General features: G+C 44.6%; 2 protein-coding genes across 4 annotated transcripts in view; one reads left to right on the top strand and one right to left on the bottom strand.

Annotated features, from left to right (window-relative positions):
• Positions 1 to 30,642: 30,642 nt before the first annotated feature.
• On the bottom strand, positions 30,643 to 107,094 carry ARL14EP (ARF like GTPase 14 effector protein). The gene is made up of 4 exons (XM_069221979.1): positions 106,960 to 107,094; positions 99,945 to 100,447; positions 81,136 to 81,263; positions 30,643 to 31,401 (listed from the first exon to the last, which is right to left on the bottom strand). Exons 2-4 carry the CDS (start codon positions 100,368 to 100,370, stop codon positions 31,173 to 31,175), a joined length of 783 nt encoding a protein of 260 aa, XP_069078080.1. The 5' UTR covers positions 100,371 to 100,447; positions 106,960 to 107,094; the 3' UTR covers positions 30,643 to 31,172.
• Positions 107,095 to 130,780: 23,686 nt separating this feature from the next.
• The window catches only part of KIF3A (kinesin family member 3A), a 224,141-nt gene continuing 210,742 nt past the window's right edge, over positions 130,781 to 144,179 (top strand). For all 3 annotated transcript variants that reach the window (XM_069221976.1, XM_069221977.1, XM_069221978.1), the window contains exons 1-2: positions 130,781 to 131,205; positions 141,407 to 141,680. In XM_069221976.1, coding sequence (XP_069078077.1) covers positions 131,200 to 131,205; positions 141,407 to 141,680 — 280 coding nt within the window. In that variant the 5' untranslated portion in view covers positions 130,781 to 131,199. The remainder of the gene's footprint in view (positions 131,206 to 141,406; positions 141,681 to 144,179) is intronic.

The following is a 144,179-nucleotide window of genomic DNA, read 5'->3' as shown; positions in this document are numbered from 1 at the left end:
CTTTAGAGTGTCTTTTAGAAGAAACAGAACTCCTGTGAGGAGAACTGGAAGGACTTCCAGCTTTAGAGGACACCCGTTTGGTCTTTTTGTGAGCCTTTTTTGGAAGATTTGCTGAGTGGTGTTGAGGAGATCTGCCTCTTTTCTGTAGTTTTCTGGAGGAAGTTGTAGATTCCTCACTGTCAGAACCAAACACTGGATTAGATCTGGACTTCAACTTCTGGAGCCAAATCAGTAGCCTACCCTCCCGGTCTTTGAGGGTTTTGTTAGAAAAGGTCCTGCAAACCTTGCAGTCTTTGGCCAGATGGTCAGGGTAGAGGCAATAAATACAGTCCTTATGTGGGTCCTCAAAGTGGAGCCTTTTCTTCCCACAGGTCTTACAGGCTCTGAAAAGGCTTTTCTTCTCTTTATCAGAAATGGTGAATTATCCTCAAAATAGAGTTCCCTTAAGTAATGTAAGAAGACACCTTACTTGCTGTAGGAATCCTTTTTCTGAGGAAAAATAGCAAAAATTAACTTCTCTGAAGAGTTGACTGAGCAGAACTCAATGGAGACTCCCTAGCACGACGTGCGGTAGAAAATCTGAGGGAAGGGAGCTCCTCTGAGGAGGGTTCTAGAGGGAGGGTAAGCCTGATTGGCTGGGCCTTGCTTTAGTCCTTTTTGCTCATAGTGATATGGATAGGCTACTAAAGTGAAGGCCTTTAGGCCTTTTTTCATTGCAGTAGCCTGTATGTATAGCTGTTTTGATGTACCGGCAGCTCCCATCTCAATGACGGGGAAGGATTCAAGCATGTGAATCTATGAAAGTTCCAATACTGGAGTAAATGCATTTCTAAATGTTGTTCTTGTTGTTTCTAGACTCTTCTAGAAAAAATATGGTGTGGGCCCGACCTTCTGGGGCACAACTTGGCACAAGTATACGAAGAAAGGGGGAGACAGACAGTGGCCATTAAATGGATCCTTTGACGATGACAAATTATATTTTTTACAACAGAAATTATTTAAGAAAAATGTTAGACAATGTGGGACAGTTATTAGACTTGGGAAAAAGAGGCTAGAAAAAGGGCATGAAAGAGCCTTGAAACTATAGAATATAGTGACGCTAAATAAAAACAAAATATTGAAGAGGGAGGCAGGGAATTTGGAATGACTACAAATAAAATGTATCCCTCTCGGTCAAAATATGACATACGACAAAGGAATACACAGGATGAGTTGTTGGAAAATATTTTGGACAATACTCCACCTTATGTTCGCGTCCAACCCAATGCTCCAGTGCAAAATGTTAACGTTAATATCCCTAATCCCTTTCCTCATGTTACTCCTCCTCCTCCCCCTGGATCTGCCCCTAATGTCCCCAATGTTGGCCATCAGGTTCTTGGCCCTCAAATATTTAATCCGGCCCAGACTATAAATATTCCTCCCCCCAAACCAGTCCCCATACAAACTACACAAAATGCTGCTATACAAAACACTACAATGGGAGGAATACCTCAATTGAATAATACTTAAACTATAATGGTGACTCCACAGATTCATTCTAACATGCAACAAGAAACTATTTATTATTCTCCACAACAGTCACTATACATTAGTATAATGTTAAATCTAAGAAATACAAGAAGAGACAAAGGCCCTCCTCTGTGGGACACACTTCAGACACCACTCCATGTAGTGTTCGGAAGGACCCCCACGGTGAGGTTCTCTCGCATTAGTTTGGAAGATGGTCTCCTCTCTGAAGGAGAAAGAATAAGTAGACCCAGAACAAATGGAGCGGCCTTGCCGGTCACTGTAAACAGGTGGATGATGGATGCTCCATATACAAATTCAGACATCACTTTACATGAATTTAAAAAATATAATGATTTTCAGCAACATTGTCTTTTGGACTTGATGTCTAAATGGATCAAGGGGGAATGTTCTGAAAGTGGTATTGATGTATTAACTACCATAGGCCTTACCCAATATCATGCTGGCACATTTAACATGGCCCCTATTGACAGAATAAAGGCAGTCAAGGAGTTGTCAGACACTGCACGATTACTAGATGAACTTCTTAAAGCGCTGGGGGGGGGGGGGGGCGGCTGGGTGGGAGTGGGGTGGTAGTCTAGATGACATAACACGTCAGAGACCCATGAGGGAAATGCACTCTAGATCTGATCCCGTCAACCCCAATGTGTTTTGTTTCACAACATGTACATACTGCCTGACAAAGATCTGAACTTCTTAACATACGATAGGGCCTTTCTGACTATAGAAAAATACATCAAATTTTTATGAGGAACTTGAAGTTGTTAGTAAATGTGTCATGACTTAAGGATATTGAAATGTTTTTTTGGCACTCTTTCACCTATCTCGATATGGAGACAAATACCGGATGTAGATGATGTGGCAAGGTACACGGCTACTTGGAATGTCTTGGAAGGGGATGAAGCCACCCAAGCGGCTGGCGACCTCCCTTCTCAGCGCCTTCATGACTTGCCTGACCGCATCATACAACACCTCCAAACAATCATGCCTAGAAACAATGTAGATTGGGACAAAACAGCTTGCAAAGAGAAAAATAAAGAAGAAATATCTGATTATTTTAGCAGGTTTAAGGAAGTGTTTTGTGATCATAGTGGACAAGATATTAATACACAGACTGCCAACAAATGTTTGCAGATAAATTCATTAATAGCACACAAAGGGATCTCTGTGACTATTAAAAATACTGAAAGTACATGGCCAACTAAGAGCCCGTCAGAACTCCTAGATATGGCCACATATTATGAAAATGTGTTCAAAAACAAGAAATAGGTCTGTGATTAAAAAATGAAGGATTTGAAAACAAAAGCATTAATGCAACAGGCTTTCCCTAATCAGGCCCAAGGTACAGGGCAGATACAGAGGGCAAGAGGAGATGGACGGTGGGTTGGCAGAGGACAAATATTCCTGTGCAACAGGGAATGAGAGTCATAGGATATAATACCTGTGCATATTGTAAACAAGAATAGTAAACCCTCTCTTTCTCTCTTTCCCCCTCCTCTCTCATGCTGCAGTCCCGCCACTGCTGCCCCACCCCCTTTTTCACACCATTTTTCGCCCCGCTCCTGCCTCCCAGGTGTCCTCTCCCCCCCACCTCCCTACTTAATGGCAGCCATGCGCAGCGGGCGCGCCAAAGGCAAGCCCGTCTGTGCCTGTCCGCACTTGGACCGCGCCCAGCACCAGAACCCCTGGCTTTCGTCCAACCCACTGCCGCCACGCACATCTTCACAACGACGCCGCCACCCTCCGCTCCTTCAACATAGCTTGCTCTCCCACCTGCCTTCAATCATCCCCGCTGACCACCCGCGGACCCTTGTCCTGACGGAACTGCACCTTCACCAGCCTACAAGCCAACGGCCCACCCACCAAGGCAGGACGCAAGCATGCAGTATAGCTATGGAATCTACTCGACTCAGCCTCCCCAGATGTCACCTTCCTGACCAAGACCTGGATGAACCCCTCCTCAGCGCCTGACATCGCCATAGACCTCCCAGACGGCTACAAGATCACCCGCAGGGACCACCCAAACAAACCAGGTGGAGGCATTCACATCATCCACAAGAACACCCTCACGACCAGCGCCAAAGACACCCTCAGCAACACCAAACACCTGCACTTCCAGATCCACACCAACCCAAACACCACCCTCTGAGGGACCCTCGTCTACAGGCCACCCGGCCCCCGATAGCAGTTCTGCAACTCCATCACCAACGTCATCAGCACGCATGCTCTCGCATCCACTAACTACATACTCCTCGGGGACAAACTTCCACCTCGAGAACACCAACACCACCACCACCACCAGCACCACCCTGCTCGACAACCTCGGCCTCAAACAGCTTGTCACGACACTTTTTCCACCAGCAATCACGTCTCCTTCAGCCACACCACCGAACTCGACTGGACAGATCACCGCTGCATCCACTTCTCCTTCAAGAAACCCACAACACACCATCACCCATAACAGGTCCCCCACCGCAATTGGAACAAGGTCACCAAATACCAACTCAACGCAACCCTCTCCTGGAACCCACCCATCAACACCACTGACGCAGCTGCCCGCAACTTCAGGCAATGGATCGACACCTGTGCCAATACTCTCGCCCTCGATCAAGAATCCCTCCAACAGACACACCGACAGAAGGGCATCCTGGTTTACCGCCTACCTCCTCAAATATAAGCAAACCTGCAGCAGACTTGGAAGAAAGTGGCGCCAAAATCGGACTCTAGACAACCACACAGCCTACAAAAACGCCATCCGCATACACCACCAACTCATCCAAACCGCCAAGAGAACCACCTTCAAAGACTGAATCAACAACAACGCACACAGGCACAAAGAGCTCTTCAACATCGTGAAGGAAATCTCAAACCCCAGCGCCAAAGACATCTTGCCATCTCAAGACCTCGGCGACTCCCTAGCCCCCTACTTCCACCGTAAGATTGAAGACATCTACGACAGCTTCAGCACCCAGACACCCCCTCCTTCCTGGCAACCACCAACACCACAGATTCATCTCTGACCAACCTCCTGCGTTCCTGGACCCCCATCAACAACATCATCAAAATCATGAACACTATCCACTCTGGCTCACCATCTGACCCCTGCCCTCACCACATCCTCAACAAAGCAAGCTCTGTCATCACACCCAAACTATGGAAGATCATTAACAGCTCCTTTGAGTCTGCCACCTTCCTGGAGAGCTGGAAACATGCCCAGATCAACGCCCTCCTAAAGAAAAAAATAAGGCGGACCCAAAGGACCTCAAGACCTTCCATCCTATCTCCCTGCTTCCCTCCTGGGAAAAGATATCAAAAAGGCTGTCAACAGACAACTAACCCACTTCCTCGAGGAGAACTGCACCCTGGACCCCTCCCAATCCGGATTCCGCAGCAACCATAGTACCGAAACTGCCCTCATCGCCGCCACCAGCGACATCAGCACCATACTGGACAACGGCAAAACCGTGGCCCTCATCCTCCTGGACCTCTCAGCTGCATTTGATACCCTCTGCCACCACACCCTATGCTCACGCCTCAGCAATGCAGGAATCGGCAACAGAGCCCTGGATAGGGTCACCTTTCTCAACGGCAGAACCCAGAGTCCACCTTCCCCATTCTGCTCAGAAGCCGCCAAAATCATCTGTAGCATACCACAGGGTTCGTCCCCCAGCCCGAACCTCTTCAACGTCTACATGGCTCCGCTCGCTATCACCACCCGTTCCCACAACCTCAACATCATCTCATACACCAATACCCAGCTGATCCTCTCCCTCAACAAGGACTCAGCCAAGATGAACCTCCTAGAAGGAATGAAGGCCATCACTGAATGGATGAAAAACAGCTACCTCAAACTCAATTCCAACAAGAGGGAAGTCCTCATCTTTGGCTCCACTCCCTCCGCATGAGATGACTCCTGGTGGCCTGCCTCTCTCAGAGCCACTCCGACTTCCACCAATCATGCACGCAACCTAGGATTGATCTTGCAAGCAAGTCAACGTGATCGCCTCCTCCTGCTTCAACACCCTCCGCATGCTCTGAAAGATCTACAAATGGATCCCTGCTCAAACCAGAAGAACAGTCACCCAAACCCTCGTAAGCAACAAACTGGACTAAGGCAATGTCCTCTACGCAGGAACCACAGCCAAACTCCAGAAGAGGCTGCGACGCATCCAGAACGCCTCTGCACGCCTCATCCTGGATATCCCCCGCCACTGCCACATCATAGGCCATCTGAGAGACCTGCACTGGCTTCCAGGCAACAAGAGAATCACCTTCAAACTCCTCACCCACGCACACAAAGCACTGCACAACACCGGACAAGAATACCTCAACAGACGACTCTCCTTCTACACCCCCGACCTGGCATCTCTGATCCGCTGACCTCGCAACCGTCCCACGCATCCGTAGAACTACAACCGGTGACAGATCGTTCTCGCACCTCGCAGCCAAGACGTGGAACACTCGTCCCACCCACCTGCGTCAGACCAAAGACCTCCTTACCTTCAGGAAACTTCTCAAGACCTAGCTGTTCGAGCAGTAGCAGCACCTTTTCCCTTCCCCTCCCACCCCCACAGCGCCTTGAGACCCTCACGGGTGAGTAGTGTGCTTTACAAATTTCTGATTGATTGAAGAAGGGCATTGGAAAGACACTTGTCCAGAACTACAAAATTCTGCCCAAGGAATGCAGAGAGGAATGGGAAATAAGGGAAGACAGGAAAGAAGAGGTGGACCATCTAGGCAAGATTTTGCTGCACATTCTCAACATGTTAGGGTTTGTACACAGCAAAGAGCATGTCCCCTCTCACTGCACTAGTGGGTTCTGTAATAGCTCCCTTTTAAACTTACTATTGAAAGCCTTTCTTGTTATCTCACCTTCCCCCCCCCAGGCTTCTGTGTATGTTGTTTAATGTGCTGTTTTGTTTACACATTGGGCCTTGCTTTTACCAAGGCTTCTTTAAAATACTCCTCCCTAGGCCATGTGTTAATCCAACTCATTTGTATAATAACTGAAACTCTGCACACCTTTCAAGAACATGTGCAGCATGTGAGGACCATACCCAGCTCTTCAAACCACACCCAGCTCTGCACACCTTCCAAGAACATGTGCAGCATGTGAGGACCACACCCAGCCCTTCAAACCACACCCAGCCCTGTCTATAAAAGGCATCCCCCAAGCCTCACCCAGTGCTTGTGCTCGTCTACCTCCCGCTTACCTGAGAACAGATCCCTCGGCGCTGGCACTCCTGCTCTTTACAGACTTTCATTGACTTCAATGGGCGCAGCTTCTGGCTCTTCCTTCTTCCGGTTTCCGGTTCCTCCTTGCTTCAGCCTCTCTCCTATGAGTAACCTGCAAAAGAGAAAGAAGACAAGGTTAGACTGATCAGTATCTCTTGCCAGCAACAAGTAAGTGCAAAACCTTTTATTACCTGAAAGAACTTTGACAACAATTTCTGGATTCGTGTATAGACAATTTGAAACGAAATACCTTCCACGAACATTGTGATTCAAACTCTTTGTTACAAGAATATTTTGCAGAACTTTGTGAAGAAAACATTGTTTTTTCTCATGGAACTTTTAAGAATCGAACAGTGGAAACCATTAACAGCAAGGCAAACAGTAAATCAAGGACTTGCACAAATTACATGCTGTATTTTGATGTAAAAGTACAGTATTTGTTTTATAAAAGATTCTGGAAATATGGGAAAAGTGAGTCTGCTATTGGGAATTTAGGCTTTAGTTATATTATGATGAATGTTTGATATTGGTAATTCTGATAACGGTATTTGTTTAATGTTTTAGAAGCTTTACAGTAATAGAAAACACATCCCAGAGCAGTAACACATTCCAAACCTGGAAACTAGAGACCAGGATCCAAGAGGTACTTTTAGAAGAGAATTTCTAATAAATAAAGGGATAGTCAGGAACCCATTTAGGAATAGGTTGCACTTATCTGTTCTTTGTTTATGTTTCATTAGGCACCAGTTTCTACAGAAGTCAGAAAGGGCCGCAGATTTGTGCAGCACTTCAACAGTGGAAACGCAAGAACGGTGTTGTCTCTCTTTTTTATTTTATCCACTTCCCCCCTTCCCTTGAGCTTCTGTTCTTAGTGCACTGTTTTAAAAAACTAGTGTGCTGGAACAAGCAGTTTCAGGGTGGGGTCGGATTGTCTTCAACCTCCATCAGAACTGAACAAGAACTCAGGTGAGCTGGGCTTTGACAGAAGCACAAGCCTTAAAAAATTTCAGTTCTGGTGGACGATGAATACCGGGGAAGAAATAGAGGGCATTGACGTCACGGATATGGCGCAGGCCCTAAATGAGGACTTGGCTCATAATGAATCAGTGTCTGGCATCTTGCAACATATGCAAGAGGAAATAGAGAGATTAAAGATGGAGAATACCTCTTTAAAACAGGATTTAAGCAGGTATAAATTTAGGGGATCTCAGTGGAACACAGCTTCTACGCCTTTGTTTAAAACCTCCTCAGAGACAGGGGCGCCATCAAAACATACAACTTTGCCTTCCCCAGTTGAGGTTACTGTTAATGTTCCTAATGTTGTGCCCTTAGCAGCACCTGAACGTTTTCACGGAGATAGTAACAAATTCCATGTTTTTATCAATCAATGTCAATTACACTTCATTTGTAAGCCACAACAGTTCCCTACTGATGATACGAAAGTGGCATTCGTCTTGTCTTATTTGGGTGGCACAGCAGCCAATTGGTCAATTCCTTTCGTGGATAGAGATGATCCCATCCTCCATAATTGGAATCAATTTAAACGTACCATGACCAGCCTTTTTGCAAAACACACTTTCATGCAGGCAAGTGATAATGAGCTTTTAAATCTTAAACAAGGTAACAAGGATTTATTGACCTATCTCACTAGTTTTAATCGTTTACTCACCGAGACACAGTGGCCAGAAGAAAAGCGTGTCTCCCTTTTTTATAAAGGTTTGAGAGACGAGTTAAAAGACGCGCTGGCTCATATCGTTGATTTGCCAAAAGACTATTCGGACTTTGTAGATTTAGTTGTGAAATTAGAACATAGACTAGGAGAAATAAAGGGAGATAAATACAAACTGGAATCACGGTTAACTTTTATTAGACACGAGAAGAAAGACACAGATAATAAACTCCCTGAACCAGAGCCTATGCAAATAGGGACACTCAGAGGTCCACTCACATCAGAGGAAAAAGAAAGAAGGAGAAAATTTCAATTATGTTTATATTGTGGCAGGGCAGGTCACTTTGCCAGAGAATGTCCAGTAAAGCCTAAAACTCCACGAAAGGGTGCTGTTTCCTCCACCTCCTCAACTGAATCGGGAAACGATTAAGCTCGACAAGGGGAGAGGTTACTTGTTCGAGAAAACATCTTAATCAAACCTCTAATGCTGCAGCCTTCAGGGTACCGCACATACCTAGACATTTCATAATTCAGGTCGTTTTAATTGTTACTACCCAAGTGAGGCATTCTCTCCCTGTCCTACTGGACTCAGGCGCGACAGGAAATTTTGTGGATAATAAGTTAGCTGAAATCTTAGGACTTCCTATGTGCCTAAAGCCTTGTCCAGAAGCAGTATGTGCAGTGGATGGGTCAGAATTGACCTCTGGATTAATCACAAAACAAACAAGTCCACTTGTTATGGTCTGTCAGAACGGGCACACAGAGGTGATTAGCTTTGATCTGATAGATACTCCTAATTTTGGTTTGATTCTCGGGGTACCCTGGTTAACAACTCATAACCCAAAAATTGATTGGGTGAATAGAACTGTTACTTTGGATTCCTCTTTCTGTAGAACCAATTGCTATCAAGAAGCAGGTACAGAACAGAGCACAGTATTACACTGTGCTAGTGTTACACAAGATGAACCAAGTCTCCCTCCTGAATATTCTGACTTTAAAGACGTCTTTGATCCAGTAAAGGCTAGTGTGCTGCCCCCACATCGGTCTTATGACTGCCGTATAGATCTTATCCCAGGGGCCCCTTTACCTAATACCAGAGTATACGCTTTGACTGACGAAGAAACCAAATACTTAAGAACCTACCTAGATGACCTACTACAGTCTGGGTTCATCCGTCATTCCACATCTCCGGTGTCATCTCCACTCTTTTTTATCCCGAAGCCGGATAAATCCCTGCGCGCGTGTATCGATTATAGAGGACTAAATAAGGCTACAATAAAGAATAAATATCCTCTTCCTTTAATACCTGTGTTGTTGGATCAATTAAGACATTCTACTGTATACACTAAACTAGATCTGCGGGGAGCTTACCACCTGGTCCGAGTAAAAGAGGGGGATGAGTGGAAGACAGCTTTCAAGACAAAGTTTGGTTTATTTGAGTACACAGTAATGCCCTTTGGGTTATGTAATGCCCCTGCGGCCTTTCAGTTCTTTATAAATGAGGTCCTACACGAATTCCTGGACGTTTGTGTCATAGTATACATAGACGACATCCTCATTTACTCTAAGAACTCAGAAGAACATACCCAACATGTTCGTGCAGTATTATCAAAGTTAAAAGAAAATCATCTTTTTGCTAAGTTAGAAAAGTGTACTTTTAATGTCAACAAGGTGGACTTTTTAGGATACTGCCTGTCACCTCAAGGAATAACTATGGATGTAAAGAAAATCAGTGCTATTGCTGATTGGCCAGAACCATCCTCTGTAAAAGATATTCAGAAATTTCTGGGTTTCGCCAATTTTTATAGGAGGTTTATTGCACATTTTGCAGACATTGCGGCCCCAATAACTACCTTGTTGCGGAAAGGGCAACGATTTCTTTGGACTGATGAGGCGGCACACGCCTTTCAACTCCTAAAACAAAAGTTCACTTCAGCCCCAATTCTGAAACATCCTGATCCTGACTTGCCCTTTTTTGTTGAAGCGGATGCTTCACAAGTAGCTTTAGGAGGAGTTCTCTCTCAACGAGATGCAGTAGATGGCCAGTTACATCCTATAGCCTTCTATTCTAAAAAGTTATTGCCAGCTGAACAAAATTACACTGTGGCTGAAAGGGAACTACTAGCTATCAAAGTAGCCTTTTCAGAATGGAGGCACCATTTAATGGGAGCCAAGTACCCAGTTACAATCTTTTCTGACCATAAGAACCTACAGTTTTTTGGATCACTTAAAGCACTAACACCACGTCAGATGCGCTGGTTAATTTTTTTTAGCACATTTGACTTTGTTATAACCTATAGACCAGGTGCACAACAAATTCAATCTGATGTGTTATCTAGATACGGACATACCTCAGACATGAAACAAGATAAAATAGGAGAACCCATTATTCCTCCCCAAAAGTTGTTGGCACCAGTACAACAGAAGGATTTCATCACAGATCTATATAATGCACACATGCAAATAGCACCTCAGGATTGGTTAAAGGATTCCCATAACACAATACAACGAGGTTTATTGTATCACGACAACATGCTGTTAGTGCCCACCTCTGAATTACAAACACAGGTGATAATTTGGCCTCACGCCTCACCGTTGGCAGGTCATCCTGGTTGGGTAAAAACCCTGGAAAATGTGCAAAAACACTTTTGGTGGGACACTATAAGAAAGGACATTAAGCAATTTGTCACTACCTGTCCAATTTGTGCAAGACATAAATCTTCTCATAAGGCTCCTGACGGCTTGTTAATACCAATGCCAACACCCAAACAACCTTGGCACACTGTGAGCGTAGACTTTATTGTAGGTTTACCACCTGTAAAATCCTTCACAACAGTGTTGGTTATAGTGGATTTTTTATCTAAAATGGCACATTTTGTACCATTACGGAAATTACCCACGGCGGCAGAATTTGACGATATTTTTATAAGGGAAATTGTGCGTTTACATGGTTTGCCAAGCAAAGTGGTGTCAGACCGAGGGAGCCAGTTCAACTCCAGATTTTGGAAAAAATTATGTGAAAAACTGAAAATAGATGTGGCCTTATCCACTGCTTTCCACCCAGAGACAGATGGACAGACTGAACGACTGAACCAAACCTTACTTCAAACGCTACGTTGTTTATTGGCTGATTATTCTAGTGAATGGTTGGAAGCTCTCCCTGTAGCAGAGTTTGTTTATAATAATACTGAGCATTCAGCTCTACTTTGCTCACCATTCTATTTCTTGCAGGGGTATCATCCAAGAGCTATACCCATTTTGTTAGAAGATTCCCTGTTGCCTACAGTAACGGATAGACTAACGAGGTTAGGTGACATACAAGACAAAGCCAGGAAACATTTATTAAAGTACAAGGAAAGCATGAAAAGACAAGCAGACAAACACAGGTCTGAGGCCCCAATGTATAAAATTGGTGACAAGGTATGGCTCTCCACAAAGAACCTAAACATAGAGGGATCCCGAAAGCTGCAACCACGTTTCATTGGACCCTTTAGTATAACTGCCATAGTAAACCCGGTAACAGTAAAATTAGATTTACCAAAAGAATATCCAGTACATACTACATTCCATGTGTCCTTGCTGAAGCCGTACAACTCAAAAACCCGACCTGAACCACCACCTCCACCCATACCAATTAAGGGAAATCTGGAATATGAAGTGAAAAGCATAAAAGACTCAAAAAGAATTAGTGGACGTCTGTTTTATTTAGTAGAATGGAAAGGATATGATGAATCTGAGAATTCATGGGAACCAGCATCATATGTACATGCCCCACAGCTGATTAGACGGTTTTATTTAAAAAATCCAGGAAAACCCCGTCCTGTAGGAGGGCCTTTGAGGGGGGCAACTGTTAGGGTTTGTACACAGCAAAGAGCATGTCCCCTCTCACTGCACTAGTGGGTTCTGTAATAGCTCCCTTTTAAACTTACTATTGAAAGCCTTTCTTGTTATCTCACCTTCCCCCCCCCAGGCTTCTGTGTATGTTGTTTAATGTGCTGTTTTGTTTACACATTGGGCCTTGCTTTTACCAAGGCTTCTTTAAAATACTCCTCCCTAGGCCATGTGTTAATCCAACTCATTTGTATAATAACTGAAACTCTGCACACCTTTCAAGAACATGTGCAGCATGTGAGGACCATACCCAGCTCTTCAAACCACACCCAGCTCTGCACACCTTCCAAGAACATGTGCAGCATGTGAGGACCACACCCAGCCCTTCAAACCACACCCAGCCCTGTCTATAAAAGGCATCCCCCGAGCCTCACCCAGTGCTTGTGCTCGTCTACCTCCCGCTTACCTGAGAACAGATCCCTCGGCGCTGGCACTCCTGCTCTTTACAGACTTTCATTGACTTCAATGGGCGCAGCTTCTGGCTCTTCCTTCTTCCGGTTCCTCCTTGCTTCAGCCTCTCTCCTATGAGTAACCTGCAAAAGAGAAAGAAGACAAGGTTAGACTGATCAGTATCTCTTGCCAGCAACAAGTAAGTGCAAAACCTTTTATTACCTGAAACAACTTTGACAACAATTTCTGGATTCGTGTATAGACAATTTGAAACGAAATACCTTCCACGAACATTGTGATTCAAACTCTTTGTTACAAGAATATTTTGCAGAACTTTGTGAAGCAAACATTGTTTTTTCTCATGGAACTTTTAAGAATCGAACAGTGGAAACCATTAACAGCAAGGCAAACAGTAAATCAAGGACTTGCACAAATTACATGCTGTATTTTGATGTAAAAGTACAGTATTTGTTTTATAAAAGATTCTGGAAATATGGGAAAAGTGAGTCTGCTATTGGGAATTTAGGCTTTAGTTATATTATGATGAATGTTTGATATTGGTAATTCTGATAACGGTATTTGTTTAATGTTTTAGAAGCTTTACAGTAATAGAAAACACATCCCAGAGCAGTAACACATTCCAAACCTGGAAACTAGAGACCAGGATCCAAGAGGTACTTTTAGAAGAGAATTTCTAATAAATAAAGGGATAGTCAGGAACCCATTTAGGAATAGGTTGCACTTATCTGTTCTTTGTTTATGTTTCATTAGGCACCAGTTTCTACAGAAGTCAGAAAGGGCCGCAGATTTGTGCAGCACTTCAACAGTGGAAACGCAAGAACGGTGTTGTCTCTCTTTTTTATTTTATCCACTTCCCCCCTTCCCTTGAGCTTCTGTTCTTAGTGCACTGTTTTAAAAAACTAGTGTGCTGGAACAAGCAGTTTCAGGGTGGGGTCGGATTGTCTTCAACCTCCATCAGAACTGAACAAGAACTCAGGTGAGCTGGGCTTTGACACAACAACAGATGCACACTAATTACTTTGATACAACACACATGGACAGATCATATATGGTAGATGACCAAATCGACAATATGGACTAGGGATGCCCACGTGAGGGAGAAGGGAGATAGGCAATTCCAGTAGATCAGTGGGAACTGTATGTAGACATGCAGGTGAGTGGTGAAGAGCAGCCTTTTTTGTTAAGACACTGGAGCTACCCGCACCTCCGCCATCTTCCTGGGGCTCCCCCCCGGGTCTATTAATACTTCACTTGGATTTGCTGGAATGCCTGTACGAAGCCCCATAGCAAAGCCTTTGGATGTTACTATTGGGCCTTACAGTTTTCCCCATTCATTCATCCTCACTGAAGACTGTGACGAAAATTTGTTATGGTTGGATTTGTTAAAGAAAGTGCATGCTCATATTTATTGTTCCCCTGATGGAGTATATGTGACGATTGCTAATCCCTCTATTTCAAAGAGTTACCCTGTTCTTTCCGCATCTAATATACCCCAGGAGTTGTCCCATACAGATCCGTCTCTTTGGGCTACAGGTAAAAACGATGTGGGTTCCATAAACATGGAACCAGTCAGAATATGCGTTAAAGAAGGCGCATCCTTACCTCTCATACCACAATACACTTTATTCCCTGAAGATGAGGAGCAACTTTTTTCTGTAGTACAGGACCTCCTTGATAAGGGTATTGTGAAGGAGAGTTATGGTAGTCCCTGTAATAGTCCCGTGCTTCCCGTCATCAAGAAAAGTCCTACTGGACAACAGACAGAATATAGATTGGTTACTGACCTGCGATCTATTTACAAGATAGTAGTACCACAATACCCAGTTGTACACTAGATGTCACGACACTGTTCACGATTCCACCCACTGCCAAATTTTTCCCTGTAATAGATTTAAAGAAGGTTTTCTTTAGTATATCAATTGTGCTCTAAAAAGCCAATTGGACACTTTAAAATTACCAGATGACAATGTTCTTTTACAATATATTAATGAACTCCTCATTGCATATTGTCAACAGGGGGTATCCTATTTAGGGAATCTCCTGTTGGGGGTGGGGGTAGAAGACTAGACCCAAAGAGAATATCAATAATTTGCAACTTACAACACCCACAAACACAAAGATGTTCGATGTTTTATAGGTATTACCTCATATTGCAGACAATGGATACCTAATTAGTCCCTCGTAGCGAAACCTTTGGTTGCCATCACTCTCAAAGATGTACATGTACCAACCACTTGGAATGATGAATGTGAAAGAGACTTCTCTAAATTGAAAAAGGCTTTATGTAACGCACCTTTGTTAGGCACTTCAGATTATCAGAAACCATTTACCCTATTTGTACATGAAAACGAAGCTTGCAGTCTTGCATTATTGACACAATCACACGAAGACAAGAACAGACCATGTGCTTACTTTTCGTCCACCTTAGACCCAGTAGCACAAGCACTGCCACATAGTCTCAGGACTGTAGCAGCAGCAGCGACAGAAGTAAAACAGAGTGAAGGATGTGTGCTTGGACATCCAGTAACAGTAACGGTACCCCATGCTGTAGATGCCCTACTGAATAAAAAACAGACATAACATTTGACAAATGCTAGGTTGACAGGCTACAAACTCACTTTGTTTTCTCCGTATATCACAATACGGATATGTTATGTTTTGAACCCTGCAACTATGTTACCTTTACCCAATGAATAAGTGTTATCAGAAGAAATACATGACTGTATTATCAGAATAAAACAAGAAACCAAAGGTGGAGTGGACCTCACTGACAGGCCTTTAGAAGAATGGGATGGCAAATTTGTATGTTGATAGTTCCGATTCAAAATTATCTTATGGGACCACAGTTGCAGCCGATGCGGTCACTACGTTACAAACTAAAGTTGAGAACAATAAGATACTTTACAACTCTGCGCAGGCCGCGGAATTGATAGCCTTGATGCGAGCATGTGAACTGAGTGATGGTTTAAATGTTAATGTGTACACTGACAGTATGATTTTGGCGTAGTACATTCTTTTGGCAGATTGTGAAAGGAGAGGGGGTTTATGACATCTCATGTAACACAAATATGTCATGGTGAAATTATTGTAAAATTACTAAATGCTTTAACGTTACCTAAGAAATTGGCTGTGGTAAAATGTTCAGCTCACAAGAAAATTGAGAATGATGTAGGAAAAGGAAATGCATTTGCAGACAGGACAGCGAAAAGTACAGCACAAGATGAGTACTGTACTATGTATGTGACAGGGACAGTTAGATGGTTACCAGAAGTTGGCATGATGAACCAGACAATAGACTGTGTAAAGGATATTCAGAACGCAGCTACTCCGGAGGAACTTGCTGAGTGGTACATCTGTGCCACTATAGATAGTGAAGGATGTTGGGTAGAGAAGACAAAGAAAAGGAGATGGATGTTACCTAATGCTTCTGTGAATGCCATAGCTTCCTAAGCACATGTACCTGCATACATCAGCTCTCAAGGAATAGTGGATACATTGGATCATGTATGGCATAACAAGAACATACCAAAATATACATTCTCATGTACAAAGGGGCATCATATGTTAGACATACAAAGTATGAAAAGTCACTGTTGTCCCTAAAGGAAATTTTGCACCACCAGACTTGCCATTCAAAGCCCTGTGAATGGATTTTGTAGAAATAGAACCAGTGAACAAGAAAAGGTATATGTCGGTGGTAATATGTACCTTGGGTAGAAAACGGAACAATTGGGTTCTATCCATGAACAGGTCAAAGAGGCACTGCCCAGGAGACTTGAGGGCTCTGGGCACACCATCAAGCCAGGAGTCTGGGTCTTTGTATAAGAATTTCCAAAAGCAAAGGTGCCTTGAATACAGGTGGAAGGGGCCCCTGCAAGTTCTCCTGGCCACCCAGACTGCTGGGAAATGCGATGGGAAGAAAAATTGGATTCATGCATCACATGTAAAAAAAAAAGTGCCCTTTGTTTTTACCTTATTACCAGTGGGTATTAGACGATTGCTCGGATACTGAGACTGAGCACATTCCATTCCAAGTTCTTTTTGGAAATGGAGAAGTGATTTTAAATGGTGAAATAAGGACACCAGAGGAACACGCTGACAAATCTTCTCCCCTTGAAATCTTGGATTCTGAGATATATGGACCTAGATACGATTTGAGGAAAAGCGTACGGTTGAATTATAAAGAGACTTAAAGGAAGAAACAGTCCCAGGAGGGACTGCACCCTATGCCGGTGGTCAAGACCGCCAACTTCCGGACCAGTACATAACCTTGCCAGTGAGGCTTGGAAGTAAAGAACACTGGGGATTATATCTTTTGTCTGTTAGAGTAGATAGGGAAAATGGCTAGGTATGACAATGTCTCAGAGGAGAAAAAGGTAATGAACAAGAAAAGACAGGATATCGTAATATTTGCTGCACTGCTTTTTATTTGATTACTCATAATGGTGACATTTCTATTGCTTGAATGGTACAAAATGTTCACCTCACGGCAAAAAGGGCGGTTTGTGGAAAATGGATTTCTTAACTTGGCGTGTGGGCTCCATTTTGTCTAACCTTTAGATCCATTTTTTATATACTACGAGCAAAATTGTATGCCTTCAGCAGCCCTGCTCATTTTGGTTTCTTACAAATGTGCTGGTTTCTTAGAATTGCTTTTGAAACTTTGCAGAGGGCCTAACCGCCCCATGTTCTCAGAAATGTTATTTCTGTGCTTGAACATCCTATTCTTGTGGTTCAACGGTGTTATAGGAAACGTTTCCTTGAACGTGTTTGGAAATTATGATGCATGTACAGTGTGGTAAAGAGGGTACTCCAATAAGACATAGGAAGAAAGGAGAAGAGGCCAGTTGCAGGGAAATAAAATGCTAACTTGAAGCCTACTTCGAATCCTTGTATTTTATCTTGTAGAAATTCAGCCTCTTGCCTCTTAAGGAGACTCGTAAAATATATATATATATATATATATATATATACATACACACACACATATACATATACATATATACACACACACACACACCATTCAGCTTTACTTATTTTACTTGACCTGTCTGCCACCTGACATGGTCACTCACCCCCTTCCTATAGCACGTCAGAGGACTGCTGGGGTGAGAGACTGCCCTTGCATGCTATCCACTTACTGTCCCCTTTTCAATCAGAGATAAAAGATATAAAATCTGCCATCCCTCAGGGATCAGCCGAGTCAATCTACTTTTAATGCTTTTATGACCCTGCTAATAAATCTCTTTCGCTATTCCAACTTCACTCAAAAATTCATATGCCGATGTCACTGAATTCATCCCTAAACTGGAAAGTGACATCTCGGACACCCAGTCATATTTTAAGCAATGATGTTCTCTAAAGCCACAACTCAGAATAAAATCATCCAATACAGATCCTAGTTCTTGGTAACTCATTAGTTTGGGACTAACAGGTGGCCTGGAGAACTTTCCTACCCCGAGCCACTCACAGTGCAAAATATTTGAGCATCATTTTTCTTACTCGCATTATCTTTCAACACATATCAAACATTGCCACCAAGCGTTTTTTTTCCTGATAAGAGTACTAAAATAAATTTATATTTTCTTTCACCGTGATCACAAGAAAACAGCCGTACATGCTTTCATCTTGATCAGACCCTACTACTGAAATTCTATCTTCCTGGGTCAGTTGCTACAAAACGCAGCCTCCCAACTGCTTCTGGGCTTCAGAAATGAAAATGTCACTTACCCAGTGTACATCTGTTCGTGGCATTAGTCGCTGCAGATTCACATGTTTCGCACAGTCCGCTGCCTGGTGTTGGGCTCGGAGTATTACAAGTTGTTTTTCTTCGAAGAAGTCTTTTTTGGTCACGGGACCGAAGGACTCCTACCTCTTCGGCTCCATTGCGCATGGGCGTCGACTCCATCTTAGATTGTTTTCCCCGCAGAGGGTGAGGATGGAGTTGTTTGCTATAAATAGTGCCCATGCAATGGAGTGAATACGTATGTACATAAAAAGTTTATAATAAATTATTTACAAATGTACAAATGTTTAAGATTTAAGATCTACTTCTAAACGGCTACAGGCTTCCCGGGGAGGCGGGAGGGCACATGTGAATCTGCAGCGACTAATGCCACGAACAGATGTACACTGGGTAAGTGACATTTTCAGTTCGATGGCATATGTTGCTGCAGATACACATGTTTCGCATAGACTATAAAGCAGTTACCTCCCCTAAAAGCGGTGGTTTAGCCTGTAGGAGTTGAAGTAGTTTGGAATAATGTTCTTAGTACAGCTTGGCCCACTGTAGCTTGTTGTGCATTTAGTACGTCTACACAGTAGTGTTTAGTAAATGTATGAGGCGTAGACCAGGTTGCAGCCTTACATATTTCGCTCATAGGAATGTTTCCTAGAAAGGCCATTGTAGCACCTTTCTTTCTGGTTGAGTGTGCCTTTGGTGTAATAGGCAATTCTCTTTTGGCTTTAAGATAGCATGTTTGAATACATCTGACTATCCATCTAGCAATGCCTTGTTTAGAGATTGGATTTCCTATGTGTGGTTTTTGAAAAGCTATGAACAGTTGTTTTGTTTTCCTGATTAGCTTTGTTCTGTCAATGTAGTACATTAGTGCTCTTTTGATGTCTAATGTATGTAGTGCCCTTTCAGCCACGGAATCTGGTTGTGGGAAGAACACTGCCAATTCTACTTTTTGATTTAAATGGAATGGTGAGATTACTTTTGGTAGAAATTTTGGATTTGTTCTTAGAACTATTTTATTTTTGTGTATTTGAATAAATGGTTCTTGTATGGTAAATGCCTGTATTTCACTTACTCTTCTGAGGGATGTGATTGCAATGAGAAATGCGACTTTCCAGGTTAGATATTGCATTTCACAGGAATGCATGGGTTCGAAAGGTGGACCCATGAGTCTTGTTAAGACGATGTTAAGGTTCCATGAAGGAACTGGTGGTGTTCTTGGTGGTATAATTCTTTTTAGCCCTTCCATGAATGCTTTAATAACTGGTATTCTAAATAGAGACGATGAATGAGTAGTTTGTAGGTAAGCAGATATTGCTGCGAGGTGTATTTTTATAGATGAAAAAGCGAGATTCGCTTTTTGCAAATGTAGTAAGTATCCCACTATGTCCTTTGTAGAGGCATGCAATGGTTGGATTTGATTGGTATGGCAGTAGCAAACAAATCTTTTCCACTTAGATGCATAGCAGTGTCTAGTGGAAGCTTTTCTAGCTTGTTTTATGACCTCCATGCATTCTTGTGTGAGGTCTAAGTGTCCGAATTCTAGGATTTCAGGAGCCAAATTGCCAGATTCAATGATGCTGGGTTTGGATGCCTGATTTGTTGTTTGTGTTGTGTTAACAGATCTGGTCTGTTGGGTAGTTTGACATGCGGTACTAGTGAAAGGTCTAGTAGAGTTGTATACCAAGGTTGTCTTGCCCATGTGGGTGCTATCAGTATGAGTTTGAGTTGGTTTTGACTCAACTTGTTTACTAGATGTGGAAGGAGAGGGAGAGGGGGAAAAGCGTATGCAAATATCCCTGACCAACTCATCCATAGAGCATTGCCTTGTGATTCGCGGTGTGGGTACCTGGATGCGAAGTTTTGGCATTTTGCGTTTTCTTTTGTTGCGAACAAATCTATCTGGGGTGTTCCCCAAATTTGAAAGTACTTGTTCAGAACTTGGGGGTGAATTTCCCATTCGTGGACTTGTTGGTGGTCTCGCGAAAGGTTGTCTGCTAGTTGGTTTTGGATCCCTGGAATAAATTGTGCTATTAGGCGAATGTTGTTGTGAATCGCCCACTGCCATATTTTTTGTGTTAGGAGGCACAATTGTGTTGAGTGTGTTCCTCCTTGTTTGTTTAAATAATACATTGTTGTCATGTTGTCTGTTTTGACAAGAATGTATTTGTGTGTTATTATGGGTTGAAAGGCTTTTAACGCTAGAAATACTGCTAACAGTTCTAGGTAATTGATATGAAATTTTGTTTGGTGTACATCCCATTGTCCTTGAATGCTGTGGTGATTGAGGTGTGCTCCCCACCCTGTCATGGAAGCATCTGTTGTTATAACGTATTGAGGCACTGGGTCCTGAAATGTCCGCCCTTTGTTTAAATTGTTGCTGTTCCACCATAGAAGCGAGAGGTATGTTTGGCGGTCTACCAACACCAGATCTTGAAGTTGACCCTGTGCCTGTGACCATTGTGATGCTAGGCACTGTTGTAAGGGTCGCATGTGTAGTCTTGCGTTTGGGACAATGGCTATGCATGATGACATCATGCCTAGAAGTTTTAGCACAAATTTTGCTTGTATCTTTTGGTTTGGAAACATAGCACTTATTACCTTGTGGAATGCTTGCACTCTTTGTGGACTTGGAGTGGCAATTCCCTTTGATGTGTTGATGGTTGCTCCTAGATATTGTTGTGTCCGACACGGTTCGAGGTGTGATTTTGTATAGTTGATGGAGAAACCCAGTTTGTGAAGGGTTTGTATGACATATGTGGTGTCGTTTGTGCACTTTTTTACTGTGTTGGTCTTGATTAGCCAATCGTCCAGGTAAGGAAACACATGTATCTGTTGTCTCCTGATATGTGCTGCTACTACTGCTAGACATTTTGTGAACACTCTTGGTGCAGTTGTTATTCCGAATGGCAACACTTTGAATTGGTAATGTATTCCTTTGAATACGAACCTTAGGTACTTTCTGTGAGAAGGGTGTATCGGTATATGAAAGTACGCATCTTAGGTCTAATGTGGTCATGTAATCTTGCTGTTTGAGCAGTGGAATGATGTCTTGTAGTGTGACCATGTGAAAGTGGTCCGATATGATGTAGGTATTTAGTGTCCTGAGATCTAATATTGGTCTTAATGTTTTGTCTTTTTTTGGAATTAGAAAGTACAGGGAGTAAACTCCTGTGTTTTTTTGTTGTACTGGTACTAACTCTATTGCATCCTTTTGCAGTAGTGCTTAAACTTCTAGTCCTAAAAGTTCTAAATGTTGTGGTGACATTTTGTGTGTTTTTGGAGGGATGTTTGGTGGGAATTTGTGGAATTCTATGCAATAGCCATGTTGGATTATTGCTAATACCCAATTGTCTCTTGTAATCTGCTGCCAAGATTGGTAGAATTGGCTTAGTCTTCCCCCCACTGGTGTTGAGTGAAGGGGTTGTGTGACTTGAAAGTCACTGTTTAGGTGGAGGTGTTTTTGGAGTCTGGAATCTTCCCCTACTCCTTGGGAATTGACCCCCTCTATATCCCCTGAAACCTCCCCTTTGGAATGAACCCTGATATGGTGTAGTTCTTGTTTGTTGGCTGGTGGTGTCTGTGGGTTGGCCACGAAACCCTCCTCTAAATGGAGTTTTTCTAAAAGAGCCTCTGCATTGCGGGGAGTAGAGTGCGCCCATGGCTTTGGCCGTGTCTGTGTCCTTTTTAAGTTTTTCAATGGCTGTGTCCACTTCAGGGCCAAAAAGTTGTTTCTCGTTGAAGGGCATATTAAGGACAGCCTGCTGGATTTCAGGTTTGAAGCCTGAAGTGCGGAGCCAAGCGTGTCTCCTTATGGTGACAGCAGTGTTGACTGTTCTCGCTGCAGTATCGGCTGCGTCCAGTGAAGAGCGGATTTGATTGTTTGAGATTGTTTGTCCCTCTTCAACTATTTGCTGCGCCCTTTTTTGGTATTCCTGGGGAAGATGGTCTACGAGAAGTTGCATCTCATCCCAGTGTGCGCGGTCATATCTGGCCAGCAGCGCTTGAGAATTTGCGATGCGCCACTGGTTGGCTGCCTGTGATGCTACTCTTTTTCCTGCCGCATCAAATTTTCTGCTTTCTTTGTCCGGAGGTGGGGCGTCGCCAGATGTATGGGAATTTGCTCTTTTGCGAGCTGCCCTTACTACTACGGAGTCAGGTGGTAACTGCGAAGTAATAAACACTGGGTCTGTGGGTGGTGGTTTGTATTTCTTATCCACCCTTGGGGTGATGGCTCTTGATTTTACGGGCTCTTCAAAAATTTGTTTTGCGTGCCGTAACATCCCTGGTAGCATTGGGAGACATTGATATTGGCTATGTGTAGCCGAGAGGGTGTTAAATAAAAAATCATCCTCTATAGGATCGGAATGCAGTTGGACATTGTGGAATTCTGCAGCCCTAGCCACCAGTTGCGAGTATGAGGTACTGTCCTCTGGCGGTGACAGCTTTGTGGGGTATGAATCGGGATCATTGTCCGGCACTGGGGTGTCATATAGGTCCCAAGCGTCTTGATCCTGATTATCTTGACTTATGGTAGTTTGCGCTGGTGAGTGCATTTGTGGCGGTGTTTGTGCCGGCGATGCCTGTTGTGGTGGAGAGGGCGGAGGCGTGACTTTTTTAACCACTTTGGCTTGTGGTTGTGCGTCATCCTTGAGAAGTCCGATCCTTCTTTTCCTCATTATTGGGGGAAGGGTTGATATCTTCCCTGTGTCTTGCTGGATGTACAGTCTCTTTTGTGTGTAGTCTGATTCTACACTTTGGAGCTCTTGTCCAAATATGTGCATCTGGCCACTTATTCCTTGTTCCTCTGTGTAGGATGAAGGTGTGGAACTTTTCGGCGCCGAGAGAGAATCTTTTTTCGGCTTCGGCACCGACAGAATTTTTGTGGCTTTCGGCAGTGTGTCTCGGTTCCGATGTTTTTCGGTGCCGGCATCTTGTTTTTGCCTCTCGGAGCCGCTATCTCGGCTCCGAGGTTGCTCCATGGCGGTCCCTCGACCGGAGTCGGGTGTCTTCGCTATGGGCGTGCCCTTTTTCGGCGCCTTCGACGGGTCGCCGGTTTTATGGGTCGAGCCATGGCCTGTTGGCAGTGGCGTCCCCTGGGCTTTTGTTTTCTCGATGGTTTTAATTTTCGACGTCTTACTCACTGTTTGTTGCTGTTGTTCGACGTCGGAGTCTCCGGATTCTGATTCCGGAACCGAGAATGTTTCCTCTTCGTCGTCGAAACGTTGTTTTGTTGGCGTGGACGCCATTTGTAGACGCCTGGCTCTTCGGTCCCGGAGTGTTTTTCTGGACCGGAAGGCTCGACAGGCCTCACAGGTATCCTCCTTGTGCTCGGGGGACAAGCACAAGTTACAGACCAAGTGCTGATCTGTATAAGGATACTTACTGTGACATTTTGGGCAGAAACGAAACGGGGTCCGTTCCATCGGCTTCGATGTTGCACGCGGTCGGGCCGACCAGGCCCCGATGGGGGAATCGAAGCTACCCCAAAGTCTTCCGATGATCGGTGTCGATGTACCTAACTATCCCGATACCGAACGGAACAATACCGACGCTTTCTTCCGAGATTCTGACTAACTTTCCGAACCGAAACACGGAGCGAAAAGGAATACGTCCGAACCCGACAGCGGAAAAAAACAATCTAAGATGGAGTCGACGCCCATGCGCAATGGAGCCGAAGAGGGAGGAGTCCTTCGGTCCCGTGACCAAAAAAGACTTCTTCGAAGAAAAACAACTTGTAATACTCCGAGCCCAACACCAGGCAGCGGACTGTGCGAAACATGTGTATCTGCAGCAACATATGCCATCGAACATATAATTATCTGTCACTTTGTCTCAAACACTCACGCTGAATTCTTATCGAGATGCTCAATTCAAACTCCGTTTGTGCCATAAAGTAGTCCACTCCTCAGGTCCCACATTTCTGAAAATTATCTTTCAGAAACACCTACCTGCTCAATCCTCCATTCATCGTCTGCCAATCTTCTCTTTACCCTCGTCAACATGAGGAGCATACTAAGGGGTCAATTGTTGGCTACCCAACATAGTCTGCAAGGAATGCTCTTCCTCTTGTCCTTCGCAGTGCCATCCCTCACTTAGAGGGTTTAGGAAGCATTTTAAAACCTATATTTTGAATCTTAAAAGGTTAGGTCCACTCCTGTCCAGGTTTGCTTATTAGGGTCAGGACACCCAAAATGGTAACAGTGGTTTACAAGAAAACAAACTAATCAATCATTAATAAAGGCAAGACTTATTGGTTCTACCAATACTTGTTCTATATATTAGCTTATTTTTTCAATGTTTAAGGCATCTGTCTAATACAATTTATGCAGTTCAAACACACTAGACACTGAAATAGACACACATTATGGACTCAATCCTCATATACCCATTCAATAGATGTCAGTTCGGTACAAAGAGATGTTCTACATACACAATGTATACCTTTCAGAATAATACAGACAACTGACAGGCAGTGCACATGTTTTCTGAAACTGCATTTTAAAAATACTCTAAGCATTTGTCATCATATTCTATGCAACGTAACAAAACCACACATCTCTAATATATAATTTATTAATTCATGTGTGTTTTTTACATTGCTTTTGCTTTGCTACATAATACAAATCACTTTGAAAAAGAAGCGCTGGCAAAGGCAATAGGTCAGACTTTTTAATGCACTCTCAAGCCAGACCTAAAAATCCATGTTGATGACTACCCTCCTCTCATTTGTGCTGCTGCCAAAAAAAAAAAAAAAAGGCGCAAATGATCAAGTTATTGAAGACATTTTAATATCATTACAGCACGTGTGCACCCCAGAATGTTTTAGCTCAAGCAGATTGATAAATTAAAAAATTATCAATCAATGCTGTGTGGAGGGAAGGACACAATTTCTACCCAATCAAAAAAGGAATTCCTGACTCCCAACATGTGGGCATGTCTCGTGGGCTCTGATTATCCTAATGATGCTGCTGGATTTGGGCAGCAGTATCACCTGAATTGTGAGTCCAATCCCACACCATGTGACAACTGTCTGCCTAATCCGTTTCCGGCCAACTAACAGAGCCCCAACTCTGCCCAAGAGCAGGGATGATTTTTTCTCTCGGTTACATTAGTCTCACACATGCAAAGACAAACAGGTAGAAAATGGTTCAATAAGATTTATTGAAGCAGCTGCGTCTTAGATAAAACGGCATGGAATGCAATAATGAGAATGATGATGGATGTTAGAAGCAAATTGGTGACAAGGAAAGTGAAATACAAGAAAAGTCCCACCATACTGTCACTATGCGTAATATATACGGTTCCTACCTAAGCTATGTTAAAGCACAGCATGATGAGCTCTAATCGGCCCTTCAGCAATCCCCCGTGGGAAGACATCATTCCCCCTATACCTGAGCAAGGAAGCATGTTGTCTATAGAAACACCATCCCCATGTAGCCCAGGGAACCGGTAGTGTCAGCAAGCAGCTGCAGCAAAGTCAGTCAGCATGCAGTTGTGGTCATCTGGTTAGAATCTCCCTCTAACATGGATGGGATAGAGAAGTGGTTGAATAATAAAACAGCTGATGTTCTGAGAAAATGTCCCAAAGTAAGGATGCATTTGTTAGACGCAGTATACCACTTGTACCAGCGAACCCTATCTTGTTGCAGACTTGAGGAAAGCACAAAGTGAAAAGAATGTCTTGCTGAGAAGGCAATGCTCTCCTAGGCGAAAGGACAACTAGATACAGAAAATAAAACACCACCACAAATGTTGCCAATACTTAAATAAAAAAATGAAGCAGAATAAAATTTAACTAGGCTAAAGGGCACAAGCTGCAAGCCTATTTGCTAAAATAATGTGCCCAGAAACAGCACTAAAATGGCTATGCAACAGGCATAGTCAAAGCCCCTCTGGCGGTAGTTGCACGGTCAAGGCTGGCCATAAAAAAGCTAGTGAATCGTCTCCCTACTGTCATTACTGTCATGAAGACCTTTCAAGATCTGTTAAATTTTCCATATGCCCATCATCAACAATCTGCTGGTACAATCGAACAATGTTCTCTCCACTGTTGTATCTCACTCCCATTTGTCGTCTTAAATCACTAACAGTTCTACTCTTGATACACTTTTACCTTTCCCAGAACTTTCATATTTTTCACCATTCCCTCTGCCAAACTATTCATTCGTAAACAATCCCAGCAGAGTTATTCCCTATACTCAAGCACAAACCATGAATGACCTCATTACTCATCCTTGAACCATTTCATCACGAGTTCAAACCTGCTTAACATCACCCTTAATCACTTTTCAGCTCCACTTCAAATCAGAAACCGCCCTACCTTTACTAAATGAGCCCTGCCAATTAATCCAAATATATATATATATGTGGGGCATTCAGGTTTACTTACCTAGCTTGACCTCTGTTACCTCTGACATGGTCTCTCACCCCACTCTGATAGCACGTCCGAGGACTGATGGAGTGAATCCATCTCAATTTCTACACCAAAGATATGGAATGTTTAGAATTTAAGTCTCACCGCATTCCTCACAGCGCTGCGTAGTCAACTATCACTTCTGCCATTCACAACCAACTCTCATTGATACTAACACTACTAGACCTATGATGCACTTGAAATAATCTTTCTTAAAACCAGCACCTTAGCTTTCACTGATCAAGTACTCAACTAGTTCTCACCTCATCTTACAGATCGATCTATCTAGTTTCATGGTATAAATCACTTGCCCCACCAATCTCACTGCTGGCTGCAATTCCTCAAATCCCAAGCACAGGCAGTCTGTTTTAACACTTTGTATCACAACTCTAATGGATATTACAGCACCCTTTGGGTTTTCCCATTGCTAAGTGATACTACAAAGGGCTCTTTTTCACCAGCTACCCCCAAACTTCAATCTAAAGTCTCAAACTACCTTGCATGTGCTCAACACTAGATGGCCATTCATTCCACTATGCCCATCTAATCTAAGACTAATACTGTTTATTTTGTTTTACCAGCTCAGTGGCCACAAATATTAATATCAACTTACTATTTCACCTGGAACTCAACACAACTTCTGTCACCCAAAAATCTTGGTGTATACTTAAATCTGACAATTCAACTACCAGTCATTGCTGCCAGATAATAAGTAGTCAATATTCATAAAATGTAACCTTACATATCCTCCCATAAGTTTGTTGAAGTTATTTTAGCAGCTTTTAATGGGCACGTTTTCTTTGCCATAGGCCTGCAGCTTGTGCTCTTTACCATAATAACAATTTATTTTATTCATTATATTTTCTGTGCAGAAGCTTCATTATGAGGTGATATTTTATTTTATCTCGTACACTTCCAGCACAGCAAATGTTTTTTATTCCTTTTCATGGCATTCTCGTTCTGTGCTCTGCTCAAGGCTGTTCTTGATAATGTCAGTACAAATTGGAACACAGCACAATCTCTGTCACTTCGAGAAATATAAGTGTACTTATAAAAGGGCAGTATTCTCAGAACACCACCTGTTTTATAATAAAACATCTCTCTGCCCCTTGCACACTTGAGGGAGAGTACCAGTCAGAAAAATTGCCACTACATGCTGTCGCTTCATTGCAGCTGTCTGCTGAAACTTGACATCTTTTCCGCCTACATGAGAGGACTCTCAGTAGACTGACAGCCCTCTTCACTCCTACCATATTCAGGTATGGGGGATGGTGTCTCCCTATGGGTCCTGAAGGGCAGATTAGGGCTAACACTGCTGTGCTCTAGTAGCATCTTTGTGGCTTAGGTAGGAATCCTGACACTTAGCATTCTGACACTACGGTGGGACTTTTCTTGTGTTTCACTTTCTTCACCACTGCATTGCTATTATAGTGTTTTATCATTCTAAGCGTTGCATTATATGCGATACGTTGAACCAATTTTGCTTCTGTTTGACTTTGCACATGTGAAACAAGTGTAACTGAGAGAAAGGAATGAGATCTGTTGCACAACGATTTCCTTAGAAATCAGAATGTCATGCATATGGCTGCCACAAATCACCGTCACTTTTTTGGTGCTAGCCGAAAAGGTAAGGCCGACAGTTGTCACACACTGTGGATTTGGACTCAGTTCCCAACAGCCTTGTGGCGCTGTCGCCCAAATCCAGCAGTCTCATTTAGTATGAGAGGCAAACATGACAAGGCAAGCACTCTGTACTTTCCCTACACAAAACAGACTACTGTCAGTCTATTAATCAGTGTCCCTTCTGCTCATTATCGTCATTGTAGCAAAAATTTAAACTTTTGTCCTAAGACCCTCCAATGTTTCCAGAAACCGCAGGCTCTCAATATTGTCGTCAAATTGCATGCTTGTAAAACAAGTGATAAAACCACTAATCAACATTTTTAAACTCACATACAGCTTAACTCCCATTTATGTATCCTAAATATCACTAGACATTAACCCCTAAGCACATTCTGATCCATAAAACTAAACCTCGTCATGCCTAACCCTGCAATTACAGAGTCACAATTATGCTTTTTTGAAATCTTCTCAGATCTCACCAATGGACCAAACCCCCTGTAGAATTAAGCCACATCTCATCTCTCCTTAAAGCTTTAAAAATTTCCACCTAAATCTAGAAAGTTTGTAACTAACTTCACACCCGAGCACTCCTAAGGCCTCCCGATGCAAATATGTTTATTCTAAATTCTGAAAACTCTTCATTGCTTATTATCCTCATACACCTGTATCAAATACACTATATTCTAAAGGTTTACCACTGTAATTGTAAATTAGCCTATGCGCTGTGTTCCTTGCTATGTATAGCATTCATAGAGACAAACGTTTTGCTCACAATACTTTAACCCCAAAGCACATCACTTTTGTCATTCTGACTATTCTTTATGTCCATTTTATACACATCTTCCAATGTATGTGAATCACCTATGTGGTAATAACCATTTTAACAGATTAATGAGAAACAGTTTTCTTTGAGGAATAAAGGCAAAGAAGTGACAACATCCGTACCATCTGTCAGTGATCTTAAGGTCTTAAAGAGTCCACACAACTGGTTTACATTTTCACTTCAATTTTTATTATAAAAACACTTAATGGTAAGGTTAGGAAACTTAATGGCAAGACTACGCACATGATTTTGTAGTTTAGGGATTTCAATATTAGAAGGAGGTAGAAAACATTTTTTTTTTTTAAAAAGAGGTGGCTGTTTTCGTTTTAGCTGCCGGCACAGCAATCACTAAACGGAATTCAGAGAAGCAGGAAAACCTATTTAACAAATATATTTATTTTGTACAACAAAAAACACTAACCAGGTGTGCAGGCACTTAAACATACAGACAAAAAATATGTTTTAATTACACAGAACACAATTGATTGAATGGGAAATATTTCCCATTTAATTTTCAAAGCCATTTTAATACAAGTTCTTTGTGTTGGTGCTCAATACAAAAATAAGCTATACACCCAAAAAAGCAATTAGCAAACATTCAGCAAACAAAATAGAATCCTTTTAAATACACAAGTTTTAAAAAATGGGGACTTTTGGGCTGCATAGTTAATATGGCGGGCAGTGCAAGACCAAGAATCAAGTGCAAGCATTCAACAACAGTGCGCACCATTTACTTGGTGAGCTTGATTGGAGAAGTCACACTGATCTAAGAATGGCTACCTCCTTCTATGAGCAAATCAAGAATTAATATACGGAATGATGGCCTGACATTTTCAAGAGACTATAACTTCAGAATTTGGCAAATTATATGGAGTAATGTGATTTTCCCAAATATATATATATATATATATACACACACACACACACACACACACACACACACACACACACTCGCACCCACCTGTGTGCACGCATATGTAGAATATAAAGCTATAGCCGTCAATGAAACTGTACATTTCTGTCCCACTAATGCTGCACAACTCAGTAAAAGAAAGAAAAAAACATGCTAAATAAACTCATCTAGGAGTCAGAGAAAATAAAAAGTGCTTGTAGACAAAGAAAGAATACAGTAGTCAGTTTCAAACTGTATAAAGCCAATATTACAAGCATTCACAGACATTTACAAGATTTGGGAAGATAAAGATATTTGTTACTGTAAGTAGTATTCAAAATATGAGCTTTCACTGCTAGAAAAAGATATACTCTTAATAAAAACGTGTAACAGCATAATTTGATGATGCACATACCCATTTTGAAAAAATATTTTTATTAGCGCATATTTGTATAAATATTTCTTTAACACCATGAATCCAACATAAGTGTACACTCTCACAGCAGAACAGTCAACTAGAGTTACAATTTTGCCCCTTTATATGTTAACACTAGGGAGCCCATTTTCATCCTCATGAGATACAGAGTTTGTAAAGTCCTCCTGTTCTGGCTGAGATCTGTGTTTAGAGGCAGGACCCTGAAGAACCCATGGCTTGGTTGGACCATGCTCAAAAGTCTTGCTTTGCAAGGTGGCATACTCAGTAGCTACTACAACACCTAATCCCTGCAGACAGAGCTTAAACGTAGAACAAATAAAAAGTTGAAACACCTTTTGTTGGAACGCCAAAGGTCTCCCTGAGCTTTTTTCCCCCACTGTTAGGCAAAGGTCCCTCACAGGAGATCATGCTAGTTGTATTATTTACTCCATACAACCCAGTTTTCCTTCTTTGAACACTCATTCACTACAATTCAAATGCAACAAAAACTGGGTCCTAACATTTTCTAATTATCCCACATGTTTATTACGAACAACCTCCCCTCCTTCAATTTCAATTTGTTCATATATCCACTTGCGGTCACAGCGGCATTCAGCTCCACATTTGTTCGACCCACAGTTAGGACAAGCATAGAAGCAGCCCAGACAATCTTCATCGAGGCAGTCACAAAGATCCATTCCGTTGAAAAGCAGAAGTCCTTGGTTGTCATACACTTTACTCTTGGATGTCAATGTTTGCCTGTAATAGAAGACATCGCAATTAAGTTTGCATACACTAACATGAATGTTATTTTGTGTTAAAGCATCAAAATAAGTTATGACCTTGAGGAAAAAACGTTTAAATAAATGACCTGTCCTTGGTTTGATTTTTCTGTATAGGGAGATCAGTGGAGCCTACATGACAACATACATTCTCCTGCCTGGAACGCTCCGAGACATAACTAATAATGACATTTAGTGTCATGCTGTCGGATCTTAAAGTTACTTTAATGAGTAGCACTGGGCCAAGAAGAAAATAAGCTACTTACCTGTAACTTCAGTTCTCCAGTATTGGTATCTTTCATAGATTAACATGCCTGTGTGTGTGTGTGTGTGTGTATATATATATATATATATATATATATATATATATACACACACACACACACACACACACACACACACACACACACACATATCACTATCATAGGCTATAATGGCAATGAAAACGTCAGTTTAAAAGCCTATCCATGCCCTTTTTCAAAGAAGGACCAAACGTGAACTATAACACTCCCAACAGAGGCCGGGTCCCTCAGATTTGCAAGCACAAGTGGGAATAGATAGTCCGAGCTATAAAGGGAGCCTCTCTGGGGAGGAGGGTGGGTCGCATGTGAATCTATGAAAGATACCAATACTGGAGAACAGCAGTTACAGGTAAGTAACTTAATTTCTTCTCCAGTATTGGATCTTTCATAGATTCACATGCTTGAATAGCAAGCAGTTACTGTATTTTTAGATCTTATACTATTAGCGCAAATAGTGGGTAGAAAATATATACATAACATTCATATGCAAAATATATATATCTCCACATATATACACATCCTACATTGAAATCTGCATGAATACATAAACACATGGAACCAAAAGAGGATCCCCTTAATGAAATAAGTGTTATAGTAAAACCAATCCAACAGCTGTATGATTGCGCTGCACCGATTCCAAGTAATAATGCTGCATGAATAATGCACACTTTTCCAAGTCGCATCACAACACATCTTCTCCAGAGGTACTTACGCAAACAAAGTAGTTGAAGTGGAACTGGCCCATTTGAATGCACCCTACTTTTCTCTGTGAGTGGATTGCTAGTCTGAGTGGCAGAACTGGATTGCTGCTGAAATTCATTCAGCGATGGTTGCCATTGTGACTGGAGCACCCTTACGAGTGTGACTGAGTCCAACAGGTCAATTCACATGTGTTGTTTAGTGCGATGTAAGTAGAAATTGTAGATATCACTTGTTACCTAGAGTATGAATAGAACTCTCAGCTGGCGATGTTGAATTCAGGAGAAAAGTCCGAAATATTATTGGCTCATTGAGGCAAAATCTGAAGGAACCATGGGAATACATTTGTGGACTGGTTCAGAGAAGAACTAAACTGCCTGCGAGACGCAAGATGGCTCTTGTGTTGAGAAAGCCTGCATCTTCTCTACCCTACTTTTCGAGGTGAGTGTAAGTAACAAGACAACCTTCCATGCAGGAAATATGAGGTGTGCTTGGAGAATGGATTTGAATTAACTCTTCGTGAGTTGAAATAGAAGTATGTTCAGGTGTCAGTCCGAGGAAGCAGCCTTTTCTGTAGGAAAACACTGAATAAATCTTTTATAAATTGTTTGATGATTCTGCAAGAGTAGAAAATAAAAATGTGATAAACAGCTATATCTTGATATTGCTGTAAGCTGTACCTTAGCGGACGCGTGTACCAACTGTGACTGAGCTAGTGATAGGAGATAGAATAGTTATTTGCCCGATTATGCAGGTAGAGAATGTAGGTTTGATTTTCTGGCGCCACAGGCAGACACTTTCCCATTAACGTTTATGTGGCCTCCTCCTTGACTCGGAGAGAATACACCTGCAGTCCTGAGGAATATTGAGATCTTTGGATTGATGGAATTTAGTAGCTGTGCGGCTAAGAGGAAAAGAAGTCCGGTCAGGATGAAGGGCCTGGCCTTAGTTTATCATCAAAGGTTGTATTCTGATAGCAGGAGAAGCTCAGTGAACCAATGCTGATCTAGCCACCTGGGGGCTATCAGGACAAGAGAACACTGCTTTGCTTTCCTTTCCTCTTGGTGAGAATCTCTGGTATTAAAGGTATTGGGGAAAAGGTAGATATAGATCCTGGAGCATCTGTCGAAAGGCATTCCACCAAGATCCTGGATGTGGATGCCAACTTGCACAGAACTGGCGTTTGCAGGTTTCGTTTGTTGCGAAGGGATGTAGAGCCAGTTTGCCCAGAACAAGATCATCATGCTTAGAGCCGAATTATCAAATTCTCCTTCTTGGAGGCTGTTTCCAGTTTTGTTTAGCATGTCTGCTATGAGATTTCTAGTCCAGGGACTATGTTCAGACCGAAGAGTTATCCTGTGTGTCATTAGCAGACACCAAATTTCCTGGTCTTCCTTGGACAGCACCAAGGATCTTGTGCTGCTTTGTTTAGTCACATATTGCATGCTGGTAGTACTGTCCTTGCGAACTTACACCGAAGACTCTGCTACATTTGCAGGAAAATTTGGGGACCGAACAACTGGCTTCGAGATCTAGTTGAGTGATATGTATGCTCTTCTGGAGCAGAGACCACTTTCCTCAAATTAGAGGTTCTGTAGATGACTGCCTCAGCTTTCCAGGGAAGTATTTGTAGTCTGAGACTACCAGAGTAGAGCTTCCATCACCTATGTGAAGGAGATCATAAAAAGGGATTGTTTCCGGAAATATTTGTTAATTTCTGGAAGTGTATGATGGATGGACACTCCTCTGTTTTGTGGCTTATGAGGCAAAAGCAAGAATAGAGGCCTCTTTCTTGCTGAGAATGTGGGGTTCTCTCTATGGATCCTTTGGTCAGAGTAGCTAGCACTTCCTTCCGAAAGTAGATGGCGGAATCTGGGTGAACTGCAACATATATGTATATATGACGAGATCCAGGACTTATTTGTCCGATGCTATTTTCTGTCATAGATGACAAAAATTTTGGAACGTTTTTTCCCCACTGGATGGTGTAATCACCACCAGAGCGTTGCTAGCCTAAATGCTACTGAGAGGATTGCTAAGTCAGAAACTTGTCAATGGATAATTGTCTTTTTTTTGGGTCCCTCTAAAGATTGTTTAATTTGAAATTGCAATGCCCCATAAGATCATGCAGTGTCAAGAGTCACCATTGACTACTTGCAAGTAGTCGTCAACATGCATGGCATACAGTTCGTCGGCATGGTACTATTAAATATTAGTTATATTTGTACCTCAAATTTTTAAATGTTGTGCCCTTGATCTTTAATATCAAAGGACCACTGACCCTGCCAGTTGTGGAAATACTATTGAAGCTTTATACATAGCACAGTCTATGCTGATATCTCACTCCACAACAGCATTTCTTTTTTTCCATCTTTCGGCAAACATTTTATTTATGTGACCATGTCTGACCACATCTGGTGGCTATACCTGCCCCGTATTACCAGTGAAGTGGCAGCCTGTACAGTAGTTTCAACCTAGATGAGAACGTGTCCCTGCTGTTAGGCAGAATTATGAATGATGGGGGGTTCCATTATTGTAATTCCTCCTTGATAGCAATTAGAATAGGTTTTACAGCTTTCCTATTTAAATTCATAAACAAAAAAGAAACATCTTGTTTGCTATAGGAAAGTGGAAGTGTTTGGTTGCTCGCTCCGAAGGGTAAGGAAACCCCCAAATAAATCCATCAGTCGCGGCTGTAATATGCTCTGAAGCTCTAGTATGAGATACATGGACCTGACCCATGCTCTGCAGTTGGAGGCGGAGTGGTGTAGTTGCTCCATATATTGCCCCTCAATATATTGACTGCTGAAGACATCCTCAGATTGGTACCTCAATGCTTGACACTAAATGATTCTGGATTATGTGTTTTGCTCTGGTTGACGTGTTTTCGTCTTAATTTGTATTGTGATCAAGTTCGACGAGGCGGATGTAAATGACTAGCCTCATGTAGACAATGTTTGTTGTTGACAAGGCATTCGGCGCAGACGAGGCCTTCGTAGGGGATGCAGTCCTAGACAAGGCTGTCATCGACAAAGCATACAGAGACAAGGCCAAGGATGTCATAGACAACCATCATAGATGAGACTCTCATAGACGAGGTCGTTGTCGACAACCACCGTAGATGAAGCCGTCGACGAAGACCACCATAAACGAAGCCGTCGTCGACCACCACCACCTTAGAACACCACCACCTTAGTAGATGACCGTCGTAGGCGACCAATATAGATGACAGTCATAGACAACCACCATAGACGACCGTCATAGATGACTGTCGTAGACGGCCACTGTAGATGACCGTCGTAGACAACTATCATAGATGACCGTCATAGACGTCCATCATAGATAGACTATAGACGACCACTATACATGACCGTCGTAGACGACCGTCATAGATGAGGCCCTAGCTGATGACCATCGTAGATGAGGCCATCACAGACCGCTGTAGATGACCGTCTTAGACAATCACTGTAGATGACTGTTTAGACGACCGTCATAGATGACCATCGTAGATGAGGCCATCACAGACGAGGCCTTTCATAGATGAGGTAATAATAGTCAACACCGTCTTCCACCACCTCAAAGTAATTCCTGTGAATGATCATTTTACAGGCGGTTTTCATACACCCCCATTGCAAGGTTATGATTGTCTCTCTGATGTACTGTCAGAGTTGAAGAGAGTTGAGGGTCTTTTTCCATATTTTTTTTCCCTCTCTGTAGGAAGTGCCTTATGAAGTCTTTTTATGGCTTTTCTGTGTACCTTCTGGAGAGCCTGGCGAAACATCTCCCTCTGACCTCTTCTGTGAGCTGAAGGAATCCTCACTGTCCTCATTATTCGTGACAGATTTAAGATTTTGTAATCCCAGTAATAGCCTCATCTCAGAACGTGAGAGTTTTTGAGGAAAAGGTTGGACACATTTATGTAGTCTTACCTTGTTTACTGCTACTTTGACACAGGACTTAGCAAACCCCACAACTGGCATACTGGGGTCCCCATTTAAGTCCCTAGTATACGATACGTAGGCACCCAGGGATTTGGGGCACCAGGGGTTCCCCATGGGCTGCAGCATGTATTGTGCCACCCATGGGAGCCAATGCAAAATATGTTTGCAGGCCTTCAACTGCAACCTACATGAAACAGTGCATGCACCCTTTCACTACAGGTCACTGCACCAGGTCACTATAAGTCACTCCTACCATGGCAGGCCCTCCTAGCCCAGAGGGTAGGGTGCAGGTAACTGCGAGTGAGGGCACCCCTGCATGAGTAAGGTTGGTAACACGAACTCAAGATCATTACACTGGACTTCGTAAGTGCGGGGAAGCCATTTTACCTGTGTACTGGACACAGGTCACTCTGTGTCCAGCTACATAATGGTACCTCCAAACCTACGCATGTTTGATATCAAACATGTCGGAATCATACCCCAATACTGTTGCTAGTATTGGTTGTATGATTCCAAGCACTCTCGGGGCTACTTAGAGGACCCCCAGCTTTGCTACTACTAGTCTTCTGGGGATTTCTGGGCTTCCCGTGCTGCTGCCACCCCTTTTGCCCTTCTGCTGCTTGACCAGCTCAGGCAGAGGAAGGCAGAACAAAGGATTTCCTGTGGGAGAGTAACACCCTCTCCCTTGGAAATAGGAGTATCTTGGGAGGGGTAGCCTCCCCAAGCCACCGGTATGCTTTGAAGGGCACATTTGGTGCCCTCCTTGCATAAACCGGTTCACATCAGTCCAGGGACCGCAGGTCCCTGCTCTGGCACGAAACTGGACAATGAAAAAGAGAGTGACCACTCCCCTATCCATCACCACCCCAGGTGTGGTGCCCAGAGCTCCTCTAGGTGGACACTTGACTCTGCTATCTTGAATCCAAGGTAGGCAGAGGCCCCTGGGAGCATCTGAGTGGCCAGGTCATGCGGGTGACATCACAGACTCCTCTTGTTAGGTGGTCACCCTGCTAGGTGACCAATCCCCTTTCCTGAGCTATTTAGGGTCTCCCTCTTGGGTGGGTCCTCAGATTCGACGTGCAAGATTCCAGCAGGACCCAGTGCATCGTTTACTTCATCTTCTGGTCACCTGGACTGCAACTGGACCCGCCAGGAACTGACACACTGCAACCCCATCGACAACTCTGCTCTGCAACATTGTTTCTCTGGCTCCTTCCAGCAACTGTAACATTTCCCCAGCTGTGCATCCTCTGAGGGTGAAGAGTCTTCAGCCTGCACAAGAAGCAAGAAGGAATCTCCTTTGAAGTGAAGGAGCTACGTGGATCCAACATCACAGGTGGTGTTCTGGAGTGGTCCCCTTGGTCCTTTTTACCAGCTGTCCAACTTGGGAGATGGTAAGCCCTTGCCTCTCCTTGCAGGACAGTACCCCTGTGCTCCTGCAGCTACCAAAGCTCGTTTGTTCCTCCACCAAGGGATCTTCAGGCTCCATGTAGCCCCAGCCCCCAGCACTTCTTTCTGCAATGCACAGACTCCTGTCTGCTGCTGCAGTGACGTGGGACATTTCTCCAGGCGTGCTGGGTGGCCTCACTGCGACTCCTGTGCCTGCTGCCTGTGGGGCTGCCTCCTCTTCTTGGGACTCTCCCAGCTGCTGAGGGTCACCTCAGAATCCTCTCCTTGGGTCGAGTCCTCTGGGCCTTGCTGGTCCTCTTCAGCCTTGAAAAACCGTCCACTCCAACTCTTGCATTTGCCATGGCTTGTTGGTAGTTTTCCAGCACCACTGACTGCATCATGACCACCGATGTGGGACATCACTTGCATCACTTCTGGAACTCCTCTTCTGCTCCTGTGCTGCACTGCTGACTTTCATCATCCACCGTCGACCTAGTTCTGCATCCACAGAAGGGTGGGTAGTGGCTTCTGCCACCACCGGACATTGGTCCTCTTTATTTGCAGGTCCTTTTCTGTCAGGATCCACCTTAGGTTGCTTCCAGTCTTGTCTGGGTCTTGCACAGTCCTTTAGCAAAGTCCTCCTGTTGGTTTTGGGGAAAACCAGGTACTTACTTCTTTTCTCCTGGTCGCTGGGTGGGGGCACCGTGGTACTCACCTCTTGGGGTTCCTAGTTCCTCCAGCTCCCCTCTACTGATTCCAGTTCCTTGGGTGGGGGACTGCCTTTCACATTCCATTTTTTTTTAGTATGTGGTTCGGCCTTCCCCATCGGCCCTCACTATTCCTTTTACCAATACCTATTGCGTTCTATTCTACTTACTGATTGCTAATGTGTATATAATAGTGTGTTCACTTACCTCCAAGTAGGGTATTCCCTATACCGTATTTTATATTTTAGTATGTGTGTTCTACTAGGTCCCTTTATTTGTTTGTAACACTGTGTGGTTCTTTCATGTGTATAAGTGTTGTGTGACTATAGTGTATTGCATAAGCTTTGCATGTCTCCTAAGTCAGTCTTGGCTGCTCATCCACAGTTACATCTAGAGAGCCCTGGCTTCCTAGTTACTGCCTACACTTCACTATTAGGGGATACCTGGACCTGGTATAAGGTGTAACACCATGGGTACTCACCACACACCAGGCCAGATTCATACAGGTGTGGATTGAAATATTCTAAAGAATTTCAAAAACAAACTGAGCTGAGCTGATATAGTTCGCTCTGAGAGATCACTTGATAGTTTCTTAATTGCTAATACTTTATCAGAAATACATTGTTTCATTAAGTTATTTTCTGTTTCCTTAAAAGGTAAGCAGATAATTATACAAACAATACTCATGTCTGCGTATTATCTACAACTTGGTAAACTGATAGTAAGCCATGATGTGCCAGAGTTGACCAATAAACGTTGTTCCTCCTATTTGGGTCTATGGCCTTTCGATGAGCTACAATAGCTAAAATATCTTATTATATTCATATTTCATTCTGGTACATTTTAGTATGTTTGCTGTTCATCACACTACCATTTGATCCTTATTCTTTGGCTTTTCTATGTTTACACATCTCTGACTTCTACACAGTGTATTTAATAACTAGTCTTGAGCGTGGGACAGTATATATGCAAGATATGTATGGCTGTGAGAAGCAAAGAACCGCGGAGTATGGGAATTTCAGAGTATACAGGTTTACCAAGGCTTTTAGTTTTGGTGCCCATATAAAATCTTCCTTTTTATGTCAAGAATAGTTTCAGTACTATGGTTTGTTCTAAACCCTCATCGAGTGGCATCCAAAAAATTATTCTCCTCCAGATACTACGAGAGCTGAAGGTTTCAGAATTTGTCAACAACTTTGGCCAGTAAGGTAATAAAGCGATGGGACAATAGGTAATAAACAGATGTGACAGTACTAGTACCAGAGTGTTCTTCCATATAACCGTCAAATTAAGCTGTTTACAAGGATATAGTATGGACCAATCCATGGACTTAAAAGGCTAGCATTCACAGGTAGAACATAATCAGGCCCATCAGGAGACCCTGACTTGACCTCAACCATGGTGTTCTTTACCACAGTAGACAGAGTTGAAAATGATTTCCAAATTACAATGGTTATCCTTCCTTATTGCCCCTAGTTGGAGACTGAACATGAGCCACACATCTCTCTTGCTTGCAAGGGTCTTCACTAGCTCCCTGTTGCTAAAAGGTATACTTTCAAAGTACTCTGCATTACACATAAGGCAATAAGTAGAAGGAGAGCAGGGCCATCATTATGACTTTGGCGGTCAAAACAGTTGACCGCCAAAGTCACGCCAGCCAGGAGACCAGCAGTGTTGGCGGTCTTGAGACCGCCATCTTATGACTCCTAGCAGCTATCTGCCATAAACTGGGCGGAGAGCTGCCAGCAGTCATACTAGTCTAGTGGAGGTTGCTCAGCTGGCATCGTCACATCATCACAAGACCGCCCGCTGTATTACAACTTTGTAATCGGCGTGGCGGTGTTCTGGTGACGGGTGGTGCTGGCAGAGCAGGCCCCATGGACCCCGTTCCCTCTCCGACAACCACCGCGAGCAGGTAAGGTGATCGCTTGACCAGGGGTGGGGGGGGGAGGGGGAATGTGGGAGGGAGGGGGTGGGAGGATGGGAAGTTGAGCGTTTTGTACCTGAATGGGGGTGTGAATGTGTGTGTATGGAGGGGAGGGTGTTTGTGTGCGTGCATGTACCTGGGTGAATGCATGTCAGTGGGGGTGTCGTGGACGTGTGTATGTGTGTGCGTGGATATGTGAGTGTGCATGTGTGGACTGGGGTGGGGTATGTATGGGGTTAGGGGGACTGTGGTGTCTATGGGGTTCGGGGGTGGGAGGGTGGATGTGGCTGTTTCGGTATCCTTTCCGCCAGGGATTTCCTGGTCGCTGCCACCACGGAAATCCCTTGCAGAAAGGAGACTCATAATTCCATCGGCCAGGCGGCCCCACCGCCCTGGCGATACAGACTGTGAACTGCCAGCTTTGCAGCCCATTTACCGCTGTGATCATAATTTGGCAGTTCTGCTCCACCACACTGTCGGTGGTGTTAACGCCACCGACGGCATGGTGCAGCACGACCGCTTAACTCAATGTCCACCCAGATTTTCTACACAGGAAGACTAAGTGAAACTCACAAAAAAAAAAAAAAAACACTATGCTCTAGATCAGCACCCTAACTATCCATAACTAACTACAAGAAAAACAATGGGTCTCGCATTTGCTCGAGTTAGAGCCATTAGCGTTGTAAATTTCCAACTGGACTTTTCTTGCCACAAATTAAAAATGGAAAGTAAAACAGTTGACATAAACAAGCCAATGCAAAGCGTCACGGCCGCTGTGAGCGCGAAGGAGAGAGACAAAAGGAAAAAGGAGTTCACTCCCAGTCAAACTCATCAGCAAACGTACAATTATCCATGTAACAAGGTCGATGGCCAAGGCGGTAACAAAACTGCCCAGGAAGGGACAACCGTAAAGCATTTGCCAATGATAACAAAGGATTTTTGAAAGGCAAGCCCATGAACGAGCGATAGTGATGGGCGTGCGGGGTTAAGAGGCCACAGATAGATTACAACACATCAGAGCGCTTGCGCGCTCGACCTAAAAGCTAGTGACACCTCCCTCTTTGTACAAACTGTTAAAATGTGGAATTTACTTCCATCAAAGATATGAGCCATTAGTGATCACCGTTAACTGAAAAGGCTGGTGAAGGCCTTAGTGTTTCTAACCTGAAAGTACCAGAGAAGACTGACAAGTATAACTTTGGTACCCCTTATCAATCAAACCAAGAACATCCAACACTCACAAGTAAACCTAAACGTCTTCTCTCACCACCCAACAGACAAGATGGATAAGATTATAAGAGCCACATTTCTCAGGGTCTACGTGGGCCAAGGAACAACGAACAGGAATAGCCCTGGCACTCAATGATAGCAACAAGTAAAAGGACAACATTAGGGTCCTCTTTACAAGACAGGACCACAATACATAATTTGATTGTCCAAATGAACACACATCTATACTATAGAGTTAAATGACCATACTTACCAGAATAAATTACACTGTTGTTCCTATACTGTAAAATCTATCCCCACAAACAATGGTTGCTCCTATATGAATTCTATCCTACAAATGTGCAAACTGTCCACGAACGGAATAACAACTAGATTATAAACAGCAAGAAAACAGTGTCTGTATCCAGGACAATACTGTTAATATTGCAAAACATTCCACTAACTTCAGTACAAACGCCATAAACGATTGATAGAGTATTACAAAATGCAGGACACTAAAATGGACACAGGATGAATAAGTGCAACACTTATATTTGACAAAATCACAGACACTGGGCTGTCATGAACCTCGTAATTACAATACAATTAAACCATACCATAACTTCACATAAAATGGAGTAAGCCGTGACTTTTCCCAAAACGGCAGGTACTTTAAAATGGGAATGAAAATGTCACTTACCCAGTGTACATCTGTTCGTGGCATCAGTCGCTGTAGATTCGCATGTTTTGCAATAGCTCGCCATCTGGTGTTGGGCCGGAGTGTCACAAGTTGTTTTTCTTCGAAGAAGTCTTTCGAGTCACGGGACCGAGTGACTCCTCCTTTTGTCTCCATTGCGCATGGGCGTCGACTCCATCTTCGATTGTTTTTCCCCGCAGAGGGTGAGGTAGGAGTTGAATTGTAGTAATAGTGCCCATGCAATGGAGTGAGTAAGTATGTACCTATTTAAGGTTGAGATGATACATATACAAATAGTTGAAGGTAACTTCCAAACTGCTACAGGCTCCCGGGGAGGCGGGTGGGCACATGCGAATCTACAGCGACTGATGCCACGAACAGATGTACACTGGGTAAGTGACATTTTCAGTTCGATGGCATCTGTCGCTGTAGATACGCATGTTTTGCATAGACTAGTAAGCAGTTATCTCCCCAAAAGCGGTGGCTCAGCCTGTAGGAGTGGAAGTAGTTTGAAATAATGTTCTTAATACGGCTTGACCTACTGTGGCTTGTTGTGCGGATAACACATCTACACAGTAGTGCTTGGTGAATGTGTGAGGCGTAGACCATGTGGCTGCCTTACATATTTCTTGCATTGGGATGTTTCCTAGAAAGGCCATGGTAGCACCCTTCTTTCTGGTTGAGTGTGCCCTTGGTGTAATGGGCAGCTGTCGTTTAGCTTTAAGGTAGCAGATTTGGATGCATTTAACTATCCATCTGGCTATACCTTGTTTTGATATTGGGTTTCCTGCATGAGGTTTTTGAAATGCAATAAATAGTTGTTTAGTCTTTCTGATGTTCTTTGTTCTGTCAATGTAATACATTAATGCTCTTTTGACATCTAATGTATGTAGAGCCCTTTCAGCTACGGTATCTGGCTGTGGAAAGAACACTGGAAGTTCCACTGTTTGATTTAGATGGAACGGTGAAATAACCTTTGGCAAAAATTTAGGATTAGTCCTTAGGACGACCTTATTCTTGTGTAGTTGTATAAAAGGTTCTTGTATTGTAAACGCCTGAATCTCGCTTACTCTTCTTAGGGAAGTAATGGCGATGAGAAATGCAAACTTCCAGGTTAGGAACTGTATTTCGCAGGAGTGCATGGGTTCAAAAGGTGGACCCATAAGTCTAGTTAGGACAACATTTAGGTTCCATGAAGGAACAGGTGGTGTTCTTGGTGGTATAATTCTCCTAAGGCCCTCCATGAATGCTTTAATGACTGGTATCTTATATAGGGAAGTTGAATAGGTAGTCTGCAGGTATGCAGATATTGCTGCAAGGTGTATTTTAATGGAAGAGAAAGCCAGGTTAGATTTTTGTAAGTGAAGCAAGTAGCCCACTACATGTTCTGGAGTTGTGTGTAAAGGTTGTATTTGATTAATATGGCAGTAGCAAACAAACCTCTTCCATTTACTTGCATAGCAGTGCCTGGTGGATGGCCTTCTGGCTTGCTTTATGACTTCCATACATTCTTGGGTAAGTTGTAAGTGCCCGAATTCTAGGATCTCAGGAGCCAGATTGCTAGATTCAGCGATGCTGGATCTGGGTGTCTGATCTTTTGGTTGTGTTGTGTCAACAGATCTGGCCTGTTGGGCAATTTGATGTAGGGTACTACTGATAGGTCTAGCAGCGTTGTGTACCAGGGTTGCCTTGCCCAAGTTGGTGCTATCAATATGAGTTTGAGTTTGTTTTGACTGAGTTTGTTTACCAGGTAAGGAAGGAGAGGGAGAGGAGGAAAAGCGTAAGCAAATATCCCTGACCAGTTCATCCATAGGGCATTGCCTAGGGACTGTTTGTGTGGGTATCTGGATGCGAAGTTTTGGCATTTTGCGTTCTCCTTCGTCGCAAACAAGTCTATTTGAGGTGTTCCCCAGAGTTTGAAATAGGTGTTCAGAATTTGGGGGTGAATTTCCCATTCGTGGACCTGTTGGTGATCTCGAGAGAGGTTGTCTGCGAGTTGATTTTGGATCCCTGGTATAAATTGTGCTATTAGGCGAATTTGGTTGTGAATTGCCCAACGCCAAATTTTTTGTGCTAGCAGGCTTAACTGCGTGGAGTGTGTCCCCCCTTGCTTGTTTAGATAATACATTGTTGTCATGTTGTCTGTCATGACGAGAATGTATTTGTGAACTATTATTGGTTGGAAAGCTTTTAGTGCTTGAAAAACTGCTAGTAGTTCTAGGTGATTTATATGCAGTTTTGTTTGATGTACGTTCCATTGTCCTTGTATGCTGTGTTGATCGAGGTGTGCTCCCCACCCTGTCATGGAAGCATCTGTTGTTATTACGTATTGTGGCACTGGGTCTTGGAAAGGCCGCCCCTTGTTTAAATTTATGTTGTTCCACCACAGAAGCGAGAGGTAAGTTTGGCGGTCTATTAACACCAGATCTAGAAGATGACCCTGTGCTTGAGACCACTGTGATGCTAGGCACTGTTGTAAGGGCCTCATGTGCAGTCTTGCGTTTGGGACAATGGCTATGCATGAAGACATCATGCCTAGGAGTTGTAATATCATCTTTGCTTGTATCTTTTGTGTTGGATACATGCGTTGTATGATGGTGTTGAAATTTTGAATTCTTTGGGGACTTGGACTCCTTTTGTTGTGTCTATTATGGCTCCTAGGTATTGTTGTACCTTGCACGGCAGAATGTTGGATTTCGTGAAGTTGACTGTGAACCCTAGTTTGAAGAGGGTTTGTATGATCTGATTTGTGTGATTTGAGCACTCTATTAACGAATGGGCCTTGATTAGCCAGTCGTCTAGATATGGGAACACATGTATTTGCTGCCTTCTGATGTGTGCAGCGACTACCGCTAGACATTTGGTAAAGACTCTTGGTGCGGTTGTTAATCCGAAAGGCAGTACCTTGAATTGGTAATGTATTCCTTTGAATACAAACCTTAGGTATTTCCTGTGCGATGGGTGTATTGGTATATGGAAATACGCGTCCTTGAGGTCTAAAGTTGACATGTAGTCGTGTAGTTTTAGCAATGGTAATACTTCTTGTAGTGTGACCATGTGAAAGTGGTCTGATTTGATGAATGTGTTCACTATTCTGAGGTCTAGGATTGGCCTCAGCGTTTTGTCCTTCTTTGGTATCAGAAAGTACAGTGAGTACACTCCTGTGTTTATTTGTGTGTTTGGCACTAATTCGATTGCATTCTTTTGCAATAGTGCCTGCACTTCTATCTCCAGGAGATTGGAATGATGTTTTGTCAAATTTTGTGCTCTTGGTGGTATGTTTGGAGGGAATTGTAGAAATTCTATGCAATAACCATGTTGGATAATTGCTAGAACCCAAGTGTCTGTAGTGATTTCCTCCCATGCTTTGTAATAATGACTTATTCTTCCCCCCACTGGTGTTGTGTGGAGGGGGTGAGTGACATGTGAGTCACTGCTTAGTAGTAGGGGTTTTGAAATTTTCCTCTATTCCTAGGGAATTGCCCTCCTCTATATTGTCCCCGAAAACCTCCTCTGTACTGTCCCTGGTAACTGGACGGTGTTGCCTGTGAGGTGCTGGCTTGTGTGCTTTGACCCCGAAACCCCCCTCTAAAGGGTGTTTTACGGAATGTGCTGTAATTCCCTCTGCTCTGCGGGGAGTAGAGTGCGCCCATGGCTTTAGCAGTGTCCGTGTCTTTTTTGAGTTTCTCAATCGCTGTGTCCACTTCTGGACCGAACAGTTCTTTTTCGTTAAAAGGCATATTGAGAACTGCTTGCTGAATCTCTGGTTTAAATCTAGACGTTCGGAGCCATGCATGCCTTCTGATAGTTACAGATGTATTAATTGTCCGTGCAGCTGTATCTGCAGCGTCCATGGAGGAGCGGATTTGGTTGTTGGAAATGGTCTGTCCCTCCTCAACCACTTGTTTTGCCCTATTTTGTAGGTCCTTGGGCAGATGGTCAATGAGATGTTGCATCTCATCCCAATGGGCTCTGTCATAGCGCGCAAGTAGTGCCTGGGAGTTAGCGATGCGCCACTGGTTTGCAGCTTGTGCTGCGACTCTTTTACCAGCTGCATCGAACTTGCGGCTTTCTTTATCTGGGGGTGGTGCATCTCCAGATGTGTGGGAGTTGGCCCTTTTCCTAGCTGCTCCTACAACGACAGAGTCTGGTGGCAGCTGTGTAGTAATGAAAGCCGGGTCTGTAGGAGGCGCCTTATACTTTTTTTCCACTCTTGGTGTGATTGCCCTACTTTTGACCGGCTCCTTAAAGATTTCTTTTGCGTGCCAGAGCATACCAGGGAGCATAGGCAGGCTTTGGTAGGAGCTGTGGGTGGAGGAGAGTGTGTTGAATAAAAAGTCATCCTCGACCTGTTCTGAGTGGAGGCTTACATTGTGAAATTGTGCTGCTCTAGCCACCCCTTGAGAATACGCAGTGCTGTCCTCTGGTGGAGATGGCTTCGTAGGGTATGCCTCCGGACTGTTATCTGACACTGGGGCGTCGTATAAGTCCCATGCGTCTTGATCTTGGTCACCCTGGCTCATGGTGGTGTGAGCTGGGGAATGTGAAGGAGCTTGTGCTGGTGAGACGTTAATCACAGGTGGAGGAGAGGGTGGTGGGGTAACTTTTTTCACCACTTTTGTTTGTGGTGTTTGTTCAGTTTGGAACTCCAATCTTCTCTTTCTTCTAATAGGGGGAAGGGTGCTTATTTTTCCTGTCCCCTGCTGTATGAAAATACGCTTTTGCGTATGGTCTACATCGTTGAGTGTAGTTCTTCCTCAAACCTATGCTTTTGCATTTGGGAGGTTAGCGAGTGCTCTTCTGTATAAGAGCCTGAAACTGGGTCGGTTGCAGTTTGTTTCGGCACCGAAACCCTGTCTGCATCTTTTTTCGGCTCCGAGGTGACTTTTTTTCTTTTTCGGGGCCGAAACCTCTCGGCGTCGATCTTCTTCGGTGCCGCTGTCTCGGCGTCGAGCCGTGTCTACACCGGTATCTCGGTGTCGATGCTTGTCTCCAGCACTTTCTCGGTCCCGAGAAGGCTGCGTGCCGGTGTCTCGACCGGAGTCGGACGATCTCGGCACTGTTTGGGCCTTTTTCGGTGCCGACGGTCAGTCACCGAATTTATGGGTCGAGCCATGGCCTGATGGCAGTGGCGTCCCCTGGGCCTTGTAAATCTTCTTCTGAGTGGTTTTCGACGTCTTACTCACGGTTTGTGTATCGTCGAATCCTTCGGAGTCCGATTCGTGGATCGAAAAGGATCCCTCCTCTTCTTGTTCCTCGAACTCCCGGTGGGCTGTCGGCGCGGACGCCATCTGAAGTCTTCTGGCTCGACGGTCTCGGAGAGTTTTTCGGGACCGGAACGCACGACAGTCCTCGCAGGTGTCTTCGCTGTGCTCAGGTGACAGGCACAGGTTGCAGACCAAGTGTTGGTCTGTATAGGGGTATTTATTGTGGCATTTGGGACAGTAACGGAACGGGGTCCGTTCCATCGGCGTTCTTCTGCACGCGGTCGGGCCGACCAGGCCCCGACGGGGGATCACAAAAATTACCCCGAAGGGCACCGGAGCTCTTCGATCTTAGACGCGGTGTTGAATCTAACTACGCCGACCCCGAACGCAACAATACCGACGAAAATCTTCTGAAATTAGCAATTTTTCCGTTCCGAAACTCGGAGCGACAGGAACACGTCCGAACCCGATGGCGGAAAAAAAAACAATCGAAGATGGAGTCGACGCCCATGCGCAATGGAGACAAAAGGAGGAGTCACTCGGTCCCGTGACTCGAAAGACTTCTTCGAAGAAAAACAACTTGTAACACTCCGGCCCAACACCAGATGGCGAGCTATTGCAAAACATGGGTATCTACAGCGACAGATGCCATCGAACACTGATTTCCTGTTACAATGGAAGGAAAATTCTGTTAAAAGAATATTAGTGCTTCAGGACAAGAATGCCATACTAAGATAATTATAGTGTGTCAATTAGCAATCTCATAGCCAAGAAAGACTGATAGATCACATTCCACAGTCAATTTCTGGGCAAGTGGAAATTATGAAAATGATAGTGTTTCTGAAATAATATCAGTTTCTAAAATTCCTGTACCACTGATGACCGCATTGTTCAAGCACTCAAGGATGCCTAAAATAAATCTGATCTGGGTGAATAAACAACCCCCAAAAAGATGGGACACGATTATCCTACTCTACCTACATGGGGCTTCTCAGTTCCCGATCTCTAAATTCATTGTGCGCTGAAGCGCATTTTGGTCAATATTGATTACATCCTCTCCACCAGATAGTGAGGAAATAGCAGCTCCATGCCACCTAGACCTTTTGTCTGATTGATAAAACTGCCTGTATAACCTGGCAGTGGTTAGCTAGAGCAGCAAATGGAAAGCCACTGTACTCGTCAGAACTGAACTCTGCTTGACAAAAATATGGGGTCGCATGGACAATCAATACGCTTTTGGAGTGACTTTGGCCAGTTGTGGAAAACAAGGGGATTCCTCACCTGGGCTGGCCAACACATACAGCACGCATCACTGATTGCAGAACTGTTGCAAGCATTGCTTTTACTAAAAAGGATGGCCATTGTAAAGTGTGCAGCTCATACCTCTGCCAAAGACTACATTTCCACAGGCAATGCCTTTGCTGACAGAAGCTAGGAGAATAGTCCTAAGTGGGTGCGACTATGAAATGGTACAAGTGACATCCACCCCACTGGCTACAGAAGAATGCACATATTTTGATCCTAAATGCGTTCAATAACTCCATCCATAGCAAGTTCTGGGCACAAGGAGCAAATGATGTGGGGCTGGTACTGGACAACCCCCAGTACAGGTAACATTACGCCACGGGGTACCACTACTACAATACAAGATTTCAAAAGAAGGGGAGTAGGGCATAGCCTCGGTGACACAGGATTTAGTGAGGCAAGGTGTACTAACGGAGATACAGGACAGCCCCTGTAACACACTGATCCTCCCAGTGAAGAAGGCAGCTAAGGGGCAAATGGAGTTACAACCAGGTAGAATAGCAGTCATAATACAATATCCCAGACCACACACACACACAGAGGGAGTGGCAGGCTATTGCAGACAATGGATCTCGAATTTCTCCCTAATAGCACGTGCATTCCAGAAGCTCACCCACAATGAAGTTCCAGACAAAGTCCCCTGGTCCCCAGACTGCGAGGAAGATTTCCAGACACTGAAAAGAGTTGTGTGCAGCACCAGCATTAGGACTCCCAGACTATACTAAAGACTTTTACTTATTCTGCCATGAGAAAGGAGGCTGCTCCTTGGGAGTGTTGGCCCAGAAACACGGCTCCTTTAACCGCCCAGTGGCCTACTACTCCACCGCACTCAACCCTGTTGCAGCAGCTCTCACGCCATGTCTGAGGGCGGTCACCTCTGCTGCCCTGGAAGTGGATCAATCATAAAATGTTGAGCTGGCACACACATTGATTTTGCATGTTCCACACGCCATAGACACACTATTGACTACCACAAAAACGTAACATTCCACAAATCCTCGCCTCTCCCGATATGAGTTGACCTTGCTGGTGCCTCGTATCATTCTTAAAAGGTGCACCACACTGAATCCCTCCCGTCTCCTGCCAACAGGACGTGATCATGACGACCTCTCCATAGACAACTCCTTCCATGACTGCATTCTGGAAGTTGATAAGCACAAGAAGGTGAGACCAGACATAAGAGATACCCCACTCTCAGGCGCAGAGGGGGACTTGTTTGTCGATGGGTCATGTGTCAGGGACAAAAATGGGATGCTGCAGGCTGCCTACGCTGTGGGTACTGCGAAAAGATTGCTGGAAGGAGGGAGGTTGGCAACAGTAAAAAGTGCCCAGGCAGCTGAATTGGTGGCACTAACAAGGGCTTGCAAGCTGGCGGAGGGAAGGTCAGTAAATATCTACATGGACAGTCAATACGCATCTGGAGTATCACATGACTTTGGCCAGTTGTGGGCAATCAGGGGATTCCTCGGCTGGCCAACACATATAGCACGCATCATTGATTGCACAACTGTTGTAGGCATTGCTTTTACCAAAAAGGATAGCCATTTTAAAGTGTACAGCTCAAACCTCTGCCAAAGACTACATTTCCACAGGCAATGACTTCATTGATAGAGAAGCTAGGAGAACAGCCCTAAGTGGGTGAAACTATGAAATGGTACAAGTGACATCCACCCCCATTGGCTAAAGCAGAATGTACATATTTTGATCCTAAATGCGTTCAACCACAGGCTGGGGAACAGGAGCTAGAGGAATGAAAGAGGGGAGGTTGTACACAAAACCGGGAGGGGGTTTGGGTTGCCCCAGCTGGTCCACGCTCAACACAGAGGAAACAGTCAACATCATGAACAGCACCCACGCTGGAGCCCTCTCGAACCCCTGCCCGCACCGCATATATATCAGAGCCAGCGCATCCATCGCCCTCGAGCTCTGGAACACAATCAACTGCTTCATCAACACGGGCACCTTCCCAGAGGACTGGAAACACTTGAAAATACACCCTCTTCTGAAGAAACATTTGGCCGACCCATCAGAACTAAAGAATTTCTAGCCCATCTCGCTGCTACCCTACCCTGCCAAAGTACTGGAGAAAGCAATCAACGCACAACTATGGCATTTCATCTAGGCCAACAACTCCCTGGACAGCCCCCAGTCCGGCTTCCGCAGCAACCACAGCATGGAGAAAGCCCACCTGGCAGCCACCAACGACATCTGATTACTCCTCGACCACTCAGCAGCATTCAACACTGTCTCCCACAGCACTCTGAGCACCAGACTCCACGACAAAGGAGTCTGTGGAAGGGCCATGGAACAGATCCACTCCGGGAGGACGCAGAGGGTCAGACTCCCGCCCTACACTTCCAGACCCACAGGAGTCAACTGCCATGCACTCACAGGACCAGCCTACCTGATCCACCGCGCCTCATTCCACACCCCGCCAGATCCCTCCGCTTAAATGGCCCTGGCCACCATCCCTCCCATCCGCAAAACCACTGCAGGAGGATGATCCTTCACCTACACTGCAGCAAAGAGCTGGAACAACCTCCCCCTGCAACTCAGGCAAAGCCTGTCGCTCACCATCTTCAGGAAGAACCTCAAGACGAGGCTCGTCGGATGAGGCCCCACTCCTACAGAGCCTTGAGGCCCGCACCGTTGAGGGTCTCAAGGCTTTCTGAATATTTATTGATTGATTACAATATGCCTGCCATTAGTTTTGCTCCCCTCCATGGCCCGCCTCTTTCATGGCCCCTCGCATGTGGGGCGAGATGGAATGATCCGCTGTTCTCCCAATGGTGGTTTAGCTCAAAATTGCGTCAGTATGCAGAACATTTATGTAAGCAGTGCACTATTTGCGCTCAGTATAACAAAGGCAGGGGTACACCCACTGCATCAGGCCATTTCCACCACCGCATGGGACCCTTCCATACCCTACAAATGAACTTCATCAAATGCCTCCCACGCACAAGTTCAGATATGTTTTGGTCATTGTGTGCATGTTCAGCAAATGGACAGAAGCCTATCCCACCAAGAGGTGTAATGCACAGATAGTTGCTAAGTGCCAGTTGAAGAACCTTATCCCACAGTTTGGGGTCCCTACTCTCTTGAGCTCCGACAACGACCAGGGTTCATCTCTCAGGTAATACAGGGGCTCTGCAAAGGGCTAGGGGGTCACCCAGAAATTGCACTGCGCATATCACCCACCCGCAGCAGAAGCGGTTGAGAGGAAGAATGGGGTACTTAAGAACAAGATAGGAAAGATCTCTGCATCCACTGAACTCTCCTGGATTGATGTGCTGCCATTGGCACTGCTCGCCATGAGAAGCAACCCGGACAGGGTGACCAAGTAGAGCCCCCCCATGAGATACTGTTTGGCTGCCCCATTCACGTTCCTGGCCACATGTCTGGGGCGCCCCTAGCAAAAACAGATTATTACAGTACTACAAGAAAATAACAGAGACCCTATGTTATCTCCACCGCCAGGTGCTGCAGGCCTTGCCAGAAAAAGAGAGACATCACCAGAACACGGACTACAGCCTGGTGATTAGGTGTGGGTCAAAACCCACACCAGATGACATTGTCTACAGCCCCGGTGGAAGGGAGCATACCAGGTCCTTCTGACAACAGCTACAGTGGTTAAGGGTGAGGGACTAACTTCCTGGACCCACAGGTCCCACACCAAAAAGGCGGCAGGACCAACGGATCTGCAACAACCACCTGTAATACTAACAGGGTTCTACCACCACCGCCGGGATACACGTCCGATCCACAAACAAGACAAGGGAACACTGACAGGACTGCCTGTGCTGTAACCTCGCAAAGATCAAGGGGCGCAAGCGGGTCCTGTGGTGACTCTCTATTGGACCGCTCTTGCTGTACACCTTTGGAAATATAAGGTTTCTACAGACAACCCCCAATGGGCATTACATGCTAGATAACCTCTGATGCCACATTAGGGTACCACCAAGGGTGAAGTAATAAACCACCACCTATCGATTTAAAGACCCTGGGAACAATCAACTTTCCCAGTCCCTGACATTGTCCTACCAACAGCAGAGAGAATGCCTAACGAAAAAAAAAAGAAGACGAAATGGCCTACAGTGCGGACTGCCATCTGCACTCCCATTCCGGGAACTGAACTATAGTGACAATTATATTAATACTGTTTGCAGATAAAATATACATACCATTTCTCGATGAGCATAACTATACCAATAAAAGTGAAGTATTGCACCCCAATACATCAGGGGAAAGGGAGATATGGCTACCAGAAGGCGAGGGAAACAAGGGACAGGTGCCATGGAGTGAGAATAGGGAAATATAAGCTGATAACATGTTCGTACAAATGGTTAAGCTGTATGTAGAGGTGGCAAATGTATCAGACGGTTATGTATACACTCACTTGCCCACACACTTCCATAACACCATGAAATACACAGCTATCACACTCAGAAAGTACGTGGGATGTAACGTAGTTTATAGTGTTATAGAGCAGCAGCTCAAAAGAGAACATATAGAAGGGACAGGCCTCGGAATGGTACAGCATGTACGGGACTGATTCCTCAGATAGAGGGCCAGCTGATTCTGGCCCAACTTCAGGGACCTAGGCAATTGGACAAGGACATCAAAATGGGGCAAGAGGAGGGGCAGGCACCCGGGGACAGGACCGCAGAAAGTATAGAAATCCCATTCCTAAGAATAGGTGGGAGGAAGAAAGCACTATGTGCATAAAATACACCCAGTGTAGTGCACCTGTTAGGAAGGAGATCTATAAGGACATATGCCCCATAATGAAGTTCCTTCGCCCTTCTGACGACCGCCTCATGCCTAATTGTGAGGAGGGTTTCACTGATGCCAATGTTAACATAAATGTGGGCACCAGCGATTGCCTCAGTTATAACAACTTGGACAAAATAAGGGTTGGTCCCAAAAGGCTGTCCATGGGCTTGTCAGGGCCCAAGGTCTTTTTCTTTGTATGTGGTAAGTACGCATACTTCAGATTACCGGCTGGATAGCGAGGTGGCCGTTATCCAGCATCAGTGCTACCACGCATAACGCATGTGACAAGTCTGTCTCAGATAAATATAGCACGCCCGAGAATACGCAGAAGGACCCTTTCTTGGATAGATCAGGCCTCAGAAATTATGGGAGCGATAGTGCCACCACTTGGGGTTATGCATTCAGAATATAAAATGCACAAATTGGCTGGACTGGTGGACACATTGGCGGACTCCACAGCGACTGCTCTGGGAAATATCACTGAGGAGTTCACTGATCTAAGAGCTCTTGTAATTCAGACCAGAATGGCGTTAGACATCATCCTAGCAAAGGATGGTGGGGTATACATCAAGACTGCTGATTCATCAAGACTGTTGAGTGTACATACCGGATAACAGTGGGGGCATCCATAAGGTAATAGGAAATATAAGAAAAGTAGAAAGGGACAGGCCCTGGCGGGATTTAGGAAAAATTAGGAGCATGGTTCAGCAATTGGGGGTCCTGGTTCACTTCATAGAGGTGCTGGGGATAGGAACAGTGGTGCTCATAATGATGTTTGTGCTAATAAAAGGTATGTCCCACATGCATAAAGGTAGTGATAGACAGAAGTTGTAACAAGACTGCTGCATATCACCAGCACCACCATAAAGAGGATGCACCAGAGGAAAAGGTCACCTCCATGACCACACTACTACAGAGGGAAGTGTAGGTTGCCATTGAGTATCAGAAGGTGGAATGTGGAATTGCATTTTACCTTGTTTCCATTTTGGGACTGCTAGACCCCGTGATAGTCAATGGTAACAAGGCCTGTTTGGTGAACAGTTCAGGACTTGGCTGAACTTTGTTTTCTGTTCTTTTCTGTTTGCTCAAAAAGCATAATGATGCATGGCTTGCTATCAACACAGCCCTCATGAAATATCATTGCACGCTAGCTGAAGCAACATATATGAAAAAAATGCGTTGTCTCCTTTAGATGGAAAGTTCCATCTTGCAATGTGAAACACGTAAACCATATTCTGTAACTTCCTTGCTGTACTGTACCCTTACCTTATTTGGTATGATATAAAGGATTAACAGTAATACCTTATGCAATCTCCGAGAAATGATCACATGTTAATGTTGAGAATTAATGAGATGCATGAACACGCCTTGTGGTTGTAGAAATAAAAGATCATGTACGACTTCTTTAATATGAACTGCTTGGACTTGGCCTCTCAAGCCATCTGTTCCGGTGCACGTATTAAATTGTCTTTCTCTATACCCTAAGGACTGCCTGGTCTCTGGTTTTGTTCCTGAGCTGAAAGAGGCTTCTACGCTTTTCAACTTGGATATGAAATTGAGGCCTGATATTTGTCTTTACCTGTATGCTCAATGCTACCTTTCTTGTATCAGCACATTATTTAATCTTTTGCGCCACCTAGGGGAGTAAACCTTGAATATCATTTTTTTCAGGTCTTTAAACAGAGCCAAGTCTCAGTTAAGATCTAGAACATGGTAAATTACTTCTTTAGATCGCTCTAAATTGTGCACTCATTTAATTTCCAACATATCAAATGTGCACTCTTTTAGGAACTGCTCTATTGTTTTTCTTTCCCATAACTTAAAAGTCACATTGCTGCAAGCATTAAAGTGGGCATTTAAACTTTGCGCCTCAAGATAAACTGCAACAAAATTATGGATATTATATTCCACTGAATTTATTCTGGGATCATAAACTGAAAGTGTTCCTTTACATAGACTATTTCAGTTGGTAAAAGGGTCCACTCAAAGCGGGACAAAACTTTGCACTAGGTTTAGCTGTGATCCAAAACACTATGCTTTTCTCCTTAAAGGAGTTATTTTGGTCTGACCATTATGTGATCTATTTTCATGTTAACAAGGAACTGCCTGTGGAATCTAATCTGGTCAGGAGAAATCAGTTCGGAACTGGAAGACAATTACACCTGCCTCCTTTAGCAAAATCTTCATGGAGCTTAAATCACTCAAAGGACCAGGAAGGGGTTGGTAATTAATCTGGAGCACTTAACCGAAGATCATTTAAATTTGACACTCCTGTATCCAACCACTTATTTCCAGTTCTTTGAGTTTACCCATCTCAATCAAGTATTACATTACGGTGATGGGGTAGCGAAGGCTGTTGTAGTCACCCAGGCTATGAGCCCCAAGCTATGACAAATGGTAGGTAGCCTCAATCATAGCAGACATCATAAATGACACCACTTAAAATGAAGGTGGTCTTGAAAGGACTTAACAAACCTATGCTACGGCTCCTTCTTAAGATAGCAGGGTTACATACTTATGAACCAGCACATTTCCACCCCACTACTTTATCTGACAAAACTCCTAAACATTGTAATTATATCTGAGCTACAACAGTAAAGTGTGTCCTGATACAAATTCTACCTTATTTGTGGTTGGGCACACGACAGGCAAGCATCAAACCAAGGTCAATGGGAGTCTAGTGTAGTGACTCATCGACCCTGGCTTGATTTGTGCTTGTCGAGGGCACTAGGCCAATTTACAAAAACTGGAGGATTTGGAGGGGCCTGGGGATGTGTGTGGGGGCTAGCCCGGGGGGGGGGGGGGGCTAGGAGGGTCACCACCACTCATTTTGCAGAAACAAATCCACAGTGTCTATGGAACTTTCTGCCCACCTTACAGTTATGTCATTTTCCAAGAACAAATAAAAGTTCAAAACGACATAGATTCATCTCAATTCAGCCAGATTTGAAAGTTTCACTCACTACTTGCAGCCACTTCACTGGCTTTCGGACCAGAAAACTGTTGAATGTAAAGCTACATGCTTTATCGTTATTATAAGGTCATTAACATAATTTTTGGTTTACCAATAAAGCTTCTTTGATATGAATGAATCAGATAACGGTCCCAGCTCAGGAGATTGTTGGACTGGGCTTTGGATAGGATATTTGTTTAATGCTCATCAAAAATATGCATAGCCAAGCATCCAAAAGAATTCCACACTCTGGAAGCCTCGCTGGACATCAAGGCAGAGTGTGCTGTACAAAAATAAAAAATTGCATTAGAAAATATGGTAAATCAAAGTAATTTTGGAATAAAGGTATACAGGGGTTGACTGTACAATGCACAGCATCTAGTGCCTCTGGAACTGACAAATTAGCAAAAAACGTATTATTAGTCTGTTTTTCTCCAGGGCAAGTTGTTAAAACATGACTGGCTAAATGGATCTTATTGCAACATAGAACAGTTATCAGAATGCAATAGTTTATAAAGAAAATAATGCGGGTTTGTACAGGTGGAACACACGACTTGTAAAACCACATTTGTGTTGAATCTATAAGTGATGAACGTTTTGAAAGGATTAAACGTACATAAACTGTGTTTCTATCGGTCATTTTTTTTAAATGCCACCCTTTGACTTCCTATAGCCTTAAAGAGCTTATTAACCAAAGATCCAATCTCATGAGAAAAACTTGAAGCATGTCATTCGTGCCTCAGTAGAGAGAATTCCAAAGCCAACTTCTACTAAATGAAAAGTACAACAGGTTGCTTTAAACCGAGCAACTTGGCTGCTACCCAGTAAAGAAGTCAATAAAAGCCAACATTACCGACAGGGTAGTTCATGTTTTTTTTTTTTGCAGAGTTGTACGACCTCTCTTGGCAAGGAATGAGCGGTTGCATTTAAAGATTGGCTCAGAAGCATAAATTGCGTTCGTTTTTGCACAAAATTAAAATATGAATATATATTTTCCACTAAGGATCCTTGGTGAATTAAGAAAGAACATTAAAAACAGAGCTGGTGAAGTGCGAAAAATCATAAAAACAGACTGAAGAATCTTAGGAATTCAAAGGTGGAGACTTTGGAGGGGAATCCTCTGGTTCCACAAGTAAGCTGGTGGGGCAGTGAACTCTGGCAAATTAATTTCATATCAAAGATTGTAAGTAGTTGAAAAGAAGCAAAGACCCTTGTTAGGAGTGTCCGAGCACTGTATAACTGACAGGCAGGAACTGACAAAGAAAAAGTAAAATAAAGAAAAGGCATGAAAATAAACAAAATAGTACATCAGGAGATATACAAGGAGGATAGCTCAGAAGTAACACAAAGATCAAAAGACATGACAAGTGATAAAGGACTCAATCAGACTAAGGAGGCCATAGCCTAAACAAGAATGCAAGAAGCACAGCATCAATTATATAGGGAGATCTGACTGAAAGAGGAGGGGCAACAGTAAAGGTAAAGAACCACATGGGGAGTGTGGGGCAAGAGGGTAGTTTCAGCAGCAGGCTGGGAAGAGATGGAATTGTAAAGAAGCATTGAGATCCCGAGGTAATATCATTGGGCTGACTCTGGTGGGGGAGCTAATGGGTCTACAAGATTTACAAGACCACTCTGACAAGGAGTGGCTGATCAGTAATTACCATACATGTCTCTACTTCCTCCTGATCTGGCTGCAGGTTTAGCCTCTATGCTGTCCCAATTACTCATCTGAAGCTCCGTCTTGAATGTTCTGAATATAAAGTGGAAGGCTACAGAGTCTCTGTGGCCCCAACAGTACAGATACAAACCATTTCCAATGGTACTCCCAAGACCAGAGGGCTAGTCCCTTTGGACTGAGCCAGCACAAACAGTCTTGATTCAACTATACGACCCATTCTGAACTCAATCACTTGAACTGGGGCTAATAGGGATAGACAATTTTATAGTGAAGCCATCTCTTAGTACACCTTCTTGCATGGGTCAATTCTGCTGTTCCGGAGAGCTACAGTTATCAGTCTTTGAAGGAACTGTCAACAATCGAAAGCAGCCCTTATCGGCGAAGGAGAAGAAAAAGTTTCACATTTTACGCATCACAAACACTACAGGCACAGATGTATGCACCTGACACCATCTGCCTGCATTGGTTAAGTCGGTTTGTCTATTTGCTATGAGTACATATGGCAGGTGATAGAAATGGGGTCTTTGGTTGACAGTCAGGTTACCCCCTGTTCAAGCAAAGACCCTCACTCTAGTCAGGGTAAAAGAGAATCACCCTCAGCTAACCCCTGCTTACCACCTTGGTAGCTTGGCAGAGCAGTAGGCTTAACTTCAGAGTGCTAGGTGTAAAGTATTTGTACCAACACACACAGTAACTTAATGAAAACACTACAAACTGACACAACACCAGTTTAGAAAAATAGGAAATATTTATCTAAACAAAACAAGACCAAAACGACAAAAATCCACCATAAACAAGTCAAGTTATTAATTAAAAATCAAAAAGAGTCTTTAAGTAGTTTTAAAAACACACTAGCGCTGCTAGAGTGAAAATGTACCTGGTGTGCGTCAAAAATAACCCCGCACGGGCGGGTGTGCGTCGAAAATAACTCCGCACGGCGGTACTGGAGTCAAAAATCCAGCCGCACGATGATTTGAAAATCCCGCCGCGCAGGTTGAGATCTCCCAGCCTCCGTCAGCGATGCTGCGCGTCGTTTCTCCTGCTCCGTGCGTCGATTTTTCGGTCGCGTTTCCTGCGAGCGTCGTTTCTCAGCTGCGGAGCCGGCGGCGCGTCGTTTTTTTAGCCGCAGATCGGATTTGCGTCAATCTTTTCCCCGCACGGCGCTCTGTGCGTGGATTTTCTTGTCTTTAGGCTGCCAGCTTCTCCTTTCAGGGTCCCAGGAACTGGATGGGAACCACAGGGCAGAGTAGGAGTCTCTCCAGAGACTCCAGGTGCTGGCAGAGAGAAGTCTTTGCTGTCCCTGAGACTTCAAACAACAGGAGGCAAGCTCTAGATCAAGCCCTTGGAGATTTCTTCTCAAGATGGAAGGCACACAAAGTCCAGTCTTTGCCCTCTTACTCTGGCAGAAGCAGCAACTGCAGGATAGCTCCACAAAGCACAGTCACAGGCAGGGCAGCTCTTCTTCCTCAGCTATTCAGCTCTTCTCCAGGCAGAGGTTCCTCTTGGTTCCAGAAGTGTTTCTAAAGTCTGTAGATTTGGGTGCCCTTCTTATACCCATTTTAGTCTTTGAAGTCACCTTTCTTCAAAGGGGACTCACACCTACTTGTGAAATCCTGCCTTGCCCAGGCAAGGCTTCAGACACACACCAGGGGGTTGGAGCCGGCATTGTTAGAGGCAGGCACAGTCCTTTCAGATGAGAGTGACCACTCCACCCCTCCCTCCTAGCAGAGATGGCTAATCAGGAAATGCAGGTTACACCCCAGCTCCCTTTGTGTCACTGCTGGTGTGAGGTGAAAAACAACCCAACTGTCAAACTGACCCAGACAGGGAATCCACAAACAAGGCAGAGTCACAGAATGGTTTAAGCAAGAAAATGCTCACTTTCTAAAAGTGGCATTTTCAAACGCACAATCTTAAAATCAACTTTACTAAAAGATGTATTTTTAAATTGTGAGTTCAGGGACCCCAAACTCCACATGTCCATCTACTCTCTAGGGGAATCTACACTTTAATCATATTTAAAGGTAGCCCCCACATTATCCTATGAGAGAGACAGGCTTTGCAACAGTGAAAAACGAAATTGGCAGTATTTCACTGTCAGGACATATAAACCACATTACTATATGTCCTACCTTATCCATACACTGCACCCTGCCCTTGGGGCTACCTAGGGCATACCTTAGGGGTGCCTTACATGTAAGAAAAGGGAAGGTTTAGGCCTGGCAAGTGGGTACACTTGCCAAGTCGAATTTACAGTGTAAAAATACACACACAGACACTGCAGTGGCAGGTCTGAGACATGATTACAGAGCTACTTATATGGGTGGCACAACCAGTGCTGCAGGCCCACTAGTAGTATTTGATTTACAGGCCCTGGCACCTCTAGTGCACCTTACTAGGGACTTACTAGTAAATCAAATAGGCCAATCATGGATAAACCAATTACATACAATTTACACGGAGAGCATATAAACTTTAGCACTGGTTAGCAGTGGGAAAGTGCTCAGAGTTCAAAAGCCAACAGCAACAGGTCAGAAAAAATAGGAGGCAGGAGGCAAAAAGAGTGGGGATGACCCTGCATAAGCAAAACTCCAACACAACCCCCTACCAGCCTAAAGCCAGGGGAGAACAATCAATCAATACCTTGATGTACTTCCCTGATTGGGGCGATAGAACAAGGACCCAGGCCCACAACAGCAGGGGCATGTTCCAGTTCTACGCCTTCCTGACTCCAGTTGGATCCCTCTGTCCATACTCTCAGGGCCCACTAAGCTAACCCATGGGGAACCCTTCTCCACATCTACAGACACCATCTGTGCAGCACCTAACTTTACTTTGCTCACAGATGTATTGCAATGGGCAGATAGTACCACCAGGGCCAACACAGTGGTGTTGCCCACTCCACCCCCGGGGTGTGACTCTCGTCCCCCCCCCCCCCCCCAGGGGCAACTCTGTCCACCAGGACAGCAAGCCACAGTGGCCCCAGACAACTGTCAGGGATGAGAGCCCGACCTCAGGCCTCTCCAAGCACTGTGACTGCGGAGAGTGGGGGGCAGTAGCCCCAGGTGCCTGACACCCTTTGACCACTCTCCCTTCCACCAGGTCAGAGAAGATAACCTGACCCTGGTCCTCCCCTCTGGGGCTCTGTACCCTCCCTCCAGGAGCGGCACCCCCAGAGTAAAATATTGTCAGGGTGCTTGTAGAAGCAGTCCTGCACAATTCATCCACCAATGCAGGGATGTTAACCTGCAACTGATCCTCCAACCTGGGGTCTGTACCTTCAGGTTGGACCAGGGCCAGGGGTGAGGCTTCCCTCCCCCAGCCCTCTCTTCTGGGGTCCTGAACCACCCAACTAGGAGTGGCCCCCCCAGAAGATAACATGGTAGGGGCACTGTTAGCAGTAGCCCCTTCCTCCAGGTCAGGGGGGACACCCTGAACCTGGCCTTCCAATCCAGGGTCTGTACCCTTAGATTGCTCTGGGGTGAGGGGTGAGTCTTTCTCTCGCCTTCCCCTACTTTCAGGGTTCTGCACCCACCCCTCAGGGAGAGTACCCCTTGAAATCACACCAGGGGGGGTGATATGGCAAACCGTCCCCACCTTCAGGTCAGGGTTTATCCCCTGCACCTGATCCTCCAGTCCAGGGTCTGTACCCACAGACTGGACCACTGCCTGGCAACCCAGGAATTCCTGGGGGGCATACCTACCCCCCACCAGGTCAGAGTTTACCCTCTGAACCTGGTCATCCAACCCAGGGTCACCACCCTGCGGTTGAACCACTGCCTGGCGCACCAGGACTTCCTTGGGAGCACACTTACCCCCCACCAGGTCAGAGTTTACCTCCTGAACCTGATCATTCAACCCAGAGTCACCACCCTGCGGTTGAACCACTGCCTGGCACACCAGGACTTCCAGGGGGGCACACTTACCCCCCTCAAGGGACACACTGTCCCCAAGGGCCACACAAGAGTCTGGCTGGCTCAGGTCTCCTGACCTCTGCCCATCTGACAGGGTCTGGATTCCCCCCAACCCAGAAATGGTCTTACCAAGGTCATTCCTGGGGGGCTCTGCTCTCAGAGCTGACCCCTGACCCTCCAGGTTCTCCACTGGGGTCCGCAACCCCCTCTCAACCCTCTGTCTGGACTTCTGCACCCCCTCACTAGGAGTGGTACTGCCAGACACCAGAACTGGTGGGACGCTGGCTACAGCCGCCCCCCCAAGTTCTCCTGACACTGTGGGGTCTCCCTCAACAGATGGCCCTATGGTACAGGCTAGGCTCCCCTCCTGGTGTTCCCTCATGGAACCCTCCAGGACCTGGGACCGGATCTCGGGCACCTTGGGCCTCAACCCATCCCCATTCCCTCTCCTCTGAGACTTGACATGGGGTCCCTCACCCATCCCACTACACTGGGACCTACCTGGGACACTACAATCCTTCCCTACCTCACCTGGTTGGGAACTACCTAGACCACTCCTCCCAGGAGCACCCCCAAATGCCTCTTCAGACTCTCTGGTACTCACCCAGAAGTCTGCCTCCATTGCAAGCTCCCTGGGGTCAGAGAACTCACACTCCACCTGGTGTTGGCATAGCTCTGGAAAATAAGGACTAGACATATGCTCTCCAGCAATTACATCACTCAGCCCCTTACATGAATTAACCAAAGTACCCTTCACCCAATTATCCAGTGACTCTGCTTTGGAAAAGCACCCCACATCACCCTTCTGAGACTGGTGAGACAGTACCTGACTGTCCCTGACACTCAACCCACACTCTTCTGGGATGTCTTCACACTCCATAACCAGGACTTCTACCTGGGGGGAACCCCTCTCCCTGTCACTCTCACCTAGAGCCAGTAGAGTGTCCCTCCCACCAGTAGGAATATGACTCCCCATGCCAGTTCCCCAATCCACCTCAGGGACCGTGTGCATCACTGGAGCTACCTCATACCTCTGAACCTCCTGGCGTGTGTTAACTCCCTCCTTCAAATAGGGCACCACATCTCTGGGCATATGCACTTATTCAGCAGCACTGGATATACAATTGTTGCTGCCACCATTCCAGCTGGACTCAGCCCTCATGACTTCCAGCTCCTTCATTTTGAGCTCATAAGCCCAAATCCTCTTTTTGATCTCTAAGTCCCTCCTCCTTTCTTCCAACTCCTTCTCCCTTTGCATCCTCAACTCCTTGAACCGGCGAGCCCTCCCTGCCTGTCTGTCCTGTAACTCTTCAGGAGTCAGACCCTTGGATGACACCCTGCTACCCCTCCTGGGGACCCTCCCCCCAGGCGTAACAGGTACCTCCACTACACCACTGTGTATCCTCTGCACTTCCCCACCCACATTCTCCTCCTCTGTGTGCCCTCCAGCCTTCTTGATTGTCACCCAGGCCCTCTGTGCCTTTTGCAGCTCCCCCTCCCTGGTGGAGCTCTCAGTGGGACAGTCAAGATCTTTAAGGAACTGTTTCAATTGAGCAACTGAGTACTCCTTCAGTTTCTCTATTTCAAACACAGCTCCAGCTGTTGCATCTCCAGATTGAGACATGATGGTCACAAGTACAAAGTTCCAAAGGCAGAAAATAAGTTCCCAATGAAGTAAAAAGAATCAGTCAAGGGATCAGCAAAATCATGGAAGTAAAACAAAAAGGAGTCCTTAAGAGAAAAAGCAAAAGATCACCAAACAAGTAGTATGTGGTCACGTAGTGGTCTGAACTCAAACAGTAGTGTACACTTAATCACTATATGTCAAGTACAAATACAAGTCCAAATCCCGTCGCTGCTCCCAATGTTAGAAATGGGGTCTTTGGTTGACAGTCAGGTTACCCCCTGTTAAAGCAAAGACCCTCACTCTAGTCAGGGTAAAAGAGAATCACCCTCAGCTAACCCCTGCTTACCCCCTTGGTAGCTTGGCAGAGCAGTAGGCTTAACTTCAAAGTGCTAGGTGTAAAGTATTTGTACCAACACACACAGTAACTTAATGAAAACACTACAAACTGACAACACCAGTTTAGAAAAATAGGAAATATTTATCTAAACAAAACAAGACCAAAACGACAAAAATCCACCATAAACAAGTCAAGTTATTAATTAAAAATCAAAAAGAGTCTTTAAGTAGTTTTAAAAACACACTAGCGCTGCTAGAGTGAAAATGTACCTGGCGTGCGTCAAAAATAACCCCGCACGGGCGGGTGTGCGTCAAAAATAACTCCGCACGGCGGTACTTGAGTCAAAAATCCAGCCGCACGATGATTTGAAAATCCCCCCACGCAGGTTGCGATCTCCCAGCCTCCGTCAGCGATGCTGCGCGTCGTTTCTCCTGCTCCGTGCGTCGATTTTTCGGTCGCGTTTCCTGCGAGCGTCGTTTCTCAGCTGCGGCGTGTCGTTTTTTTTGCCGCAGATCGGATTTGCGTCAATCTCTTCCCCGCACAGCGCTCTGTGCGTGGATTTTCTTGTCTTCAGGCTGCCAGCTTCTCCTTTTAGGGTCCCAGGAACTGGATGGGCACCACAGGGCAGAGTAGGAGTCTCTCCAGAGACTCCAGGTGCTGGCAGAGAGAAGTCTTTGCTGTCCCTGAGACTTCAAACAACAGGAGGCAAGCTCTAGATCAAGCCCTTGGAGATTTCTTCTCAAGATGGAAGGCACACAAAGTCCAGTCTTTGCCCTCTTACTCTGGCAGAAGCAGCAACTGCAGGATAGCTCCACAAAGCACAGTCACAGGCAGGGCAGCTCTTCTTCCTCAGCTATTCAGCTCTTCTCCAGGCAGAGGTTCCTCTTGGTTCCAGAAGTGTTTCTAAAGTCTGTAGATTTGGGTGCCCTTCTTATACCCATTTTAGTCTTTGAAGTCACCTTTCTTCAAAGGGGACTCACACCTACTTGTGAAATCCTGCCTTGCCCAGGCAAGGCCTCAGACACACACCAGGGGGTTGGAGCCGGCATTGTTAGAGGCAGGCACAGTCCTTTCAGATGAGAGTGACCACTCCACCCCTCCCTCCTAGCAGAGATGGCTAATCAGGAAATGCAGGTTACACCCCAGCTCCCTTTGTGTCACTGTCTGGTGTGAGGTGAAAAACAACCCAACTGTCAAACTGACCCAGACAGGGAATCCACAAACAAGGCAGAGTCACAGAATGGTTTAAGCAAGAAAATGCTCACTTTCTAAAAGTGGCATTTTCAAACGCACAATCTTAAAATCAACTTTACTAAAAGATGTATTTTTAAATTGTGAGTTCAGGGACCCCAAACTCCACATGTCCATCTACTCTCTAGGGGAATCTACACTTTAATCATATTTAAAGGTAGCCCCCATATTATCCTATGAGAGAGACAGGCTTTGCAACAGTGAAAAACGAAATTGGCAGTATTTCACTGTCAGGACATATAAACCACATTACTATATGTCCTACCTTATCCATACACTGCACCCTGCTCTTGGGGCTACCTAGGGCCTACCTTAGGGGTGCCTTACATGTAAGAAAAGGGAAAGTTTAGGCCTGGCAAGTGGGTACACTTGCCAAGTCGAATTTACAGTGTAAAAATACACACACAGACACTGCAGTGGCAGGTCTGAGACATGATTACAGAGCTACTTATGTGGGTGGCACAACCAGTGCTGCAGGCCCACTAGTAGCATTTGATTTACAGGCCCTGGCACCTCTAGTGCACCTTACTAGGGACTTACTAGTAAATCAAATAGGCCAATCATGGATAAACCAATTACATACAATTTACACGGAGAGCATATGCACTTTAGCACTGGTTAGCAGTGGGAAAGTGCTCAGAGTTCAAAAGCCAACAGCAACAGGTCAGAAAAAAATAGGAGGCATGAGGCAAAAAGACTGGGGATGACACCGCATAAGCAAAAGTCCAACAGCAGGGTTATGGGTTTTGTTCGTTGGCATTTGTTGGGAGTGTTTCTCTGCCTGAATAACAACTTACCTTCAGCAATGCTCTTTCTGGTGGATACTCTATCTAATCACTGATTCCTCATTTTGTGAATACCTCACAGTGGATCAGGATAATTTTTACACCAACTCTCTTGTCAGTGATGACACTGTGTAGTTCTATGTGAGGTTTGTCCTGCCCTGAATGAGACGTCGGGCCCGTCCATAGCTGCCACCTATGCAATCTGACATATTTCTGGAGCCTTGGTTCTGAGCATCAGTGTATGGTTGCCGGACAGAAAAAAAGTGCAACTCACTCACGTAATGAGTGGTGGTTATCACTTCGAGGAATGACATCTTTAGGGTGATAATTTGGAGAGAACAGTGGTGCACTAGCTCAAAAGGAGTCCACACAAAGGAAGTGAGAACAACGTTGAGGTCCCATTGGGGCACCAGAAATAGAGTTGGCAGGAACATAGGAGTCAATCCTTTAAGAAAACGCATCACAACAGGTGACTTAAATAAAGACGGCTAATCGGGTAAATGTAAGCTGTAAGAAGGCTGAAAGACAATAAATAACTCTTAACTGTTGCCACAGCCATGCCTTTCTGGGTTAGAGATGCACTAAACAGAAGAATGCCGGAAACACTGGATGTTTTGGGACGAAGATCAAAACAACAAACGTCTCCCAGCATCCCATGTAAAATGTTTTGGTGAAGGGATGTCTGGCTTCCAAAGTGACACTACTACTTCAGAGGAAGATCAAATGTTGTCAAAAGTCACAGCTTAATTTCCGACCCTGGAGGTGTAGGTTGTGGGAGCTCGAGTGCAAGACCCTGCCCTCCTGCTTCAACAGGATATCCTCCCAAAGGGGCAATCGAACCAAAGGACAGATGCTCATGGCCAGAATTCTAGGTACCACACTCTCCTCGCCCAGTCTGGTAGTCATGGGAAAGAGAGGTAGCGGCATGAAGGTGCTGAGTAAGGAATCCAAGTAAAAGTCATCTCCAAGAGGTCTACGTGTGAAACTCCAATGCACAAAATGTTGAACAGTGCCGACTCTCTGCTGTAGCAGAAAGACTGAGACCAGTTTCTCCCTATTGCTGGAAGACGCCCTATGAAACCTGAATGCAGTCAAGATTCGGGATCTGCTAGGCAACGCCGGCTGAGTTTGTCCACCCTGACTTTCAAACATCCTGCCATGTGCTGTACAACCAAGGAGATGTCCTAACGAGTCAGTTACTTCCAAAGGCACAGAGCCTCCGGGCACAGGACCCACGATCCCAATCTGCCAAGTCTGTTGCAACAGGACCTGCAGTGGTGTCATCCGAGTAACTCTACCTGTTCTTCATTGGTTTGAAGGAACCCTTAGTGGCAAGCAAACTGCCTCCAACCACAACAAGTTGATGCATCAATGGGCTTTTGCTAGAGACCAGAGTCCCCTGACCACCACCTCTCCCAGATGCCCTCCCCAACCCAGCACCAATGTATACTTCGCAACTATTAGCGTTGGGTGGCACTGGGAGAGGGATTTTCCACTGGTTCAACAACCACAGCTGATCTTTTGAAGTCTCCTTCGACACCTGGCAAGAATCCAAAAGGTTCTCTTGCTGTTAAGGCCACTGAGGCTCTCACTGCAGAACCAACATACGACAACCTGGTGTGGTGGTGCGCACACACAGGTGCAAGAGGAAAAGAAGCCATAGAGCTGCTTTCACAGAGATGTTTTATTTTGCGATGTTCACAGAGACCCTGGCCAAAAGTTGCAACATCAGGATCATAGCCTAAATGCCCTGAACCTGTTGATGAGGGAGAAAAGGCTCGGAAGATCAGTGTCCCGGAAGGCTCCAAAGAAGGAGAGCCTCTGAAGTCAGTTGCAAATTTGGCATGCTGATAGACAATCCCAGCCATGTCAACCAGTTGGCCGTTATCTGGGGGAGACCCACAGCTACGTAAGGTGAGCCCGCCTGCACCAGCCAGTCATCGAGGTTAGACTGGTATGCTCAACCTCTAAAGATGGGCAGAAACCACTCACATTACTTTCATGTAAACCCAAGGTGCACTTGTAAAGTTGAAGTGAGCCACCGAGAACTGAAAGTGCTAGTAGCCTACCTGAAACTGCAGGTACCTCCAGAGGGATTGCAGGACAGGACGGGCAAATATTGAGGATAAGGCCGCCATCCTTCTTCAGCAACAAGAAGAAACCGGAGTAGAAATAAGTTCTGACTTGACGCCAGCAGAAAGTTTCTTTCTACAAAAGCCTAAATTTCCCTTCGCAGAATGAACGAGTGGTCTTTGCATAGGCATGGTGTTGGAGGCATGTCTGGAGGGGTGGAAAGGAATGGGAGGGAATAGCCATTCTGGGTTATTCAGAGCAGCCACTGGTTTGATGTAATGTTCCCCCTTGTGTTAAGGTAAACGGTGACTTGACCCCTCTACTGGGCCACTGTCTGCGCCCGGGGGTGAACTAAAGTGGGTTTTCGGCATGTGGGTTGGGTATAGAGCGGCAGGTAAAAGGGTGACTGCACGGGGATTTGGGGGGGGGCAGTTTGTTGCTCCTGAAGGCCTTAACCCTGGCGGCCAGATACCTGGCCTCTGCCTAGAAAGGCTGGAGTGCTGTTGCTCCCGAGGCAAGGTTTGACGTGGTCTCTGGTGAAATCCCTTTCCAAAGCCTTGAAAAAGAAAAATATGTTGGGAAAACCACAGTCCAAGCGGTGCTAGCCCAAGGGATTGCACGACTGCCTTGCTCTTCCTTGAAGCATTCCTAGGCTGAGTTTGTTGTTGGGCACTGCTCAAGAACCCTGCTGGGTGAATCCATGCATTGAGACGAAGCCCCACACTGGACCAGACTGCCCTAGTAAAGCAGTTGATAGTGTTAAGGCCCAAGCAGGTGACATATTTTGCAGCATACCAAAGAACACACTAGAAGTTAGATACAAAGTCTTCTGGAACTGCCGGCTAGATCCCTGCGACCATGTCTCACAATGCATTCGAGTATCTGTCCAGGAGGAAAACTAACTTGAATATCCAGATGACAAAGCCATCATAGCAGAAAAGGTGTTTGGCAAATGTTTCTGTACGTATCAAGTCGGTCCAATGGGGTGATCCGATACACATTTAGGTTTTCTCTGTTCATAGACAACTAACTACCAGACTTTCTAACCTACAGTGCTGGAGGAGAAAGGCATGGTCATCAGGAGTAGGTTTGTGTCTGCTAGGTATTTGTCGGTTCACTGGTAGGCAAGATCCTGGTTTCACCCATGTGCCCAGCAATGTATCAGCGAGGGCCTCACTGACCATCATGAGGGACTCCTGTGATGTCTGTCCTGGTTGTAGGGCCTTTGAGAAGATGTGTGTTTTGCCTTAGTGGTGGGAGGCATCAAATCAAGGTCTCTGCAGCTTTTCTAATTACCATCGCTAAGGAGGCAGACTTCTGTGGCTAGGTCTGGTGCAGGCGAATGCACACCAGTGTCAGGTAAGGTATCGAATCTAGACCACTGGCATCCTGTAGGTTCAAAAATAAGTTTTCTTCATCATAAACCTGGCTGTCGTCCTCATTGGGGTCAAGGAGATCATACTGTAATGGACGCACTTCAGAGTCAAAGGGGGCAAGAGTGTTGCAACTTTGGTGGAGGTCGTAGCAGGGGTTGGGCGGAGTGGGATTAGGGTATACAGGAGTGCGGTGGAATGGGGTGGACTTGGATGAAGTGGGTCAGACAGGAGTAGGGAAGATTTAAGTGGCATGTTGTAAGTCGAGTGGGGTAGACTGTAATACGTAGACTGGGGTGGAGTGGAGGTGGATAGAGTGGAGTCGAGATTCGAGTGGGGTGAGAGACTGGGGAAGAGTGGAGTAGGGTGAAGTTGGGTTCAATTGAGTAGAGTAGATTGGGGGCAGTCTGGGGTGGGGTAGATTGGAGTAGGGTATGTTGTGGTGAAGTAGGTTGGAGTGGGTTAGACTGGAGGTGCGTGGAGTAAATTTGAGTGGGGTAGAGTGGAGTTGATTGGGGATGCAGAGTAGGGTGGGGTTGACTTTAGTGCAGTGGAGTGGGTAGGGTGGTATGGAAGGGGGGAGAGAGCACTAAGATAGAGTGGAGCAGATTGAGGAGAGTGTGGTAGGGTGGTTGAGGTGAAGCAGATTAGGGTGGAGTGGAGCAGACTGGAGTGGAATGGATAAGACTAGAGTGGGGTAGATTGGGATACAGTATAGTGAGATACTGGGGTACATTGAACAGAGTGGGGTAGATTGTGGAACAGTTGAGTGCAGTCTATTGGGGTAGATTGGTTGGAGTGGGGTAGACTGGAATGGATACATTGGAGTGGGGTAGACAGGAGTGGGGTAAACTGGAGCAGGGCAGATTGATGGGGTAGTTTGGAGTGGAGTGGGGTAAGGTATATGGAGTGGGATAAAATGTGTAGAGTGGTAGATTGGGGTAGAGTGGAATGAGGTAAATTGGGTGGAGTGGGGTAGATTGTGGAAGAATGGAGTGGAGTGAGACAGACTGGAGAAAAGTGGTGTAGACTGGAGTGGGGTATATTGGGGTAGATTGTAGCAAAGTGTGATGGGGTAGATTTGGGTGCACTGGAGTGAGTGGCGTAAATTGGGGTGGCGTTGAATCGAGTGGCATGTCAGAGTGTCCGAGTGGAGGGGCGTGGAGTGGCATGTCGTAGAGTGCAGTGGCACAGAGTGAAAGGGTATAGAGTGGAGTATGCATGGTGCGGTACAAATTTCAATAGAAATTACCATTACATATGCACAGAAATAAGGGTTTTACTGCACACAAACGATGTGACTGAATGTCATTGTCTATTGTATTGATGTGTTTTGATCGTATTCCCATATTTGTTTCCACCACACTTCAGAATTACAAAAAATATGCTTAATTTGTACTAATTCTGATATATTCTGAAAAATTAGCAAAGTTAATTTTTCTGTTGTGTGGTAGAAAAAAAAACAAAAAAAATAAAACAAGAACACCCTTGCTATGTGCTAAAAAAAAACAAGCATTTTCAATGCAACGGGTCTCGCATTTGTTCGAGTTAGAGCTATTAGCGTGGTAAAGCAAAAAAAAAAAAAGAAAAAAAAAGTAGCGCGATCATGCTATGTAAAATGCAGTGCTGTCGCGCTGCGTGTAAAATAAACAGATAAAGTAGTCCGGACTCCAGGCTGAAAACATCGAGCCTCGTATGTTTTTGGTACTTTACCGGTGCTGTGTAGGTGGGCTAAATACCTGAAAAGGCATGACGTATGCATGCCTTTCACAAATGAAAGCAAGCGGATTTTAAAAGGCAAGCCCACGAACCAATGTAAGTGACTGACGTAGCATGGGCGTGGTTTCAAGCCCAAAGAGAGATTACAGAATGGACGGAGCAGTTTGTGCTCGCCCATAATAAAGAACATCCCTTCTTGTCTTACATGGGTTGTCACAAACTCACTCACTTCAAAGTCAGAGAAAGAAAAATAAACAAGTTAACTGGAAAAGAGAGCCTGGCATTTGACCTCGGTCTTTGAATGCACCGCAAATGTGACAAACTTAAAACAAGATTTAAAGGCTTGTTTACAGAAAGCAAGTTTGTGGAAGACTACATTAATGAAAATGTCACTTACCCAGTGTACATCTGTTCGTGGCATCAGTCGCTGAAGATTCACATGTTGTGCATAGCCCGCCATCTGGTGTTGGGTCGGAGTGTTACAAGTTGTTTTTCTTCGAAGAAGTCTTTCGAGTCATGGGACCGAGTGACTCCTCCTTTTGTCTCCATTGCGCATGGGCGTCGACTCCATCTTCGATTGTTTTCCCCGCAGAGGGTGAGGTAGGAGTTGTGTTGTAGTAATAGTGCCCATGCAATGGAGTGACTAAGTATGTACCTATTTAAGGTTTAAATAATATATTTACAAATGTACAAAGCTTAAGCTAACTTCCGAACTGCTACAGGCTCCCGGGGAGGCGGGTGGGCACATGTGAATCTTCAGCGACTGATGCCACGAACAGATGTACACTGGGTAAGTGACATTTTCAGTTCGATGGCATCTGTCGCTGTAGATACACATGTTGTGCATAGACTAGTAAGCAGTTATCTCCCCAAAAGCGGTGGCTCAGCCTGTAGGAGTGGAAGTAGTTTGAAATAAGGTTCTTAACACGGCTTGACCTACTGTGGCTTGTTGTGCGGATAGCACGTCTACACAGTAGTGCTTGGTGAACGTGTGAGGCGTAGACCATGTGGCTGCCTTACATATTTCGTGCATTGGAATATTTCCTAGAAAGGCCATGGTGGCACCTTTCTTTCTGGTTGAGTGTGCCCTTGGTGTAATGGGCAGCTGTCGTTTTGCTTTAAGGTAGCAGATTTGGATGCACTTAACTATCCATCTGGCTATACCTTGTTTTGATATTGGGTTTCCTGCATGAGGTTTTTGGAATGCAATAAATAGCTGTTTAGTTTTTCTGATGTTCTTTGTTCTGTCAATGTAGTACATTAATGCTCTTTTGACATCTAATGTATGTAGTGCCCTCTCAGCTACGGAATCTGGCTGTGGGAAGAATACTGGTAGTTCTACCGTTTGATTTAGGTGGAATGGTGAAATAACCTTCGGTAAAAATTTAGGATTAGTCCTTAGGACTACCTTATTTTTATGTAGTTGGATAAAAGGTTCTTGTATTGTAAACGCCTGAATTTCACTTACTCTTCTTAGAGATGTGATGGCGATGAGAAATGCAACTTTCCAGGTTAGGAATTGTATTTCGCAAGAATGCATAGGTTCAAAGGGTGGACCCATGAGTCTTGTTAAGACGATGTTGAGGTTCCATGAAGGAACGGGTGGTGTCCTTGGTGGTATAATTCTTTTGAGGCCTTCCATAAACGCTTTAATGACAGGTATCCTAAATAGTGAAGTTGAATGGGTAATCTGCAGGTATGCAGATATTGCTGCGAGGTGTATTTTAATGGAAGAGAAGGCCAGGTTCGATTTTTGTAAGTGTAGTAAGTAGCCCACTACATCCTTTGGAGATGCGTGTAATGGTTGAATTTGATTCTGATGGCAGTAGCAAACAAACCTTTTCCATTTGCTTGCATAGCAGTGTCTAGTGGATGGTCTTCTAGCTTGCTTTATGACTTCCATACATTCTTGTGTGAGGTTTAAGTGTCCGAATTCTAGGATTTCAGGAGCCAGATTGCTAGATTCAGCGATGCTGGGTTTGGATGCCTGATCTGTTGTTTGTGTTGTGTTAACAGATCTGGCCTGTTGGGCAACTTGACGTGGGGTACTACTGATAGGTCTAGCAGTGTTGTGTACCAAGGTTGCCTTGCCCATGTTGGTGCTATCAGTATGAGTTTGAGTTTGTTTTGACTCAATTTGTTTACTAGATATGGAAGGAGAGGGAGAGGGGGAAAAGCGTACGCAAATATCCCTGACCAGTTCATCCATAGGGCATTGCCTTGAGACTGCCTGTGTGGGTATCTGGATGCGAAGTTTTGGCATTTTGCGTTCTCCTTTGTTGCAAATAAGTCTATTTGAGGTGTTCCCCAAAGTTTGAAGTAAGTGTTTAGAATTTGGGGGTGAATTTCCCATTCGTGGACCTGTTGGTGATCTCGAGAGAGATAGTCTGCAAGTTGATTCTGGATCCCTGGAATAAACTGTGCTATTAGGCGAACGTGGTTGTGAATTGCCCATCGCCATATCTTTTGTAATAGAAGGCTCAGCTGCGTGGAGTGTCCCCCCCCCCTGTTTGTTTAGATAATACATTGTTGTCATGTTGTCTGTTTTGACAAGAATGTACTTGTGAGTTATGATTGGTTGGAATACTTTTAGTGCTTGAAAAACTGCTAGCAGTTCCAGGTGATTTATGTGCAGTTTTGTTTGATGTACGTCCCATTGTCCTTGTATGCTGTGTTGATCGAGGTGTGCTCCCCACCCCGTCATGGAAGCATCTGTCGTTATTACGTATTGTGGCACTGGGTCTTGGAAAGGCCGCCCTTTGTTTAAATTTATACTGTTCCACCATAGAAGCGAGAGGTATGTTTGGTGGTCTATCAACACCAGATCTAGAAGGTGACCCTGTGCTTGTGACCATTGTGATGCTAGGCACTGTTGTAAGGGCCTCATGTGCAGTCTTGCGTTCGGGACAATGGCTATGCATGAGGACATCATGCCTAGGAGTTGTAATATCATTTTTGCTTGTATTCTCTGTGTTGGGTACATGCGTTGTATGATCTTGTTGAAATTTTGAATTCTCTGTGGACTTGGAGTGGCTAATCCTTTTGTTGTGTCTATTATGGCTCCTAGGTATTGTTGTACTTTGCACGGCAGTATGTGTGATTTTGCATAGTTGATGGTGAAACCGAGTTTGTAGAGGTTTTGTATGACCTGATTTGTGTGGTGTGAGCACCTTGTCAGTGAGTTGGTCTTGATTAGCCAGTCGTCTAGATACGGGAATACGTGTATTTGCTGCCTTCTGATGTGTGCAGCCACTACTGCTAGACATTTTGTAAAGACTCTTGGTGCGGTTGTTAAACCAAACGGCAATACTTTGAATTGGTAATGTATTCCTTTGAATACAAACCGGAGGTATTTCCTGTGCGACTGATGTATTGGTATGTGGAAATACGCGTCTTTGAGATCTAAGGTTGTCATGTAGTCCTGTTGCTTTAGCAATGGTAACACCTCTTGTAGCGTGACCATGTGAAAGTGTTCTGATTTGATGTAGGTGTTTAGTGTTCTGAGGTCTAGGATTGGTCTCAGTGTTTTGTCCTTTTTTGGTATTAGGAAGTACAGTGAATAAACTCCTGTGTTTATTTGTGTTTCTGGTACTAGTTCTATTGCGTTCTTTTGCAATAATGCTTGAACTTCTGTTTCCAGAAGGTCTGAATGTTGTTTTGATAAATTCTGTGCTTTTGGTGGTATGTTTGGAGGGATTTGTAGAAATTCTATGCAATAACCATGTTGGATAATTGCTAAGACCCAAGTGTCTGCAGTTATTTCCTCCCATGCTTGGTAATACTGACCTATTCTTCCCCCCACTGGTGTTGTGTGGAGGGGATGAGTGACATGTGAGTCACTGCTTGGTTGTAGGGGTTTTGGGGCTTTGAAATTTTCCCCTATTCCTAGGGAATTGTCCTCTGTATTGGCCCCGAAAGCCTCCCCTCTGGTACTGTCCCTGGTAGCTGGACGGTGTAGTCTGTGAGGTGCTGGCTTGTGTGGCCTGACCCCGAAACCCCCCTCTAAAGGTTGTCTTGCGGAAGGTGCTGTAAGTGCCTCTGCTCTGCGGGGAGTAGAGTGCGCCTATGGCTTTAGCAGTGTCAGTGTCCTTTTTCAGTTTCTCAATTGCCGTGTCCACCTCTGGTCCGAACAGTTGTTTCTCATTGAATGGCATATTGAGCACTGCCTGCTGTATCTCTGGTTTAAAACCAGACGTTTGTAGCCATGCGTGCCTTCTTATAGTCACAGATGTGTTAATTGTTCTCGCAGCTGTGTCCGCTGCGTCCATAGAGGAGCGTATCTGATTATTAGATATGTTCTGTCCTTCCTCAACCACCTGCTTCGCCCTCTTTTGTAGTTCCTTGGGTAGATGCTCAATGAGGTGTTGCATCTCGTCCCAATGGGCTCTGTCATAGCGCGCAAGTAGTGCTTGAGAGTTAGCGATGCGCCACTGGTTTGCAGCCTGTACTGCGACTCTCTTTCTGGCTGCATCGAACTTGCGGCTCTCTTTATCTGGGGGTGGTGCATCCCCAGATGTGTGGGAGTTGGCTCTCTTGCGAGCTGCTCCTACTACGACGGAATCTGGTGACAGCTGTGTGGTGATGAAAACAGGGTCTGTGGGAGGTGCTTTATATTTCTTTTCCACCCTTGGTGTTATTGCCCTACTCTTGACCGGCTCCTTGAAGATTTCCTTTGCGTGCCGAAGCATTCCTGGGAGCATAGGCAGGCTTTGGTAGGAGCTGTGGGTGGAGGAGAGGGTGTTGAATAAGAAGTCATCCTCGACTGGCGCCGAGTGGAGGTTTACGTTGTGGAACTCTGCCGCTCTAGCCACCACTTGTGAATATGCTGTGCTGTCTTCTGGTGGTGAGGGCTTTGTGAGATACGCCTCTGGACTGTTGTCCGACACTGGGGCGTCGTATAAGTCCCAAGCGTCTTGGTCCTGGTCACCTTGGCTCACGGTGGTGTGAGCCGGGGAATGTGATGGAGTTTGTGCTGGTGAAACGTTAGTTACAGGTGGAGGAGAGGGTGGCGGAGTTACCTTTTTCACCATTTTTGTTTGTGGTGCTTGGTCTGTTTGAAACTCCAGTCTCCTTTTTCTCCTAATAGGGGGAAGGGTGCTTATTTTCCCTGTTCCTTCCTGTATGAAAATACGTTTCTGCGTATGGTCCACTTCGGTGGATTGCAACTCTTACTCAAATCTATGCTTTCGCATCTGAGAGGACAGTGATTGCTCCTCTGAATAGGAACCGGTAACTGGGTCGGTTGCGGGTCGATATGGCACCGAAACCCTGTCTGTACTCTTTTTCGGCTCCGAGGTGACTTTTTTCTTTTTTGGAGTCGAAACCTCTGGGCGTCGATCTTCCTCGGTGCCACTGTCTCGGCGTCGAGCCGTTTCGGCACCGCTATCTCGGCGTCGATCTTTTTCAGCAGCACTTTCTCGGTCCCGAGAAGGCTGCGTGCCGGTGTCTCGACCGGAGTCGGACGATCTCGGCACTGTTTCGGCCTTTTTCGGTGCCGATGGTCGGTCACCGAATTTATGGGTCGAGCTATGGCCTGGTGGCAGTGGCGTCCCCTGGGCCTTGTCACTTTTCTTGTGTGTTGTCTTCGACGTCTTACTCACAGTTCTTTGATCGTCGAATTCCTCGGAGTCCGATTCGTGGATCGAGAAGGTTTCCTCTTCCTCTTGTTCCTCGAACTCTCGGTGTGCTGTCGGCGTGGACGCCATCTGAAGTCTTCTGGCTCGACGGTCACGGAATGTCTTTCGGGACCGGAACGCACGACAGGCCTCACAAGTCTCTTCACTGTGCTCAGGCGACAGGCACAGGTTACAGACCAAATGTTGGTCTGAATACGGGTATTTGTTGTGGCATTTGGGACAGAAACAAAACGGGGTCCGTTCCATCTGCGTTGTTTTACACTCGGTCGGGCCGACCAGGCCCCGACGGGGGATCGAAAGCTACCCCGAAGGGCACCGGAGCTCTTCAAACTTCGATGCGGTGTCGATTCTATCTAAGCCGATCCCGAACGCAACAATACCGACGTAATCTTCCGATAGTTAGCTAACTTTCCGTTCCGAAACTCGGAGCGACAGGAACACGTCCGAACCCGATGGCGGAAAGAAAACAATCGAAGATGGAGTCGACGCCCATGCGCAATGGAGACAAAAGGAGGAGTCACTCGGTCCCGTGACTCGAAAGACTTCTTCGAAGAAAAACAACTTGTAACACTCCGACCCAACACCAGATGGCGGGCTATGCACAACATGTGTATCTACAGCGACAGATGCCATCGAACATAAGGTTTAGGCAACAGGAGGAACGAACCAAACCTGGACCGCCTAAAGAAAATAAAGTCAACAAACAGCCAGAAAATGTGAGTTCCAGACAACAAAGGCAACAGTTAAGCAATGGATGTAACACAACCCTAGGTCCGTTTTCTGAATGTCCAAGAAGAGTAAATTAAACAAATAATTCAATTGGACCTGAACTTCCTTTGGAAAAAACTGAACAACCAATGGATGGGCCAGCCATGCATAATGATCAGAGGTGCTCACTATTTACTTACATTTTGTCTTTATAAATCCTTCATTGACATCATCACTAAAATTAACTTGTGGAGTTAAGTTTGTTAGCAGTGAGTGAGGTAGTGACCGAGCTGGTCACTGAATGGTAGAGCCAGTCACTGTGAATAAGTGTCTGTCAGAGCCAGCATATGTACGAGTAAAGGCAATCAGTGAGGAGTGGAAGCTTGCCTGGGTGAGCCAGTGGTCAACTCGAAAATAACCATCAGCTAGTGACGATCAGTGAGTGAATTTCTCTGGGAAAGAAAGCCTGCTCACGTGATGAGTGGAAGTGACAATGAGTAAGTGTCTGACAGGTTTAAATAAGTTTACTATTCAATTAATGAAGACATTCATCTCAGATGAGCTGTTCTATTACTGAAGGGAGTTTGTATCCAGGAGGACAGCTTCGTTAGCTGATGTTACTGAATGGAAGGAGGAAAACAATACTCTACTTCCCCTCTTTCTACTGCCCTTAAAGTAACATGAAAAATAAAAATAAAACTACAAACAAAAATGCTTAATCATGTTCAAAAACGCCTTGAAAGATGCAAGGCAAATCGTCAGAGAAGCTAAACCACAAATGTTTTACAATTCATAAGCATACTGTATGCTAATTTTATAGGAGGATTCAGTCAGCTGTAATCACATTAGAATCTATATGAATACAATTGAATGCTGTACAGTCTCCCAACTGCATTTGCCAGTCATACTACGACTTCATTATCACTATGCACATTGAAAAGTAGTCATTCTACGGTATTAGTATTTATTTAGCACTTTCCATACAATAAGAGAGACCTGAAGCTAATAGATACATTTTGTGTGAGCTTAAATTACGTGACATTCCCACGTTTCTAAATAGAACATGTATTGGTTGCTTATTACACCAATTTTTCATTCTTCTTCGTTATCTCCCCCTTCACTTCGTCTCTTTTGCCATATTTATCACACCTCCCTTTAATAGTATTACTAACAGATGAGAACTTGAAATTATTAGCCGACAAAGATGAGCTTTGGTCTTTTATCTTTTTGGGGGATTGAGCTATTATTACCACTTCCTTCTTGTTACGATCAGCGTATATGTATAAGAAAGCCTAATACCTGTGTAACGTAACTTATCTAGACTGAGGGCTTGAAGTTGCACTTATTAAAACATAATAATACTTTTATAAAAGTAAAAAGATATGTTTAAAAAAAGGTACATAACATTTTCTTATGATACAAATGTCGACTTAATAATGTTTTAAAATGCCACAATGCATGTGAGGATTTACGAATTATGAAGTAAAAACATGTAGCCATTATAGAAGTGTTATTGTTTTGAGAAATCCATGCAGTTTGAGTGTTTTACTGACTGAATTATTATTGGATTTAAACAATGAACTAGTTATATTTTAGATGTCGAGCTGTAAATTTAGTGAAAGCTAAGCGGTCATTAAATAAAGATTAAACATATTGCTAAAAACATAGCTGATCCAATGCCCAGTCATGGACTTTGCATAAGCCAAACCTGTTGTAGTTTGGACTCTTGCTCTGGGAGACTGCTGGTTAAAGGATAACAGTACTTTTGCTTGTAGGCGACTAGGCCTTTCCTACAACAAGTCGCAACTGTTGTCCCAACATTACCAGCTCACTAGCAGCACCTCACCGGAAACACAATAGTAAAAGGTGATTTGTGGCAGCCTTTACGCATGGATTCGAGAATAAGACATCTCAGGGAGTGTTGTGGTTAAACGGAGATTACCCCTTTCTCACAGATATATCATGTCTCATACAAACACAGGCAATGACAAAGATGCAGAAAAGTTTCAATAGTTTTTATTCAAAATAACTGCAATTTGCGATAAGTTGCATGGGCTGCAATGATTAGGATAAGGAATAATGCAAGGAACAGGATTGTGAAGACGAGTCTCATTATTACAAAGACCCCCACCATCTTGCAATGCATAGAAAAGACATACGAGATGTAATATGCCCTAATACCCTAATGTAAAAGGCATAACCTCCTACCTAAAGGAGAGCTGGGTTTGTTAAACCTAATCTGCCAATGCCATGTTCATGAGAGGAGCCCCCAACCCTACTTACCTTGGAATGAGGTCTCTATCTCAGACTCCGCAGGGACACGAAGACTGGGTCAGCGTCAAGATGACTGCAGCATCGATATCAGCGATGCCCTCTGGTCAGAATCCCTCTGATTATCTGTCTAAAGTGTGATGTATTTATACAGATCTACAAGGACCCCTGACGTAGGTGTGTTCCCAAACAATAGATAACAGACATGCTTGGGACGGCAATTAATATAAACAATCCCTCAAAAGTATAGAGGGGGAAAATCCATAACTGCGAACACCTACTGTTTGTCTTTGTTGCTTGATCTTGATGCCTTAGCGTGGTGACATTGATAATGTAACTCATAACAGGTGGCCTAACTATAAACAAGGCAGCCATCTTAGAAGAAGTAAATAATTAAATGGGCAAAGACAGAGCAAGCTAAGTATGTTAAAAGTCGCTAGGTGATAGGGACACGAGTATACAAGCCAAAGGCTAAGCTAACTCCTGTTATCCCATTAAAAACAAACTAGGATTCACTACAATCCCCAATTCGCCATTTTATGATAATGAGGATCTGGATGTGCTCTGCGCTATAGAATATTTACCAGGGCTTTAAAACAATTCCATGTGAAAACAGCAATCGTTACAAGGCTGATAATTGTCGCAATCACACTTCTCCTACCATATGTGTGAACTAAGCTGAAAAGAGAATAGGTACTGGGTAACAGAAATATGCTGTGTTATGAAAACTGGTTAGGATGCTCCGATGAAAGCAAATATAATTAAGCCCTGAACCACGTACAGTATATTAATTTAAATAAGCAGTAAACATTGATACCAGAATTTCATGGGTCTTTCTCTGCCCATTATATATATATATATATATATATATATATATATATATATATAAAAATCACAATTTATATGCATTATTCTATCATCAATACTCTCTCTTGAGGGCTTGAACATTAGAGGGTGGATTACATAATATATGAAGATAAATAGTAACTGATTTTCCCAGTAGCTTATTTGATTGTAAAATACCCCACCTTACATTTCCTGTGCTTTTACCTTGGGGGACAGCATAGAGAAAACTGGTTGAAAGAGAACAAACATAGAAAATCCTAGTTTTAACATGAGCTTTAGTCTAACAAAAACAATCACAATATTGGCGGCACATACTGCTGATTTGTACCCAGTGATAAGACTACTACAGGTTAGTTTAATCTTTAAAACATTGTAGCCCACCTGTCCGATGATTGGGTGTTTTTAGACTGCAGTCGCCTTTTTTCTCTTTTACTGGTTTCTGGGGTGAACTCCGTCTGTCGTCCAGGATTGGCAAATTGCAGTGATTTCAATGCTTTTGCAGCTCGGCCCTAAATAAACGGAAATGTACTTTTAAAATCTCCAATTTTTTTCATTTGTATGAACTCTTCACACGTTTCAAGCTACAGTTTCCTCATACCACGCATAGCACATAGGAACACAGTGAGGGAATTAAAGGGGCACACTTTCCTTTATGTGAACGCAGAGGTACGAGTGCTCCACAAAGTGTTTAACTGACGTTTCACAGTGAGTAATAAGGCAGTTCCTAAAGTAGGAAACAAGTGACACAAGTCATCTTGTAAGAAATAAGATGACAGGTTTGTTGAAATTTGCCCTTTAAATCATTGTAGGATTCATGGGTTGACGGGGTCTGTTGATGACCACCTGCAATACATCATTAGGAGAGTGAAGGGAAAAAAAAAAAACGAAACAGGATTACAACATACTGCAACCTTCAAGCCAAGTTTCTCTGAGAAATGGTCATCGACCAGAAACTAGGCATTAAGCCGCCTGACCGGCCTCCAAATTACTGTAGGGTGATCAACATGCAGTTGGAACTGGGCAGTGATTTGAGATATTCCAAAGGAAAATCTCAACTGTGATGGTGAGGAGGACATCAGCTGCCGGGAGCAGCACCAACTCAATGTGAGAGAGACTTTTGTGAAGTGTGTGTGAATTTCATTACAGGACCAGAGGCTATCACTATGCATAAATCCTTTGTTGCTGCCTCAACATGCAGCCCTTTAAAGAATAAACATACATCATAAAGTGAAATAACCTTGTTAAAGCACATATGACCATCGCAAGAACCATCTTCCTCTTTTATTAGCTGCTCCCATACAGATAAGTACTTGTCTCCTACTCTTGAAGGTTTTTTTGTGTTTGTGTTACACTGGTGTTCAGGCGCTATTTCCAATTTACGGATTGAGCTATTGCCTTTGGTGGACCGTTAATGATGTGATATTTACTGTGTTTTTTAATCATTTGTTTTTTTTCTGGTAGGCAATGGCTGCTGGAAGGTGAGGGCAGTCAGTCAGGGCTAGCAGTCCTAGCGCGACTCCCTGCGCCTCGGTTTTCTCCCAAGCATGTTGCCTGTCTTCAGAAGCCCTGGGCGGGAGAAGGCAGGGGAAGATCCAGTCTTTGAGGCAAGTCGCTTCTCTCTTTCTGCAGTCTCTGTCTCCCTGGCGGGCTTCCGGACATCGGAGAGACCCAGCCATGAACGCGGAACATGCATTGGGGCCTGGTGATCTCCGAACCTGGACAGGATCCCTGAAGGCGGGAAGATCCAGCCGGGGACAGAGAGCGCTCTCAAACAACCGCCACACGCAATGTATGTCACAGCTCGCTGGAGAGCAGAGTGCGGACGGAGCTTATAGTTACAGTGACGTTGTGTTCTCATGCTGCACACAGGATCCGGCATTGAATTTTGTCTCCACTGTGAAAGACCGAGCTTTTTTTTTTATTTTATTTTTTTACCCACCCACCTTTTCACTAAAATTAAAGAAGGACTAAGCTCTGTCTTTGTTCTTTTCTTTTTGAAGGTTGTTTCTATGCCTGGCTGCCATAGTTACGCCGCTTCAAATGAAAAGAACGCCAGTTTGGAGGTAAAAGTCTTACCGTGCATCATTTATCAACAGAGCTCTTTCACTGTAGCCCAGATTAATACTTGAATCAGGATATTAATAAAATCCTGAAATTGTTATTTATCCTTTGAATCATTAGGGCATTTAAAAACAGTATACTATTTAACTAAGACATTTTAAGCTAGTATTTTTTCTCCTCAGAATGGCTGAGAAGAGTAAGACTCAGATGGAGTTTGCAGAAGATATGTTAAAAAAGAAATAAAACTCCATTAATGAAGCGGTTGAAGCTGCAATAACTAAGAAAAGAGAAGTAGCCCTTCAGAGGATGATTATTTCTCAATTTCAAATGAGTAATCAGCCAGTATCCCCAAAAAGGGTGTAGGGCAGTGGTCTCCAAACTTTTTAATGCACCCCCCCCCAGGTTGAAAAATAAAAATCATTGGGGCCACCCTTCAGAATTTTTCACAATTATTTTATAAAGAAGGCAATGTTTAAATATGTCTCGACCTATTTAAACATTGCAGTTAAGTACTGTTACCTTTTTAAAAATGCAATAACTGCTTTTGCTTTAAACAAAGGCCTGTTACCTGTATATTGCTTATTTTGGCCAGAGTCTGGCGCCACCTTGAGGCTCACCTAGGGGGCCCCACCCACCCAGTTTGAAGACCTCTGATGTAGGGCCATACGCAAAACAAGTCATCCTGCGCGACCCTATGATTCTGGGTCGAAGGTATCAAGGCACAATACCCAGTCCTCAGTGCATGGTAGCCTAAGCACTACAAGAGAACCAGGTAGTCATAGTGCTACAAAAGATGTTGGTGTCCAGTGCATCACAAGAGACCAAGGTGTCTTCTACGACACAATAGATAACCAGGATACATTGGGGCTGGACATATTTGATGCCATTAATTATAAAGACCTCGACAAGTTTATTTTGAGATAGAGGAGGAGCCAGACACTCTGGATAGCCTAGGTGACGACCTGCCTGGTACCTCTTATAATACACAAGTTAAAGACCCCTTGGGTAATAAGATGTTTTCACCAGATTCAATTAAGCATCCTCACAGTTCAGAATGGTGTCCACTGACACGTCAAAATGTATTAAACAGTGGATCAGGAGACCATTTGAGAGGCACCAAAGAAACTTGACGAGGGGCAGAATGCCCAAGACCTAGTACTGACGATAAAGCTTGCCAGACACTAAACTTGGATCGGGAACTAATAACTGTTTTATTTAAATCTGGTAAGAATCCACAGAAAGGACCAGAACACTGCTTGAAGCTATGTCAAGACCGCCTTTTAAATATAATGAGGCCTTTGACTAGGATATTGGAGATAAGTGAATTGGAAATGGACCTGGAGCTCCTCAGACGCTAGAGCCAAAGGGCAATCTGTATGCTAGAGAATGCCAATGCAGCCCTCATAACGGACAGAAATAAAGCAATCCTTAAGTGGATGAGTCCTCAACTAGTTGATTTAGTTAATAAGGAGGCAAAAGGGGGAGTAGGAGGCCTCCTGTTCGATCAAGATTTTTAAAAAATCATTAAAGCAAATAAGTTTCCACATTTACCACTCTAAGCAAAGCTCAGTACAAATCTGAGACATGTTTGGATCACATGTTTTTAGGAGGGCCGACAGGAAGGTACTGGCTGCTGGCCAAACTGTACATAGGTCCTATTTCTATACCCAAAACCAGCAGTAGTCACAAGACTTCAGGAACTACGGTAGAGGTTCCCAGACCTCAACAGGTTTTTACCACAAAGGGGAGAGATCAAGGTTTAGAGGAGGCAGATTGAGATCACACAAACCAACTCCTGCAGTTAGGTGCAACAACTGGCATTGGTTCTTCCCCAGTAAGGGTTATATACACACATACATACACACACACTGCCCTCCCATGATTGTTTAAGGGAATAGAATAACAAGTTTTTATTTTTATTTTGTCCTTGGGACAAGTAGGCCCAACCCCTTTGCTGCCAGTTTACAGAGTAGGCAACTGTCTGCAGTTAAAGTGATATGTGTCCATATGTTAACCCTATTCAAACTTTGATGTATGGTTAATTTATGAAAAGCTTTCATTATTAGAGTGAGCTCTTTAAATAATCGTTTTACGGTCACACTGCACTACTGACAGTGTTTCAAGTTAAAAAAAAAAAAAAAAGTGTACACATGTTTGAAAAGTTTAACAATATGAAGGTAAGTATAATGCTCCAAGAATGCTCTCTGACTGGATGCAAATGTTTGCAGAAGCTTGTAAGCAAGAGTGATGATTCTTGTTTTCAAAATAAAATGCAAGTAGGGAAAAAAAGTTTCACTACTATGAAATCTTAGGAGCTATTTCATTTAAGCGTCATTTGGTGAAATATATTGATGCATGCAAGTATTTCCAAAAAGTGTTCCTAATGCAAAAAGCAGTGTAACCATTTTCTTTTTTGTGTTGTCATTTTTATTTATTGAGAAAACGCAAAAATATACAAGTACATTGAACATTTTCCCTCATTGTTTCATAAGAAGAACATTTGTATCTCAACAGCTAAGTCGGACAGGTTAGGAGAGCAAGGGGGGGGTGAGGAAAAGGAAGACTAAAGAAAAGAAGGGGGCTAGGTTTCTAGCACACAGAGGAGTAAGGTTACAAATTGCCCATACCTTCACGTGAGGTATGAAGGCACATGCTATACATGTCAATGCATCTGGTCTAGAGGATACAGATATTTGGTTTTCATGCAACTCCTTTTCCTATTGCATTTCAAGAATTCAGAGATTTATATAGCACTCCTTTTTGATTTAACGTTGACATTTTCTGCATCTTGCTGATTGCGGCGGGCGGGATAATGGGTTTGCCTTAATTTCCTTAAGCTCTAGGAGTAGGGACAGTATTTTGTCATATGGATGTCCATTCGCTTCTGTAGGGGTGGGAGGAGTGAATACGTTTACCAATGGACAGTGAAGCATACTTCTGAGGCAATTAGTATGACACAAGTTCTCACCGATTGTGATAGGAGAAGAGGGACTCTGGAGGGCAAGCCCACTTGAGCTGGAGGCATGGTAAGCACGACCCCTTGGGCAAGTAGTATAAACAGTGATGATAAAACTCTGCAGCAGTAGGCATTGCGTTTTAGTGTAGTGCACAGTACGGTCAAAAAATGTCGAGTATGGTTTTGATCTAGGGAAGTGTGTCTTTAATAAGCAGGGAACAAAAAGACAGAGCAGATTTTCATTGAGGTGATATGAATAGTTTGTTATGAACAAGAGGAAGGTGTGGTCATCCCCAAACGTGATTGCATGTAGGTCAGAAAAGAGATGCCTGGGTTGTTGGGAGAGGCAAGCTACTGCAGGTAGTGCTTTGGGGAAGAGAGGGGTATGGAGGGGTTGGGGGGGGGGGGGAAGGGGTCAGGGAAGCTGTGAGAGTTGGCACTTGGCTAGGGTAAGATAAGGCAGGATTTGGGGGAGAGGGATGAGGAGGTGGGGAGAGAAGGGAGTATGATGGAGGTGGTAGGGGGACAGAAGAGTGAGTAAGCGGGGATGCAAGAAGATGAGAAAGTAAGATGGGAAGGGAAGACAAAAAAAGGCGAAGGGCACCCCTGCTTAGGAAGGTGCTAGTGGGGTCAGAGGCAGTGCGCTTTATGTCAGTAATCGTGAGAAATTTACAGGAAAGCTGGAAGGTAAGTAATGAACTCACTGTGGCATGTCCGTAAGAAAGGATGCCCACACTTGCTAAAAAAAAAGTGCAGCTTGATCCTGCATATGGGAAGTTCAAAGGCAGCAGTCCGGAACATTGCTATTATCTATTCTTCTGGGGTGGAGGGCGTAGGGGATCCCCAATGTAGTAGCATGCATATCTTGGCTGTCGCCAGGGCTGATGTAACAGGGTTCGTTGTGGCCGGGACAGGCCAGGAAGATGTTCCATGCTGTGTATAAGTATAAGTGAGGGAGAGAGCGGTGTCTGTAGTATCATCGAAGTTGCAAGAGGGGCGCCTACCATATCCCAGATGGGTTGAACCGATGGACATTCGCTGAGGATATGTTACAGGTCGCATTTGGTTTCCATGCACCGCCAGCATCGTGCATGTTGGAGTAGCCCTATTCTCTGCAGCTTTATTGGGGTCCAATACCAATCATGAATTATTTTAAAAAAGGCAAAACTTCAGTCGGGCTTCTCAGACGCCTTTATCTAGGGCCATCATTGTCGCTGCCGAGCTCTCTACTTCTAGGTCTGTTTGGAGGCATAGTTGCCATTTAAGGCGTAGAGCTTCAAGGAGGGGTTGTGTGTGGGGGTGTTGTGTGAGGACACCGTAAATACCCGCCATCACGCCCTCGAGGTGGCCCCAAGTTTTAAGATAGAAAACAACAGGGAATGATTGTAATACCCAAAGGGTCGCTTCCATACTACAATGCAGGCAGTGTTTGAGTTGTAGGTATCGCCAAGCTTGATTAGGCTGGAGGCCAAAGTCTCCTTGTGGCGCTCAAACGGTTTAAGCTCTCCATTCTCAATGATTTGGTCTAGTGTGTCTATGCCCGCCATGCTCCATTGCGCCCAAAATAGAGATCGTCCTCTGATCCATATGCCTTCATTTCCCCAAATCAGAGCTTGGTCAAGAAAAAGTGGGTTTAAGCCTAAGAGCTCTACGCCATCCTACTCCCATTGCTTTCAGCATTGGGTTGCTGAGCTGTGTAGGGGAGCGGGCATTTCTAGACTAAGTACCATGTGATAGCAGTAGACGTTCCATTATGACCTACTGCAGTGGGTCCAGCCTGTCAGGGAGCATTTACTGAGAAAGGTGGAGAGCAATGGCATAGTGTTCTATCGATGGTAGCCCCATACCACCACAGGAGCAACTTGCCATGAGCGTCGCCGAGGATAGACAGGGGCGAGAGGAACCCCATGCAAAGGCTCTGATCGCTGCATCAATAGATGTTACGGTGGAGAGCGGCACTTGTATAGGACGCGTGTCCAACACGTATGTGAAGAGCGGCAAGGTTACCATCCTCACTGCATGCACCCTGCCCCACATTGAGAGTCCCAAGTGGGACCATTTCTAAAAGTCCAGCTTCATGCGTGCAATGAGCAGCTCAAGGTGTTGAGCCACCATGTTCTCCAGGCCTCTGTTGACAAAGATCCCAAGTTATTTAAGACTGAGTGGTGTCTAACGAAACGGGAATCCGTGTATCGCCGCACTCATCGTTATGAGGGAGAGGGGCAGTGTCTTACTTTTGTCCCAGTTTACTCGGTATCCGGATAGGTCTGCAAAGTCTCCAATAATCTCAGTATCGCCGGGAGGGAATGGTCGAGAGCTGTCAGGGTAAGCAGGATATCATCTGCATACAAATAGATTTTGGAAAGTCCCCTTTTAATTGATATGCCAGCGAGTAGTGCTGATTGACATATGGTAACTGCTAACGGTTCCAGGGCTAGGAGGAGCAGCAATGGCGTGAGAGGGCAGCCCTGTTTCGTTCCCCTGCAAATGGGGAAAGGATCCGAGAGAAATCCTCCACAATTAACCTGTGCTGAGGGGCTATCATACAGTAGGCATATTTTTGCTATGAATTATGCACCTAGTCCAAATTTTTCGCAAGGGCGCCAAGAAATATCCCCAATCTACACGACCAAACTCTTTTTCCGCATCTAGAGATAAGGCTATTGCCTCAGCTGGCATGTCCCTGGCTTCCCATAGTGTATTGGAGAGAGTTCTTAGATGATTTCTAGAGGTGCGTCCTGGGACAAATCCTACCTGTGTTTGTTGTGTTAAGGACGGGATAACTTTGCGCTACTGTGCTGCTAAAACACTGGCCAAAATTTTGATATTGCCGTTCAGCAGTGATATGGGTCGATAATTGCCACAATAGAGGGGTTTTGATAGTACTGCGATCACTGCCTGAATCGAGATTGCACCTATTGTCCCTGACAGGTCTTCCTCCCAGAAGGCCTCATAAAGGGAAATCAACTACTTCCGTACCTGCCCATTTATAAAATTCTGCAGTAAATCCATCCTCTCCCGGTGATTCATGATAAGGGAATTTAGAGATGGCTTGTGCTATATACGAGAATCCTGTACCTTAGCCACCAAGCTGTGTGTCACGAGGAAGTAATCCAGACGGGACTGGGTCCCATACACCTGCAACAGAAATGTGTATTCCTTATTGGTTAGATGCGTTAGCCTCAAAAGATCCACTAACCTATGATCTAGGGACACATCTTCAAGGATGGCTCTGTCCTGGTTAGCACTGCGTCTCAAGCCAACTTCCAGTCTCCTCCTATGACATTACGGGAGACGCCTGTCTCCGTAAGCAGATGGGTAATGTGAAGAAAGAATAGCTTTTTTGGGCCTGCGGGGGCATATATGGAACCAATGCATATCGAAGAGTCCCCTACCTTTAGATTTGTGAAAATCAATCTCCCCTTCAGGTCTGACCATGTTTTGATCAGCGTCACTGGCAGTGTCTAGCGAATCAAAAATCGTCACTCTACATTTCTGTAGGGTCTCCATGCCCTGTGGCCTAGGTGTCGCAGAGCAACTAAATATCGCCTTTCCCACCCAGTCACAACATAACTTACTGGATTCAGCCACATTGAGGTGTGTCTCCTGAAGCAGGGCTACGTCTGCTTTTTTGACTGCAAGAAGGATAGCACCTTCTTTCTTTTCACATAATGGGTTGGACCATTGACATTCCAGGATATAATCCTTAGTGGTCGAGCACCGGGTGGGATTCTGCCACTCATACCCTTAGTGGAGGCATGCATCACACTAGGGTACAAGAGTGATGTTATGAAGATGGCGACAGCGGTGTCAGTTATTAGAGAATCTGATGTAGAAGTGGAGGGATCTGTAAAAGGGGGGGGGGGGATGTCTGGGATGAGAAGAATATGTTTAACGTCTGAGCCGAAAGGACAACCCTACAATAGCGACCAGGGCAATCGGGGGGTGCTGGGTGCTTGCTGAGTGCTATTAATAAGTGATAGGAGGCAGACGGTTAAAGGAGATGATGAAGATGAGGAAGCAGGAGTGCTGATGTGCGTTCAGAAGGAATAAGAAACTGACTAAGGAAGAAAAGATGAAGAATGGAGGAGTGAGGGTGAGGCTAATGAGACAGGGGAGGGGGGAGGAAAGTAAAGAAAGCAGAGGGGAAGAGATATAGGTATCGGCCCATCTGCTACTTAGGGCAGCAGCAAAGGCCTGGGGATCTGGTTCTACGGACTCAAACCTTCAGAGCCGTTGTACTCAGAGGAGCCCCGGGCCGAGACAGGCTGCCTGCGGAGGGTCGCCCCTGAAGAGCGTAAGGAGTCAATCGTGGGAACGGTGAGCGTCGATCATCAATGTGGACCGTCTGCTCCGATGAGTATGGTAGGGAGAATGACAACAGCAAGAGTAATAAGAAGAACGGGGGGCAAGCAGCTGGGGAGGGGCAGGGAAAGGGGCAGACCAGCAATCCTCCCTGTAGAGGGGCGAATGAAAGGGCCAGAAGAACGCTTGTGTTTCCTACCATAAATGTTGGACCCCGTTCTAATCGGTTCCCGTCCAAACCACATCACCCCATCCCACCCCCTCCACCTCAACAAGCTCCCCCCCCCTCCATCCTTGCTGGGAGATGGGGGAGAACGGAGGAGGGGAGGGGAGACGGGGCCCTGATCCCCCTCTCCCCCGAGGTACCCCACACCAACTGTCAGCGATTGAAGCACAGAGGGGTAACAGCCGTGATCAGCAGGAGGCAACACGTGCTCTACCAAAATACAGTATGCGATTCTAATGAGAATAAACATCTATGATAATATTATATAACAACATTATTATAGTTATGGAGAACCCCCATTGACAATGAACATTATTGCAGTGCATCGATAGCAAATACATGTGACCTTGAACTTGAAGCATTAAACATTAAACCGAGGGCTTGAGGCATAACTTATATGAAACCATTATGTGCCTACAATACTGTATCCTATCTCGTGGCTGTGAACTGTTAACTAGTAGCCACGTGCTTGTACCCATAGAAGATTAGCAGCATTTATATCTTGCTCTATCTATTTCACAATTTACAATCTGTAATGTCTCATCATAGAAAGTATACGTAGCTATCATATCGTTCAAATCATGTCCTTCATGTACACTGTTCAGGGGACAAGTGAGAAAGAGTGAAAGAAAAAGGGAGATAGGGTGAAGCGAGGAGGAGAGGAGGGGAAATGAGTAATCAGACTACTGCCTAAACAATTATGAGACATCTGGCTGACTACCCAGAGTGGGTTCGGACCGCGCAACCTGGTGTTACTCAACACAGTCTACTGTTGTCTCAGCACAGTGACCCGAGTAAAACATTACTATTCTATACACTGCTTTACAGTGTATTACTCGACTACATTAGACATGAACATGATATTTGAGTACTCATCTGTCCGTTGGCTGCACTGTCTTTGCCGGGGTGTAGGCTCTACTAGTCTGGCCTGTCTCAGTGATCCATAATCACCACTCAGTTTCCAAAGTCTCTGTTGTTGATGACCGTAATGTTAAGGTTTCAGTGGGGAGCGTCTCTTTCCGATGTTTGGGTATGGCACACCACAGCTTTTAGCACATTAACTCTATTGCTTGGAGTTCGCGCCAATCTCCCTTTCTCTCTTCCCCTTAAGTGGGGTTCAACTTCAGTTTGTTTGCGCAGTTCTGGTGCAGTCAATGGGGATATCCTGCCCTATCGGCCAGGATCCTGCTTCAAGTTTACAGCTAGTGGGGTCGTATCTATTATCTGGGTCGAGGGATCGTCCAAGTAGAGATGGAGCGCCTCCAGCTCGTAGAAATCTTGTGAGTTGCCATCTTTGGTGATCCACATTAGTGCTGGTTCTAACAAGCCATATTTCACCCCAAGTTGGCGAAGTCGGGGACATAGAGAGAAATGCCTTGCAGCGATCGGTGGCCTCCTTGGAGAAGTCTGCAGCGAAGCATAACCCTCAGCTATGAATGGTCCGTGGGAGCGAGCTTTGTGAAAAAGTTGACGGGTGTGCCTGTGGCCGCTTGTGACCCAAATGATGGACTCAAATTCAAGCGGTGGGTCAAAGGCAAGTCATGTAAGCGTGGGTAGAATATTCTGCAGATAGGCTTGAAAGTCTGTCCCTTCTGCCCATTCCGGGACCCCGAAGATTCGGATATTGTCCCCGCGACTTCTGTCTTTCAGGTCTATTAGCTTGCTTTGTAGACACAGCAGTTCTTGGTCCCTAACCGGTGCAGTATTTAGATGGTCTTTTATAGCAGAGACTCGCTGCTCTAATCCCGCAACTTGGGTTCAAAAGCCTGCTATGTCTGTTCTTGTACATTTCGTCTTTTCAGCTAAGGAGGAAATATTTTAGTCTATTCCTTCTAATCTTCTACCCACCGCCGATATTTCCTGGAATATACTCTGCATTGTGGTGTCCTGTTTAGGTATATCAGTAGGTTTAGTCAAGGGCTCTGGTTACATTCCCTTGGCTGCAGCCATTGGTCGCGAGTGCTGTAGTGCTTCAGAGAAAAGGAGTTGTCTTGCTGATTTATTAGCGTTTTTTCCGGTGGATTTACCTTTGGTCATCTCTAGGCATAGGCACTACTGGTCACTGATCCGAGTGCTGCTATGTTTATGTTGAGATCAGGTCCGCAGAAAAGGAAGAGAGGGGATCCTTCATGAGCGTGGAAGCCGCCCATCTTAGGTTGTATGGCAATGGAGGTTGCCCCCGAATCCTGTGCCTCACTCCACACCCATTGCTACTGAACCCTGATACCACACCTGCTAGCTGCAAGGCTACCGGTGTAGGGGTGGGGTTGTCTCAGCAGCTTATCACTCCGCCCTGAGTCTCACTAGACGTTACAGTAATGGCATCAGACGTCCACGTTCAATTCTAAGAAATAGGATCAGAATGCTGGCAATAAAAAACATGAGGATGAAAGGGGGTAGAAGGCTCTGCTTCCGTATCTCTCCCCCTCCGCTCCCCTACCGCAGCGGTGCCCCCCTTCCCCTCGATCGATCGTCCCCTCGCCCAGCAGCCAGGGCGTGCAGGAAGTGAACCTCCTCACTGGGGCAGCCTCGCGTACACACACAGTTCCGCTGTCCGCTCTGCAGGTGTGTACTCAGGGTCGCTTCTGCGTAGTAGGCACCATCAGGGCAGCTCTCGGGTGTCGGTCCAATTTACGCTTATGGAGTCGCCGGGTGTTGGGGTGGACAAGTCCAAAGTGCATCTTCCCCTTGCTCCGCACCGGCCTCAGTCAGCACACTGCCCGGTGCACACATTTTGCAGGAAGACTTCAGTCGCCTAACCTCTCGTCACCGTGGCATAACGCAGCCTGAGGGGAGACTGGGTCCGTCTATTTAGTTCCCAGACGTGCTACAACAGTTGCGAGTTGCCCCCTCTGCCCCATCTCCACCCAGAGCTGGTCCCCGCACAGACCTCCCAAGTCAGGTGGCCATCATCAATTGTGGCCAGACTACACCCCAGTGTAACCATTTTCAACAAGATAATGGGAAGCATGAAAAAACCAAGCACTGCCAAAGCCAACCAATTCCACATTTTTGTGAGTCTTTTGGTTTCATCAATGTGTGTCTTGTTTTGACAAGCTTTCGTAACACTTTATTGTTGTGGGATCTGCCAGACCCTTACCATTGTAACAAACACTGGCAAAAAGAAAATGTTTTTGGCCTGAAAAAGCACACAATGCTAACAGTGGTGAATCAAAGACCCCCCAGCCTCCCTCCAGGGCCCCCCTCCCCTCAGCACAGCACCTGCCCTGGGTGAGTCTTTGGGAAGGGGGGGGGGGAACGAGTCCCTCCAGTTTTGCTACACCACTTATTGCCACAGTAGTTCCTGGCATTGCACAAAACTTTGTGTGCCAACATGCTCCTTGTGGAACAGCAGAAGGTGATCACTCACAGTAAAGCCAGCACACAGATATAGAGAGAAATAGAAGTTTAATGAAAACAAAATATCTGTTAATGCCAGACCTAACTAGGGACCCAGTTCTTAAAGAAAGTCGCAAAAGTGTACCAGTGGTCTACATCTTTAAATTAGTGGCTTTCGTGAATTCACAGGAACTTACAGAAGTACACCAGGAAAGCATACTCCTAGACAATATTTGTGAACTGTATTTTAGCATGAGCTAAAATGCATGGGTAGATTTGCTCATGTGAAAATCCACTGAGCGTTTACAAGTTCAATTTCCCTCCAACCACTTTCTGCCCCAACCCTGGAAGAACTTCTTCTGCCATTGTCAGGAGTAAATTTCGAACCTCTCTCATTATGGGACAAGATTAGGGAAGAGCTGGTGAAAATCCTTTTACATGCAAATTTGGAGGTTTGCAGACTCAGACATTCCAGCCCTGGAACTATTGCTTACTGCTTTCTCCAACACCAGTATGTAGATTTGCGGAAAGGTGGCAAAATAAGGAAATTACTATAGTAGGGATTGAAACTGCAAGTATTCAAGCCCTACTATAGTAGTAGGCCTGGCATAATCAGAGGCTATTATCAGAGCTCTTACATAATGAGATTGCTGCCATAATTTGATGCCGCACTACATGGCACCGAAGGGACAAGTAGATTTGTTTTTTTTACAGGACAAGTAGCTTTAAGAAGTAACCTGTCCCATGGACAAGAAAATATTTTATTAAACTGCACATCCCTGAGGTTTCCCAAATGTTGCTAAAAAGGGCAATAATATAAGTGACAGACTCACAATGGTTTTCTAAGGGAAATATTTCTAGTAAAAAATAAAAAATAAAGGACAACTTTGAGAGAAATAAACAAATATATGGTTTATAATAATTTCTTAATGGAAGGGATCCATATGCTACAGGATGTTTTACAGGAAGGGGATAGGCTAGTGAAACTAGACCTGAAGGACTCTTATTTTAAGATCCCTATTGCAGAGAGTTCACAGAGATGTCTCAGAATCAGATGGAGGGGAACGCTGTTTCAGTTCTGTTACTTTTCCCTTCGCCCTTTACTCTGCTCCATGGTGCTTTACCAAGGTGTTGCCTTTTTAAGAAAAGGAGGAATTTGGCTGATAATATACTTAGATTACAATCTGTTGATGGGTCAGTTGAAGACAGATTTATTGGATCAATTACATTTAACAAGGGAACTCCTGGAAAACCTGGGTTTCATTATCAATATAGAAAAATTAGTTCTAGTACTGAGTCAGTCACTGGCATTTCTGGGATTTCAGGTAGATACACTGCAAGCTCAACAACTTCTTCCTCAGAAAAAGATAACCAAGATAAAGGAGGTGAGACACGTTCTAGGAAGACAGACTGTGAATATCTGGGATTGAGCAAGGATCATTGGTCTGCTTTCATCCTCAATTCAGGCTATTTCACCAGGGCCCCTACATTACAAGGCCCTCCAGAGGGTGAAGACAGTTGGTCTACACAAAGGACTCTGGTATGCAGATCTAACAGATTTGTCCCCAGAGGCTCGTTTGGATTTGGAATGGTGGCTAAACAACCTAGAGTGCTGGAAAGGGAAAGCAATTTTTGGAAATGTGCCAGAGTTTACCATGGAGACAGATGCCAGTTCTTCAGGTCGGGGGGCCCGCCTGAACGAACTGGAAACAGGTGGTTGTTGCTGAAATTCAGAGAGTTCTTTGCACAAACTGTTTGGAGTTCATGGCAGGCTTGAGCGGTCTAAGGATCTTCAAAGCTCTGTTGACCAACAGCGTGGTGCTAATCCGCATGGACAATATGTCAGCAGTGTCCTATATCAATCGAATGGGGGGCTCAAGATCAAAGCAGTGGAATTAGTGAAAGAAATCTGGTATTTTTGTTAGGAACACAGGATTATATTGTCACCAGCCCTTTGTCCAGTGAAGTTGAATCGAAGGGCAGATTCGAACTTTCGCTAACTCAGGGACTACAGCGATTGGCAGCTGAATCCAGTAATGTTAAGGGAGATTCAGACACTTTGGGATCCAATAGATCTAGATCTTATCGCGAGCAGGCTCACACATCAGGTACCCAGGTTCTTCAGCTGGAGACCAGATCCGGTAGCTATGCAGTATATGTGTTTGTCCAGGATTGGAACTCAGAGGGGTGTTATGCCTTCCTACAGTTCGCAATGATACAGAGGGTAATATGGAAAGTTCATAAAGAAAGATGCAAAATAATGATAGTAATCCCCTTCTGGAATTCACAATTTTGGTTGTCAGGGTTGTTACAGCTAGCAGTGCAGTAAGCGCGCCTCACCCAATACATCAGGGCTTGCTTATTGGCCCAGGGGGAAAAGAACATCCTTTAGTCCAGATTATCCCACAGGACAATCAATAGTCATAGACCGGGTATTTCAGCTGGACACGCCTTATTAGGCGACTCCACGACTGGAAATGAACCTCTAATTTGCAGAATTGTGAAAGGTCTCCAAATCAAAAGATTCCTCCCCCACCCCCAAAGACATCTTTGGGATGTTAATGTAGTTTTCAAGCTCTTTGGCTCATTGACAAATAATTATCCATCCTTAAGACAGATAGCACAAAAATTGGTGACTCATCTGCTTAATTTCATTCAGAAGGATTCCTGATGGGAAATTCTGGAAATCTGTAACAGGGTTTACTCTTCCGATGGTATACACTTCAACATTTGGAAAAGAACATGTCTAGTCATGCTTTTTTATCCTTCGTTCAAGGACTGTCAAAAAGTATGTGTGATAAGTTGCACAAAGAAATATGAAGAAAAAATAAACGATAGAGTTTAGACATCATGGTAAAGAACAACTTTTGGTATCCTATGTGAAACTTCCATCCAGTAAAGGATGAAAAAGTATGTCAGCGCCTTGGGCCTAAGACAGAGGGCCAGAAACAGAAGGCAAGATATGGGACTACCAGGCAGACCAGGCACAGAGCCTAGGGAAGATCTATCCTCCATCATCCAGGTTACTAGTGTTTGAGAACTACCCCGAGTGGTCTGTCCAAAAGGGGGTTTGTTCACCTGCGCCAGATCCCAGTGGGTCAAGCTCAGTACCAGAGGAGTCTGGGGACCCCCAGGACTGGCCAGATTGGTGGCACATCACCCCCTTCCAATACCAAGGATAGGCAGTGCCCAGCTAGGGCTCTCACCAGACTCCTCCACACTCTCCCATCATTTTAGATAAGTCTTCCGCTCCACCACCCAGTTAGGGTCTCTTTCGGGGTGCCAAAGAAGTGGGTCTGGGTGTTATGGATCACCTTCAAGGTCACAGGGGGACCATCAGCATATACTGTGGCCCCTGGCTCTCAACGTTTGCTTGAGCTTGAAGGATTTCCACTTCTGCAGCACCAGCCTTCAGTAGTCCAGAAAGTTCATAACACGTGGGATTAAAACATGAGGTCACCGACCTTCTGTGACTCTAGAAGGACCACGTGCCTTTTGCAGAAATTAAGGACTTGAGCAATTGTGTGCCCTTAGGATCCCCTGGTAAAGCCCCCCCCCCCAGAGGCAGCAGTGGCTCCAGCGATCTGTGAGCGCGCTCCACATGAACCAGGGGGAGAGGAGGCCATTTTAAATCCAGGATGTAAGCCACATTTACAGGAATGTCTCGGGATCCACACCCTTCGTAAAACCTCACAAAGTGGAGGTTATTCCACCAAGCTCGGTTTTTGGCACTGCCTGCCTGGCACTTGTTGTTTTGTGGAAACATCAGCCTCCAGGACGGAAACACGGACTTCATCACTTGATTCGTGACATTTCGGAGTTCTTGCCAGAGAGGGGCAACATCCATCCTCACCTCCCTGATTCTTGCTTCAGCAACCTCAATTGAAGCCTGGATTGCTTTCAGGATAGCACCATGGTCCGTTGAGTCCGGTGCAGAGAATCGCTGTGTTCTACCTGAGGCTGCGCCACTCACAGGCACCAGGTGGGTAGTGAATCTGTTCATCCTCGATTGGGCATGGGAGGCAGGGCCCTCATCCTTGATAATCAACCACTGATAACCAACCCTCAAGGCCTCTCAGCCACCACCTCACACAATGGCTACCAAAGATGAAACATCTGGTGGGACCTGCCCACTTGCCAATACCCAGCAAGTGGGAAGCACCGCACCACAAGCAGCGGGCTACCCACAGTTAGGCACTCCAAGTCAATATGTTGCCAATTCAGGCAGGTCAACAGCAACAATCCCAGACAACCTTCATGGTGACACACCTAGCACTCAGCCCGACCCACCTGCCCGAGAGGAAAACCTCAAAGAAGAGGAAGGGGCAGCGTGAGCAATGGCAGGTCACTCCAGGCCATCCCAGCACCAGTCAGTCCCTTGAGCCAACAGCGAGTCCAACAATGTTCTGCCTACCTCCAGGCTCCTCAATTTCCAGCAGGGGCCCCTAACACTCATGTCACTGCCAGCCCTCTTTCAAACCCTCTGGACTGCCAACACAGCCGCAGGGGCCCCCGTAGCCCCAGGCCTCACACCAAGTGCCTTGAGCCCCAGGCAAGGCCCTCAGCCTTTGCAGAAAAGGAGTGAGAATGCAACAGTGTTACCCACAATTTAGGTTGGCACTATGTCGCCCCAGCAATCCGGTCCAATAGAGAGGCTCTGGCTGCACTAATGCTACATACCCCACCCAGCCAGGCCTTGTTGCAACCCGCTCCAGCTTGGGGAAGACAGAGAAGCTCCAGGCCCACAGGACCCCAGACAGGGCTGACTGTGTCGGACAGCAGGCCAGCAGTCAAGGCTTGCAGCAGCCTGCACTGTAGGCAATGTCCAGTTCTCTGCAACCCGTGATAATCATAGCAGGCCCCTCCCAACATGGTGGTAGCTGAGCCTTAGCTGGGCATCGTATGCCAGAGGAATCAGCAGATACACAAATCCACACAGTAAGGAGCAAGACATCTCTCATGACCAATATCTCCAGTAGGAAATAACCAGTACGGATAATCAACACCATCCATGCTGTCCTTCACTGAGCCTCTGTCGGTTAGCTCAGATCCAGAATTAACGACTGCAGGCATATCTGCAGAACCAACAACGGCTCAAAGAATTAGAACTCTGATTCGGTAGCACTTAGTCCTTTAATGGGACATTTTGCAGGACAGGCTGATCTAAAGAGAACTGGTGCATGGCTTGATGTTGATTCTGCCTATTCATATACACTGAATCAAAGATGGAGGCAGCTCGCTCATGTGGCAATTTCTAGTGCACTGACGTAAAACAGTGCTCCCAATATTTTAACACCTTAGTACCCCAACGGTGGAAAATTCTTGACACAATAAAAACCTCAGTCTTCTCAAGCCAGACAGGTGTGTGAGTACACTCCAGTGCAGTTGGATCTTTCAGACAACTTGGTACTCCTCCTAACATTAAGCCAGTACATACCTTTGTGCATTGCTGCTGGACGAATCCTGTGACATTTGGCTGGGCTAGCACTTATTTAGTATTTAGCCACATAGACATCTTGACAAGTACATGAGATTCATGAGTGGCTCGAAAGGGGAACCCTACTATGCCAGAGAATCCAGGATATCTGGCTATTTAGTATTGCTTCCTTGTAACATGATACAAATTACTACTAAGGCAGACAAAATATAAAACATTTGACCAGTACACTCATTTTTCAGAGCATGTGGTGAAAGTACTCTTTAAGCATGTAAGTAAGGAGTAAACTATAAAAGTCCACAAATTGCAGCAACTATGCTGCTCAAATGAGGGAAAACGCTCAACACTTCGACAGTTTTGTTTAGAGTTGGCTAGCTGTGGACCGCACAGGGGCTGCGAGAAGCACAAAGAAGCTAATGATTCAGAATTATGAGCCTACAAAACAATGGCATACTGGTGCAAAAAACATTACAATACCTATAGAATGGGGCACTCAGCAAGGCAAAACAATGTTTTAAACATCAATTTTTGAAAGTTTAAAATGTGCTCGGATCCTCTAATCTGCGAGGACCAACCTCTCAGGAATTTAGAGAAAAAGGGATCACTGTTGCGCAATCGGAATTTAATATGCCATTTCTCATTAAGTTTGCTGGCTAGCCTCTTCTACCCACAGACAATATGCTTTTGGGAATCTAACAAATACAAACTCCACATAAATATACAGAGAAGTCTGACAAAAAAAGCAAGCATTGCTGGCGCTGTACTTATGCATTGTTCTTTCCCATCAGTGAAATAATAGTGTACAAAAGTTAAGTCTTCACTAGAGTGTATTACTTGTAGAGGCAAAGATTTTCCAAAATACGTACGTCTGACGAAAGTCTCCTTTGGCGGATTCCTACGGCGTCAACATCCCCTTGTCCATTAGTGATCAGTGAGCACCTTTGACAAAGTTTCCAACCTGGTACAAACTGTATTCCAAACTTTTCACTTAAGAAATTTGCATCGTCTAAATCGATTACTTGAAATATTTTCTTTACAAATCTTTTGTGTAAATTAAATGGATCACAGCACCCCTTCTGCAAGTCCTGGAATTTGTCAATATAAACTTGTTCGTGATGGGAACAGACTGTATTTTCTTCGTTAAGGGCCATTAATCCAGTTCTAAGTTGAAGTAACAACATGTTATTTGATGAGAGCACTCTCAAAGTCTTTAATCCGGTTTGGCGCGTATAGTATGTTTTGTGACATTCATTGATAGCTTGAAGCTGTTCTCCAACTGAACACGGATCCATTTTAGATGAGCAGTAAGTTTTTGTTTGTCTACATTCAGAGATCTTTGTTGCTTCTAATGGTTCCTACGTGGCTCACCCTGAAGAAAGCATTAAAGTGAAATCAGATTTGTGTTGCAAAGTTTTGCTTAGCTACATGAAAGAAGAAAAAAAAAAAAAAAAAAAAAAAAAAAAAAAACACAAATTAAAGTGTGCCCGCTTTTCAACAACTGAAATTAGGGGGCTGTTATTACTCTAATGGTGTGTAAGGGGAACACCAACATTTTGTCGATAAAGGAGCATACCAATTGACAGAATGGTGTTTACGTCGCAAATGCAGTCTTCTGAAAAAATTGATAAAAAACAAACTTTAAACTCTAGCCATTTACACTGGGTTGGGTGCTAAGTTTACAAAGAGGGTTCATAGTAGACCATCCACCTTGAAACACAACCATGACGTGCAAAACTCACCAGGCAAATTAGAAGTATCAAACTCTAAGAGAGTGATACGGAAAACCCAGTTAAGTAGAATGGTTAATGTAAAGAATAAAAGCTAGACAGTAAGCAAGAAAAATAGAACACAAGATGCCCCTTAATTTTCATTCTTTTCTCTACGACCGCTACTAAAAAATTACCTGAGAAAGCAAATGTTGACTCTAGATTGGAGACGAACATTGAATCAACGCAAAATGTTGAATATGGAAAATCCTATACAAATGCAAGTTTACCCCAAGAGAGATATATATATATATATATATATAAAAAAAATGACTAATTTAGTTCTTCACCTCCTTGATAAATTCTTCATTGCCACTCCACAGCACATAGCACAACAGCGAAGCCCTGGCATCTCCACTAGCCCTTCTTTAAGTTTCACTGACAGACTGCTTTAGCTGTCATTTTTTGAACAGCTACTGTCTAACACAATAAAGTACACGTATATAGAGAAGCTTGGGGACAGTCACTTGCTCCTGATTGGATGGCTTTCTTGTGCATCTCATTCTGCTTCTTATTTAATGGCTTTCCTCCAGATTCTTATTTTGTTCTGCCTATTGCACATTTCTACTTCAGTGTGTTCCATTTGATGACCTCTGCCCTTCCACTGTTTGCTTGACTGAACTTCTTTTCTTATTCCATGGAAATGCATATTTACTTTATCTCTTCTTTGTGTTCTACTTTCCCTCTCAAATCAGCACCAGTTATTGCACTGCAGATCATGAAACTGGAACTTCCAGATCATATCCTCTATGACTTGCCCTCACACAAGCTAATAGATAAATGCAAAATAAACGTATGTGCTTAACAGGCATGTCCACCTCTTTGCAAATACGTTAAATCTACAAGGCTCTGTGCCCAGTCTCCATCTGTAGGACAAGTGTTACTGTGCGCTAAGGTGAAAAGTTTAGCCATACATAGATGTATTTGCCCTTCCTGCTCTCAAGGAAGGTGTAGAAATCCCATTAGACACCATGGAAACGGTAAAATAAGGAATAAATGCTAGTGTGCTCACGCCAGTCAACCTTGTGACCCATACCGTCTTTTTGTCCCTTATCACCTGGGGTAACATTTGGCAGTAGCCTAAAAAAGTGTGCCTAAAAATACAAGTTCTTTCAAGTTTCTGTGAGGGCAACTGCAGCGTTTGGGCCAGTTTAGGCATGCAAACCGGAAAACATAACAGCCCAAAGCATTTATAAAAACTAGAAGACCATGGGCAAATCAGAGTGGTGTAGCTTGTTGTAATCCCTGCCCATTTTCCTACCCAAAAGGTTATGAAGAAGGAAACTCCAGCCAATGGCAAATATTAGACCATTGTCTGAACAATGGTTCTAAAATGAATGAGTGAGCCTAGCTCAGGTGATCAGTACTGACTAAATATTAGACTCTGTGAAGACCGCACTGACTTCAAACAGTCTCAAATTTGGCCATGCTTGTCTGGCTACAAACACACTGGTACTTCATAATCTATCCTCGAGGTATATGACTGGTTGGGAAATTTCTTGTTTGGGGAATGCTTTTTTGGGTTCAGGAACAGACTATTTGTGGTGAGTGCTGGAATATCACCCAAATGGTGTCAGTTTAGAGGGGTGTTCAGTCTGGTGCCCTAACCTAGCCTGGTAACCCAACCTAAGCTGGACCACATCAAATACTAGCTCACAGGCACTGCAGACTGTACCCTCAGTGCAAACCTGTAAAATCTAATGGGAAAAATGTTCAAGTTAGAAAGAGTCTCCAGAAGTTCCAAAGATCCCGAGTCACCCTGGACAGAAGCCTATAACCTTTGTCCAAAGCTGTAGTATATGTATTACATAGCATTAAGTATCTATAGATGTGCTTGGGGCATTACACCGACTGAGAAGGATCCTCACTACGTATTGGGTTTAGTATGAAATAAAACCAAAAAGCTAGTTTCACTTTGTATGCTGTGCTAGAACACACAGGAGGAAGTGTAATTAAAATTATTCTAATCTCCATCCGGAAAAATGCTACAAAAATATTCAAAAGTTAAGGAAAAGTAATTTTGTAGAAACGTACTTTGTACTGCCTGAACTAAAAATGGCTTAAAACAGTCTGGCCACTCATCTCACCTATACAGGCCAACACATATCCTTAGCTGGGAGTGCAATTAAGACAGTCTCAGAAGATAATGGACTGCCCTCTGTGCACAGGAAGAACAGGTGGTGTTATTACTGGCCATTTAGAAGGTATTCACCATTTGAGATGGCACAGAATAGTTGTCAGAGTAAAGGGCAGCCTTACCACTACCACTTTGGAATTTGAGATGCCAACTAGGGCTTCTCGTAATGATCCCCAGAACCCCTGTACACAGCCTTGGCTCTAAATTGTGTGTACCCTAGTAGGTGAGAGAGAGGGTAATCTAAATAAGGAGGAGACCTGAGAGCTGATAAGCTTGTCTGGTTAAATAAGGTTTCTACCATGTTGAAACTGGGACTTCTGGGCAATTTTACAGTAAGAGGACGTGCTGCAAAAAAAAAAAAAAAAGTGGGGCTGTGAAAAAACATTTAAAATTGGGAGGCAAAATTTCTCTAGTCACTGCCAAGTGTGCAGGGTATATTTGATACTCTCACTACAAGACATTCCTGGACTGGGAAAACTAAACCTGAAGTACAATTTCCCTACTGGAAGAATGAAGATTCCTGCAGAAGTCGAGGGCTCGAGTACTGCTGCTGGCACCCAGAGACTTAACTGCTCACCAATGGTAAAGTTGCTGGCCTTCTCTTGTTCAGCTTTTTGTGTTGCTGAAGTAGAAGGCTTCTGACTGCAAGAGGGCCCAAATGACCACAGGGGACTGAGCCTTGCAGGAGAACCGACTAGTGAGATAAGTGGTGCCTAGAAGCCTACTATGAGGAGCTAAGAGCTGAAAAAGTGGCAAGGCTTTTCTTATCAGTTAGGCAAATGTGGCACATAGACATTTCTTCCACATCCAGAGGAACAGGACATGGTGCTGAGGCTTGCCATGGGAGGTCGCAGCCAAGGGTGGAAAGAAATCCAGGTTTGTGCTGTTCAGAGCTTTCTGCCACAAAAATAAATAAATAAAACAATTTTAATGTTTCAGCAAGGCCATCTTGCAGTGGAGCACTAGCCAGCAACAGCTTCCATCCTTGCCCTGGATGAGGATGTAAAAAAAAAAAAATCCAGCCTTTTCCTACTCTGAGCTTTTGGCACCAAACCCAATGGCTTCATCAGGAGATCGACGATAATGTAAAAACTAAAAAGGGATCCTTGCAGGCTTAAGTCTTGACCATTGGCCAACGTTTTTCTTTTTCAGGGACTTTAGGACGAAAGTAAAATAATTTACCTGCACGATCTGCTTGGAGTATCTGAGTTCAGTTCCGTCACAGTTGGCCTGAAATTGCATTGAGGGCCTGGTTAACCACACATTGTTTTTTCAAGAATACTTTAATTTTTCTAGGTGCTTTTTGCTTTAAAACTGAAAATGAATATGTAATTTTGCCCCAATCCACTTTTAATGATCAATTTGTCTTTTTGCTAATTTTACAAATTTATTTCGGCCTGCTATTATGTTGTGTTCATTACTTGAAAACTGCTGGTACTGCTTGCACTTAACATGCACATTTTGTGGATTCCCTGCTGCTTGTGCCATAGATACCAGGGGCTCCACAGAAATTCTCCAAGAAATGTGTTTTGGGCTGGCCAGATTGTGTTTATTAAGTTGATAAGGGTCACCAAACCCAATTACTGACATTATTGATAACTAAATTTCAATGACTGGCCATCGGTGGGACACCCAAAATGCAGCAGCTACCATGTGTAATAAAAATGAGGAGAGCAGGAAATGTCATAAATTCAAGGAGCGGAATCGGCTTGGCCAAATTGGTGTTGGTGAAGACATAATCATGAATGTTAACTGTTTAAAACCTTAATTCAGTTTTTGTAATAGGTAACAGGCCAAGAGGGACACAGACACGGTACAATACCTCCTGTGAGTTGCTGCAGAGATAGTTTATACCACACCGACCATCCAGAGGTCCTTTAAGTCTTACTGCATGCTAAAGTAGAGGTTATTGAAACTTTTTGGGACAATGGGAGACTGTTCTTGATAGGAGAACCAGTACACCAACAGCAAGTTTTTGGAGTTTGGTGAGGGAGCACATTTCAGTTGATGTGCACCACGGAAAGACAGGGCATGCTGGATTTCATCATTTCAGTGGTTATCTCAGTTGTGGACAGGTGTTAGGTAATGCACGAGAAAGGAAAATCAGTGCAAGAACCCCCACACATACACAAACCTTAACAAAACAGGCTGATGCAAGTCCACTTTACTCACACCAAGCAGGTAGGCAGACAGTAAGTTGTAGGAAGGGCTTTAGCATAGCCTTCTTTTCGGCAGCAGGTGTACAGTATAAAAAGTAGCAGTGCAAGCTTCCCTCGTGCACAGAACATGCGCAGTTCTGGCAAATGGAACATGTTTAATGAAAAGAGAGGAAATACAATACGGTTAGTATCGGTGAAAATTGCCTCAACTAAATGAAAAACTCACCAAGAGGAATTATGCAGCATAAACACAAACAAAACAAGAGTCACGGAGAGAAACAACATCACAGGAAGAAGTGGCGCAAACTCCATTCGGACACAGTTGAAAGAACCGGTGACAACAGTGCAAGTGTCCTCTGCAGTTCAATCACTATATCACTCCTGCATCTAAGTGCTAGGTACCATCCGACTCAAAGCGGCGCAGGCGTGCAAAAATGTGTGTGTCCTGCTTTACACCGAGGTCCTGTTGAGTCAGGATGTAACCATCGTGCACTATACAGTTCAAAAGTATCATTGGTTCTGCAGAGTACAATTACTCCCTCATTGCAAAGTGAAGCATTACGCCTCCAGTTCTGAAAAGAAATGAGACGGTCCCATTTAATAGACTATAGTGCAGAAGAAAAATAAGGTCACTGCCCCAACTTTAGCAATGATTTTTTCTATACAAGAACAATGGTAGCCATTCAGGCCATGGCACTGCTACGGAGAAAAGAATGTGCGGTCCGTCACCATCTTTTGAAATATATTGAGTACGCACAGCGGTCAGGTAAAAGACGTCCATGCCAACGTGCTGCTCCGGCAAAGATTTAAGAGGAAATGAAGAAGAGACCGTTCCAATTAAAGCAAACGGGCTGCCAATTATCTGGGGACATTTTTCTCACTCGACCACTCTTCTGCATTACTCTCATCACAACCCGAAGGGGAAAAAAGTACTCCGTCTACTGCTTCTCTTCACAACTGCCAGAAAAAAACTGTGTTTTCTTTATGTCTCCCCTCAGAACCAGGCAACACCCCATCCCTCACCCACTTCAATACATTTTGCCATTACAACACGTCACTGTATTTTATGTTTGAAGGTAAAATTATATCTGCAGGGCTACAAAACAGAAGCGCCATGGAGAAAGAAAAGATGTATTTTGCAGGTCATTGTAATACTGTCTTTTTTCCAGGGGATGGCAGCAAGCAGGAAGCTACGTGTAGCTTACCTTGTGCTTATAGAAATCCTATACCATTTAGTGTAACACTTACGCCCAAGTTTACGGTGCCTCGCCTAAATTGATGGCCCAGTGCCAAATCATGGGACAGTACTTACGCAGTTAATGACAAACGCGCACAAGTTTCTGACAATGCTCATTTACGACTGCCTTTTCATTAAATCAAAGAATAACCGTGCCTAATAAGGAAGTACCAAATTCTAGTTCCAACACTCCCAAACAACCACATGAGCCAGGACAATGAAGTGAAAACGTAAGATTAGGCCTGACGAGATGACACCGTCGCCTCTTTGGAAAGCTGGCACCCAGGGCTTTTATTTTTCGACCTAGAGCGGTACGAGAACAAGTATTTGCCTCGGCTTTATTTTCAAGTAAAAGAAAAAAAAAACATTATATGAACTGCTCATAGAAGATGGAGCAGAACTATCTTGTGTCGATTTGTGGCTGGAGTGCCAGAAAGCTCTAGAACTTCGGCGGCCCCCGCACCCTAAGACGAGTACAGCGGGGCAGCTGCAAACATCCAGCCCCTGTAGTCAACAGGGCGACCCTCTGGCTCCTCTCTGTTTAACTGTGCCTCCCACAGCCGGAGCCCAAAAGATGACTACCTTGCTCTTCCTCTTCCCCTGCATGGCGGCGCTGCTGTTTGCGTTGTTCGAATCCCGCGTCGGAGCCATCCACGGCCCAGCCCACTACTTCCGGAAAGTCCCCCAACGATGACGTCGATAGTGACAGAGGGAACCGAAACTAGAGACAGAAGAAGGACGGAGAGGCATGCTTTCCCCGACACTTTAGCACCAACAGGACGTAAAATGAAACAAGCATTGGCAAAGCCAATAAGTTACCTACGGACATCTACTGGCTTTGCCAATATTTTAAGGAGGAAAATACCTCTATATAAAACAAAGAAGCTGCTTTTCTCACCGAAATAGTACTTCAGCTTCAAAAAATTGCTAAAAATGGTGAACTTAAACAGGGTCATAAAGTAACTATATGCATTTGCCGCCATTGTTCAGGAACGCCATGCAAAGTGGCAAATTTATGGAATTCAAGAAAAAGAGTCAAGGTATAACACTAAAATGCATCTGCAATATGGGTACAACCGAAAGACCTGTATAAAAATGCAAGAGTGTCAGCTATACAAAGAAAATCTGCCTATATTTGCTTCCTGTAAATAGTGTTTGGCATAGTGTAGATTGCTATCACCTCTGAGGTCACAATTATGACCTATATGCTACCATATCATTGACTTTATTGTTTGAAATAATAGTGTGCTAATTGTAAAGTGGTGCATTGAAGTCATATAACAGCGTTCACTGTAAGGTAGGAGACAAATAGTTCTAAGGTATAACCTAATAGAAACGTAATCATGTACAGTGGTTCTGAAACCATCCTCTGTTTAGAACTGATTTATTTTGAAACAACAATAGATTTCGTAACATTATGTTGAATATTGTTCATGCTGAATGTTGGACTTTTTTCCCTTTGCAGGGTCATCTCCAATCTTTTTGCCTCCCGCTTCCTATTTTTTCTGACCTGTTTTTGTTGGCTTTTGAACTCTGAGCACTTAACCACTGCTAACCAGTGCTAAAGGGCATATGCTCTTCGTGTAAATTGTATTGTTGATTGGCATCCCATGATTGGCATATTGGATTTGCTATTAAGTCCCTAATACAGTGCACTAGAGGTGCCCAGGGCCGTAAATCAAATGCTACTAGTGGTCCTGCAGCACTGGTTGTGCCACCCACACTAGTAGCCCTGTAAACATGGCTCAGACCTGCCACTGTAGTGTCTGTGTGTGCAGTTTTAAACTGCCAATTCGACTTGGCAAGTGTACCCACTTGCCAGGCCTAAACCCTGCCTTTTCTTACATGTAAGACACCCCTAAGGTAGGCCCTAGGTAGCCCCATTGGCAGGTTGCAGTGTATGTTTAAGGTGGGACATATACTAATGTGTTTTATATGAAATACTGGCAAATTCGGTTTTCACTGGTGCAAGGCCTATGTCTCTCATAGGTTAACCCGGGGGTTGCCTTTAAACATGATTAAAGCGTAGATTCCCTTTGGGAGCAGATAGACATAGAGTTTGGCGTCTCTGAACTCGCAATTAAAAAAATACATCTTTTAGTAAAGTTGGTTTTGAGATTGTGTGTTTGGAAATGCCACTTTTAGAAAGTAGGCATTGTCTTTCTTAAACCATTCTTTGTCTCTGTGGTTTGTGGATTCTCTGTCTGGGTTAGTTTGACAGTTGGGCTATTTGCACCTCTCTCTAGACAGTGATCCAAAGGGAGCTGGGGTGTAGCCTGCATATCCCAATGGGCCATTTGGGCTGAGGGAAGGAGTGGTCATTTACACCTGAAAGGGCTGTGTCTGCCCTCACACAATGCAGTCTCCAACCCCCTGGTGTGTGTCTGGGGCGTGGCCTGGGCAAGGCAGGATCTCACAAAAAAGAGAGACTTTCCTTTGAAGTAGGCCTACTTCAAAGGCAGAAATGTGTATAAGAAGAACACCCAAACCCCTGGAAATTAGATTACTTCTGAAACCAAGAGGAACCTCTATCAAGGAGAAGAACTAGAGAAGCTGGATGAGGAGTACTGACCCTTTGCCCGTGACTGTGCTTTGCTGGGTTGGCCTGCAATAGCTGTTTCTACCTGAGAGAGGACAAAGACTGACTTTTGTGTGACTTCCCACTGGTGAAAAATCTCCAAGGGCTTGAAACTGAGCTTGCCTCCTGTTGATGAAGTCTCAGGGACAGCAAAGACTTCTCTCTGCCAGCACATGGGCTTTCTGCTGAGAGTCCTGCCTGTCAAGTGGTGCCCTAACCTGTCTCTGGGCCCTTGAAAGGTGCAGCTGGTGGAAAAGGACATAAATCCACGCAAAGACCTCAGTGCAGGGAAACTTTCGACGCACCACCGCTTTGCAGCTGAAAAACGACATGCTGCCAGCCTCGTGGCTATAATCAACACTCCACCTGCATTGCAGCTGGGAGATTGACGCAACATGGCTGGGGAAACAACGCAGAACACCCGCAGCGGTTGCTGTAAACGACCGAAGCTTCACGCAGCGCGGTTTCTTGACATCGTGCAATCGGATTTTGACGCAACATCACTGGCCGCGGAAAATCAACGCAAAGCCTGCCCGGACCCGAGGTGTCTGAACTAGGCCTCGGTCATATTTCCTGCTCAGAGTAATGTTAGTTTGGAAATAGAGATGCTATTGCCTTATTCATAGAAAGCCAGAGAAAGTAGCCTTGAAAGGTACACCAGGAGACTGGAAAGAAAGGTGACTGTTCCAATTCAACCATGTTACAAAGTCATGCGGAAACTCAAGGACGTTTACCTTCCCAAAAAGGTTTTGGGAAAGGATAGTTATGTTGAAGAGTACCTATGGCCACACATTGGTAACAGCGCTACCACGCTGAAATGAGCTGACAGTCCTGGCCATGGCAGCACAACATGGTGCTCCGGGATTGGACGGCTACAACACTACTTCTGTACCACCCGCAAGACATATGGGGCAGTAAAGACGTCACTGTTGTTGCATTTTGATGGGTTCGAACTATCTGTCCAACACAGGTGGAAAGGCCGACTTTGACGCTGTGGTGGCCGCACTGAAACAGAATTTTGACCCACAGTTCGACCCAGAATATGAGCATTTCAAACTGTGGCAGGCTCAACAGACAGAGGATGAGTTGGTCGACTTGTTTTACGCACATCTCAGGGAGATGGCGAGCACCTGATTCAACATCAATCAGCCTGAAGAGATACAAGCCCAACTGATACAGGGCTGCAAATCAGCTGTCCTGAGGCATCTCATCCCACGCTAGCCAGGGATATCCCTGGATGATATTCTGGTTCTTGCACATTCACACAAGCTAGCGAATAGTCTGGCTGATGACATGGAGGTTGCCCTGGTGAGAGGTGTGACTCCAACAGGGGCAACACGCATTGTGAAGGAAGAACAAGTTGATGCCATTGAGAGCTGACCAGCTCACCCCGTACTCCCAATGCACTAGACAGCAGGCGACAGGTGTGGAAACTGTGGCATTGAACACCGGACACCAAATGTTTGCCCCGCTCGAGGGCGTTCATGCTCCAAATGCAGGCGATTACACCACATTGCCAAAGTATGCTAGCGTGAAAGACAGGGGTCCAGGTCGGGGTATCAGAGCAGGACAAGGGCCACTTTGCGATACCTGTCAACCGACAAGAGGGAGTGTACATTCTGACAATGATAACAATGAAAACAAGGTATTTGTGATCTCATTTGCAGGTAAGGAGGACAACCAGAGCCGGTCACCACCCATGTGCACCATGGAGATCAGGGACACCTCCATGATGCTTCATGAGCAGACTACCTGTCCCGGCATCCTCAAGCGCCAGAGGGCCAAGATCAAGCCGAAGGCAACAAGGGGGCTGAAAACTTTGTGAGAATGATTGTGCAAAAAGCATGCCCCAAGGCACTATTGATGGAGGAAATCAAAGAAGCAAGGTTAGCTGATGAGAGCCTACCAAAGGCCAAGGAGGCACTTTTCTGAAAGCAGTGTCGCAGCTTCCTCGATGGAGCAAAATCGTTGACTCCCTCAGAACAAACAACAATGGGCCAGCTCTGGGGAGTCAGAGATGAGTTGAGCACCACCAAAGGAGGCTTGTAGCTCAAAGGACAGCAGATCATGATGCCCTGATGCCTCTGGGCCACAGCTGTTGATCTGGCTCATCAAGGCCACCAAGGGGTGGTCAAAACCAAAGTGAGGCTGAGGGAGAAAGTGTGGTTCCCCCAGATGGACACGTGGGTGGACAAGAAGGTGCGAGGCTGTCACTTGTGCGCTATCAAAAGCGGAGAGCCATCACCCACTACAGTAATCATGGAGGAACCATGCCTGAAGGCCTTGTGGAAAATCAGTATGGACTTTGGTAGCTTTCTAGATGATCGGCTCACAGCAGTGATGGTCGACAACCACACAAAATATCCCATAGTTGAGTTGGTACAGTTAACTGCGTTCTCAAAGGTGAAGCCGTTTCTGGAGAAAGTGTTCACCCTGATGGGCCTTCTGGAGGTGATGAAGATGGACAATGGGCCTCCATTTCAGGGGCAAGAATTTCAAGAGTACCTCATGTCCTTTAACAAACACTGGACGTTAAATCCATAGTTGCCTCAGGTCAGTGGGGAAGTAGAGAGCTTCATGTTCACCTTGAACCAAGCCCTCCGGATAGGGGTGGAAAAGGGCGAGGATGTTGATTGCTGCTTACACCGATTTCTGAGAGTCACAGACTCCACACAGCGCTACAAACTGTGGCCCGATGGCCCTGCTGTTTCAATGACTAATCCGAGACAGCATTTCTACAGGTCCTCACTGGAAGCCCGCCACCCTGGATGCTCAGGCTGTCCAGGAACAATCATGCAAGCTAGACCAGAGGAGCAGTGACATCAGATTTGGTGGTAGGCGACCTGGTCATCATGCAAGACTGCCACCCTGGCTGGAAGTTCTGAAAGCCCTTTGAAAAAGAGATCTGGCAGATTGTGGACATTCAGGGAACCATGGGGCCCAGACACTGAAGCCAGGAACATCTCCTGGTTTAAGCAGGTAGTTTTTCCGACGAGAGCGTCCACTGGTGACCCAGGAGAGATGGAAGGTGTGACATGGGAAAGGGCAATGACACCAAACCTTTCTGATTGGAGTGTTCCAAGTTGCTCTGGTCAAGCCAGCATCACTGCCACAGACCAAGGACCAGTGTCGGCAACAGCTACTCCAAGTGTGGGCATCCCTGCCAGGTCTGATAATGCCACTAGCTACCTTGCGGATAGGAGTGTCAATTGGACCCAGAGCCAGAAGTACGGACTTTGCCCCAATCCAGCACCAAGCCAGAGACTGGAGGGGGAAGGGATGGCTTATTTTACTGTGTGGTATGAAAAAATATGTAATACCAGTAAAAGGCATTACCTAGGCAATCACTCAGTGTTTATGTTTTCCCTGCACACCGCTTGCGAAATCACTTGTATTTTGTTTTTAAAAAATTCTTAAAAGGGACATAGAGCCCCCCCATTAATTACATTTTCTTACCATTAGCTGACTCCCACCTGCAGAGTCTCTAGATGATGTAACCCACACAAGACCATAAACACCTCTAGTGCCCTGCTTAGATGGAATTGGTGGATGGGATTTCTGGCTGCAATAATGACATCTACTAATTCAGGCATAATTAGAGGCACACGCCAAAGTAAATTAGTGCATGTCTTCAGTTGATAGTGCGAAAATTCATATAGAGATATCTTGGTCATATAGTGATGAGATATCCAAGTCCAAAGCGCATAGTCATAAACAAAGTCTGATCTTGTAACAAGCAGAGATAGAGCGTCGCAGTTCTTCTGTGTAGTTCAACCAATTTGTAGTTTATTAGTTTCAAACAAAACCTTGTCCTTCCATATATATAAATGATGGATTTCAAATGTACCCCAGCCAACACGTGTTTCGTCTAGGGGAATGACCCCATGAATTCCTCAGGGCTAAAATCATAAAACATAACTGAATATAAGTATGTAATTAACATGCCACAATTATTTTAACAAATAATACAAATAATACACCAAGAAAATTTGATATGCTCAAATCATGCAAATCCCAAGAGCTCAAGTAAAAAGGTGTAATGAACCATGCACACACATGTGCCACAGAACCTCGTGAAAGAACAATTCAAAAACAGTCTCAACTATTCTCAAAATCCTACCTGATGCAAAAGTCAGTTATTAAGCCAGCTATAAAGTTCACTAGTCCTATTGGGCGAGCTTCAATATAATGCCTCACATTGTAATAGCTATGAAAATTCAAGTTGAGGATACTAAGGTAGTCCCACGGACCCTGCAAAAATACTACGACCTAATACGTCCAAGATATCTCTATATGAACTTTCGCACTATCAACTGAAGACATATACTAATTTACTCCAGCTTGTGCCTCTAATTATGCAGTTGTGTCTGATTAACTTGGTTTCTTCAGATTCAGGGGTGTGGGTGTTCCCCTGATGAGAGCACCACTTTAATGATGTATATGCACTGTACTGTTTGCTGACTGGGTCTCTGAGCACCAAGTTTCTTCACTGTCCAACACCCTCATTCATTTTGTTACTAATTCATGTAGCAATTCAAAAGAATTTAGCTGTTGCTACTCAGTCTCCAGACATTGAGGTGTAGGTTGCTAAGATTCAGGTGTGGGGCACTACCCAAATTGGCAGCCAGGTTAACAAGTAAATGATCAGGTTTAGGGGCTCTGGGCCCCACACACTTCTATCCCTGTCCTTGGCTATTAAGATGACTTGGACCTGGTCTGTCCTGATTTTCCTCAGAACTAGTGGCAGGGGAGGCATTGGAGGGAGCGTACGTAGGAGATCAGTATCCCATTGCAGACAGAATGTGTCTCCCAGTTACCCTTTTTGTTGGAAACCCCAGTCTTCAGAAGCTTTGACACTGCACAGTATTGATGGCGGTGAACAGATCTAACCAGTCCATGCACCTCTGATCAAAGAGGCCTTGTACCACCTCGGGATGGAGACAACTCTTATGGTCTGTCATTCGATGTCTGCTTAGCTCATCTGATCTGGTGTTCTGGCTTGATAGCACTATAGGCCAGTAGTAAACTGACACCTTGCATCAAGATAGTTGCATTGTCTGCCAAAAATCAGTCTGGTGTGGAGGGTATAAAAGGTAGAGATGCAATGAAAGCATCCCTTTTGAAGAGTCTGTAAGATCATCGGTCTTACATGATTGATTATCCAGCTGTGGAGAAAATATTGTATCCTGCCTCTTACCAGCTGGTCAAGTACCTGGGAGGACAAATCAAAGACAGTGGATTTGGAGTTGTTGCAGCAGGAGTGGCAGAATTGGAGGAAAGTTGTCCATGCTTAAGTAAATGGCCTCAATCACCACACCACCCCTGCCCTGGAAGGACAGTGGATGCTGCTGCATTGGCTGGAAAGGTTGACACTGCCGGTAATAGAGGTCTCTAGGGTAGTCCCTAAACTTTCTTAACTGTGGCTGGGATTGTGTGGCTGGAAACAATAACCATCTATCAGTGCCAAAGGGTATCCCTCCTGGTCTCTTGACACTCACCTAGATGAGAAAAGGTACTTGCCTCAACTAGACATTATCCCTTACAGAATGAGGAAGAAATAATTCCTTTTTCTTATATATAACCCTCACGCACTCTATTAGTGTCATGCTCCTCTAGGTCAGGGTGAGCTCAACCGTGTTCCAGGGAACTCTTAGAAGAAACAGGCTAGGGGATGTAAACTAAAATATAAAAATCCCTCATCCACTCCAAGGTATCCTTATATTAGTGGGGTGGATGGAAACAATTAAAACTGAACTATGGAAGGATATTAGAGGATTTAATGGTCCGATGACCCTTACTCAACCAAAATGTTTCAGCCCTACTTTCACAGGCCCAAAAAAAGGTCTGGGGCTTTTGTCAGGTTGAAGTTCATGTGTGAAACACTCCCCCAGTGACAATAATATTTGCATGATTGTGTGTGTGTGGCATGCAATTTCACAATCAGCATGCACTGGCATTTTAACAGTGGAGACAATAACCCCAAGGATTAAACTGTGGCATGACTGCCTTTAAATTGCTTGAATGCTGAGTTGGCCTTCTCTCTTAACAGCCTAGATCAGTGGTCTTCAAACATTTCAATGCCACGCCACCCCAGTAGAAAAAATATCATCATGGCCGCCGTCTGAATTTTTCACAACTAATCTAATAAATTTGCAATGTTTAAAAAGGTCTAAACGTATTTAAATATTGCAGTTAAGTTGTGTTACTGTTTTAAAACTGCAATCAAATACATTGTAGCAAAAGTATTGTTCTGCTCAGGCAGGCCTTACTAATGTGTAAAAGTGTCCACAGTGTGATTATTAGAGTTGGGGTGGGGTTTTTCAAAAGTATTTGGAGTCTCTTCCCTTTTAACACATACTCACAACTTGGATCTAAAAAAAACATATTAGTAATGGCCCATTACAAAGCGACTTACTGCTGCTTATTTCGTTCAGCTTAAACAAAGCCCTGTTATCAGCATGATGCTTATTTTCACATGAGCCTGGCGTCCCCCCTGGGATAATTCGAGGCCCCCCTTGGGGGGCCCACCCGCCAGTTTGAAGGCACCTGGTCTAGGTCCATCAGAGGGTATATCCATAAGGGGTGCTTTGATAACCCTTAAACCCCAGCTCCAGCTGATCAGATCCAGGTGTACCTTCTAAGCAGTAGGTTGGTGCTAAAAGTATGACCTATGCAGTCGGTGGTGTCCAGGCCCCCATACAGTACATACATTGCGGTGTGTCCTGTCTTCCTTGGGTCGTTGAGGTCAGTGAGTTCCTGAGGGTCTGCAGAAAGGCTCGCAAAAGCTTGTTGATCATGTCCCATAAGGCATGGGTGTACGTGCCAAAAAGACACACTGTATTCAAAGAGTGTAAACATTTTCTTTCCAAAGGTATTGATGTGTTGTGACTCCTCTCTTGGGGGGGAGGATGTGTAAAAAAAATCATTTAAATTAACTTTACTTGTGAATGTTTGCACCACAAGACTTTACGGTCTTGGATGTATCATCAAACAATCAGGGTCAGAAACACAAAATGGGAGCTTAGGTGTGACTGGATGGGTCATCATTGGCAGGATGGGAGAGAGGAGCTGGACCCAGCCTCACGTACTCCTGAATAGGCTGTGTCCTGCCTACACACAAAGGGTTTCATACCCACTGAAGTTGGTCTGGAGCCAAGGCAGGGAAGGCAGGTCACCCGTGCTCTTCAAAGGCATGCCCCTAGAAGTGTTTCTCCACTTCAAAGGAACAACTGTGTATAAAAGAAGGACCTCAGGCACTATCACTTCAGAACAATTCTGGACCTGTGGATACTCTGCCAGGAGGAAGAACTGCTGTGCTGATATAAGGACTGCCACTCTGCTGAACTGCAGCTTTGAAGAATCTGCCACCCTGCTGTCTTCTGCCAACTTGCCTGGGTGAGAAGGACTGGACCTACATCACATGAACCAAGAACTGAGAGTGACACCAAAGGCTAGTTGGCTGGCCTCCTGATCTGAAGCCTCAGAGATATAAAAGGCTTCCAACAACCTTGCATCTGCACCTGGACTTCGCCATCTGTGAGTTTACCTTGCCAAGTGGGGCCACCCTTGTCCTGGAGTCTTGGAAGTGGGCTTAAGGTGCTTTGCCAGCCTCTGTGGATCCAGTGAAACAGACGCATCACTTCTGCTGTGCAACGCAACACAGAGCAAAACCAACGCATCTCTCTGCTGTGTGGATTGGACCTGTCACAAAGACTTGCATTGCTGCAGCAGCCCTCAGTACCTTCGGGACCCCCACTGCGTGACACATCCTTAGCACAGGCCCTTGCATCTCTTGCAGACAGCAGCCTCGATAGCACCGGACTCCACATCGCAGCTCTTTGGAACCAACGAATCGCCTGACTGCGTGCTGCAGCCTCAAGTCCGGACTTCGCATTGAAAGCCCCATCAACACAACAGGACCTTTCACGCAGCCTTGCTGCATCTTGGAACTGACGCATTGCCTCGGCTGCATGACACATATTTGACAGGGATCCATCCAATACTCTACACTCCAGGAATTAAGGAACTCTGTTCAGTGGGCCGACCTGGGTATCAGTAGCCCATCCACACTCCATTGTGGTCTTCCTGAACTTGTGACCTTGTCCCGGTACTGCGTGACAAGGTCCACAGTTGGTGCTTTACGCCTTTTGGTGCAATTTTCTCTGAAAACTTTAAAATTCAATATCTCCAGTTCTACCGATTGGATTTCTGTTGTTTTAGTTTTTTTGTTATTTATTAAATTAAGTTCTATTTTTCTAACATTGTGTGGGAATCTTTTTGTGTGTTGTTTACACTGGTGTACTGTTTTTCGTGTTACACTGATACTGTACACATTGCCTCTAAATTAAACCTGACTGCTCTGTGCCAAGCTACCAAGGGACTAGGGGCCGGATGTACAAAGCATTTTTCAAGTCGCAAACGGCGAATCGGCCGTTTGTGACTTGCAAAATGCTATTTGGGATGTACAAAGCCCAAACTGCGATTCAGTAACTTGCTACCGTATCAAAGTTTGGGTTTTGCGATTCGGTATTAGGGAGGGGCGTGACAAGGGCGTCCCTTCCTAATACCAAATCCAGATGGTATGTATGATTCTTTTGTGACCGCGAATATGGTCGCAAAACAATCGCAGTTAGCACCAGTTTCAAACTGGTGCTAACCCATTCGCAAATGGGAACCCCTTCCCCTTTGTGAATGGCAGCGAAAATATTTTTTCAGAGCAGGCAGTGGTCCTATGGACCACTGCCTGCTCTGAAAAAATGAAAAGAAAACTTTTCATTTTTAATTTTGAAATGCATCTTGTTTTCCTTTAAGGAAAACGGGCTGCATTTTTTTTTAAAACTGCTTTATTTAAAAGCAGTCACAGACATGGTGGTCTGCTGTCTCCAGCAGGCCACCATCCCTGTGAGTGCGGCCATTCCCAATAGGGTCCCAAATTGCAACCTACCTCATCAATATTCATGAGGTTGGTCATTTGCGACTCCATTGGGAATCGCAAACAGTGTCATTGAAACTGTTGTACATCAGATTTTGCGACTCGCAAATTGCGAATAGCAAAACCTGAATTTTGTACATGTGGCCCTAAGCACAGGCTAATTTGGGGTTTGTTTGTGTCTTATCCTGATTAGGATTGTGGTTGTTGCTTGACCAGGGCTCACATCCCAGTCAACCAGTAACCCAATTTACAATAGAGACATGCCCCCTTTGGTTTCAAGGCTGCTGAATTGTATTTTCTTAAAAGGCCTGTCTTTTGTAACCCACTATTGGCTTGAGATTTGCATTTGGTGGTACAAGCATTATAGTGACCACCTTTAGAGCCATTTAACCATGTTTAGTTGAAGTGTATTATGTATAAGGTGATTTTTTGGTTGCCATTTCCTCAGCCAGAAGTGAGGGGGAATCAGAGTCTCTGTAGTGTTCAGAACCATTTATACGTTTTTATTTCTTGACAAGGTGGTTTTTCTACCTGATCCCCAATTTGTTTTGAATGTTCCATCAGCCTTTTATTGATCTGAAGATTTGGTTTTGCCTGTACTCTGACCCTCTCCGCGTATGGTTGAGGAGCAAGTACTACACACTTTGGAGATGTAAAAGGCATTGACAGTTTATTTGTGTAGAACTGTTGCATTCAGGAAAACCGATTCTTTATGTGGCACTTTTGGCTCTGCATATCAGGGGTCAAGCCCTTTGGTAAACCTTTAGTAGGTGGTTAAAACTGGCTTTCATTTCAGAACATAAAGTGCAGCATAGGTGCTACTGTTTTCCAGGAGGTGTCAGAGGCATTGCAGACCCCTGGGCTACAGTGAAGGTTGCTTCTATGCTGGATGTTTGCAGGGCAGCATCTTAGTCATCTTCCCATACCTTTTTGAATCATTATCATTTGTTAATGATGATGTGCAATTTTATGATTTCATGTGTATTGCAATTAGCACAACAAAAGAAAAATAAGCTGTATATGAAATCAAGACATTTTGTTGAGCAATTTCTGCCTTTGTTAACATTAGTCAATGTAGGCCTCAAATTAAAAATGGCAAACTTTGCTTGCAGACATCTCTCAGTAAACTGCCATCTTTTAATTTCTGTCTCACTCTGCAGATAGATGAGTCCTCCACCACTAACCCTATATACAATGTTTAAGTTGTAGTGCCACATTCCCTTGTATAACATGATGATTCTCTTCTTTAGGCCTTTGTAGAACAATATTTCAGAGAGAGTGAAGTGTTTTAAAGCCTCACCTACTGGGACCACAATGGTTTCTCATGAGAAACATTGTATGAACAATGTAGGTGTCAAACATGCATTGGAGATGGGAACTGTATTATGGGAATCTTTTGGATAGTGCTGAATAATATGCTTTAGAAATGTATTATTCTTCCTTTAACATAGTTTATCCAATGTGTGTGATTCTAATATAATTGTATTAATCTATAGGCGTCATTGTATTTTGCATTATAAAAGAAGCCCATTCCACGGGGTTGTAGGCTCACTGTCCCTTGACTTTTAGGAGGCAATTCCAAGTCAGTCTCACCTCTGATTTATAACTTTGATCTATTTCTTAGAGCTGAACTGTATTTTGTTCTGTGTATACATTTCCTGCATTTCATTATGAGCATCAGTCTATTGACTTCTTGAATATCCTTCAATAAACGTTCATGGTTGTCACTATATTGGTTGCCCAGTTTTCATTGTAAAGCCTAATGTGCTTTGCATTAATTCTTGAATTAATATTGAATGTCAGATCAAATTTTTGGAGAGATCCAATAGAGGAGCAACAAACTTCTTAGAGGATTAACACTGCTATTGGTCCATCAAATAGCTCTTAGCTTGATACATTCAAAAATAACGCTAACATTAGAAGGGGGAATGCCTGTTTGCTTACTGGTAATTGTCATTAGTGTAAGCTTGGTGACTATTCTGGTAGGAGAAGCTTTCACTCATACGGTGAGGGCTGCATACATACCAACATTTGTAAACATGAAATAGGGAGGTTTTGAAAAAAACAACTGCATGAATGTATTTTCTCCACTGACTTACATTAAAAGGGAGGCAGTTGTAGGCAGGAGAAAGTTAAAATAGCGCCACATTTGGCTTTACAAATTGTGAGTCTCCTGCCATAATCAGGTATGCTGCATTCATTCTGTTAGACTTGGCATCCTTGGTGTGGTCTCCCCTAACATTTTGCCTTTGTTCCCCGGGTTCTTGATGTGTGCTGGACTCTGTTTTTGCTGTTTTTGTTACTCTGGGCATTGTAACACTGCTATCCAGCGCTAAAGTGCAAGTACTCCTATATATAAAATGTGTATGTAATTGGCTTTCTATGAGTGGCATATTTGATTCAATAGTAAGTCCCTAGTATTGTGAGCTATAGGTGCCCAGGGCTTGTAGATCAAATACTACTAGTGGGCCTGCAGCACTGGTTGTACGACCCACATTAATAGCTCTGTAAACATGGCTCAGACCTGCCACTGCAGTGTCTGTGAGTGCAGTTTTTAACTGCCAATTCGACTTGGCAAGTGTAGCAACTTGCCAGGCCTAAACCTTCCCTTTTTATACATGTAAGGCACCCCTAAGGTAGGCCCTAGGTATCCTCATGGGCAGGGTGCAGTGTATGTTAAAGGTGGGACATGTACTTATGTGTTTTACATGTCCTGGCAGTGAAATACTGCCAAATATGTTTTTCACTGTTGCAAGGCCTATCTCTTTCATAGGTTAACATGGGGGCTGCCTTTAAATATGATTAAAGCGTAGATTCCCTTTGGGAGCAGATAGACATGTGGAGTTTAGGGTCTCTGAACTCACAATTTAAAAATACATCTTTTAGTAAAGTTGTTTTTTAGATTGTGTGTTTGAAAATGCCACTTTTAGAAAGTAGGCATTTTTTTGCTTAAACCATTCTGTGACTCTGTGTGTTTCGTGGATTCCCTGTCTGGGTCAGTTTGACAGTTAGGCTGCTTGCACCTCTCTCTAGACAGTGATACAAAGGGAACTGGGGTGTGGCCCCCATATTCTGATGAGCCATCTGTGCTGGGAGGGAAGGGAGGAGTGGGCATTCACACCTAGCTGGGCTGTGCCTGCCCTCTCACAATGCAGTCTCCAACCTCCTGGTGTGTGGCTGGGGCCTGGCCTTGACAAGAAAGGATTTCACAGACACTTGAGACTTTACTTTGAAGTAGGCCTACTTCAGGCAGAAAGGGGTATAAGGAGAGCACCCCAAACCCCAGACTTTAGATCACTTCAGGGATTCAAGAGAAACCTCTGCCTGGAGAAGAGCTGAGGAGAAGTGCTGCCCTGCCTGTGACTGTGCTTTGTGGAGCTATCCTGCAGTTGCTGTGAAAGGGTAGAGAGACTGGACTTTGTTGCATTCCTGCTTGAGAAGTGACTCCAAGGGCTTGGAGTAGAGCTTGCCTCCTGTTTTGAAGCTTCAGGGACAGAAAAGGCTTTACCATCCAGACCTGAGTCTACTTGCTGTGGACTCTAGCTTGTCAGAGGGTGCCATTCCAGTTTCTGGACCCCTGAAAGTGAATTCCTGGAGAAAAAACAGTCTACCGACGCCAGACGACACTGTGGGACTTTGTGAAGGACACCGCTGCCTGGAACCGCGACTCCGCTTGCCCCGAGGCTGTGGACCTCGCTGAGTGCAAATCCGATGACACTGTGAGCTGACGCCGCTGCCCAGGAGCCGCAACGCCGCCTGCCCCGAGGCTGTGGACTTTGTAGAAGTCAGATGACCCTGTAGGCCTTGCGTCGCTGCAATCGCTGATCCTGCCCAACTTCACTGACACCAGAGTGTCGTAGGTCCAACGTCTGTGACGATCCGACTCCATTGCAGAGCCTGCAGCCCTGTGACATCAGCACGACCCCGTGAGGTCACCCCGAGGCATCGTAATTCCGCCGGACTTCGCATCTGCTGAAACCAATGGACTGACTCCGCATCTGACGCCGCCTCACCTCCACCGCCCTGTAGAGAGGACCCGACGCCTCTGCGTGACGCCGCAGTCTTCCTGCCCTGTGGCACCGGAACCGACGCCGCATCAGATCCAGCAAAGCCGCTCTCGTCGACTCCGTGCACCGGCCTGTTTTCTACTTGTTCTGAAGGTACTATACCTGGGGGGCAACCGACTCGGTGAACTGCACCATTGGCGTTGCAGTGTATGAAACAACGCTGTTACAATGCTGTGTTTTTACCAACTTGCAGTGTTTTCACCTCAAATCACAGTTTTTTGCTTTTCTGTGCTAGATTCGTATTTTTAACTGTATATTGTGGATTTTTATCGTATTTGGTCTTGTTTATTTAGATAAAATATTTAATATTTTTCTAAACCAGTGTTGTGTCACTTTGAAGTTTTTCACTGAGTTACTGTCTGTGTTGGTACAAATACTTTACACATTGCTTCTGAAGTTAAGCCTACCTGCTCGTGCCAAGCTACCAAGGGGGTGAGTGGGAGTTAACTGAGTGTGATTCTTCTCTACCCTGACTAGAGTGAGGGTCATTGCTTGGACAGGGGGTAACGCGACTGCCAACCAAAGACTCCATTTCTAACATTAGTGGCAGCGGTGGTATTTGAACTTGTGTTTGTATTTGACATACAGTGATTAAGTGCACACTACTGTTTTCAGTGCAGGCCATTACGTGACCACCTACAGTTTTTCTTTTTGCTCTATTTTTTGACTTTTTCCTACTTCCATATTTTGGTGATCCTTGATTGACTTTTCTTTGAACTTCATTGGGAACTCTTTTTTGCCTTTGGAACTTTGCACTTTCTGATAACTCTAAATCATGTCTCAATCTGGAGATGCATCAGTTGGAGCTGCTTTTGACCTAGGGAAACTGGAGAGTTATACAGTGGCTCAGTTGAAGCGGTTCTGTAAAACTCTTGCCTGTCCCATTAAGGGCACAACCAGGAAGGAGGAGCTGCAAAAGGCGATGAGGGCCTGGGTGACAGCCAAGGAAGCTGAAGGGCACACAGAGGAGGAGGAGGAGGAAGAGCAATTCGTACACAATGGTATTGTGGGTGGGCCTGATATGTCCAAGGAGAGGGTCTCCAGGGCAGGTAGCAGTGTGTCACCCAAGGGTCTGACTCCTGAAGAGTTGCAGGACAGACAGGCAGAGAGGGCTCACTAGTTGGAGTTGGAGAAAATGAGGATGGTCATAGAGGAGAAAATGTTATTGTTGGCCCATGAGCTCAGCTTGAGGGAGTTGGATCAGAGGAGCCAGTCTAGTAGGCATGGTGGCAGCAATAACACAGTGCAGCCTGAGAGGAGGATGCACATTCCAAAAGACCTAGTGAAAGACTACAAAAGGGAGGACGTCATATTCTTGTGGTTTAAGGGGTATGAGTCTGCTCTCCATATGAATCAGGGGAATGATTTTTCCTCATTGACATTGGTTGAAGCAGAGACATTTCAAGGGTGCCAGCCAGCCTACATAAAGACATTTTTGGTTCCAAAAATTCATATATGCCAACAGCCTTGATTCATGCTGAAGACTCACAATTGTTTAAGCGAAAAACAACTTTATTTCTGCTGTCTTCAACCTAAAATTGCCTCTGCTTCAATACAAGTGAATGTCGAAAATTCATTCCTCTGATTTCTTTTTTTAAATCTCCCAGTTTCTTATTTTAAAATGTTGGCATGTATGAAACATCGGGAGTCTCCTACCTGAATCAGATCTATTGGCAAGTTTGATGTTGGCATAAATTGCACTGTGATGGTGATGCCCAGGACTTGGGCTAATGAAGACTAGTGGTTAATAACCTGACATTCACTATATAAGGAGGTCCCTATGAATTAAGAGCCTGTACCTGTGGGTTAATTGGGACAAGCCAGTGATGAAAGTGGGTTGCAGCCACCTAAGAAAATTTTTCAGCACTGTAATATCTTAGAAATGTACGTGTTAAGACCGCCTACCTAGGGGCGAACTTATGAAGGAAATTATGTAATCGATATGGGAGGTTTCAGGGTATGGTACTAACAGTTATTGGGATATTTTGAGTTCAGTTACATGTTGCGTGCCTGAAGACTAAAGACGTTATTTCCGAGCTCCATGTGTGGTGTGTTATGAATGCTACTGGGCTGGGGAGGATGCAACAACTGGCAACGTGTAGGGGCCATGTGTCCTGAAGAAACGGAAGTGCTCTTCCTGAGATCTTACAAGAAACAGCAAGCTGCTCAGGTGTGCCACTTGCGCACCAAGCCAAAATGAAAAAGCCTGCAGTTGGCGTATGTGGAGTGGAAGAGCAGCTCAAGCCCATACGAGGCCTCATGGTGAAGTTCAAGGCATGACAAGGGAGCACCATTGGAAAAGGTTGCCAAGACTTGCCAGCCAGGCTGAGAAAACAAGAAGGTGCTTTGTAGCAACATTGAGCCATCAATCATACAAAGAAAATGCTAAAGGCATTGACAACCAGATATAACGCTAGAAGGCAGCGACAAACAGGTACGAGAAATACATAGATACTCACCAGTAAGACATCAGTCACAACCGAAGCATCAGACAAGTCAGGAGAAACCTGCTGAAGAGGCCGACAGGTGCAAAATAGCAGGTACCATCCACTGCGTTCTGAATCTTGCCTCGAGCATACGGCCAACCATTACCAAAGCCACACGGTAGGCCTGAAAGAGAAAGCTGATGAAATAGCATGAAGAAATTACTCAAATGAAACGAAAAGGCGAAAGCAAAGACCAGAGCATGCAAGAAACAGAAAATGCACTCACTGTCAAGAGTGAAGAAGGTGCAGCACAGCCATTGGGCTGTTCGGGCAACCCAAGCTTAAGTATGGAGCCGGTACTTCCGGAAGGCGGGAATTCAGGTGCACAATGATTGCTGCCTGAACAGTACATACTCTCAATGCCAGAAGAAAGAAACCTCTGCCACCTTCCTGAAACCTCCGCCGCCATTCGACAGTGCAAACAAACACAATATTGGTGCCAGATGCACCACATGGATCGAGACTTTTGTTGATTTCAAATGTGCTCTGGAAGAAGCAAATGATGAGAAAGTCATTAAATACTTAAATAATCTTGCTAGTGAAGGCATGAAAGAAGCTCACAGACTGAGACAATGTGTTACTGTCCAATCAAAGAAGCATTAAGAACCAAGTTCAGCCCGATGCCAAACATCAACTGTGAAAGGTACATTTTCAATCAAGCAAGACAACAAGCTGGTGAAACAATTGATGAGTTTGTTGAAAGACTTGATGTGCTCATCAAACACTGGAAATTTAGTAAATGTAATGATGAAGAAGCCATGCACCTCAGAGTCATTGGTGGGTGTTTGTCAGACTCATTCAGATGAAGCATGTTGCGAGAGACCCTCAGTCTAGAAAAGGTATTGATGGCTGCTAGAGCTGAGGAACAAGCCAATCGGTACACCACTAACATGCAAGCAGGAACAGCAAAAGGTGAATTGGCACTAGTCGTGCAGTTTCAAGCAGTTGCCCTTAAGTCGACATCATGTGTTTTTGATGTGGATTTTCATGTCCACACAAGCACAATATCCAGCCATCGGACAAATGTGCAAAGGATGCTGACAGGAGAACCACTTTATAACCATTTGCAAGTAAAGGAAAACCCAAGTGTGGCACAGCAGCAGGAGAAGATGGACAACAGAATGATTCAGAAACAGTCTCACCACACCCACAAATAAAAAAATGTACCTCAACTGTGACAGGTCAAAACTAAATGAAGTAGATTGCCATCAAGTTCATTCTGCAAGAGTTCCTTGACATCACTAGCTGGTGACAGTCAAAAGGGAGGGTGTGCGATGATCATAGATAAAGGGGAATGACATGCATGAGTGAGCCTTGCCGCTTGCAAGGAAGATGAAAGAAGGGCAGAAACAAGTGAGCTGAGGAAGCAAAATAACCCCTATGGACATTTCCCCAAAATCAAACGACTGCCCGGTAACTTTTGTAATTGAAAATAGTGCATCAATCAACATCATGCCATTGAACAATTTCACAGTCTATCTCCTGTACCGCGACTAAAAGCTTCAAGTACAGTGGTGTACACATGGCTGCTTCCAAACCATTGTGGAGTCCAGTGTCATAACCTGCATTCCCATCTGTAAAGTAGATAAAGGCGGCCCCTTCATCTGGCCCACTACCTACCACTTTTGCTAAGGGGCCCCCCAGAGCTCACAGAGGCTGCGGGGGCTGGTCACCCCACTGGCAGAGTCTAGAATCATTCATAGCTACCTTGCGGCACAAAAAGACGTCTGTAAAGGCCCAATTCACTTTTCTCAAGTTCCTCCATTCAGTGCATGACTTCTTATTCTTACAACCACTGTTGACATGGGGCTGATATTCATCAGTTACCACATAAATACACAACTTGAAATTGTGAGTCAGTTCCCATCACTGTTTCATGGACTAGGAAGGCTCAAAACAATGAAGCTGCAACTTCACATTAATGAATACGTCAGGCCTGTTGCACAGCGACACCGCAAGATAACATTTCACCTACAACAAGCTGTTGAGAAGGAGCTAAAAGCTTTGCAGAGACATGACATTCTTGAGCGCTCTGCTGGTCCCACACCATGGGTGTCACCCATCTGGTAGTGCTGAAAAGGGACAGTGGAGATGCAGTGAGCATCTCCATGGATATGGACCAAGCAAACAAAGCAACTGAGAAAGAGACATCTTGGTCCGCACATTGCGGATATGATCATGCAGTTAAATGGAGCCAAAGTTTTCTCCCGTCTTGATGTGAGCAAGGTCTACAATCAGCTTGAACTGGAGGAAAACTACAGGTACATTACAGCTTTTTCGGCTCATGTTGATTTATTTAGATACAAAAGATTGAGCTTTGGAGTGTCATCAGCTTCAGAAATGTTGCAAGCTGTTGTGGCCGGCAGCTTTAGGAGGGAGGGGGGCGGGCAGGACACACACACACACTCATTCTTTCACACACAGATACGCACGCACATCCATTAACAACACTCATACCATTCAAACATGCACGCACCAAACATTAATTTTAAAAGATCACACACACTCATTCTTTCACACACACACGCACGCATGCACATCCATTAACAACACTCATAACACTCAAACATACACGCGCGCACCTAACATTAAATTTAAAACATCACACACACACATACATACACACACACACTTACCTTCAGCCTCCAGGTCCCAGGAGGGTTGGGACCGCTGCCTTCCCTCATTGGCTGACCTTAGGTCAGCCAATGAGGGAAGGCAACAGTCCCAGCCATGTCACAGAGTGGGATGGGATCAGTGAGACTGCTGACCCCACCCTACTCTGTGACAAAGTGTCACTGATTGACATTCGCCCTGGGCACTTCAGGGCTTAAACCTGAAGCGCCCAGGGAAAGTGTCAATTGGTGACGCTTTCCTCGTCACCCAGGGGAGGGCCTCGAGGCACCTTTGCTGAGCCAAGGAGGTCACGCCCATAGGAGCTGTGACCTCCTCATCCCAGCAAAGTTCAGCTCAGGCAGCCAGGAGTCTGCGCAAATCGCGCATGTCTGCTCCTGGCTACCTGAGCTGAACATGGAGAGTGTCTGTCAGGCTGACCTTTGTTCAGCCTGACAGACACTCTTCATGAGGGGCAAAAGGTGGGGGAGGCGTGGCCCCTCTGCCCTAAAGGACGGGCCGCCACTGGTTCCAAGATATCATATGTAGGATTATTCAGCCTGTGACATATGCTTTAATTTACAGTGATCGTATACTGGTATTTGGTGTAACCTGGAAGGAGCAAGATAAGGCCCTCAAACAAGTTTGTCAATTACTTACAGATATAGGCCTCATTTTAAATTCTGCAAAGTGTGAATTTCACAAAACAATGCTCAAGTTCTTTGGACATGTATTTTCTGATGGAGGCAAGATTCCTGACAAATTACGATCACTATCAGCAACCAGCCCTCCACAAGATGTTACCATGGCATGGTCTTTCTTGGGCATGGTCTGTTATTGTTCAAGACATATTTGTGACTTTGCCACAGTGAGTATCACTTTGCGAGACTTGACAAAGTGAAATGTCAATTTCTGATGGTACGCTGAATATGACCGCAGTTTCAAGAATATAAAACATGCAATTGAAAATGCAACTGAGATGGCCTACTTTGATCCTAAAGTGCACACTGAGATCATTGTTGATGTGAGCCCAGTGGGATTGGGTGCAATCTGTGCTCAGCATAATGCACATCTGAATGCTCAGAGTCAAATTGTGGTCTACGCTAGTCAAAATTTATCTGACATAAAACGTGCCCATTCTGGTGGTGGTATGGGCCTGTGAACATTTTCATGTGTTTCTGGATAGAAAGCATTTCATGATTGCCACTGATGACCAGGCATTACTTATCATTTTTGGCAATCCAAAAGCCAAGATGCCTCCTTGCATCGAGAGATGGGGGTTGGGTCTACAAGAGTACAACTATACAATTGTGCACAAGCCAGGCCACCCTGCTGATTATTTCTTATGAGTACCTTTACAGTATCACAGTTCAACATTGAAAACTGCTAAGGAGTACATCAACTTCATGGTAAAGTCCACCATGCCTGCATCTCTGTCCATTGAGCAGATCACTGAAGCTACCAATGCTGATATGGACATGTGTGCCCTTAAAGACATTATTGCCATCCCGTCTTGTTCAACCTTTAAGTAATGATGTTGAATTTCAAAATACTGCAATGTCCAGGATGAACTGTTTGTTACCAAAGAAGGGATTGTGCTAAGGAGATCCTGGATTGCCATACCTGTGAGTTTGAGACAACAAGTGATTGAACTCGCCCATGAAGTCTATCATGACATTATGGGATTGTGTGTGGTTCCCTCATTTGGACGAGAAAGTGGAGCAGGAATTATTTGTGTGCCATTTATGCAACTCCCTGTCTCCCAAGGTGACCCAGCATGTCCTGACAATGTCTGATCTCCCTGTGCATGCATGGGAAAGAATTGCTGTTGACTTCTTTGGGTCTCAGTGGCCATCACCTTATGGTGATCATTTATAAACATGTCTGGCTTCTTCTGGTAAAAGTCTGTCATCCACAACCCACGACAAGGTCATTGAGCGGCTAGATAACATCTTTGCAGTGTGGGGCATACCAGACATTCTGGAGTCTGACAATGGTCCACTGATCAACAGCAAGGACTTCAAGGGGTTTCTAGATGGTGTTAATGTAAGACATCAGAAAAGCTCAACTTTGTGGCCTCAAGCCAACAGTGTTGTGGAAAGATTTATGGGGATCCTGAAACAGGTGATGCAATGTGCATTGATCGAGGGACTTGATCTGAGTCAGGAGTTATCCCAAGCTCTTCGTGCAGATCGGTCAACCCCTCATCCGACTACAGCAGAGAGTCCAGCCACTCTCATGTTCAGGAAAGCCATGAAAACCAAATTTTCACAGTAGACACCTAAGCAAACCTTACATGATGATGTGATTTGTACTACTAATGCTGCATGGAAGCATCAGATGAAGATATATGCTGATCGACGTCAGAGTCGAGATGTCGTGTTCAACGGGTAATTTGGTCATTGTCAAACAAACGTTAAGGTGAAAAAAAGAATCTCCATTTGACACTGAACCTTTAAAAGTTGTGACATGAAAGGGACATATGATAACAGTGTGTCGTCCTGGCAGGTCCATCACAAGGGACTCATCTAATTTCAGACATCTGTCTTGTCGATCATCAGCCCCAACTGATTCAAAGGAAACTGCCCCACCTGGAGACTCTAACCAAACGTTCACCATAGTACCCCTAGGGTCAACCCAGGTATGCCTCAACTACCTCACAGAACTGTGTGGCCACCTAAATGGCTGATTGAAGAAATATGACACTGCCATTTGTTTGGCATTTGTGTGTGTTTTTTATCTAACAAGGGGGAGATGTAGTGTTTTAGAACTGTACGTGTTAGGACCTTGAACATAGGGACAGACTTATGAAAGAAATTACGTAATGGATATGGAAGGTGTCAGGGTGTGGTCCTAACAGTTATTGGGATATTATGAGTTCAGTTACATTTTGTATGCTGAAGAGTAATGCTGTTAATTTCGAGCTCTGTATGTGGTGTATTCTTATACATGCTACTGGGCTGGGTAGGACGCGACAGGTATCACAACTTACTGTTATTTTATTGTAGTTATTTACAAAATAAGCACTGGACAGCTCCTCTTGTTTATGCACATTGCAGATTCAATCCTCTGCTTGTTGTGGTTAATGGCAACATAAAGTAAACAACGTTTTGCCAACCAGTCAGGTTTGGATATTTGATACCACTGCAGTCAACAAAAGTCCACAGTTGTCAGTTTAACATTTAATGTGACCTACGTGAGTCTTTGAAGAGCTACTGGCAAAGCTCCGTCTCAAGATGGCCGCAGAGTTTACTGAGGGCTCTCGGGAGGGTCCACCCAGCTCCATTCAAAGTGAGCGTTTCTTGAGGGACTTCGGTTCGTTTGGCCATTCGGAGCAGAATCAGAAATTCGCACAATCCAATATGGCCGTGTAACGTTAAGAAAATGTATGAGCCCAGGGCTCTGGACAGGATTAAAAAGCAACCTGTCGCCGTATTGATCGATAAACGTGCTATTAGTTGGAAAGATTTATTGGAGTGTCAAATACGGTTTGTATTTTGTTAAATATTAGCAAATTTAAAAGTATAACGGTGACTTAAAGGTGACATCATGATTTTTTACCAAACGAAATAAAGGTTTCCGCCTTGTATGAGTCATTGTAACAATAGACACTATCTACTTGCCTCTGCGAAGAATGGGGCGAAGCGCCGTTACAAGATGGCTCCCGCCATGGTCTATATGGGGCAATGATCAGGACCATATGAGAAGCTCATTGTAACTCTCCGAATGCAGAGCCCGTAGTGAGCTGGCGCCCCTTACGGTACTCTCTCTGGCCCGCCCCTTTTCAGATGTCTCAGTCCGTGCCTGGGCGGGGACTGTGGCTTTCAAACAGCCTGCGGAGCCCACCCCTTCCATAGTAGCTGTCCGCAAAATACCCCTGCTTCTGCCGCTGGGGCTCTGCCTGCCCTCACTGACGTTTTTATGCCTGCAGGGTATGTCCCTGGAGAGGAGTGGGTGGACCTTGCAAGGAAACCTCTTCCAGTTGGGAACGCAGCTCCGACAACTCTCCCCTCCAGTCTCCTGAGACCAACCACCCCTCTGTTGGATCCCCGGCCCGGTCACCCGGCGGATAAACTGCAGAGCGGGCTGCTCCCTGAAAGCTGCATCTAGAGGGCTCGGGGGCTTGCCTGCGCGGCCCACAGGTTGACAATGCCGGTAAGCAGGTGACATGTTTCATATAAGGTTGGTGTATTGTTGTATGCAGTTGTGTTTGCATTTTTTGTTGTGAAATTTCCCAGCTCTGTTGCCAGGGAGGGGAAGAAGAAGGCTTCTTCTAATGCGCACACGGCAGTCCCCTCTGCCGGCGGAGCAAAGCTGTCTGCACATCAACAATACCGAGCCCTCCATAGCAACCCGGCGGAGTCGGTCGAACGAATATAATTGACAGCAGCCAAGTGACGGTTTAACAGGAACTCTTGTCCGTAACCTATGTCATGGTATTCCTCTAACAGGGACAGCGTCTAGCATCTGTGGGCAGGTGCATCATCCATCATTTACTAAGAGGCTTTTTAGGGTCAGGTCAATGGGCGGTTGTAGTTTCAAGGCTCTAGTTTGCAATTTTGAATCGCGCTGTCTGGAAAGCACTCATTTTAAAGAAATAAATGAAAATAGAAATAAAATTGTGTGTACCACGCTTTCCCAATTGGACTAATGCCAAACAATAGGGCATTTTGAAAGTGAGTTGTTAGTAGTTATCTTATGTTTATTTTTATAGAGCACTATCACCAGTGAGAGAATCCTGAAGCTTTCCTTTGTAGGTGTGAGTACAGCCCCGTGGGGTTTACTTGAAGACCCGAGTCTTCAGCTTCTTGTGGAATTCAAGAAGAGAGGCTAAGGGCCAGATGTAGGAAGCCTTTTGCGTCTCGCAAACGGCGAAAAACGCAGTTTGCGAGGCGCAAAAGGCTGAACGCGATGCAGAATCACATTTTGCGAGTCGGTACTGACTCGCAAAATGTGATTCCGACTCGCAAATAGGAAGGGGTGTTCCCTTCCTATTTGCCACCGCATCGCGATGTAGATTTGCTTTGTGACTGCGAAAGCGGTCGCAAACCAACTCGCAGTTACCATCCACTTGAAGTGGATGGTAACTCATTCGCAAAAGGGAAGGGGTCCCCATGGGACCCCTTCCCCTTTGTGAATGCCCACAAAAATATTTTTGTCAGAGCAGGCAGTGGTCCTATGGACCACTGCCTACTCTGAAAAAACCAAATGGTTTCGGAATTTTTTCTTTTTGCAGCTCGTTTTCCTTTAAGGAAAACGGGCTGCAAAGAGAAAAAAAAAAACTGCTTTATTAGAAAAGCAGTCACGGACATGGTGGTCTGCTGTCTCCAGCAGGCCACCATCCCCGTGAGTGCCTAGACTCGCTATGGGGTCGCAAACTGCGACCCACCTCATAAATATTCATGGGCTGGGTCTTTGCGACCCCATAGCGAGTCGCAGAAGGTGTCTGAGACACCTTTCTGCATCTCGGATTGCGAGTTGCAATTTGCGAGTCGCTATGACTCGTAAATTGCAAGTCGCAATTTGTAACTTACCTACATCTGCCCCTAAGTCTCTAATGTGGTGTGTGAGGTCATTCCATGCTGTAGAGACGATGTGTGAGAAGGCTCGACCTCCTGCTCTGATTTTATCTACACGTGCAGCGCGCTCTAGTTGAAATCTGGCTGAGAGGAGGTGTCTGGAGGATTGCTATAAGTATTCACACCTGGGCCTTTGTTTTGCAGTGCTTTTTATGTGTGAGTGAGGAGCTTGAACTGTGCATGCTTGTGTATCTGGAGCAGTGGAGTTCCCTCAGGTGAGGAGTGATGTGGGACACAGTGAGAGGTTGAGGATAAGTGGCTGCAGAGTTCTGTATAGTCTGTAGTGTTTTTTTGAGATGCTTGGCGATACCTGCATAGAGCGAATTCTTGGAGTCTAGTCTCCTGGTGAAGAGGACTTGAGTGATGGTCTTTCTAATGTTGGTTGGTAACCACTTGTAGAACTTTCTCAGCGTTCTCAGATTGTGGAGGAGGTTTCTTGCTTGTGGGCTGGGGGTGGGTGGAGTTTCTAGGTCTCTGGGCCACCAGACTTAGTCCCGCATTGAGGCATTTCCCAAAGTTCACCAGTTCGGTCCTGTCCGCGTTTAGCTCAAAGCAGTTGGACTTAATCCAGGAAGTCACTTTAATCATGCAGGTTTTGAAGTTGTTCATTGTGCTGGGTGTGTTGTCCGAGAGGGACCGTATCAGTTTCATGTCGTCGGCATAGGTGAATATGTCTCTGTTGTGTGCGCATATGACTTCAGCCAGTGGGGTCATGTAGATGTTGACTAGGGCCGGAAGTTCCCAGGCTTTTGAAAAGCAAGGAGGCATGTTGACTGTTTGGGTTCTTCTGGTTAGGATTGTGTAGATCCAATGAAGAGTGGGTCATTTAATTCCATTCTTGTGTAGTCTTATCAGTATGGGATGGTAGACCGTGTTGAAATCTGTTGACAAGTTGAGTAGGATGAAAGTTGCAGTTTCTCTTTTGCCCAGGATCATCCCGATGTTGTCTGTCAGCATTGAGGGCTGTCTCGATACTGTGGTTGGGTATGGATCTTGAATTGATGGCGTTGAGGAGCTGGTAATTAGCAAGGTGGTCAGTGGGAAGCCTGTTGATGGCTTTTTTCTCGAAACTTTGCTGGGTATGGTAGGAGGTAGATTAGTCTGAAGTTTTTGAGCATGGCTGGGTCTGCTGAAGACTTCATCAGGAAAGCATTAACAGCTGCCTGTTTCCAGGTTTCTGGAAAAGTGGTTTTGTCAACGGAGGTGTTCAGGTTGGGAGTGAGGGCTTGATGCTGGGGGTGGAACAATTGTTGAAAGCGTGGTGGGGACAAGGGTCTACCCGGGCCCCAGAATGGATAGCCTTCATGATTGTTGTGGTTTCCTCAATGTTCCATGTGATGAGTGTTTCCTATTTCCAGTATTGGCAGGTTTGTTACCAGGTTGCTATGATCCAGTTGAGGCTCGAAGTTGTTGTATATGGCTGTGATCTTGCTGCTAAAAAAGTCTGAGAGGTCGTTGCACAGTTCTGAGTAGGGGGTGATGTTGCTACTGGTGTGATAAAGTTCTTGATGATCACAAAAACTTCTTTGCTGCTGTTGAAGCTGGCGTTGATGCCCTCTGCATCAGCCCCAGCTTCAACAGTAGCAAAGAAGCAGGTCCCATATTTGCTGGTGGTGGGGCCTCAGGGCAGATTTGAAAGCATTCTTGTCCGAGTCTTCGTGGCTAGCCCTCCGCCTCCATTCCAGTTGTTTACAATGCTGCTTGGTCATTCTGCGTTCTTCTGTGTACCAGCTGGCCGGCATCCATGTTCTTGCTAATTGGCTTTGTTTGCGAGGAGCTAGGTTATTCACTCATGTGGTGATCCAGTACTAAAAGTTGTTGATGTTGCTTGACATACTGCCTGTGTGTTTGGTTGGTTCGTGTGGAGGGCGAAAGCCCAATCCACCTCTGCTATGTTTTTCCAGTAACAGCGAGGTGGGCCTGTCATGTTGGTCCTTATGTAGTGAGGATTGTTGATTTTTTAAGCTAATAACATCGTGGTTGGTCCAGTTAATTGGTTTGGGTGTGTTGACCTGGATGTTGTTGAATGCAGTGAAGACTGGGTCAAGGATGGATCCGTTCCATGTAAATGGTTCCTGTTTCTGTGAAAGTAATTCAGCTTATGGTGTCCTTGAAAATGATGTAAATTCCCCCCGCCTCCCTCTTGGTGTTCGTCTCTGAAGAAATAAATTGGAGATATTTTTAATTATAATATAATATATTTTCTTTACTCCATCTCTCAGGCTAATAAGTCTGCAAAATAAACTCTTTTCTCTCTCCTAAGTATTTGTCAATGCATTTTGCCACTTCAGGTGCATATTGTTGCTGAGTTGTTTGTAACTGCTTTAGGGCTGTGTGATCAACTATGCATCTGTATATTTTCAGTGGCATTCCAAGCTCTGTAAACTGAGTATATGATGCTGCAGTGTGTAAGTGGTGTATGAAGTCCCTAAGAATTCTTTGTTAGGGTTTGAGCAGTACATATGATGGCTAAGGATGTACATCACCTAAAACAGTGGTTCCCAACCTGTGGTCCGGGGACCCCTGGGGGTCCGCGAAGCCATCTCAGGGGGTCCGCGAGAGCCTAGATAATTAAAAAAGTATTAACAAATATTGATAAATTAGGCCCCCAGCTTCCAGTAATGACTCAGACGGGGGTCTCTGGATTCCCATGATGTTTCAGTGGGGGGTCCCTGGGTTCCATTAATGTTAAAGTGGGGGTCCACAGAAATCAAAAGGTTGGGAACCACTGACCTAAAACACGACATTTTCAGTGCTTTAAGGTTTTGATCGTAACCTAAAGTGCCTTAAACTGAATAGTTTTACCATTGCTCCTATTAAAGACACAATAGCATGTACCCGTTTTCCTAGATGAGAATTGCAGATGTGGGCAGCTGGGACCTATGTAGTCTGCCCACATAACACACACAGGCTAGCGATCTTCTCGTTTGGATATTAACTGCAACCGTTGTTCTAAAAGAGCCACTGATAGCTACCATTGAATCATCAACGCTCAAGTTTAAAGTATTGTCATGTCAGTTCTGTGGCACATATATTGGTTCATCTTAAATGTTTTCAGTTGGAAATAATACCACAGGATAAAACAAGATGGATATGAAATTTGGTGAACTGTGGCGAGGCTCTTCCAAACAGTGCTCACTTTAACACCATACAGCAGTGATCCAGGGGCCAGTGGTCATCTATCACAAACCTTGAAAGTAAACCATTGGATTGGTCATTAGCATTATGAGACAAGGTAGAACCAAATTATGTGCACATGCATATAAATTATGTGGCACGTGGATGTCCGTATGTTCAGCATCCTTTTGTGAGACACAGTTATACAACACATGCTTTATCATTCTTTTAAGACAATTCTAAGCTTTTTTTTAATACTTGGATAATGATATAAATCAGACCCTATGCTTTAGAAATACTAATGTTCAGTTTGAGGAAGAACTACATAAATTTATCCAAACAAAATATTATTGAACAAGGAATATGCTTGTCTTGCATTGAAACACAGGAAGACCATTTTTCACACTCTAGTAGGCAGGTAGTCTTTGCCTCTTAGTTTAGAGACTAACTAAAAGCAATGTTATGGAATGGTACCTGAAGGCATTCTTAGGGGCTAATAAGAATTGGCTCAAACAATGTAATTTATCACCTTTTTGTTGCCTTTGCAGAACCTAGGCTAAAATGTACATGTGTCTTGTAAGAAAAGGTATGGGCTTTTATAGTCTGGCCACACCAGCAGTGGATGCCATTTAGAGGTTCATTTTGTGTTCACAATTTTGGTTTGGCGGAAACACAACCTCCTCAGATCCTAGGTTGAAATGGCTTCTCCACACAGCAGGAAGTAAATTACTACGTGGATATCTACCGTGAAGGCACTTTAGTAGATACCAGGAATATGACCCCTCGAGAAATAAAATCTTTGAGAACTCCGTAATATAAAATGAATTTGCAGCACAAGTAACACAAACTGTGCCATTAAAAAATAGCGGTCTTGGGCATCATTGTAACGTTCTGTGGTTTTACACTGATTTTAACATTGTTCCACAGCTTTTATGTAATGTTTTGAGCTCGTATCTTTAGAACTGCGGTATAATATATATTTTTAAAACCCTCTCATTACAAATAATGGATCTCTATTTCCATCCTAAAAGCATAAGGCCCTGTTAATCTCCGGTGTGGCTGTAGTGGTTATAAATCTTCAAATCTCTCTACATCTAGTGTTGAGTGCAGTAATACTTCATAGTCTTCTAAGTTAATACATACGTTGTCATCTGGATGAACTCCGTAGTCCTGTACACTCTACTGTCCCAGGTGATGTGAGGAATCTAACCCGACCTGGCACCTCAAATGAGAGAATATTAATTATAGGTATGGGCTGGACATCAAACACATGTTTACACATGTTTTGTATATATTTTGGATTTTCTCAAGGCTGAAAGCACATACCTTTTATGACATATGTTGTAATATAGATACACATTGTTTAGAAAGCATCAACAACCCACAAAATTAAATATGTAATTGTTAATTACATATTGATTGTGTAAAAACACTAGTGTATATAAAATAACAATACTAATGGGGTGTCGGGAGTACACATACTTCTGAGATGCCATCTCCAAACACCTTGTGCCAGAGTAGTACCTGAGCTTCCATTATCTAAAAAGAAACCACAACTATTATTTTCAGAGTAGTTTAGAAGCTTACAGCTGTCCAACTCTTCATTTGAAAGTCCATGGCAAAATGAGGAATTATTGGGGGAATCGGACCTGGAATTACTTATTACCCTTAAATCCTAATTTTATGTAGAAACCTCGGAAGATGGCAAGGATTCCAGATGTCACCTTCAATCATTGTTAACTATGTCCTATGGAGTTAATAATACACCCACTACTGGTAATTCCCTGGGTGAGAAGTGGGTTTGGGGGCCAGGAAAGCTTAATGCCTCCTGTAAAAGGACTACATATGGTAAATGTCTTCTGAGATATTGAAACATGGTGTCTCCCTTGATCTTATTGAGACAAATTGATATTCCGGGTAATTAAGGTAAAATGTTCTGCGCAGTTGTCATTGGGGTAATAATGTGAGTTTCCTTTTGAGAAGATTGCTTGTGTGATATTGGGCTAAGTGGGACCTAAACTTGGAAAACCTACTATAACACTATTCATGTTTTTCCTTTTGATGTATTGGGACATCTTGGATCTTAGCTCCCAATATATAGTCCCCAAAGCATTGTATGTGTTTTTTTAGACTGGTTTTGCTACTCTTTTCACACAAGACTTCAAGGCATCTCTAATTGGGTGCCCAAACAGATGCTCCACAGGGCTAAAGCCCACAGCCTTCTGTGAAACTTTGCTGTAGATGACCAACAGGAATGGTAACAGGACATTTTATAGACAATTGTACCCTTGGATAGGAAATACAAAAATATTGTGGAACAGGAATATTGCGGACAAAATATGGAAAGTTACTTGCACAGAGGGAAGTATAGATTTACTATTTTTTTTTCTCCATATCTATTTACCTTGACGATATGCATATAGCCAAGGTACATAGGTTTGGGTATAGAAAATATATACATAGTTAACCTTTGATATTTCGCCTGCAATTTTCGTGTCATAAAATATCCGTGACTCGATATTCAGGAGCCACTCCTTTGTAGACTCCATCTCAGCATCCTGCTTCAGAACAACCTCCTGAGACACTCTGCACAGCCAGTCCACATTTTCATATACTCCAATATTTTTGGAAAAATATTTGCTTGAATGTACTCGGAGCACCATTTATTCAATAAACATTCATTATACCTTAACATTTAGTTGGTGATCATTTCTTGACATCTCACCTCTTCCCCAGGGTTTCTACAACGCCTTAATCATGCCCTTCAGCGTCTTGTTGAAGCTTCCAAAAACCTCATTGGTCTGTGGGTTATATAATTCTTGGAAAACGTACATCAATCCCCACTCATCCCAACTGGACTTGATGTGTGCTGACGAAAAGTTTCTACCCCTGTCAGATACAACTTCTGTGGGAAGCCTCTCTTGGGTAAAGATCGCCATCCGGGTCCTGGCCGGCCACTACAAGTGCAGTTACTGTCCTCAGAGTATGGCCATGTAGTATAAGAGGACATGGGCAACAACCATTCAAATGTATTGATTCCCGGACGTACTGTTTTAGGTTCTAGTTTGTTGATTCTTTCTATTCCTTTTGAAAGGTATTCCTCACCTTTGGCAGCAGAACAAGGAAGGTTTTGGGATTTCTTTTGGGCTTGCCACTGTCTTAACAAAATTCATTAGTTTGTCCCCCATCTGGTACCAATGGAAATGGGTCATCAGCCTGTCATAAGTCTTGGTGATTTTAAGATGCCCACCTAGGGATAATATGAGACATCTCCAGTAGGTTTGACATAGACCATAATGCGGTGCCGCTAAACTTTTAACTCTAGTTTCAAACCCTTAACTCTATTCCCCATACCTCTTGGACTTAGCCCTCTCTGCAGGGTCACCCCCAAACCTTTTTGCCCCAATCTCTCCTCATTTCTGACCGTGTTTTTGTTGACTATTAGGACTATGTGCACTTTACCCCTGCTTAGGAAGGGGTGTACAACAAGCCCAAGTTTTAGCTGCAGAGAAAGGGTGATCAGTGTGAGGCTAAGAAAACTAACATTGAGTCAGTACAAGGCATGGGCAATACTCCTGAGACTGTGCTTACATTATGAAAGGTAATGCAGTTGCTAAAGGAGGGAGTCCCTGGTGACAAGCTTTAGGAACAGGGTGGGTGGAAATGGCCTAAATAAAAAGAAATGGTTAATACTGGTGAAGGGGAGTGTGTGCAGTAGTATGAGGACTGACCAGAGCTGGAAATTTGGTGGAAACCCATAGGGGGCTCCAATCAGCCTGCCGTGGGAAGCACACATGTGGTCTTGGTCTCAAGGTTGAGTGGCAGGTTCCTTCACTGGGCTTGAATCAGCTCTAAAATGGAGATGCACTGTTAGCACTGACTGGCAACATTGAATCCTTTCGGGATAATGGGTTCTCAAAGGGGAGCATGCTGGTTAATTATCTCCATTTCTGGCTTGAAAGGGTAAGAGTAGCTTTACTCTTATACTGCTTGCTTTCATTAGACTTAAGCACCAGTATCCTATAGAGCTCCATTATGACTCTTTATATAAAGAAAAGGTATGTCTGTGAGACAGCTATGTAGTGCAGTTCTTTGATACTTGCTTCCACTGTGCAATATTATCTGACTTAAAAGACTAAGGGCCTGATTTAGATCTTGGAGGCATTACCGCCAAGCCTTGTCGTCGGCAGGCCCCAGAAAACCATCTAGTCGACGTTGTTCCACCAGCCATATTTAGATGTAATAGTCCTGCAGGCGGTGTATTGGTGGCTGTTTCCTGATGGCTGCAGGACTCAATGGACTTCATACAATGTCAATAGCTTTGGAAGGGAGGTAAGTGACACAACCACACACACACACACACGCACACTGTCCCTTAGCAATAGGTGCACACCGTACTACCCACTACACAACACATACACACAATTACCCATTGCCAGTCCGACACACCAAAACCAGTACATGTCAAAAACACACATTGACACACATCCATGAGACAACATACACCTTTGACACTGCACACACCACAGAACCACAGCAACACAACTACACACTCAGCTACACAAACACACACCCACACCTCACCTATCCAATCGCATCGCATACAGCATCGCAGCACAACATGACAGGTACCCTGGCAGTGTGGACCCATGGAATGGACACAGTTGACAGGTGTGAATATACTGTCATTGTGGTGCCAGCATTCATTTGGCAATGAATACTGGCACCATAATGACAGTTGTGTATGTGTGGGATGTGTTGTAGACCAGAGTGCCCCCACCCGTGTCTGACCCACTCGTTTCCCCGACACATGCATGTCACAGTGATTTAAAAATATTGCTGTGACATGTATGTCTTCAGTGGTCCTCACCTCCTGGGCAGTGCCCACCCAGTGTACCCTGGCAGTGCAGGATCCTTACCTTGTAGTCAGTCGATGAGGGAAACTTGGGGTGGGGAGAAGTACATGGGTCCGTGGCATCGGCAATGGCAGGTGTTGTCCTGTTGAAGACTGTGGGGTGGGGGGTGGCGGTGGTAAAAGGGTGAGTTTTTCACCCCTTTTTCCCACCCAGTCTGCCAACTAAGGAGTGGAGGTCGGACTGCTACTTTTCCCTTGATGGTCAGGAACATCTAAATCTGCAGGGCGGAAAGGCTGTTGTCCCACCGGAATCCCCTTTTCCCCTCTGGGCGTCAACGTGGCTGGTGTTTATTGGCAGAGACGGCGGTTCGAATGCGGTCTTTCGTCTATGGGACCGCAGCCATCTAAATACAGTGGGCAGACCATAACAGCAGGCGGGTTTACAGTTGAAAAGTCAATGGTGGGACTGGTACGGTAAACATTTAAATCCGGTCCTAAATTAGAATATTTGTATGTGCAACCTAGTTACGTACTTATGCTTTGAAGTTGCAAATGCCTTGTTTTACTCACCTATTTCTGAGGTGTTTGTTGGTGTGACCATGGTCTTGGCAGGGTAATCAGCATACTAGAAGCACAGTACTACCCATGGCTGCATGATACCTGCTCCTAGCCGTATGGGTTCTGGGATGATTGTTTTCTGCGTTGATATCAATTTCGTGATTGGGCCTGTAGGAAGTAGAACAAAAAAAAGTGAAAGGAGTTCTGACATTTTATATGATCCTAAAATTGTATTATTTCTTTGTAGGTCAACAAATATGAGAAGCCTGAATCAAATGATAATGTCAAGGTTGTGGTACGATGCCGTCCCTTGAATGAAAGGGAGAAGGCTATGTCATCGAAGATCGCTGTCCATGTGGATGAAATGAGAGGAACGATAGCTGTTCATAAGTTGGACTCTCCTAACGACCCACCAAAGACATTTACATTTGACACCGTTTTTGGATTGGACAGTAAACAGCTTGACGTCTATAACTTAACTGCAAGGCCCATCATTGACTCTGTCCTTGAAGGATACAATGGTATGTACATTTCTTATCAGAATTTATTTGCCCGACCCATCTTTTGTGATGCCCTTTGCAATCTGCGTTGTTGTTCTTGTAGATTACTTAATATAGGTCTAGATGTTTGCTAATTTCAAAGCTGATAAATATTCCACACCCAAAAGCAATCTGGAAAATAACTGCACTTGAACAAATATTATGGCTCAATTGAGTTTCTCTTGCTTCTCAAATCTTTATCTGCTACCTTTTTTTGTCATTCTGTTATTGTACTGTCATTCATTTCAAATATATTTTTGTAAATTTATTGTTGGGATTTAAAACAGTTTATTCCTTAGTTGTAATCGTTTGTGAAATGATGCTGTCAGTAAGAATTGCGATTCTCTCACTAAACTACATGGCAAATGTGCATTATTGTATTGAAGGAAAAAGAAAACGTATCTTCTTCAGCTTTCTTGTTGCCTGTTTGATTGAAAGGATTTATTGCCGGCCTGTCTAGGTCTCAATCTTCTTCTGTAATAAGAACTGTGTATGTTCAGTGAAACTCATAAAGAGCTACTAATATTCTTAGGGTTGTAACATTGTCCACATCAGACAAGATTACATTAGTAGCCACCACATGCAAAGTTACTACCAGCAATCGCCTCAGTACATCACAAATGGGTTCTAGCAGTAATGTAAAAAAGGCCTTGCCAATATGGAATGCCTCTACATGGGCAATACATAGCTAGAGCAGCAGTGCTTCTAGTACGAAGGTAATAACATCGGTAAAAAAGTATCCCCAGTGCCACATAATTTATCATTCAAATATTGCTATAAATATATTTTGGGAATTCAGCCATTTTTCTTCCAAAACCAGATTATTGAATACACTCTGAATTATGGTGTATAATAATTTAACCTAGCAAAAACTTCTAATTTAGTAGGCTAGGCTCTACACAGGAGAGCTAATTACAGGCAGCCAGAGAGCTACCAGTAGCTCACTAACTACTTATTGGAGAAGCCTGGTCTAGCTGTGAAAATAATGTGTAGTTACTTATCAATAAACACAAGGATTGGTTAAAATATATTGCCATGATTTAGAATTCCTTATTTGGCCAGCAGATACTGTAGCTTTCTAATCACATGAGGTGAATGTTTGTCTGTCCTTACCAGCATGACTGACAGTTCTCATCCTAGATGACCTGAAAGGAGAAGTGGTGGTTGCCAAAAGACTGCTCCAGGACAGTATCAGTCTGGTAGAAAGCTTGTCTGAAGACCTCCTTCCAGAATCTCTGTTAGCTTGTTTAGTCCCAAAGTGGCAGGGCCAGGTTGATTTTTATTAGTGATAGTTCCTTGTGACTTTGTTTTCCTTCTGCCACCTTATCTTCAGTTGCTGAATTAGGTGGAACAATACAATCTTTAGTTATGAGCAGGGTGGTAGTGAGGTCTCTAGGCATACAGAGCAGTTTCCCTCAACCCCCCTTATGGGTGCAACACAGAATTTGAAAATCTGGTGCCTGGCCATCTGCCTGGTCTTTGTTCAGTTTGCTCTCCTTAAGACAAACTGGTTACAACCCACTTTTTTTCTCCCATTCCACCATTCATGCTACCATATGTATAACTTTGACCAGTGGCTATTGGTGTTAAGACCCTACTCTCTGCATTCATCGATACACTCCATGTTGTAGTTCTGTCATATTCATAACCATGGTTTTGTTTCCTTACTTCAAATAATTCTCTTTTATGTACACTTTGTACTGTTTCTTTGCTTAGGCAGCAATATAGAAAACTCTGAATGTTCTTTTAGATAGTGTAGATGAGTGAGGGGAGAGGGTGAGGTGTGTCAGAGGATGGATAATGTCCTGCATCTTAAGTCTGAAACTTTCACCACATTGTTCTGAACCCACTCAAGATTCCAGACATTTTTGTCTTTGTAAGTGGAGCATGGATTGTGCTACTATATTCTAAATCTGTATTTGAATGGGGAACAAGGATAGTGAGTCTGAGGAGGGCCAGTTCGTTAGGTGGCCATTCTTTTACATTATCACTTCACAGATCCCCTGCCTTAATAAACGATTCTTAGATTCAACACTTCTTTAATAAAAGTCTTTGGTCTCATAGAGTGGAGACCACCCAAATGGTGGTGGATTGTTTTACGTAATGTGAACCATACCACCTGTGGTTTTGATCTGTTAAGGTTACGTTAATGTGAGTCATGGCCACGCTAAAGACCAAGTTGACCGCCTAGTCATGTAGCTCCGTCACCAACCGCTCTTAAGTGTTGGGTTTTTCACTCCACACGGCGTACCGTGATACCCAGCAGGAATATTTGGGAGCTCTGAGGCTCTGGGACCCTGGGAACTCTATCCTGAAGAGAGATAAGAAGAACTGAGGTGAGGAGGAGGGGGTGGCTGGCTTGGTGCTGCCCAGCTCAGTCCTCAAAGGCCCCCGCGGTGATGGGAGCTGCAAGGCCAGCCTGAGGCCGAGGCTGCTGGCCCTTGCAAGGTCATGCAGCTGTTCTTCCCTGCGCATTGTTGT

This window comes from Pleurodeles waltl, chromosome 3_1, assembly GCF_031143425.1.
Source record: "Pleurodeles waltl isolate 20211129_DDA chromosome 3_1, aPleWal1.hap1.20221129, whole genome shotgun sequence".
Lineage (NCBI taxonomy): Eukaryota > Metazoa > Chordata > Amphibia > Caudata > Salamandridae > Pleurodeles > Pleurodeles waltl.
Note: the sequence above shows the minus strand (reverse complement) of the source record. Positions and strands in the feature narration are given on the sequence as shown.

Excerpts from the sequence above, each read along its gene's own strand:
- ARL14EP (XM_069221979.1), bottom strand. The coding sequence starts at position 100,370 with ATGGATCCGTGTTCAGTTGGAGAACAGCTTCAAGCTATCAATGAATGT. Across the intron at positions 81,264-99,944 it reads AAAGGAGACTTTCGTCAGAC|GGCCGAGCTGCAAAAGCATT; the intron begins GTACGTATTTTG and ends CCGTTTATTTAG. Across the intron at positions 31,402-81,135 it reads AACACCCAATCATCGGACAG|GCAAACATTGACATCCAAGA; the intron begins GTGGGCTACAAT and ends CTTCTATTACAG.